The 108,883-nt window shown below is 44.9% G+C and overlaps 2 protein-coding genes and 1 pseudogene across 15 annotated transcripts; 1 reads left to right on the top strand and 2 right to left on the bottom strand.

The window, feature by feature from the left end:
- Positions 1-30,053: 30,053 nt before the first annotated feature.
- LOC142587998 (uncharacterized) lies at positions 30,054-35,775 on the bottom strand (annotated as a pseudogene).
- On the top strand, positions 35,604-95,135 carry LOC142587312 (uncharacterized). Of its 14 annotated transcripts, none has more exons than XR_012829458.1 (7): positions 35,604-35,903; positions 44,456-44,743; positions 47,009-47,093; positions 54,852-54,928; positions 57,175-57,299; positions 61,489-61,555; positions 64,230-64,461. XR_012829458.1 is itself a non-coding variant. In XM_075698208.1 (7 exons), exons 2-7 carry the CDS (start codon positions 44,714-44,716, stop codon positions 94,212-94,214), a joined length of 531 nt encoding a protein of 176 aa, XP_075554323.1. In that variant the 5' UTR covers positions 35,604-35,903; positions 44,456-44,713; the 3' UTR covers positions 94,215-95,128. The 14 variants fall into 14 exon arrangements, 6 of the variants coding, with proteins under 6 accessions (XP_075554323.1, XP_075554327.1, XP_075554322.1 ...); XM_075698208.1 differs by lacking the exons at positions 47,009-47,093; positions 54,852-54,928; positions 64,230-64,461 and adding exons at positions 56,193-56,244; positions 93,859-93,962; positions 94,062-95,128; XM_075698212.1 differs by lacking the exons at positions 35,604-35,903; positions 44,456-44,743; positions 54,852-54,928; positions 64,230-64,461 and adding exons at positions 56,193-56,244; positions 93,859-93,962; positions 94,062-95,132 and having other exon boundaries at positions 46,907-47,093.
- On the bottom strand, positions 68,200-85,968 carry LOC142587311 (uncharacterized). Its single transcript, XM_075698205.1, has 3 exons — positions 84,324-85,968; positions 71,620-71,802; positions 68,200-68,614 (listed from the first exon to the last, which is right to left on the bottom strand). Exons 1-3 carry the CDS (start codon positions 84,544-84,546, stop codon positions 68,358-68,360), a joined length of 663 nt encoding a protein of 220 aa, XP_075554320.1. The 5' UTR covers positions 84,547-85,968; the 3' UTR covers positions 68,200-68,357.
- Positions 95,136-108,883: the final 13,748 nt, after the last annotated feature.

Genomic DNA, 108,883 nt, shown 5'->3' with positions numbered 1-108,883 from the left:
CTAGGGACAACGTCGGTGTGCCCTTCCAAATATTCGACTAGGGCTTTTAGCTCCGGATCTCCTCGTTGCTGTTCGGCGAAGTTTTCCGCACTTATTATTCCAAGGAAGGCGTTGTCATCCTCGTCATCTTGCGGCGGTGGGTGAATGGGGGGCGCGTGATAGGCAATCGGCATCTGAGTGTTTTTGTCCGGACTTGTATGTTACAGTGATGTATTCTTGCAGTCTGAGGCTCCACCCCCCGCAGGGGCGTCTGGGTAAGCAGGCGTTTAGTGTGTTGCGACACCACGTACCCGAGCACACGAGGATTGGACCCTCCCGCGTGTAGCCGTGCGTGGCTTAGCCGTGTCCGGGGAAAAGGGGATCCTGGGGGTTGAGCCAATGCCGGGTGTTTGGATCTTTACGGCCCCCCGGCGGCGGCAACACACCTCTTTGGCCTCGGCTTCACGTAGACGGCACCCCCGGACTGACCCACCCGGGGGAAATCGGTAGTTGCCTTTTCGTGTCTCTCTCTCCCTCCAAGCTTCGTCTTTCTCTGACTTTTCATCATTCCTGTCTTCTCTTAGCTTCCGCTTACTTCCAATTTTTCCAGGCAGCAAGGGTTAACCTTGTGTGAATAGCCTACCTAGGTCATTTCATATTCGGTTATAGTAATTACGTACAGCTGGCGTTTGCAGGACTTGTTTTTACAGTTCTTGTAGCGTCCCCTTGTAGGGCTCCACGGTGGGTGGCTGGCGTTATTGCCGAAAACTACACACTCCTCTATGGATAATTCCTTCCCTCAACTGCCTGATCGCCCTCAGAAAAGAGGGCGCACCGATGAAGTTTTTCAGCATTTTGGCCGGCAACAAGAATTCTTCGCGCGTTTCCATGTCATTCATTGTGCAAAACCGGATAAACCAGTAAGAACAATCTCACCCTTCCTTGTTTCCAAGTCATTGACTGAAGTCCCAGGTTATAAGGCGTCGAGGATGGCAAGCGGTGATCTCCTCTTGGAGCTCCGCGATAAGAAACAATATGAGAAATTGCCAAAACTAGTGTCATTTGGGGAAACCCAAATAATTATACCCCGCACCGCACGATGGACACAAGCCGGGGTGTTGTCTCCGACGATGACTTGCTCGAGCTCACTGAGGCTGAACTCTTGGAGGGCTTCAGTGACCAGAATGTTATCAATGTTAAAAGAATTAAGATGAGGCGAGATGGTAAAGAGATCAAGACGAAACACCTGATACTTTTGGTTCTAGTGTCCTCCCCGAGTCCATCGAGGCCGGTTATATCAAACTTCGTGTTAGGCCATACGTGCCCAATCCTCTTAGATGCTTTAAGTGCCAAAGGTTCGGCCACAGTTCACAGAACTGTCGAGGCCGGCTGACATGTGCCAAGTGCAGTGACAAAGAACATTCCTCCGAAACATGCCAGAACACTCCACATTGTGTCAACTGTGATGGCGAGCATGCCGCATACTCGCGGTCCTGCCCGTCATGGAAAAGAGAAAATGAGATTGTCACAATCAAAGTAAAAGAAAACATATCATTCAAAGAGGCACGCAGGCGGGTTGCATACCTTCCTAAGGCCAGCTTTGCCGAAGTGACGCGTCAGGGGGCTGCGCCATAATGGCCTCCGGCGGCTGTCCGACCCACAAGCCGTGAGTCGGCAGTTACGCCATCTGCCCCCGCGGCTGTTGCAGCTAGCGCTGCTCCGTCAACCCAGCAGACGGGGCCACCGTATCCGAAGGTGGGCGCAGCTCAGGCTGCCCCAACCTCCCCGGCCCCTTCCAGCGCTGGCAACAGCCGGCGCAGCCAAATGCCTCAGGGAGCTCCATCGACCTCCTGGCTGGTGGGCGCAGGGGTCTTGCCCTCCAAGGCAAGACCCTCGCTGGTAAATTCTCGCTCGCAAGAGCACGTGTCCGGCGCCTCACAAGAGGCAATGGACACTACACCTGTCCTCAAGGCGCACCAAACGCCTAAGGAGGGGCGAGGCTCCCTCGAACGCTCCAGAAAGGGCAGAACCCCCGTTACAGGGCCTCGAAAGAGCTTTGTAACCTAAGGCATCACCTCCGTTTCCTTACACACAGCACTTATTTACTTCCAATATGGCTACACAAATAATTCAATGGAATGTCAGAGGTCTTCTTAGGAACCTTGGTGACGTACAAGAGCTTATCCAAAAACAGAATCCAAAAGTGCTGTTTCTACAGGAAACACACTTAAAACCACAACACACAAACTTTCTTCGACAGTATGTTACTATTTGCAAAGATCGCGATGATGCTGTCGCATCATCGGGTGGTGTTGCAATTGTAATTCAAAAAAGCATAGCCTGTCAACGTTTACAGCTACGAACTGCTCTTGAGGCAGTGGCGGTTCGAGTTATTCTGCTAAACAAACTTATCACTATTTCTTCACTTTATATACCCCCACATTATAAACTAAGCAAACATGAATTTCAGTCCTTTATAGATGAATTGCCAGAACCCTATGTTATTCTTGGCGATTTCAATGCACATAACTTCCTGTGGGGCGACCCTCGTACAGATGCGCGAGGACGTCTTGTCGAACAGTTCCTTTTTTCTTCTGGTGCATGTCTGTTGAATAAGAAGGAACACACATATTACTCTCTTGGAAACAGAACCTATTCCTCCATAGATCTTAGCATAGTCTGCCCGTCTGTACTGCCTGAACTTGAATGGGAAGTTACCGACAACCCTTACGGCAGCGATCACTTCCCTATACTGCTAAGATCGCCTAAAGAAAACGAATATCCACCACACGCTCCTAGGTGGAAGACTGAGACAGCTGATTGGGAGAAATTTCGATCTCTTATAGTATCTCATGGGTTGACGTGTCTTCGTTAGGAATTGATGCTGCAGTCGAGTTGTTTACAGCCTTCCTAATAGATGTCGCATCTAAATGCATATCAGAAGTAAATGGCTTGGCGTCCAAACGGCGTGTCCCGTGGTGGAACGACGAATGTAGGATCGCTCGAAAGAATCAGAACAAAGCGTGGGGGTTGCTACGCGCCTCTCCCACTGCGGAGAATCTTATCAATTTTAAAAAAGCAAAATCCCAAGGCAGGCGAACCCGCCGACAGGCCAGAAGAGAGAGTTGGCAGAACTTTTTATGAGGTATCAACTCGTATACAGATGAGGCCACAGTCTGGAACAGGGTTAATAGAATAAGAGGGCGGCAAACATATTCACTTCCTTTGGTAAACACAGAAGGCGATACCCTGCAAGCTCAGGCAGACTCACTTGGGGAGCACTTTGAGCGCGTGTCGAGCTCAATCAACTATTCCGAATCCTTTTTAAACTGAAAGAAATAGAAGAACGTAAGCCAATCTTGCGAAAATCCAGACAGAATGCACCGTATAACCAGCCTTTCAGTATTGCCGAGTTGAGAGCTGCATTGAACACATGCAAAAGCACTGCACCGGGACCTGACCGAGTCATGTATGACATGATCAGAAACTTACATACTGAAACAACTTACACTTCTCACACTTTTCAACACTATTTGGGCTGCGGGATACCTCCCATCCACATGGAAAGAAGCGATCGTGGTCCCTGTTCTTAAGCATGGTAAAGACCCTTCCTTGGCGGCAAGTTACCGCCCCATAGCCCTCACAAGTTGCCTTGTGAGGTAAGGTATTTGAAAAAATGATTAATCGGCGACTCATTCATTTCCTTGAACAGGACAAAATGCTTGATCCCTATCAGTGTGGTTACAGAGAGGGGCGCTCCACAACTGATCATCTTGTACGTATTGAAGGAAACATTCGTGATGCATTTATACACAAACAGTTTTTCCTATCGATATTCCTCGATATGGAGAAGGCATATGACACGGCATGGCGTTACGGGATCTTGCGAGACCTGTCGGAAATTGGCATCCGTGGGAATATGCTGAACACAATTGGAAGCTATTTGTCAAATCGTACCTTCCGAGTAAAAGTCGGTAATGCACTGTCACGTCCTTTTACGCAGGAAACTGGTGTACCCCAGGGAGGCGTGCTCAGCTGCACTCTCTTTATCGTTAAGAGTAACACGCTACGTGCTTCACTCCCACCGGCCATTTTTTATTCCCTATACGTAGACGATATACAAATAGGCTTCAAATACTGCAACCACGCAGTATGTGAGAGACAGGTGCAGCAGGGCTTGAACAAGGTTTCTAAGTGGGCAGACGAAAACGGATTTAAAGTGAACCCCAACAAAAGTTCTTGTGTGCTTTTCACAAGAGAGGGCTCATTGCAGAACCCAGTATCGAAATGTATGGTCAGCGAATTCATGTGAACAAAGAACACAAGTTCTTAGGCATCATACTTGATTCTAAACTAACTTTTATTGCACGCATAAAGTACCTCAAGGTCCAATGCTTAAAAACAACGAACTTACTTAAAGTGTTATCCCACACAACATGGGGCAGCGACAGGAAATGTTTAATGAATCTTTACAAGAGCCTCATTCGATCACGGTTGGACTACGGTGCCGTGATCTACCATTCTGCAGCCCCGAGCGCGCTAAAGATGCTAGATCCGATCCACCATCTAGGAATCCGACTGGCCACTGGAGCTTTCAGAACAAGTCCCATAGAAAGTTTATATGCAGAATCAAATGAGTGGTCACTTCATCTGCAGAGAACATACATCAGCCAAACATATTTTCCGAAAGTCCACTGTAATCCTCAACAACCGTGTTTTAATACCATTAAAGATATGACATATGCTACACTCTTTCATAATCGTCCCTCCGTAAGACAGCCTTTCTCGCTGCGTGTGAGGGAGCTTAGTGATCAAATGCATGTCCCACTCCTCGAGCTCCGCCTAATGCATCCAGCCAAGCTGCTACCTCCTTGGGAGTGGCAGCTCATACAATGCGATATATCTTTTGTGCAAGTCACAAAGCATGCTCCAGATATCGAAATCCAAATGCATTTCCGGGAACTCCAGTACAAGTATGCCTGCACCGAGTTCTACACAGACGCATCGAAATCGCGCGAGGGGGTGTCCTATGCAGCCGTCGGTCCATCCTTCTCGGAATCCGATGTACTGCATCCGGAAACTAGTATCTTTACGGCTGAGGCCTACGCACTATTGTCGGCTGTGAAGCATATCAGGAAATCAAAACTCCAGAAATCAGTTATATATACGGACTCCCTTAGTGTTGTGAAGGCCTTGATGTCATTCTGCAACCACAAAAATCCGGTAATTAATGAACTCTATTCCATTCTGTGTAAAGCGTATATAGGAAACCTGCATGTCATTATATGCTGGATGCCAGGTCATAGGGGCATCGAAGGCAATGCTCTGGCGGACCAGATGGCCACGTCAGTTACATCGCATTCTGTTAATCCCACCGCCGCAGTCCCTGTCACAGATCTGAAGCCCTTCTTACGGAGGAAACTGCGGAACCACTGGCAACGCCTAGGGGACGCGGAAACAAATAATAAGCTTCACGTGATAAAGCCACAGTTAGGATTCTGGTCTTCCATAACAAAATCACGCCGGACAGATATCCTATTCTGTCGTCTAAGAATAGGACACACATTTGGCACACATAACTTTTTACTCACCGGAAATGAGCCTCCAACATGTGGTAGATGCGGGGAGAGGCTGACCGTCCTCCACGTCCTTCTGGAGTGTCGGAAAGCCGAATCTGAAAGAAAGAAACATTTTCCCTTAGCATACCGGCAGCACATCCCCCTTCATTCAGTAATGTTACTCGGCCCAGAACCGCTGTTTGACACCAACGCACTCCAGGGCTTCCTGAAAGATATTGTATTACATGTTATTAGCCCCACACACTCGTAGCGTCTCCTCTCTTTAGAGGATACCGCTGTGATAGCTGTTTCATATAGCATGAGCCTCTAGGCCCTTGTGTTTCGAGGGCCCCGGCAAGGCAGTGGTGCTCCAGATAATTTCACCATCTAATATATTTTCTGTATTGCATCATTCTTTCACGATGGATTTTATTGCACATAGAACACGTCATTTGTCATTGACATAATCTTATTACAGATAGATTTTACGCACTATAGAGCGACTATTTTTAAGGCCCCTATACAGCCCCTTTACATTAACCCCATAGAACTCATAACTACATTGCGAACTTATCACCACTGCCTTGGCGCTCTTTGGCCACACTTGGCCCTTGCGCCAATAAACACTACATATCATCATCATGAGGCTCCACCGTGCCAGCCGTCCTGAAGGGTCCTTTAAGTTAGCTAGCCAACACAATGCGTGATGGTCGCTGACCACTTTGAATGGCCTGCCATATAGGTAAGGGCGAAATTTCGCTGCAGCCCAAACGATGGCGAAGCATTCCATTTCGGTTTTAGAATAATTGCCTTCCGCTTTTGACAACGAACGGCTAGCGTAATACAATACAATAGGCAATACAATACAATAGGCAGCGAGGCACTGGAAGTCGTAAGGGAATACATCTACTTAGGGCAGGTAGTGACGGCGGATCCGGATCATGAGACGGAAATAATCAGAAGAATAAGAATGGGCTGGAGTGCGTTTTGCAGGCATTCCCAAATCATGAACAGCAGGTTGCTGTTATCCCTGAAGAGAAAAGTATATAATAGCTGTGTCTTACCAGTACTCACCTACGGGGCAGAAACCTGGAGGCTTACGAAAAGGGTTCTACTCAAATTGAGGACGACACAACGAGCTATGGAAAGAAGAATGATAGGTGTAACGTTAAGGGATAAGAAAAGAGCAGATTGGGTGAGGCAACAAACGCGAGTTATGACATCTTAGTTGAAATCAAGAAAAAGAAATGGGCATGGGCAGGACATATAATGAGGAGGAAAGATAACCGATGGTCATTAAGGGTTACGGACTGGATCCCAAGGGAAGGAAAGCGTAGCAGGGGGCGGCAGAAAGTTAGGTGGGCGGATGAGATTAAGAAGTTTGCAGGGACGGCATGGCCACAATTAGTACATGACCGGGGTTGTTGGAGAAGTATGGGAGAGGCCTTTGCCCTGCAGTGGGCGTAACCAGGCTGATGATGATGATGATGATGGCTAGCGTAAGCTATCACGTGTTCATGTCCATCTTATCTCTGGACTAGGACAGCACCGAGGCCTAGGCCACTGGCGTCAGTGTGGATTTCGGTATTGGCGTGCTCGTCGAAGTGCGCAAGTACTGGTGGCGACTGCATGCGTCGTTTGAGTTCTTGAAATGTGTCAGCCTGCGGCGTTTCCCACTTGAACTCAACGTCACATTTAGTTAGCTGTGTCAGCGGCTCAGCGATGCATGAAAAGTCCTTGACAAATCGCCTGTAGTACGCACACGTGCCAAGAAATCTATGCACTGCTTTCTTGTCGATGTGCTGCGGGAACTTTGCGATGGAAGCTGTCTTTGCAGGTCGGGGCGGAATCCAGACTTGCTGATGACGTGGCCTAGGAACAGAAGCTCATCGTAAGCGAAGTGGCCCTTTTCTGGCTTCAGAGTGAGCCCTGACGACATGATAGCCTCTAGTACTGTTGCAAGCCGCCTAAGGTTATCGTCAAAATTTCGGGCATAGACGACAACGTCGTCCAAGTATACGAGACAGGTCTGCCACTTCAATCCTGCTAAAACCGTGTCCATCACGTGCTGGAACGTTGCAGGCACCGAGCACAGTCCAAATGGCATGACCTTGAACTCGTAGAGGCGGTTTTGGGTGATGAAGGCAGTCTTTTCGCGATCTCATTCGTCGACTTCTATTTGCCAAAAGCCAGACTTGAGGTCCATCGACGAGAAGTATTTAGCGTTGCAGAGCCGTTCCAATGCGTCGTCTATTTGTGGGAGGGGGTATACGTCCTTCTTCGTGATCTTGTTCAGACGACGATAATCGACGCAGAAACGTAGGGTTCCGTCCTTTTTCTTCACCAAGACTACAGGAGATGCCCACGGGCTTTTTGACGGCTGGATGATGTCGCGCAGCATTTCGTCGACTTGGTGCCTTATAGCCTCACGTTCTCGCATAGAAACTCGATAAGGGCTCTGGCGGAGTGGTCGAGCACACTCTTCGGTTATTATGCGATGCTTTGCGACTGGTGTTTGTCGAATTCTTGATGACGTCGAAACGCACTCTTTGTATCGTCGAAGTAAACTTTCTGAGTTGTTGCTTAATCATGGGGAGACTTGGATTTATGTCGACGTCTGGTTCGGAAACTACGGTCGGGGGGTAGATGCGGCAGAATCCGAGAGGAACGCATTGCTGGTTTTCAGAATTTCCTCAATGTATGCGATCGTCGTGCCCTTTTTGATGTGCCTCAATACCTGGCTGAAGTTTGTCAGCAACACTTTTCTGTTTCCTCCGTGCAGTCGAGCGGTTCCTCTTGTGACGCAAATTTCGCGATCGAGCAGTATACGTTGGTTGCCTTCTATGACGCCTTCTACGTCAGCAGGTGTTTCGGTGCCGACCGAAATAACAGTGCTGGAGCGAGGCGGGATGCTCACTTGATCTTCGAGCACACTCAAGGCGTGGTGACTACGAGGGCTCCCCGGTGGTATCGCTTTATCTTCCGGCAGCGTTATTGACTTCGACTTCAGGTCGATGATTGCGCCGTGTTGGTTCAGGAAGTCCATTCGGAGAATGTCTCGTGAACACTGTTGGAGGATAACGAAGGTGGCAGGGTAAGTCCGGTCATGAATGGTTATTCTTGCCATGCAGATTCCAGTCGGCGTGAAGAGGTGTCCTCCAGCGTTCCGAATTTGAGGGCCTTCCCATACGGTCTTAACTTTCTTCAATTGGGCGGCGATGTGTCCACTCATTACGGAGTAATCAGGCCCTGTGTCCACTAAGGCGGTAACTGTGTGGCTGTCGAGAAGCACACCGAGGTCGGTGGTTCATTGTCTGGCATTGTAGTTAGGACTTGGCGTTGGATCACGGCTGCATCGTGTTGAACTGAAGTTGGAACGTCGCGTCGTCAAGTCGTCTTTCGTCGGTGTAGTCTTAGCTTCCTGACTTCGTCGGGACAGCAGCGTGTCGTTATTATGTCGTCGAGATGGTCTCTTCGTCGTCTTCATCGGCAGCGGAGAATCTTCGTCAGTTCGACGAACAGCAACCACACCTCCATCGGTTGCTGCTTTTAGTTTTGCGGATATGGGCTCGCAGAGCGGCCCCGTGCTGGGCCAGTGTATGGACGATGCTGCGGTGACAGGTAGCGGCCTGGTGACGGCAACCGGGACGGCCGTCGAGGGCTTGACTGAGTAGCGACGAGGTACTCACCGATGTCACGAGGGTGTTCACCTTCCCGAGGGCCCGGTGCGTTGACGGCGAACCTTCGCAATCCCAGTTCGTGGTTTTGGCATCGGCAGTACACATGGCCGACTTTCCCGCAGTGGTAGCAGAGCGGGCAGTGGTCAGGAGCGCGCCAAACGTCTGTCTTCCTCGGGTCGACAGGTGGGCGTGCTGGCGGCGGCGGTGGTCTACGGAATTGCGGCGTTACAGGGCCCTGGCGCGGTCGTGGAGGGGGACGGCGGGCGACGGCGGCGTAGGTCATCGTTTCTGGCTGGGGCTGCGATGATTGTGCTTGTACCTCGGGAACTCCGAGCGATCGCTGGACTTTTTCTTTGACAATTTCGGCGATTGAGGCCACTTGAGGTTGCGATGAAGGGAATATTCTTTGAATCTCCTCTCGTACGACTGCCCGGATGGTCTCGCACAGGTCATCGGTGGCCATTGATTGAAATGCGGCGTAGCTCGTTGGCTTGGTACGTCGGTCGAATTGCCGGTTCCGCAATTCCAGTGTCTTCTCGATGCTCGTCACCTCATGAAGAAACTCGTCGATGGTCTTCGGTGGGCTTCTTACCATTCCGGCAAAAAGTTCCTCCTTTACACCACGCATCAGTAGGCATACTTTATTCTCCTCGGACACTTCCGGGTCGGCGTGGCGGAACAGACGGCTCATTTCCTCAGTGAAGATCGCAATCGTCTCATTCGGCAGCTGCGCTCTGGTCTCTATAGAGCTTGAGCTAGCTCTTTTCGCATGACGCTTGTAAATGTTTGCAGGAAGCCGCCTCGGAACAGGTCCCACGTCGTCAAGGTGGCTTCTCGATTCTCGAATCACGTCCTGGCGGCATCCTACAATGCGAAATAGACATGTCGTAGCATGTCGTCGCTTGCCCAGCTGTTAAACATAGCGACCCTCTCATACGTTTCCAGCCAGCTTTCCGGGTCCTCAAATGTGGAACCTCGGAATGTCGGTGGTTCCCTGGGCTGGGGGGGGGGCTGCAGCACGATGGGGGACGCTGGGGCTGCCATTGGGGTTGCTGTGGCCACAATCTTCTTGGTCTCCTCAGGTAGAAATCCGTGCTCCGGGGGCAGCTGTTGAAGACGGCGGCCTGCTCGATGGTCCGGGACTACGTTGGTGTTCGCTTAGCGGTCCGGGCTTGGATCACGGCTTGTCGGGGGCGTCCGGTACATGAACAAAAAGCACCTCCACCAGATGTCACGTGGTGGTGACGTTGAAGAACACAGTAGCAAGAAAGACAAAACTAACTTTTTATTGGGCGAACCTGTGCCCACAAAAGAGGCTACAGTTATAGCACAACGATAGCGGCGAACACGGTTGGCGATCGTCGAAAATCTGATCAGCGGGTCAAGCACGTCGGCTTTTATACAGCAGTCGTCGAATGTTCCAGACTAATCGTTGGGACCCGCGTGCCTTCCACAAAGTTCTACGCCATTCGCGTCAGGCGATGAAAACAGATAACATAAGGTTCGGCGACAACAGACAGCGGATAGAAGCATCGATACCTTTCTAGAAACTTCGGATACGTGCAGGCGCGTCCCGTGCTGTACGGTAACATTTGTTAGGCTGCGAAACGTGGTCGCCCGATAAAGATAAGTACACGTGTCAATATTGTCCATCATTCGTTCAAACGTAGCAGGCGCGTTGCATAGGCCAAATGGCATCACATTAAATTCGTATAAACCATCTGGCATAATGAATGCAGATTTAGTGATCAAGTGCTGAAATCGGGACCTGCCAGTCGCCCGAGCGTAAATCCAACGAAGAGAACAATTTAGCGCCTTGCAAGCTGTCCAGAGCGTCGTCAATGCGTAGTAGAGCTTATACGTCTTTGCGCATTATCTTATTAAGACGGCGATAATCGACTCAGAACCGAATGGAACCATCTTTTTTTGTGACAAGAACCACCGGTGATGCCCATAGGCTATTGAAAGGTCGAATGACGCCGCGCTGAAGCATGTCATCCACGTGCTCACTAATCACCTGACGCTTCTTGGCGGATACGCGGTACGGGCCAACGTTACTAGACTAGCTAGTATAGTAACGTTGGTACGGGCGCTGCCGCAATGGCGCATTGGAGCCAGTGTCAATGTGGTGGCTGACGGTTGACGAGCGACTCAGAGTAGGCTGAGCGACATCAAAAGAAGAGCGGAACTAGGCAAGCAGGTGAAGAAGCTGGGAGCGCTGCTCGGAAGTAAGGTCATCGGCAATGAAAGGTGTGAATAAGTCAGGTGATGGCGGAGCAGAAGTGGAAAGTGCACAGAAGTCAGTGAGCTCTGCATACGAAGCATCCGGCACGTTGGTTATAAACATGTCATCAAGAGGCTGAACATAGCCATGTGTTTCGCTGCAAAGAGCCATCAGGGCTGTAGGAAGCGGATTGCAGACAACGATGGCGCTGAAACCGGCTGAAATGTCTAGCGCGGCGTAAGGGAGGGGAATATTTTTGCAGGTCATGAAGAGTTCTGAAGGAGTGAAGAGGACAGCGCCTTCAGAGACAGCGCCACAGAAGACGGGAACAACGGCAGACAAGTATGGCGGTATGGCGATGTCTTCTCGAAGAACTAGCTTAGTGGGAAGAGAAGTGGCGCCGACGAGGGGCATGTCACACGGAGACGATAATTCGACTTCAGCATGTGCAAAATTGATGGTGGCGTTATTTCGCGAAAGAAAGTCCCACCCGAGTATCACGTTGTGAGAACAGGACTGCAGAACCACAAGCTCCACAACATAGAGAACGCCCTGAATAACAACTCTGGCTGTGCATGCTGCTGAAGGCTGAATTGGCTGGGCGCTTGCTGTGCGAAGAGAAAACCCAGAAAGTGGCGTCGTAACTTATTGTAAAGCGCGAGAGAGGCGTTCGTTTAGGACAGATACGGCTCCTCCAGTATCAATTAGCGCAACGGTAGGGATGCCGTCAACAGTAAGGTCGACAACGTTCGTAGGCGACAATGGAGGACTTGTACAGATCGATGGCGACGCAGTTCTTGCCTCCTGAACTGTGGCTCTTAGTTTTCCTCTTGCGTTGGTGAAGGGCGCCGACGCATGGGGGACAACGAGTGGCGACGCGGGGAAGGTGAACGTGTAAGGACCGGGCGCTCGGCTGGTGGCCTGTTCGACTGCCGGCTAAAATAAGTGTCGTGGAAAGGCTGCACGTTGGCGTAGGGAGGCGACTGCACAAACTCAACAGAGTGCAGCATGCGGCGGCGGCAGAGTCGTGCAACATGGCCGGGAATACCACAGACAAAACATATGGGCCTGTTGTCTTGCGTGCGCCAAGGATTAGTCAAGGCAGGAGCAGGTCGATGAACGGGACTATGAACGGGTGGTAGCGGCCGAGGATGTAGCACAACGAGTGGTTGACGAGGGGGCTGCGTGGCGACGGATGCGTCAGTGGCGCGGCGGCAGGGTTCTGCTGATGCTGCATTGGTAGAGCCTCAGCAACTTGTTCTTCAATAACCCGCCGGAGCCTAGGACCGAGCTGTGTAGGAGGCTGTTGCGGCAGCGGCTGCTGTTGGGGTAGCTCAGCGAAGGGTAGCAGAGAAAGCTGACTTGCAACTTCCTCCCGCATGGAAGCTTGGATTTGTGTGAGCAAAAGGGAGCGATCAGAGAAGGCTGTCATGGAAGAGAGGGCCTCGTCAGCCGCTGAGGGGCGCCTGGTAAATTCGCGCTGCCTCCTCAACTCGTCGTAGCTTTGGCACAAGTTTATGAGCTTTGCTACGGTGCGCGGGCTCTTGGCGATCAACATTTGGAAAATGTCATCGGCGATGCCCTTCAACATGTGCTTCAATTTGTCATTTTTGGGCATAGAAGCATCCACACGTTTGCATAGGTCAAGAACCTCTTCGATATAACAGGTGAATGTTTTACCTGGTTGTTGCGCTCGCTCTCATAACAGCTGCTCGGTGCGCAACTTTCGGACGGCAGTGCGACCAAAAACTGCAGCGAAACTGGTCTTGAACGCGGACCAGGACTGAAAGTCGGCTTCGTGACTTTTAAACCACAGGTGAGCTACTCCCGCAAGGTAGAATATGACGGCATTTAACTCGGCGGTATGATCCCATCGATTGTGCAAGCTCACCCGTTCGTACGTAGCCAACCAATGATTGACGTCCTGTTCATCCGCACCGCTGAAAACCACTGGATGGCGTTGTGGGACAGCGTGAGAGCAGGCAACGGGGGATGTCGGCGGCGATGTCGGCTGGGGAGAGTCGGGCATGACGGGAGGCAGAGTCCGAGACCGGAGTTCCAGGGTGTAGATGTTCTTGAATACACCCCGCACCTTCCACCAATTGTAATGGGTGCACTGAACAGTTCCGAGGGGAACGTCTCTTCGTAACCAAGGAGGCAGGTGACGCAGAGCAGGAACAGCTGGTTGCCCGAATGGCTCACCCTCGTGCTAAGCACTGGCGATCCGGCTGGTCCACTGGTTGCACAGCAGGCCTTGTTCTTGTGCTCTTCTTCATTACAGATATATTTCCCATTTACTGGCCACTTCATCCTGCGGCAACTGCGCCTTCCTTGCTTGCATGTGCTCTCGAGATGCTTTCTGTTGTTCGGCGGTCGCTTCTCGTATTTCCCTGTTCCACCAACTTTTTGGTTTCCTTTTTTCCTTTCCAACGAACATGTTGTTTCTCTTTCTGTATTTCTGTCGTTATTACACTTAGAAGCTCACTATATTCCCACTCTTTCCTTGGCCATTTGCCAAGTTCTTCCTCAACTCTAGTGACTATATTTGTTATTTGTTCAGCATTAAAATTTGAACTGGCCATTTTGCACTCCTTGCTCTCTCCCCCCAACTACATATCCCATCTTCAAAAATGATGCATTCATGGTCACTCCCTATGCTGCTATACCCTTCATCATCAATGACCATTTCTCTCAACTTATGAATTCCTTCTGTCATCAGACGGTAATCGATGGTTGATTGCCAGTTTCCCACTTTCCACGTAATCTGCCCTTCACACTTAGGCCTTGTATTCACAATAATGAGGTTGTGTTGCTCGCAAAGGTCTAGCATTGACTTCCCGTTGTCGGTATTGGCGGCGAGGAGTTACGGAGTCGCCATCTATCGGAAGCGCCTCGCTGGTGTAGTATGAGGAATCACGCGGCGCGCTCCTCATAGGTCAGCGCTTACAGAAAACACCACGCGCGAGCTCTCCCGGACGTTTCTTTAAGTACTTTCGAAACGATCGAGAGAAGTTTTTTACTGTCTAAATAATAATCCTTGGGCAAACTGAAACCACAGAATCGTTTACAGACGATATCTCTTTACCCAATACGTACAGTGAACGCCACTGTGCGCGGTCGCCGCGATCGAGTCTCCCGGACCGGCTTCTTGCGTGAAAGGTAGGTAAATGCTGAGAGCAAACTGTGTTAAATATGTCCTTATAGTGTTTTTATAACTAAATGGAGCGTAATAGAATGAAGCCTCAATGCAGCGATCGCAGATTCGCAGCAACCGTCTGCGCGTCTGCATGCTTGTCCCCGCACTGTTTTGCTTCCGCCGCATGCCCGTTTTCGCCCCGTGCCATGAGCTTTAGGCCGCAGAATATGAGCATTTGACAGTATACAAGCAACCATTGTTGCGTGGGCGCTTTCAGACCTGCACAACAGTAATTTCATTGTAGAGACTTGGACGCCTACAGGGATGTGCCGTCGCCACGATTCAATCTTTTTTCTTCTTCTAAATTCTTGGACATTTCAATATTATTTCTCGAGTTGCGTCACACTGTGTTTACCGGTGCTCTCAGCGTGCGATTTCCTGCTGCTTCTTTTTTGTAATCCAGTGCATTACTTCATGACACAAACATCACCTTATGTCATACTTTTTTATAATGTGCTTCTTACACTCCCTTTCCACTCCAGTGAACTTGCCAGCATCTATAGCATCGACAAGTTCATCGACCAAACCGTCATGACATTAATCGGGCAGCAGCCTCGGGCGAGCGTCCCAGTGCCCGTTTTCCGAAGATCGCAGACCCAGCGCCGTAGCAGAAATCTTCCTCGCGTCTGCGCTTGCTGCATACCCGAGTTGTAGCCGATGACTGTTTGCCGGTTTTATGTTTCGCGAGCCAAGCTTCACGCAGCTTGTCCTGCGGCTACGTGTGAATAAGGCTCACACAGGGCTCCGTTGCGTACGTCCGGCATTGCGGCACCGAGCAGCCTACCATGTTGCGCGCCTTCAAAGGCAGCCACTACCTATTTTAGTGCTTTCAAGCGTTGTAAAGGAGACACTCGAAGCGGGAAAATCTCGCCACTAAATGAGGACCGCAGCGTACGAGGGAATTTAAACTCTCGTTTTCAGCTCGCTTCGGCGCTCCCGAAGCAGCCGACGCGGCTACTATGTCCACGTGATCCCTAATAGCACGTCACGCCAACGGTGGTGCCAGCTTTTCCAGTGGTGGAGCTCGAGGCCAATAGCCATCTAAATCCTATATGTGGGCATTCATGTGACCTAATAGGATAATTTCAGCCTCATTCCCGAAACCCTTAATATCAGCACTTATGCATTCGACTAACTCTTTATTCTTCTCTGTGCAATTATTTCCAGTCCACAAATACGTAATGCCGAGCCAAGTTTTTTTCCCATGCACTCATTGTACCTGATAACCAAAGATGCTCTTGACATTTTGAATTTACTCTTTTCCATTTGGCGACCTGATGGATGAGCATTCTGACTCCCCCAATCTTTCTTTCCAACTTAGTTCCCTTGCACCCGTTAAGTCCTAAGAGCGCTGTCTGCACACTCGTGCAATTTCTTGAAACCATATTGGCTTCCCCGGTGGGTTTCACAGCAGCGCTCGTGTACTGCTGTGAAGCTCGACTACGCAGCTATTAGCTGAAGATGGATTTTATTGAACTAAAGAAACAGCTAGAAAAAATACATGGAATAGGAGGATTACAGACAAATCGTCTAGAAACAGACATTTATTATGAGAAAATGCAAATATGTGTGCACCGCACGATGCCAAAAACAAAAAGGTCAGAAAATGTGTTAGGTATATGAACAGTCCACTTCTGCACACCACCTGATTTTAACAGGGTGCACTTAGGCTTGTCAGCTTTATGTTGCAATGAGAAAGGTAGTCAATAGTTGGCTGAGAAGCAAATGATTGCGCATTGTACTTTGCAGTGAAATATATACTCAAACAAATAGAAAATTATATTTACAGTAGGCTTCACTGAACTTGAAAGCCCATATTATTTGTCAGTTGTGTGGGTTCCCTTTGATAGAGAACTGTAAAGTAGGATTATGCAATAGAATGTATGACATACATAGATGAAGACACTGAACGAAATTTCACTGTTGTACTTTCACGAAACTGTTGCTTTGAATCATGATCTGAAATTATTTACAGCTTCACTGTTTAACATGTCAATGTTTGCTTGAGTTAAGTTTATAAACTCAAGCCACTGACTCGCTTGTTAACCAATTCATAGTAAGGATGACAATGAGCAAATTAAGATTGTGAAGACCCATTAAGTATAAGAGCATAATGGCACATTGGGGTAAGTGTTAATATGCAACATGCTTTTTGTTTTTTACCATGTGGCAGATGAGGGTATGTCTTGAATCTGTGCATGAACTGATGGCAAAAAAATTGACAGGTATATGTCTACTTCTGCAAGGAAGTAAAATAGGTCTGAACAGGGATATGAACCAGGATGCCGCAGTATGCTAGTGCTACCAGCTATAGACAGTTTTATCGGCGAGGAGGAACGTAGCCTCAAACTAACGCGCCGCACTCCTCCTCGTACTGGTATATGCGGATCACCATTTCTTCCATTGGGAGACTGGAACAGTAGCGAATTATTGCGATTTTAAAGTGTTCTGCCTGTGCTTGCTGTGTTGTTAGATGACTCAACGAATTTGAGCGGGCTACCATGGCACTGTATTCAGCTGCAAAAATAACTTTTGGAAGCGAATGTGAAGTGCTTCTCAGTTGCAGCAACTATATATAGACTCTGCCGGTGCAGTTGCAGACAAGCGTCCCCTTTGGATTGCCAGCATAAGCAGAAAGGCCTTGACTCCATCAGCTTTGTAACATGTATATTTAAAAGACGTTTCCAGTCAGCATATGGCAACGAACTCGGTGCCCATGATCAAACTGGGAAATGAACGAAAGGTGTGCAGTCGAGTTAGCCAACTATTGCGAATGGCCGAAGTCAACTATTTCTTTGTGCATGCACATTAAATTTATTCTGTTTGCCATTAGTATTCTGTTTGAGCCACACTTACCACTGTTGTTACAGGCAGTGGTTACCCTGGCAATGTGCTATCCCAGGCAGCACACAAAGTCTTGAAAACGTCGTTTTAAGGGATTCAACGTCTGAAACGGATTTTTGACCAAAATCGACGCATCAAAGACGTTCCAAACAAGATAGCTTAAAAACGAGGGGTGAATACGTTTTGATAACGTTGGAAGCCAGGCAGCTTAAAAACGAGGGGTGAATACGTTTTGAAAACGACTCAAGGCACCACCGCCACGCCACGGCGCGTCAGCCTCTTTAGCGGCTTCTACAATATTCAACAACCCATCAACGCGATCCAACTTTGCGCAAGGTGGCGATACCGTCTTCAAATCATGTGACCAAGGTGGCCACGTGATTCGTGATGCCGGGCAGCCGGGCGAGCCGAGCATAGTCGCGTCGTCATGGCGTCGTCGCTTCACCGCACTCGCACCGCGCTGTGGTGTGTTTGCGGCTGTTCTTAATGTGCTGCCGCTGCCCTTTGCTATGTAAGTGTTGCAGTGTTTTGCTGTCAATAAAACGATATTCTGGGATCAGTTTGCGTTGTGCGATATGTTTGTGTGGTTTTAATTTGGAAATCAGTAGTGTTTTCAATTGTTATGTGACCAAGGCGGCCACGTTATTCGTGAAGCCGGGCATAGTTGCGTTATCGCACTCGCATGGCACTATAGTCTGTTTGCGACTGTTCTGAATGTGCTGCCGCTGCCCTTTGTCATGTAAGTGTTGCAGTGCTCTGCTGTCAAGAAAACGACATTCTGTGATTAGTTTGGGTTGTGCGACCTGTTTGAGCCGGGCATAATAGCGTTATCGCACTTGCATTGAGCTGCGTGGTATCATAGCGGCTGTTCTGAATGTGTTGCCGCTGCTCTTTGTCATGTAAGTGTTGCAGAGTTTTGCCGTCAAGAAAACGACGTTCTGTGATTAGTTTGGGTTGTTCGATCTGTTTGTGTAGTTTAATTTGGAAATCAGTAGTGTTTTCAATTAGGGCGTGGAGTGGAGGGCACTAATCAGCTCTTCAAGTTCATTGTCATGTTATGTGAGGCGCCTTTTCACTGACGCTGTAATTAAGGCGTTAAGGGCAGTATAAGGACGAAAGTTAGAGGGACGAAATCGTGCCTGTGTGTCCCGAGCGTCGGGATCGGCCGCTATGCGTGATCCTGACAAGAAAGCATTTTGCAGAATGCGAAGAAAGGCGGCAAAATTTCTGTCTGTGCGCACCTTGCCGATCTCCGCAATAGAGCCGTCATCGTGGTATTTTAGTCTCCCGTTTAGCAAGAGTGTTGCAGACAAGGGAACTGGTTCAAACAGGCTTTTTTTAATGATTCAGTACTAGTGCGGTATCCCAAAAGGTGAGGTCAAGTGCTCGCCCTATTTTCTTCCCTCGCGCTACAGCGCACTGACAGAATTTTGCGTGCACCATACCGTGCTTTTATCGTTTGCGCTTCAGCTTCTCGATTGTGTTTTCGCCCCCTTTACCCACGTGATGGGTATTTCATGGTCTTACCGGGTACCACATGGGTTCATATATTGTGTCCAATATATGAAACGGCCAAATTTGATTTTATTTGACGCCCCAAATGGTAGTAATGTATTGAGTCCCTTGTAGCTTTGTGCTTGTTATCAATTTTACTATTTGGCGAATGGATACAGCATGTACGCTGCATAACTCGCTTGTGGATACTGCATACGTGAGTCGAGTATGCCCTTGGTATAAAATAACTTGTATGCTTTAGGTAGTACGATTGTTTGCAGTTTGGGACATGTGTCGGAATGTAGGCTGTGCGCCCTTCGCGCTTTACGGCGGCCTGCCGAGTTCGTGCCGCGGGTGCCATGTGTGCGCATGGAGGTGGCGAAGCGCTCTGGCAGTTCTTTCATATATATATATATATATATATATATATATATATATATATATATATATATATATATATATATATATATATATATATATATATATATATATATATATATATGTGTGTGTGTGTGTGTGTGTGTGTGTGTGTGTGTGTGTGTGTGTGTGTGTGTGTGTGTGTGTGTGTGTGTGTGTGTGGGTGTGTGGGTGTGTGTGTTCTGTTCACGCGCTTCACACAACAGGGAATGTCGCAGTTCTTTGTCCTTGTGCAACACATTTTCCTAGCGTACGTCTGTGCATAATTTGATACCGGTTTCACACGGGGCTCTTTTAGCCGCTATCCAGTCCGTTACAAATCGAATTTCTCGGTCGTGATTGGCTCCTCTGCGCAAGCTACGAGAGTGAGCCAGTCGCATCGATAATTTCGATCCGGATCGGGCTTGATCGCGATCGAGAGTGGTCGTGTGACACCGGTTTTACACATGGCTCCCACATAGGGAACACTTTAAGTTCAATGCTACTGAGTGAAGAGCAAGTGCATATATATGCCAGTGGTGGTATGTGGGTAAGTCTTTCTGGTGAAGCCAATACTTGTGCATTCAAAACATTTCAATTACCAGCGTAGTGCATCGATGTGTCTACTTCGACAAAATGGAGCACCAGTGCAGACATCTGAGCATACCTGTCCAGGGCAGCAAGTGTGTCTAGATTGAAACCACTACCAGCATGTGCGGCAGTTCTATTTCCAGCAGCGGGACTGCACAATAATCAGTAAGGTGCTCTCAAGCTGTTTATCTATGAAGCTCTGCCTGGACTGTGTGCCAGATATTTTTGGACGTGAAAGTGGGGGTGAATTGGTAAACATCAGTGGAACTGTGCCTGGACTTTGTGGCAAATGTTCTTGGATGTGAAAGTGTGAGTGAACTGGCAAACAATTTGCTCTGGGCTACATGTGTTGAACGTTTTTCTCATTCAGAGTGCTTTTTTTTACTTTAGGAGACTGGAGATGTGCGCAAAGTGTGACATGTCAATGTGCTAATTAAGGTATTTGCTGGTTTGCAAATTATTCGTTGCAGCTTTGTTTTTGTAAGAGAGGTACAACTTTGCCTCTTGTAAAGGGCTTTTTAGATAAAACACTTACTATTTATTACGACCATTGCTTCCTTTGTTACACAAATGCAGCTTCCAGTGCATTCCAGTTTATTTCCATGTTTATGTAAGTTTCTAATATGAGGCTTGCATATTCATTTCTCACGTTCTGGAGTGGCAAGATGCAGCATTACTGTCTCATCGTTCGCTGTACTACAGTAGTGTTCTCTTGTTACACTTGTTACACGTTTAAGTATTCTGCACTAATTTCACTTTATTGCTTTTTTGTTGTATGGTTATTTTTTCTCGCCGTTACCTTCTTTGATATATCCTAAAGGCAATATTTCCAATTTTGCATTCATTGTTCCCCATTTTTTTATTTCTGCCACAGGATTGTTTTATGATGGTATGCAGTGGTATTTCATTTTGTGTTCTTTTCAAGCTTCTAGCTGATTGGTAACATTCCTTGGAGGCAGTTACCATCCGATTCATACTCTTGCATTTTTCAGTCTACTTCTTCCATTCGCTCCGATGTCACTTCTGCATAACTCTAGTCCATCTAATAGCACGTGCTCTTTACTATGATAAATTAGACTCTTTAGTACACTCCAGGTTTTTCTGTTCATTTTTGTATGTTTACTTGGAATTTTGTTTATGTGCTAGTGAATGTTCACTTTCGAGTTCATTACGAATCCTTTCTGCGACTTTTGTCATTGTTGATGTACTTTTACTTCTATTTGCATTTCTCACACAGTTTGTTCGAACCTTTCATAAGCATTACATTTGAATAAAGAGTTTTTGCTTTGTCACAATGTTCTCATTTCATGCACTCTTGTCATGAAGGGCTTGGTCTGGCCACCTGCCAAGACGTGGCCATTTGTTCTTTGCAGGATGTCATTCCCATTGTGGTTGTAAGCATCGTAGCTTACTAAAGGCGGTATTAAGGATTCATTATTCCTAACAGGCTCATTTTCGTGCGACTTGGTAGAGGATGCGCCGGCCATGCGGGGAACAGTGCTTGGCACTGCGCCATGGCTCTTACACTCAACACCGACGCTTCTACTCATCTGGGGCGCGATTGGCGATCGTTGTTCGAAACGCCCGATCAGTTTCACCTCACGCGATTGGCCTAGGCCGTGCCAACGGCTTAGGCCAATGAGGTTTGTTTCGCGTGAGGCGAAACTAAACGCGTGTTTTGAACAACGATGTCTGATCGCGCCCGTCACCCGCGAAAATTAGCTTCAGATGATCGTAAACCTTTCAAGACCGCTTCTAGACCAGCTTTTTGATAACGTCCTAAAGACGTTTAGAAATTGGTTACGAATAGTTTTGGCAAAAGGATTACTTGTGTCTTTCCCAATCCTATTTCTAGACCAGCTTTTCGAATACGTCTTGCAGACCTGTTCTAGATCGTCTCAGGAAAGTAATTAAGCCGGACATTAGCCGAGATATACGACGTTTTCCCGCCGAAGTTCTCTCATTCGTGTCTTCTTTAACCCGTTTTTATCGTCTTGGATAAACGCTACGAAAACGTTACGTATCTCTTTTGTGCTACCTGGGATGGGTCGCTCAGTTCCAGCCAACTGTTTCCGGGTGACTCCTCACCAGAATGGCCTTCCTCAGTGCAGCCATTGACGTGCGGTTCCTCCCGGATCCACTCCTGCGGCAACTTTTCGTCTTCGCCTGGTCCACCTTATGCGGAGTCATTTCGCTCATGCTGGCAGTTTTCCAGCGCCACCTCTTGGGCTAAGTCAGCTACGGATTACCTGGAGCCATTTCTAGAAGAAACCGTCTTTTTGGGCTGGCAATTTGAGCGTAGCTTTGCCTCGCCTGTAACCGCCAGAGTAGTACAAAAGCGCCAGTCCACAACGATCCACTTGGGGCTCGACACTTCAGCAAGGATGCCACACTTACCACCATTGTTGCTACAGGTTAGTTACCTGGAAGCAGCACCTTGTATTAGGTCTAGTAATTACTGTTTTATTGCGGTGTCATGCCCACCACCATAATTTGATTTATTGAACTGATGTTTGTCTATTTTAAATCGCTTATGCTCTTTCTTGTCTAATCTGCTGCTTATGCTTTCTGGCAATGTGGAAAGTAATCCAGGTCTTATGAGCAAGGCAGAGGCAGATGCCTTTGCCTCAGCCATGGAAAAAATTTGTAAACTTGAGGAGGGACAGGCTAATTCACTTGCCGAATTGACACTAAGCAAGGAGAGAATTAAATTAAGCTCCTAAGCCTGAGAATTAAATTAAGCTCCTAAATGCCAAAATTGCAGCTTTGGAAACATGCAGCATATCCAAACAGGAAACATCCGATGCTGTCGCAACTACAACTAACTTGCGCAGTGTTACTGACCAGCTGTCTAACATTTCATCTAGGTGTGATAGCGCTGAAAATCGGATGCGACGCTCTAACTTTCTGTTTTTTGGAATTGATGACGCCCCTAACAAAGATTGGACTGCATCCGAACAAAAAATAATAAAATTCTGCTCAGAGAAGCTTCAAATTACTGTAACAAATAACCAATTTGAACGCGTTTATAGAATAGGCAGGCACAGCGACAATAAACGCAGGCCAATAATAGCAAAATTAACCTTTTTCAAGGACAAAGAAAATATTTTGATGTTAGCACGTAAACTCAAAGGATCGTCATTCGCTATCAGTGAAGACTTTTCCCCAGCTACACGGCAGGTGAGATGACAGCTTATTGCATTCACGAAGACACAGAAAAAACAATTCAAACTAACAGTTGACAGGCTGCGCATAGACAACAAGACATACATATTTGATATCACTACTAACTCTGTTATTCCTTCCACTAGATAGCTCAGGGGCAGCACCTTTCCAAAACACCATAATCAGTAACTCCTATCATGCCTTTCCTACGGTTACATTATCTTTCAATAACATTCCAAGCCTTTTGCGTAAACGCCACCAGCTTTGTTCCTTCCTTGAAGATAGCAAATCTGACATACTAGCATTAACTGAAACTTGGTTGTATCAGGATATATCTGATAAAGAAATATTTGAATGTGTTCACGACTACAACATTCACAGATATGACCAAAAAGATAAAAGAGGTGGCGGCGTCCTTCTAGGAATAAGAAAAACACTTCCATCTTATGTAATTAACTCATACTTTAACCTTTAAATTATTTGGGCTGCATGCATGTCCTTATCGTCGCTAGTACTTATAGGTGTGTGTTACCGATCTCCAAATTCTACTAATTCATTTATTAATGACTTGCGCAGCAACATAAAATCAGTGACGAAGCTTCACCCGTTTGATGCCAGCTATCTGATTGACTGGGTTAACTTATCTTCATCCTGTAATACTTCGACAGAATTCATCAATTTAACCTTAGATTTTAACCTGTTTCAGGTTACGCAGCCTACATGAGGTAATAATATCTTAGATTTAATCCTCACAACAGCACCTGAGACAGTTCATCACATTGTGTCGATAAATGGTTTTAGTGATCATTCCTTACTGCAAGTAACTCTAAACGTACCCTCATCTTTTACAGGTTTCGCTACTAAAAAAAATACGCAATTCTAACAAAGCCAATTACAATGTTATAAATTCGAAACTGGATATATTCTTTTCCTACACGCTCTTACCTTCACTTCACTGTCGATCGGTGGAGAAGAATTGGATACTTTTCAAGAATAAGGTTTGTGCCTTGGTTAACCAGTATGTCCCTTTCGTTAAGATAACCAATGATAAATCTAACCCATGGTTCACCAGATCCCTACGCTGACTGAGAAACAGCAAGAAGCGCCATTACGAAAGTGCAAAGCGCTTGCTCACACAAGCAGCTTGGGACACATACAAGGAAAGCTTGAAAATTTACTGTTCTGCCCTGTCTTCAGCTAAAGATAAATACTTCACTCATGACCTACCATCTCTTTTAAAATCTAATCCCAGAAAGTTCTGGCACATTATAAGCCCAGATCAGGGCCACACATTTCTTCACACACCAATAACACTCCCATTCCAGATAATCAGTGTGCCTCTACTTTAAATACTTGTTTTCCTTCTATATTCACCACAGAAGGCTGATCTGCCTGATGCATTGGAGCTGAAGTACCAATACATGTCACCAATAGAAATAACAATTGAAGGTGTCGCATGCCTGATAAATAACCCCAAGCTAACCACATCCTGTGGCATTGACGACATTAATTCTAAAATTCTGAAAAAACACCACTGTTATAGCATCTAGTAAAATTCTGTCTCATATCTTCAGGCAGACCGCACCGATAGAATAGGCGGCGGTGTTTTAATTGCTATTAACTCTAGTTTTGAATCATTCCTTTTGAATGTAACCACTAATTTGGAATTACTCTGGTGCTGCCTATCTATTAATTTCAAAAAAATAATCATAGGGGTGTGTTATCGTCCCCCTAATCCCGATAGTGCTTTTGCAGACAAAATTCATGACACCCTAAGCGAAATATCCGTTCGATTTCCTGGATCACCTATGTTTCTTTTAGGAGACTTTAATTTCCCCACTATCGACTGGTCGCGTTCCTGCCCCTTTTCTAATCCAACATCTGCAGAGGCTACAGGATTTCTTAACGTTTGTGCAGATTTTAACCTTGCACAGCTCGTTATCAAACCAACACGTGTCACATCTACTACAAGTTCGTTGCTCGACTTGATTCTGACCACTCATGCTGATAAGGTTTCACCAGTAACCCACGTGCCTGGCTTAAGCGACCATGACATCTTACACTTTAACATTTCCATCCCGTCTACAAAAGTAAAGAAACACACCAAGTATATTAGGGATTACAAAAAGGCTAACTTTAACGCTATAAACTCTGAGCTATCATCCTTTCTTGACTACTTCCTTCTAACACATGTAGACCTATCAGTTCAAGAAATGTGGTTGTCTTTTAAAACTACAGTAATGCATCTTATCTACAAATATATTCCACTTAGAATAATTCATCAATCTTCTAACGCCCCCTGGTACAATAACCATCTGAAAAGATTATCCAACAAAAAATCCAGACTTTTTCGTTCCGCCAAAAGGTCATTAAACGCTGATCGATGGCTAGCATATACATCCGCTGCGAAAACCTACACAAGCGCTTTAAAGATGTCCAAATTTAACTTCTTTAACTCAACCCTACCGTCTCTGTTAAAAACTAACCCAAAACGTTTTTGGAACGTTATGAAATGTACCAGAGATAGCGCTATAAGTCTCATAAACGATTCAGGCGATCAAGTTCCGAATCATCTTTGCGCTTCTGTACTAAACAACACGTTTGCCCAATCATTCTGCACAGAAAATTTAAGTAACTATCCCCCTTTTACATCCCCTAACTTTCCGGCGATGGATCCCATTATCCTGGACCCAGCAGGTATCCGAGCCAGAATTTTCACGATAAAGCGGTCATCATCATGTGGTATTGACGGTATTAATTCCAAGTTTCTCCAAAACACTGCAGAATACAGCTCCATCATACTTACCTTTATTTTTACTAGATCACTTAACGACAGTGCCCTACCCATTGATTGGAAAACCGGTAAGGTTACCCCACTTTTTAAATCGGGAAACCCACATCACCCTTTGAATTACAGACCCATCTCATTAACTTCGGTACCCTGCAAAATTTTTGAGCACATCATTTTCACTCACCTTGTAAACTTTCTTGAATCAAACAATTTTTTTAGCCCTTATCAGCACGGTTTCAGAAAATCTTTTTCTTGTGAAACACAACTAATAACATTCACTAAAGACTTGCATGCGTTCTTGGACTCAGGTTTTGCGACGGACTGTATTTTTTTAGACTTTTCTAAAGCCTTCGATAAAGTTAATCACGAATTACTTATCTATAAGCTAAGCCTTCTAAATATTGACCCTTTAATATTCAAATGGATTTGCAGCTTTCTTTCTAATCGTACCCAATATGTAACCATCAATGACAATGACTCACCAGAGGTGCCAGTAGAATCGGGTGTACCCCAAGGCTCTGTGTTGGCGCCTTTACTTTTCCTCATTTATATTAACGACCTGCCTAACCAAATCACTAGCTCTATTTGTTTGTTTGCCGACGATTGCGTAATTTACCGAAAAATAACTAATGATTCTGATATGGTTACATTACAATCAGACCTTGATAACGTTACAACCTGGTGCTCCCGCTGGCACATGAATCTTAACACTTCAAAATGCAAATTCATGAGAATCTCACGCAGCCAAGTATCTTTTTATAACTACCATCTTAACAACATCCCACTTGAATCAGTATCTTGTTATAAATATCTCGGAGTGCACATTACAAATAATCTCTCATGGAAACGACATATCGAACACATTACATCAAAAGCTAACCGCATGCTGGGCTATCTTAAACGAAATTTTTCACTCGCACCTTCTTCCCTGAAAAAACAGCTATATGTCACCCACATTCGGCCTAATCTAGAGTATGCATCCCCAATATGGGACCCTCATCAATTAACCTTAATTAACAGCTTAGAAGCTGTGCAGAATCGGTCCGTTCGTTTTATTCTCAACAATTACCAGCGCACAGCAAGCGTAACTAGCATCAGACTTGCCCTCAACATACCTCTCCTTTCCAAACGCAGAAAAATCGCTCGCCTTTGTCTGTTTCATAAAATATACCACTTCATTCCTACACTCAAATCACGCTTTATCGAACCAGCCCATTTTACTTCCGCACGCTTGGACCATCGTCATAAGGTGAACATCCCATTCCACAAAACGTCTACCTATGGTAATTCATTTCTTCCAAAATCATGCCAGGAATGGAATCACCTACCGGATCCACTAGTCTGTATAACTAACACAGATAACTTCCGTAAGGCACTTACTAATATTATCTAGTATGCCTTGATGTGAATGTATAAGGAAGCAATTCCGCTTTCTCCTGAATATTATTGTTGATAAGCTTTCTTTTTTATTATCTACCTAATCTGCAAACATTGTGTATTGTATTATGCTTTATTTTCTATCATTCTGTGCTTATTGTCTCACTCTAACCTGTCCTATATACCATGTATTTATATTTAATCTGTATTACTGAAGTTTTCCGTTTTTCTTTGTATAATTATATTTTTACCGCATTATGCTTTTTTGTTTTTTGTGTCGCTCTCGAGTTATTTTTACGTTGTACCATGCATTGTCATCTAATTAGTATTCGTGTTTCCTTTCTCCTTTCTTGCATGCTTATCTGTATTTATTAGCCCCTCCCCTCTATAATGCTTCATTGTAAGCCCTGAGGGTACTATAAATAAATAAATAAATAAAAATAAAACAATCTTTAGAGACTGGACTGCTGCCTTCAGATTGGAAGACAGCAAAGGTCACACCCATATTTAAGTGAGGCAGTGGTGGTCCAGCCATTTCAAGTTTTGGAGCAATTTTTGGAGCAGAAAAATGTCCATTCTGGAGCACTTTTGCATCAGAACAATAATTCTGGAGCAACCCCGGAGCAGCACGAACAGAATATCTGGAGTCACCCAGAAGCGGTTGTTATTAACGAGATAAGATTCAGCCATGTGTAACTAAGAAAAAACAAAGTTATTCACAAAAAAACAGTGACAAAAGCATTTTATTATTGCTGGCACTGTCTTGCAGGTGTGTTCAGTCAAGTGTACTCGAGTCCAAAGAATACGTTTACTATAATGACACGTGTACTTATCTTTATCGGGCGACCACGTTTCGCCGCTTAACAACTGTAATCGCAAAGCGAGGGACGCGCCTGCATGTATCCGACGTTTCTGGAAAGTTATCGATGCTTCTACCCGGCTGTCTGCTGTCGCCGAACCTTGTGTTATCTGATTTCATCGCGTAACGCGAATGGTGTAGAACTTTGTGGAAGGCACGCGGGTCCGAACGATTAGTCTGGAATATTCGACGACTGCTCTATAAAAGCCGACGCGCTTGACCCGCTGATCAGATTTACGACGATCGCCGACTGTGTTCGCCGCTTTCGTTGTGCTTTAAGTGTAGCCTGTTTTGTGGGCACAGGTTCGCCCAATAAAAGCTAGTTTTTGCCTTTCGCAGTATTGCTGCTGTGTTCTTTGACGTCACGACCACGTGACATCTGGTGGAGGTGCTTGTGCGTTCATGTACCGAACGCCCCCGCAAAGCCGCGATCCAAGCCCGAAGCCCGAGAACAAAACCAACGTCGTCCAAGACCAGCGTGCTAGCCGCCGACTGCAAGGACTGCCCCCAGAGCACGGACTTCTACCTGAGACGAGCAGGAAGATTGCCACCAAGTCCACCCCAATGGCAGCCCCAGCATCCCCCGTCGTGCTGCAGCAGCCCAGGGAGCCCCCCACGTTCCGCGGTTCAACATTCGAGGACCCGGAAACCTGGCTTGAGACGTACGAGAGAGTCGCTACCTTTAACAACTGGAACAGCGACGACAAACTGCGATATGTCTTCTTCGCTTTGGAAGACGCAGCCAGGACGTGGTTCGAGAACCGAGAAGCCACCTTAACGACCTGGGAACTTTTCGGAAGCGGCTTCCTGCAGACATTCGCAAGCGTCGTACGCCGAGAACGAGCCCAAGCGCTATTAGAAACCCGGGTGCAGCTACCTAATGAGACGACCGCGATCTACACGGAAGAAATGAGCCGTCTCTTCCGCCACGCCGACCCTGAAATGCCCGAGGAGAAGAAAGTCCGCCTGCTGATGCGTGGTGTGAAGGAAGAACTTTTTGCAGGAATGGTACGAAGACCACCGAAGACCGTCGACGAGTTTCTTCGCGAAGCCACCAGCATCGAGAAGACACTCGAGATGCGAAACCGGCAATTCGACCGCCGCACGAACTCGACAAACTACGCCGGAGTACAATCACTGGCCACCGACGACCTGCGCGAGACTATCCGAGCGGTCGTGCGGGAGGAGCTACAAAAGCTGTTCCCACCATCACAGCCTCAATTGGCTTCGATTGCCGACGCCGTGCGTGAGGAGCTCCAACAACAACTTGGAGTAGCCCCTGAATCGCCCCAGCCTGAGCCGCAAGCGATGACCTACGCCGCCGTCGCACGCCGTCAAGGTCCCCCTCCGCGACCGCGCCAGGGCCCTGTCACGCCGCAGTTCCGTCGTCCGCCGCCGCCACCGCCAGCACGACCACCCGTCGCCCAGCGCACCTACGCGAGGAAGACGGACATTTGGCGCGCTCCTGACCACCGCCCGCTCTGCTACCACTGCAGAGAAGCGGGTGACGTTTACCGACGATGTCCATACCGGGAGATGGGACTGCGAGGTTTCGCCGTGAACGCTCCGCGCCCGCAGCAAGGCGAACGCCCTCGCGATATCGCCGACTACCTCGCCGCTACTCCGCGGAGCTCTCGACGACCGTCGCGTTCGCCATCACCAGGCCGCTACCTGTCGCCGCAGCGCCGACCATACACTGACCCAGCCTGAGGCCGGTCAGCGAGCCCATATCCGGAAAACTAAAAGCAGCAACCGATGGAGGTGCGGTTGCTGTTCGTCAAACTGACGAAGATCCTCCGCCGCCGACGAAGACACCGAAGAAACTACCTCGACGACATAAATACACGTCGCCGTCCCGACGAAATCAGAAAGCCAAGACTGCACCGACGAAAGACGACTTGACGACGCGTCGTTCCAACTTCAGTTCAACACGACGCAGCCGTGATCCGAAGCCAAGACCTAACTCACGACCACGTGACAATAACCATTTTTTTATGTCGGCACTATCTTAACGCTTCTTGGATTTTTTACGAACTCATCAAGCTCGCGAAGTGAATCAGCAAGGCTGGAATTTCCTTGTTAGAACAAAGCTTGACCTCGTTGCACCTGCTCCAAGCTTTTGTTCTTCAAGCCAAAAGAAATAACTTCTTCGGCCCTCCTCAGGGTTAATCGACATGATGCAACCTTTTGTTCAAGTTGCTTCCGGGACCGTTTCACATCAGTCATCTCCGTTGTACGCTGAATTCTCAGGTGTCTTTCTTTTTAGGTCCACTGCTCGGCTCTGAATTCTTTCTGCGTACCTGGCTCGCGCTCTTTTTACGCTTTGAAGAAGCTGTGGTGACAAAGGCACCTTCGTGGCATCGCTGCCATATCTTCTTAAATATGTCTTCACATGTCGTAAGCTATTGATGCTCTCGATGGATAGTGAAGCTCGACTTTCAAGCATTCGTTTGTTTTGACTGAAGCCACACTCACAGTCAGCATTGCCGTGGGGTAGAGATAACAGCGCTTTTACAAGCTTTGAAAGAAATGGATACTTAATTTCACTAGCCGCACTCTTTTGTTGAAACAGCTTTGCCCACCGATCATCTATACGGCCTTCTGCAAGGTGAATGTTGTTAGCCAAGTCACATTTGAGCATATGCCACTCATCTACTAATCCAGACACTTGAGTACTTTGGATGACTTGCGGAAGTTCGCAGTCGAGCATTCGTAAAGAACGCACTTCGGCATCTACCCTGCCAAGCTCAAGTCCAAGAATACTTGCACTTTGAAGAACTTTGTTGTTCAGAGGCAATTTCTGCGTTAGGTCCTTCGAGCAAGCCATGTAGAATGCCCGTGCACCAAGCCGCAATCGCTTTCTTCGACTTGCGTCCTACACCACCATAGCTTGCTCGGTGTCCGCACCAACTTCGGGTTTCATTTTCCACAGCGCGGGGTCCTCCACATTGAGAGCCTTCAAGTCATCTGCACTTTTGTTGATGTAGGCTTCACTTCGCAAAACCGACTGAGGATTTGCTTCGACATCATCTCCAAGTGAAGCACATGCAGAAGTGGTTCTTCCCTTTGAAGTAACTTCTGGAAACCCGAGAAAAGGTCTGCACAGTTCTTTAAAAACAGCACCTTTGCATACAGGGTTTTGTCTGAAAATGCAAAAGAAAGCTTGTTGTGCAGGTTTTGAGCTTCCAAGCGCCGTCCAGGTATATCATCCTTGCGGAAGTATGTCTGGAGTGCTTGAAACTGCTCCTGTATGCGACAAAGAGAATCTTGAAGCGTCAACCAGCGATTTGAGACATGCCTAAGAAACACGAGAAGAAATTCCTAGCGCATCTTGGCATTCCTTAATGCCTTCGCTACGGACGGCGTTCTTAAAGTAATAGTAGATGCTTCGCACAAGCTCCTCAACGTCCGCACCAAATGCCTCTAGACCCTTTGAAAAGGCGTTATGCACTTTGTGCAAATTGCAGTGGCCAATATCCACCAGGCCTGACGTTGTGTACTTGTCAAGTTTGTTTCTGACGCTTTTCATGACATTAGGGCCGTCGCTAAAGAAGCAAATAAGCCCTTGCTTCGGAAGTTCTGTCAAAGCATCTTCAATGCATTCAGCAATTTTCTCTGCAGTTCCACGTCCAAGATGAAATGATTGTAGGTGGTCAACAACCACTTGTTGCTGCTTGTTAGAAAAGTACCTTACAAGTACATCCAGCTGCTGCACCCTTTGCTCGCGTTTCGGGGTTCATCAACCATTATTGAGAAGTAGACATTTGGGTGGCACAGTTCACTTATTACTTGAGATTTGAAGTAAGGACCAAGCCCATCAGAAACAATGCCGGACAACTTGGTCCTGCGACAGCTGAACCCCTTTGCAACCTGACTATCTGGAAACATGCACTGGTACATTTCTGTTGCTGTATCTACCCAGGAAAAAGGTACAGAGTTGCAGACGACGGACATAGCAAAAACGGCTTCTGCTTTCATAACTTGATCTTGGACAGATATGCCAGCTGTCCCGTGTGAAAAGTCCAACGTAGTTTGCACTAGCTTCAGTGGCTGCAGATTTCCATCCTTGTCCCTGTGCTTTGCAGCAAATTCAACATGTATTTTCATCGTTGCATGGCGTTTGATGGCCGCAATTCCATGCATAGCACATGAAATGACTGTTTTGAAGAGCACACAAAAGGCATCCGTTTCTTTAGTTCCCTTTTTGCACCACACATTATTGACATCATTGTTGGAGTCCACTTCATTGAGGATGGATTCATTAAATTTTGTGCTTCTTCGCCCTAGAAAGACAAAACATTAAACTTTGCGTTACAAACAACAGGATCACACGTTTCAATGAAGAAAATAAATAATTCCACATTGAGCATAGGTTCCCATCAAGAAACATTAGCCCGACATAAATCCCCTGAAAAAGAAAAAAAATCGGAGCATCTGCGTGGAGTCTTGCTAACGGACACATTAACGTTCCTCTTTCGATAGCCACGAATACGCAAGCGCATGTTAACGTGCAAACTTCGAAAACGCGAATGGTTAACTCCTGAGCGGCAAAAGCGCGCAAATGTGAACGTGCCCAATTTCGATACTGCTCTATAGACGATTCCCTTGGTCGTTAAACAATAATAATAATAATATTTGGGGTTTTACGTGCCAAAACCACTTTATGATTATGAGGCACGCCGTAGTGGAGGACTCCGGAAATTTTGACCACCTGGGGTTCTTTAACGTGCACCTAAATCTAAGCACACGGGTGTTTTCGCATTTCGCCCCCATCGAAATGCGGCCGCCGTGGCCGGGATTCGATCCCGCGACCTCGTGCTCAGCAGCCCAACACCATAGCCGGTCGTTAAACAAGGTTCCCACTATACTCGTCTGATTGTGCATGGAAAGACATTCGGTGGTGACAAAATGCGTATTCTGAAAGCTCAATATGTCCGCGTAAAACCTGTTTCACATGCAAGCGTTTGAGCAAACGAGAGAACGTGTAGCGCGAATCGCCGGAGAATTTCCGGCAGAGTTCTGACTGGTGTGGTTTAAACATGTTGCCAGCTTTGCGGGTCAATGTTGCCAGACTGCCTGCCAAATTTGACGGGAAAAAACACCGTCAAATGCAGCGATTGCAACGACGCCATTTTCGAAGCGCAAACAGTTGCCAGATCACACGCGCGCAGGCTCCCAGCTCCCGACAGTACCGGAAAGCCGCTGCATAACCCGCGCGCTTTCGCATCGCTTGCTTGTTGTGGACCCTGTTCTCCGACGGTACGAAGCGCTTTCTTTCCCTGCACACGCTGTGGCTGGTCGGCGCGGGACGAGGCTTTCGCCGGATCTGAAACTGAAACGCGGCGCATAACGATATATCGCTGCGCGCTCTCGCTACAACGTTAGAAAAGGGTTGGATCGCCTTGATTTGCAACAGACAGTCTCCTGACGATTACGCTGCTCGCAATAAAGACTTTTCTGAAACTGACACGCGTCGCATAACACTTGGGGCGCGATATATCGCTGCGCGCTCTCGCTACAACGTTAGAAAAGGGTTGGATCGCCTTGATTTGCATAGGCAGTGTGCTGACGATTACGCTGCTCGCAATAAAGACTTTTCTGAAACTGACACGCGTCGCATAACTCTTGGTGCACGATATATCGCTGCGCGCTCTCGCTACAACGTTAGAAAAGGGTTGGATCGCCTTGATTTGCATAGGCAGTGTCCTGACGATTACGCTGCTCGCAATAAAGACTTTTCTGAAACTGACACGCGTCGCATAACACTTGGGGCGCGATATATCGCTGCGCGCTCTCGCTACAACGTTAGAAAAGGGTTGGATCGCCTTGATTTGCATAGGCAGTGTCCTGACGATTACGCTGCTCGCAATAAAGACTTTTCTGAAACTGACACGCGTCGCATAAGACTTGGGGCGCGATATATCGCTGCGCGCTCTCGCTACAACGTTAGAAAAGGTTGGATCGCCTTGATTTGCATAGGCAGTGTCCTGACGATTACGCTGTTCACAATAAAGACTTTTCTGAAACTCGCACGTGTCGCATAACACTTGGGGCGCTTCAATTCGCTGCGCGCGATCGCTGCAACGGGGCAAATTCGCCGCGCGCGTAGCCAGAAAAAAAGCCCCGGGGCTTTTGCGTCGCGCTTCAGAAAAATTCTTTACGCAGATAAAGGCACAGCAAACACTTAATTTGCCCCGTTGCAGCGATCGCGCGCAGCGAATTGAAGCGCCCCAAGTGTTATGCGACGCGTGCGAGTTTCAGAAAAGTCTTTATTGCGAGCAGCGTAATCGTCAGGACACTGCCTATGCAAATCAAGGCGATCCAACCTCTGCCGCTGCAGTAGCGAGAGCGCGCAGCGATATATCGCGCCCCAAGTGTTATGCGACGCGTGTCAGTTTCAGAAAAGTCTTTATTGCGAGCAGCGTAATCGTCAGGACACTGCCTATGCAAATCAAGGCGATCCAACCTCTGCCGCTGCAGTAGCGAGAGCGCGCAGCGATATATCGCGCCCCAAGTGTTATGCGACGCGTGTCAGTTTCAGAAAAGTCTTTATTGCGAGCAGCGTAATCGTCAGGACACTGCCAATGCAAATCAAGGCGATCCAACCCTTTTCTAACGTTGTAGCGAGAGCGCGCAGCGATATATCGCGCCCCAAGTGTTATGCGAAGCGTGTCAGTTTCAGAAAAGTCTTTATTGCGAGCAGCGTAATCGTCAGGAGACTGTCTGTTGCAAATCAAGGCGATCCAACCCTTTGCTAACGTTGTAGCGAGAGCGCGCAGCGATATATCGTGCACCAAGAGTTATGCGACGCGTGTCAGTTTCAGAAAAGTCTTCATTGCGAGCAGCGTAATCGTCAGGACACTGCCTATGCAAACCAAGGCGATCTAACCCTTTTCTAACGTTGTAGCGAGAGCGCGCAGCGATATATCGCGCCCCAAGTGTTATGCGACGCGTGTCAGTTTCAGAAAAGTCTTTATTGCGAGCAGCGTAATCGTCAGGAGACTGTCTGTTGCAAATCAAGGCGATCCAACCCTTTTCTAACGTTGTAGCGAGAGCGCGCAGCGATATATCGTGCACCAAGAGTTATGCGACGCGTGTCAGTTTCAGAAAAGTCTTTATTGCGAGCAGCGTAATCGTCAGGACACTGTCTATGCAAACCAAGGCGATCCAACCCTTTTCTAACGTTGTAGCGAGAGCGCGCAGCGATATATCGTTATGCGCCGCGTTTCAGTTTCAGATCCAGCGAAAGCCTCGTCCGGCGCGGACCAGCCACAGCGTGTGCAGGGAAAGAAAGCGCTTCGTACCGTCGGAGAACAGGGTCCACAACAAGCTAGCGATTCGAAAGCGCGCGGCTTATGCAGCGGCTTTCCGGTACTGCCGGGAGCTGGGAGCCTGCGCGCGTGTGATCAGGCAACTCTGTGCGCTTCGAAAAGGGCGTCGTTGCATACGAGACGGTCATTAGAGGAAACGCCAGTTCACGGGATTGGCCAGTCGTTTCAGCGGGTGCGAGAGAGAAAATCTGGGGGCTTTCGCGCTTGAAATTTCTCCCTTTGCCTAGGTACCACGGAGGAGCAGTTTCTTTGGTCGTTCTGTCCCTAGGCGTGCCCTGGCGTGCCGGCATTTTGCGATGTGTCGGCTGGCGGTCTGAGCGTCGCGTACAAGTTTTCCTCGTGCGTCTCCTTGGGTGTTGCTGGCGCAGTGCACTGGCGCGAACGATTGTTGTCGTTTGGTCAGTGGTCTCCCGTGAAGGCGAGTATGATATGGCGTTGCCCTGTCACTACCAGTGTCACACGTATACTTCTCATCGCGATCGGCACCGATCCGGATCGAAATTCTCGACTGTTATTGGGTCTCTCGCTCATTTTGTCCAAAGAAGGCAATCACGACCGCGAAATTCGATCAGGATCGGGCGTGATCGCGATGAGCAGTGAGCCGGAACACAAGATACACACACAGCGCGCACTGTCAACAATTTCATTGCGAAAGCATTGCGACCTTTGAAGATTATAGCATGGCACTAGTCACTTGATAGATATAGCATATATTACATATATAGCAAAATATATAGCATCTTCACAGTTTGCCCTGTGTGTGCGTTTTCGTTCCTTGTTTGTGCCCCTGTCACACTGGTATCTTACCGTCCTCGCGAATTTTTCCATGCGTCGAACGCTTCGAGAGGGCTCAGTTGCGCGTTATTCAATTGCCATAATTTAAATATTAAAATACTACTAACTTGTAGCGTGGGGTCTCTTTTTCACGTTTCTGTGTCTTCGTCCGCTTCCGCTGCTGACGGCAAACTTCTGACTGCTGTTAATTGCAGAAGTCTTGGCGTCACAAGTTGGCGGCTGGACGTAATAATATTTATTTTAAGTCCAGCACGCTTAGGCCTCCGCCACTCCAATCCTACGGGCCATCCTGCTTCCAGCTTTGATCTCCCCACTACCCCTTGGGTGCCCTGGGGATCCTGCGCCGCCTGCTTTATTATAACCTCAGGTCCTCTCCTGAAGCCTCCGGTTGCATGTGCCCTCCTGGAGCAGTGCTTGTAAAAAATCCAATCTATCGTCGCGACTTAAAAAGCGATCCGCGACAACAGTCACAAAAAGCGACAACACCAGTCAGAACCTTGCCTGTCGAACCAAGTCATTCTCACCTAATTATTTAAATGATTAAGCGACTTCTGTAGGTGTCGGTCAATGTCATATTAAGCGACTGGCGAATTTGTTCCCTTTACTGGATGGATCCTGCATCTCGGCATGCATTTTGTAGCTGTGTATTCGTATAGATGTAGGAGCTTGGTGGGAGATCTATTAGTGCAGGCAGCATGCGCTAACACCATGTGGCAGATGCTGCTTGATGATTTATAGTATATCATACCCGCGCGCAGCTATCGTGTGCGCCACAGCCCTTATAAGTTATTTGGCTGAGCCATAAGTTCCAGCTTTGCTCCGACACCACGTGAGTGCTGGTTTCCCATGTCTGTCTGTCCACACAGTTCTTTAAGCTGACAATGACCGCTGTCATCATTGATTTTCATTTTTCGTTGCCAGGATCGTGATCCCCATCTTCACATTGCATTAGTACAAATAATAAGAAAACTTTGACCACTATTGTCACCACTTTGATTAAAGTTCAGGTCCCTGCAATAATGTGTATTTCACTCTATATATATCTATACATTTCTTTTCTTGGGAGTTCTTCGAAAGTATATTTTTTTCACTAGAAGGTTGGTAACAATGAGCACCTCACCGTCATGGGCTACCAGTTTGGTGCAATGTCCCACTCATTATAAAAATCTTATAGATGGATCGTCATTTGAAGAAAACCAATTCTTTAACAAATGGTCCATTCTGCATTATGGTTCTACCTACCTGTCTTCTACAAGCTATGCATTCACATATGAAAGAACGGTATATAATGATAGTGATGAAGCGGTGTATCTGAAATAACCTTTGACATCATCACAGGAACTTGGAAACAGGTACCACATAGTGATAACTCTGATAATTATTAATCATGTCTTATACATGGCTGGACATGTTTTCGTTCGCTTCTGGCCTTCCTTGGGTCACATGATATTTTCTGTACCTCACAATGAGACCTTAAAGCATAGGCATCTAAGGCTTTCACCTTAAAATGGAAAGACGCAAAATTGATTGCTTCAATGTTGCTTCCCATGAAAATGAACTACGTGTACTTTGTTTAATTTATTCACTTGAGAAATGCACATATAATACCATCCATGTTAACATAGCAGTATAGACGGTGACTATGTGGGGGCCTCCGGGGCCCGAGCCCCCTCCGGAGATTTTCAGGGGGGGGGGGGGCTGAGCCCCCCACCCTGAAAAAAAAATTGTAATCTTGGTCCCCCACTTGATTAATGGCTAGCGTCATTACTATTGTAGTGTTGATAGCTCAAATATGTTGAAATAATTTTTGCTCTTCAAAATGAGAAAACACATGACATTGCTGAACTGTGGCTGTTTGTCAACTCTTGATATTGTTACGTAGGAAGACACCAACGAAAAGCTATTTACAAGTATATTTACAAGGCAATACGCTTCGCTTGGCCAAGAGGCAACAGCCCGCGCTAGCTTCTAATCGTCGTCGTCGTCTTCACACTGCTCGCCTTTCGTGATCGCACATACTGTGCCGTAGCACTACCCCCGGCGGCAAAAGCGCCGTCCCGGAGCGACTAAAGATCGGACTCGGAAGCAGTGTAGTAGGCCTTGAGCCTACTGACGTGTACGACATCACTAGATGCCAGAGGAGAGGACGAGGTTGAACCCACAGGAGCAATTTCGTAAGTCACAGGCGTCACCTGGCGCAGCACGCGGTAGGGCCCTGTGTATCGCGAAAGGAGCTTCTCAGAAAGTCCGACGTGACGAGTGGGCGACCACAGGAGCACGAGCGCACCAGGCGAAAACTGTACGTCACGATGGCGGGCGTTGTACTGGCACTGCTGAGTGGTTTGTGAGGCCGTCAGTCGAGCACGGGCAAGCTGACGTGCATGGTCGGCGAGGGCGATGGCATCGCGCGCATACTCGCTTGTTGAGACCGCAGCAGGAGGAAGTGCCGTGTCTAAGGGCAAGGTAGGTTCGCGACCGTACAGTAGATAAAAGGGAGAAAATCCAGCGGTGTCGTGCCGGGAAGAATTGTACGCAAATGTTACGTAAGGAAGGGCAATGTCCCAGTCGTGGTGGTCCTTGGAAACGTACTTGGCCAGCATATCGGTAAGAGTACGGTTTAACCGCTCTGTCAGGCCATTGGTTTGAGGATGGTATGAGGTAGTCAGTTTGTGTTGAATGGAGCAGGAACGCACAATGTCAGCGATAACTTTCGAGAGAAAGTTTCGACCACGGTCAGTAAGGAGCTGTCGCGGGGCGCCATGAAGCAAGATAATGTCACGCAAGAGAAAGTCCGCGACGTCAGTGGCGCAACTGGTAGGGAGAGCCCGAGTGATAGCGTATCGGGTGGCGTAATCAGTCGCGACGGCTACCCATTTGTTCCCAGAGGATGACGTGGGAAAGGGACCGAGCAGGTCTAATCCAACACGAAAGAACGGTTCCACAGAGACGGTGATCGGCTGGAGATGACCGGCAGGTAGCACCTGAGGTGTTTTCCGACGCTGGCAGGGATCACATGCAGCAACGTAGCGTCGAACGGAGCGAGCGAGACCAGGCCAATAGAAGCGGCGGCGGACGCGGTCGTACGTGCGGGTTACCCCAAGATGTCCTGCAGTGGGTGCGTCATGCATCTCAAAGAGCACAGTCTGTCGTAGCTGTTTTGGCACGACAAGAAGAAGGTCAGAGCCGTCAGGGAGAAAGGTCCTTCGATACAGAATGCCGCCCTGGAGGACATATCGGCGAACGGATGCGTCGGTAGGTGTAGAGCGCAGACGCTCGATAAGTGCTCGCAGCGATAGGTCGCGGTACTGCTCATCGGCGATGTTAGCGAAGGCAGACAGAGAGAAAATGCCGTTGGCGCTACTACTGTCGGCGTCGTCAGGCTTGTCGACCGGGTAGCGAGACAGGCAGTCAGCGTCCTTGTGTAGTCGGCCAGATTTATAGGTGACAGTATACGAATATTCTTGGAGGCGTAAGGCCCAGCGACCAAGTCTTCCTGTAGAATCTTTCAGGGAGCATAACCAGCAAAGCGCGTGATGGTCTGTGACAACGGAAAAGGATCGGCCATATAAGTATGGGCGGAATTTCGCAACCGCCCAAACTAGGGCCAGACGCTCACGCTCAGTGATGGAATAGTTGCGCTCCGCGGGTGAGAGGAGCCTGCTGGCGTAAGCGATAACCCGGTCTTGGCCACGCTGGCGTTGTGCCAGGACCGCGCCTATACCGTGACCGCTGGCATCAGTACGGACTTCGGTAGGCGCAGAAGGATCGAAATTGGCCAGAACGGGAGGCGTTGTGAGAATGTCGATTAGACGTGAGAATGCAGAGGCCTCGTTATCGCCCCACTGGAAAGGTGCGTCTTTCTTCAAAAGCTCGGTTAGTGGTCGTGCTATGGCGGCGAAATTTCGCACGAAACGGCGGAAGTACGAACAAAGGCCGATGAAGCTGCGCACATCCTTGACACACTTCGGAACAGGGAAGTGCTCAACAGCATGGATCTTGCCTGGGTCCGGTTGCACTCCGTTCGCGTCAACGAGATGTCCAAGGCCGGTAATCTGGCGACGGCCGAATTGGCACTTGGATGCGTTGAGTTGCAGACCGGCTCGACGAAAAACGTCCAGGACAGCTGAAAGGCGCTCCAGGTGCGTAGCGAACGTTGGGGAGAATACGATAACGTCGTCCAGGTAGCACAGGCACGTGGACCATTTGAATCCGTGAAGAAGGGAGTCCATCATGCGTTCAAAAGTGGCAGGGGCGTTACATAGACCGAACGGCATCACTTTAAATTGATAAAGACCGTCGGGTGTGACAAAGGCAGTCTTCTCGCGGTCGAGATCGTCCACGGCAATCTGCCAGTAGCCGGAGCGAAGGTCAATAGAGGAGAAATAGCGAGCACCGTGGAGGCAGTCAAGGGCGTCATCAATCCGAGGTAGGGGATACACGTCCTTTTTGGTAACCCTATTAAGGTGCCGATAATCCACGCAAAAGCGCCATGAGCCATCCTTCTTTTTGACCAGTACGACAGGTGACGCCCATGGACTATATGATGGTTCAATAATGTTCTTGGCAAGCATTTTGCGAACTTCTGCGTGAATAACTTGACGCTCATCTGGTGACACTCGATACGGGCGGCGATGAATAGGAGGGGCATCGCCGGTATTAATGCGATGTTTGACAGCTGTAGTTTGGGCCAAAGGACGATCGTTAAAGTCAAAAATATCGTGGTAGGAAAACAGAACGCGGTAGAGTTCACGAGCGTTCTCGGACGGCAAGTCGGGGGCAATCATTTTCTGTAAGTCAGCGATGGTACAATTTGCCGACTGCGATGGTAGAGGAGTATCGGATGAAGTGTCGTCTACTGCAATGGATGCTACTGAGTGATCCTCGAATGAGCAAAGCTGGGCCAGAGACATCCCGCGTGGCAGCACTTGTGTCGTCAAGCCAAAGTTGACCACTGGCAGGCAGACGCAATTCGCCGTAATAGATAAAACTGTATGAGGTACTGTGAACCCGTGTGTAAGGAAGACGTCTTGCATAGGAGCCGCGATGTAGTGGCCGTCGGGGACTGGAGGGGATGACACGAGGTCAACGTAGGTCAGTGCCGAAGGTGGCAAGCGAACGAAGTCGGCGGAACTGAGGCGACTGGGGTGTGGTTCAGCAGGATCCAGAACAGGCAGGTCAAGGCGGAGAGTACTGGCGGAACAATCGATGAGAGCAGAATGTGCGGAGAGGAAGTCTAAGCCGAGGATGATGTCGTGGGGACAGTGGGCGATGACTGTGAATAGCACGATTGTTGAGCGATCGGCGAAGGAGACGCGGGCGGTACACATACCAATTACGGGGGCTGTTCCGCCATCGGCGACACGGACAACAGGCGTCGTGGCGGGCGTGATAATTTTCTTGAGCCGGTTACGAAGGTCAGCGCTCATCACGGACAAATGCGCCCCAGTGTCTATGAGTGCAGACACTGAAACACCGTCGACTTGCACATCAAGAAGGTTCAGATGAGTGGGCAACGTCAGTAGAGGATTTGGCGGCGTAGGGAGCAATGCAGCGTCACCTCGAGGCGCTGCATCGTCTAGTTTTCCGGCTGGGAGCGGCGTCCGAAGGGAGTTGGCGAATAGGAGCGACGGGGCTGGGGAGAGCGAGATTGTCGTCGTTGGGGGAAGGCGAACGAGAATAGGGGCGGTTCGTTGCAGGAGAATCAGTGGCGGCATTATCGGAGCGTGCGGCATAGGGACGAGAAGGGCCACCTGGGGAGCGAGAGTAGGCAGTATAAGTAGACCGGATCGGGGAACTCCAGCGACTGCGACAGTGCCGAGAAATGTGCCCGATTCGATGGCAGTAGAAACAAATGGGCTTGTCGTCAGCAGTGCGCCATTCAGAAGGGTTGCGGAAACGAGGTGGGTAAGAAGACGCGGGACGGGGCGGAATGGAAGAAGCCGGGCGGGTATCAGGGCGATGGGTCGAGCAGATGGTGTGAAGACCCATGTTTTCGAACTCCTGGCGGACAACTGCCTGGATGAGGGAGACTGTGACTGCAGATGTGTTGGTGGGACTGGAGTCGAAGGCAGCCGGATAGGCGGCCTCGATCTCACGCCGGACGATCCTGGTAACATCGGCAGTGTTGTTGGGACGAGGAGCGTCGGCACAGGAAGATGTCGCTGGGGTGTTGGGCAGACGGGCAAACTTCTGGTCAATACGTCGGCTTTTGGCGAGTTCCAGGCGGCGGCACTCTTTTATAACAGCATCCACCGTCGCTACGTTGTTGCAAACGAGCAAGTTGAAGGCGTCATCGGCAATGCCTTTCAGGATGTGGGAAACCTTGTCTGTCTCAGTCATGTGGGTGTCAACTTTGCGGCACAGAGCCAAGACGTCCTGAATGTACGTGACATAGGGCTCTGTGGACGTCTGCACACGGCCGGAAAGCGCCTTCTGCGCGGCAAGTTGGTGACCGTAGGGGTTGCCGAACAAGTCTCGAAGCTGTGTCTTAAGTGAATCCCAACTGGTGAGCTCATCTTCGTGCGTGCGATACCAAACTCTAGGTGTGCCACCGAGGTAAAAGACGACGTTGGCGAGCATAATAGTAGGGTCCCACCGGTTATTGCGGCTGACGTGTTCATACAGGCTGATCCAGTCATCGACGTCTTCCCCATCTTTGCCCGAGAATACGCCAGGATCACGGGGAGCGGGGAGAGTGATGTAGGTCGTCGAAGTGGCAGCAGGTGTCGGAGCCGGTGGAGTCGGGTTGTCATCGCCGGGAGCCATGAAGGAAGGCTCGACGTACCGTCCACTGCGAAGCTCCGTGACGAGGTACAGGGAACGTCCACCTCCACCAGATATGTTACGTAGGAAGACACCAACGAAAAGCTATTTACAAGTATATTTACAAGGCAATACGCTTCGCTTGGCCAAGAGGCAACAGCCCGCGCTAGCTTCTAATCGTCGTCGTCGTCTTCACACTGCTCGCCTTTCGTGATCGCACATACTGTGCCGTAGCAATATTAAACAATAGAGAATCTTCTTACCGCCCTCAAATAGTTTGTGCGTGGTTTACAAGCTGGAACATACATTCAACAAACTTTCTCCTCAAAACTTAATAACCGCTTCTCAGAATTACAATATTGAAAATTGTTCATGGCAGAACAGCCCTTTTTGCATCATTTTGTGGAGTCTTGATAATAGCAATCCCTTGCTATTGAAAGTTGTAACATTCTTTTGATTAACGTTGAAGTTCGAATGCTTTCAAGTCCTTTTAGATAAAAAAAATAGGAGGCTTGGGACATTGTGATATAGGGCCTGTCCAGACATTTTTAAACTGCTAGAATAAGAAGTTAACATTCACGAATGTTTGTACTGAGAAAAAGGTACCGAGTTCGATTTATCTAAGCAGTGGTTCATACGCACCTCTAACACCACCCCAGGAGGAGCCAGACACTGCCAAATTTTTTCCAATATACCCCCCCCCCCTCCTTACTTTCTCCCGCACGCAAGAGGTATTCGCCAAATGCCAGTTAGGTCGGAAGAGACAAAATAGAAAGGCGTCTTTTTGCGCCTCTTGTTCATCGAGCAATGTTTCAGAAAAAATGAGGACATACAAGGCACTGTTTCCAACTAAATCTTTTATCCAAGAAAACCAATATACAGTAAACTACCACTTGAACGTCACTTAAGCAAATTATTCAGCTGTACGAACTTTTTTTGTATCCCCCATCGAAACCCCATTCAACCCAATGCAAATGCCTTTCAGTTTAACAAAATTCAGTACAATGGCATTTCAGTTCTGTGATCATATTCTGCTACATCATCATCATGATGATTTTTATTTTTACCACTGGATACAAGGTGAAAAAGGGAGAGCCGGGAAAAAAGCCGAAATCTCTTCGGCTTGACAAGGTTCCAGTCTCCCAGACAGGCACGGAAGCGGCTGGTGTAGCAATACAATTACGCAGAAAGTGTGGATATAAGAGTTTTTTAAACACAAATACATATAGAAATTTTCATGTTATTACATGGAAACTAGTTGTAATACAGTTGTGTCAAATGACTCCCAGTATACAATTATAATCTGTTATCTTGCATATTATTATTTAACACAGACTCAGTTGCATATATCATAGTGGACTTGGAAGCACCGAACGAGTACGGATGCTGATCAAATTTTTTCTGATCGCACAGATGGCCGGACCGAGGACCGGATTCGTCCACGCAGGGTCTGAGCATGCACTGCATCAGGCCTATCTACTGCTACCTCCGGCTGTCTGCCCTGCTGGCTTCATCGGACAAAACAAGTCGCAGGAAGCTGTACCACGTGCACTGCACTGGGACCACCTGACCAGCACGGCAACGTCGACGGAGACATCGTGGCACCCGGATAAAAGCAGCAGCCTTTTCGACGTTCCCTTCAGTGGACTTGGAAGCACCTAATGAGCACGGATGCTGATCAAATTTTTTCTGATCGCACAGGTTAGTGACCAGCATTTAGTCTCTTCAGTTAGAGACAACGGCATAACATTAACGGTGCTCCCAAGTCCACAATGCTGTGTTGCTATTTTGCGGGGTTGTTTTAATGTTGTCTGCTTAATGTTACTAACATCCGGAGACGAACAAAATCCAGGCCCTTACTCTGATTCAGATAAATGTTCGCAGCAGGAACTAATGAAACACATTCTAAGAGAACAAAAGGAAACGAACAAAACACTGAAACAACTGTCTTCAAATATCAAGCATGTGGAGACAATAGTTGCAGATTTGCAAGAAATAATGACAGTTATTGAGAATGAAAGGGGATTATGGAAAGAATGCGAAGACAGGATAGTACACTGCGAGGAATCTTGTAAATCTACCATGATGCAAGTAGAATTTCTGGCATCGAAGGTCGATGATTTAGAAAATAGAAGTAGGCGGAATAACCTAGTAATTTATGGATTAAGAGAGAGCTCTGATGAAGATGTTAAAACACTTGAAGAAGAAGTGCACGGTATACTTAAGAAGACCCTAGGAATAGAAATTAACTCAATAGAACGAGTTCACAGAATTGGTACAAAGCAAAGCCAAAGGACACGCCCCGTTATTATCAGGCTATTCAACTTCGCTGAGAAAAACAAAATATTATCAAGCTGCTTCAAGGTGAAAAACACCCGGATTTCAATATCCGAGGATTTCTCAAAGAAAGTATGTGACACACGTGCTAAATTATGGTGTTCTGCAGTAAGTGACAAGGCGAAAGGGGCAAAGGTATCTCTGTCATTTGATAAACTAAAAATAAATGGCAACACCTTTATATGGAATGAGTGTGAGGTCAGAAGAATTGAACTATCTAAACCGAAAACTTCTGCACACGCTGGCCCAGCAGCTTGCGATGGCACGTGACAACAACGTACGAAATCTATCAGAGTGTTATCACTGAATGCGCGCAGCGTAGTCAATAAGTCAAGCCTACTTGAAAGCATAGTTGCAGCCCATCATGGTCATCATGGAAACCTGGCTTCAGGAAAGCGTCCAGGATTCCGAAGTGTTTCCACCTTCTTATCAGCTCATACGGAAAGACAGAGAGTCGCGGGGGGGGAGGTGTAGCTGTCGCAATTAAATCTAACATAAAATTCACAGTTTTAAACAGCATACCTGACCATGAAAGCGTATGGTGTAACCTTACATTTAATGGAAAAAGCATATTTCTGGGTGGCGTATACCAACCTCCGAATGCGCCCCCTGAATACCTAGACGTTATGCATGATTACATTGCACAACACACTTATTCACGTTTCAATATTATTATCACGGGTGATTTCAATTTACCAGGAATCAATTGGTCTAATCTTTCGCACAACAGCTCCGACGCAAAAGTGCTGAATCACTATTGTTCATGTCATTTACCTTCTCTCTAGACCAGCTAGTTTCCGAACCGACTAGAATAGCTGGTCCGTCATGTTCTGTGCTTGATCTGATGTTCGTAAGCAGTCCATTTCAAAATAACACATTAAATGTTGAAAATAGCATTTCGGACCATAAAACTATCGTATTCTCCTGTCCGATTTTAGGAAACTGTGAACGCGTTAAGCCATCGATTGCTGTTATCAGGGATTACTCAAGAGCGGATGACAATGCTATCTCAGAATATTTAAACGCCTGCTTTCTGCAGGTTTCATTACTTCATGACGTAAATGAATTATGGTTACGTTTTAAGCATATTGTACACTTTTGTGAAGAAAACTACATTCCCTCCAGAAAGAAAAGAGTGAACAGAGAACATCCTTGGGTATCGCGCGAAATAATACATTTAAAACGAAAAATTAAAAGGAAGCGCAGAAAGAAAACCACACGTGACCTTCAAGATCTTGTACGCTTATTACAATATAAGATAAACATATGGCCAAGGAGCGTTTTTTCACTGTTCCTCTGCCTTCTTACATGATGAATAAACCACAAAAATCCTGGTGCTACCCATCGAGGGAGTGGCACACCGTATCGCAGATTACTGTTTCAAACGAGACGTTTGTTCAGCCTGACGTCATAGCAAGCAAATCTAATGAATTTTTTCTATCTGTATTTAACAGAACTACATTATCATTTCAAGAATCCAATGCCTGAAATAGATATCGACCAACAAGGAATTCTTTGACTCTTACAAAAACTGGATGTAAAGAAACCCTGTGGCCTTGATCTTATATCAGATGCATTTTTGCAAAAACATGCAGTTTGGACGTCAAAATACTTATACGTAATTTACAGGCGATCTTTGGAAACTTCAGTGATACCTGACGACTGGCGAAGGGCCAAAGTAATACCTGTGCACAAATCTGGCTCTAAACTCGACGTAAGTAACTATAGATCTGTTTCATTAACATGTGCATCCAGTAAACATGTGCATCCAGTAACATGTGCGTCCAGTAACATGTGCATCCAGTTTTTTTTTTTTTGTTCGAACATATTATTTATAAGGCCATAATATTGCACTTAGAGAATAATAACCTACTATACAGCTGGCAACATGGATTCCGTTCAGGTCTAAGTACTATTACTCAGCTGAGTTAACCCATGATGTAGCTACCACAATAAATAACAGAAGCCAAATAGATGCCATTTTCTTAGATTTTTCAAAGGCCTTTGATGTTGTTCCTCATCCAGATCTTATTACTAAACTAATTGCCATTGGTGTACACGAGAAAACAGTATCATGGATCAAGAACTATCTCGAAAACAGAAAGCAATGCGTAGCTGTGAATGATATTACGTCTGATTACGTCAACGTTTTTTCTGGTGTTCCACAAGGCTCGGTTCTTGCGCCCCTCCTATTTCTGATCTACATCAATGATATTCGTTCATGCGTTCAGCCACCTATTCGTCGATGATTGCGTAGTGTACGCAACAGTGAATACCAGAGAGGATCAGGTAAAACTAGATGATTCGTTAGCTGCTCTACAAAATTGGTGCAACATTTGGGGGATGAAACTGAATGCATCAAAAACTACCAGTATCTCCTTCACTCACAAGAAAAATGTGCTTCAGTTTACATACACAATAAACAATATATCACTAAGAAAATACGAGGAGGTCACATATCTCGAGGTCACTCTTACAACGAAATTAAATTGGGAAACTCATATAAATAACATATATGACAAGGCCCTAGGTAAACTACATTTATTGAGAAGAAAACTTGGAAACACACCTCCTAGTGTTAAATTAAATGCATACATAACCCTCATTAGACCCTCTTTAGAGTATGCTGACATTATTTGGGCCCCGCACCAGAAGTATTTAACCGAGAAACTAGAACGCATACAGAACTTAGCATTGAGATTTATATATTCACAATATTCACGTCAAACGAGCATTACGAACCTGCGCGTCAAGGCTAACATTAAATCACTGGCTCAACATAGAATGATTTCCAGATTAAAATTTCTATACTTACTTTATCACGGCTCCTATCGAATACCACAAGCAACATACATTCAAGCCCCATTCAGACTTTCTGCCCGAACCAACCATAATAAATCAATACGACACCATCCCAGCCATAATAACACTCACAAGTACTCTTTATTCCCACACGCCATTTCCCATTGGAACATACTACCCTCTAGAGCCGTAAATTGCCCATCTGCCAACGCAATTATTGACAGTATTGAGAATCTGGAATTCGAATGGTGATATTACCTGTATTTCATATGCAGCCTCTGTAGATGCATTCTTATGGTAAACGCTGTTTCTCCTGCTTCCCGGACGGCTCATTTAAACAGTGTATATATTTATTGAGTGTGTTCTTTTTTGTGTGTGCTAATGCTCTTTGTTTTGGATACACTAGTTTCACTTTATTCTTTTTTTGTACTGTATTCCATGTTGTAACCACCCCTGCATGGGCCCGACGATGGCCTGCAGTATTGTAAAATAAATAAATAAATAAGAATGCAAAAGCAGTATATGTATACATATATATACATATACACACATACATATATAAATATAACAAATTTCACAGAAGTTTACAATAAACACAAGTTAAGTTACCATCAGGAAACATTCTTTTTTTCAGAAATTATTTTACATACTTGCAAATATATATGTGCATCTATGTTAAAAAACATAAAAAAAGAAAATCTGCATATAGGCTGCTGCTTTCGCGACAGACATCACGGCAACGTAGCCCAGGGCGTCATCACATCCTTGAATTTTAACAAACGCAAAGACGCCCTTTGCAGCATCCAGTTTACAACACGAAACCCTGCCACGTGGTTCGGGCATAATCATTGCAGCGGAAACCCGGATTCTAGGAATAGTAGTTACAAGTGTGAATGTATAAACAAAATGAGAATATATGATAAGTTCTGCGGAACTGTTGGAGCAGTTAACAATACACATCTATAAGAACAAATCCAATATTTTAGTTTTGTTTAGAGATAACACATCAACATGTTGTTGGTTAAAATAGTTGAGTAGGGACGGTAGTGTATGTTTAAGGCATTGGCAGCCATAATTAGTATGTGAGAAAGGGATCTGCCATGGTGCCTGGTGACGATATGAATATGCACTTCTATTTTGTTGTAGAGTTGCCGGGGCTAGGAATGAATCGAGTTTTCCCAGCATAGCATTTCTATAGCTTAGTAATGTTTTGAATTTATATATGTCACAGGCTCTGATTATTCTGTTTTGTTGGAAAAGCTCTTGCGTATGCTTGAAAAAAGAAACGTTCGCTATCGCCCGAATTGCTTTCTTTTGAAGTATTTCCAGCATTTGAATATTTTGCGCTGTAGTGTTACCCCATATAAGTGAACAGTAACTGAGGTGTGAATGGAGAAGAGCATGATAAATGAGACACTTAACTTGAAAATGTAATGCACTTCAATTGCAATTTAACACACCAACAACTTTTCGTACCTTTGAGCAAACATGACTAACTTGTTCATTCCAGGACATATGCTTAGCGAGTATTATGCCTAGGGTTTTTATGGATGACGTAAGGTTAATTTTATACAGACCCCACACAATATTATCTGGCAATGTAGTAGAACTTCCCAGAGCATGAAAAATAACGCACTTTGTTTTGGTTTCATTGAGGATGAGGCCGTTTGCCTTAGACCATGCTCGAAGTCCATAACAAACGGAGCTTGCTATAGGCGTTATTTCTTTTAAATCTTTACCTGTAAAGAAAACAGAGCAATCATCTGCATACGTGACAAATTTACACATATCGCTCACTTGTACAATATCATTAATGTAATACAGGAAAAGTATCGGGCCAAGAATGCTACCTTGGGGCACACTCGCTGTCAAAGATTTTATCTGCGATCTGTTCTCATTAATTTCAGCAAACTGATGTCGGCTTTCTAAATAAGATCAGATAAGTTCAAGTGTTATTCCTCGGAAGCCATATTTTTCCAGCTTTATCAGCAGCAATTTCTGGTTGACCCTATCAAAGGCTTTGCTGAAGTCTAAGTATAACCCTAAAGTCAGAAATTTTTTGTCAGTGTTCTCTAGAATAAGCTCCTTCTGTATACTTAAAGCAGTTTCCATAGACCGCTTTTTCTTATGTTGACAGTCGGTTAGCAGGCTATGTTTTTGCGAAAATTTATTAATACAAAAGTTAACAATTTTTTTGAGTCCCTTTGATAGCACAGGAAGTATAGATACTGGCCAATAATTGCCCATATTATTTTTGTCACCTCCTTTGTGAACTATTACTCTCGCTACCTGCATATTACGCGGGAAAACTCCGGTTGACAAGAAAATATAAAAAATGTGCATTACTGCAGGTGCAAGTAAGTCTATGACGTACTTAATTGGCCTAATTTCTAAATCATCTACGTCTCGACTATGGCTATTTTTCAAGGATGAAAATGTTGTAATCACCTCAGGGATGCTAGTAATCTTTAGGAATAAACATTCTCGTAATGAAGCGGCATGCATTGTATCTTGAATGTCGTGATCTATGCATCCTACTTTAACAAAAAAATTGTTAAAATGGTCTGCAAGTTCTGTACCACCTACAAAAGTGCAATCAATGTTCAACGTATCTGTTTGTGTATCGACTGACCGATTTAGTGCTTCGTTTATTTTTTTCCATACTTTGTCACTTCTGCTATTACCTCCATGGAGTTGTTAGTTGAGTTTTCTTCTCTATTAGTTGCAGGTGTGCCTAATACAGTGTTTTCACTTTAACCTCCTTATTTGCCTTTCTTCACTCTCATTTCCACTTGAGAATTTTGAACTTTGAGTGCCTATAACCTATATTAGGAAGTAGCCGCTAGCAACACTTGGGAAGCAGTGTTTTTTTATTTTAAGCATGAATGACATTGTCATTCACTGAATTTTGTGTGTAGTGCACAAAGCATCACATGGCAATAATTTCTTTGTTGCAAGAATTATAAAAGACACTGGTAAAAAATTACTGCATAATTCATTTGGGATAAGTAAGTTGAAAACCCTGTATTGTTTTTAGAATGCTTTTCTTCCCAATTGGATGTTTTACTGGAAAACATTTTGCAGCAGAAATTATGTTCCTGTGTCATCCTTCCAAAAGGCACAGTAAAACTTGTGAGCCCACTTAGTGTCTGCAAAACTGAATGAATTGGTTTTATGTGTAAGATTAAATTGCCCAAATTATACAGAATTTTTTAATGTTAATTATTAAGCTCAAGGATGTAATTAATGCTTTGAAACATTTGTTCTATGCTTCCATATATGTAAATGTAAGCTTTCACCCAGTGAACACACTAAATTAGAAATATGCCTGCTATCCATGCTCTTTGCGCGTTAAAGGAACTTGCATGCTTTTGCATGTTTAGGAAATTGCCTTTCATTCTGTTTATACAGCATAGTTTTCTCACCTATACTAGTAGCTACAGTGTACTGAGGTTGAGTGCCCAGGCAAGGAACCCGGAAATTTTACGGGAATAACTGCCCAAAATTACTGTGGATGGATCTGGCAGTGGGAGCGGTTCAGGAAGTGCACTGAAACTTCGAAATTAATGTTCAGTGTGACCTGCAGCATCCTGGAGTGAGGGTCTGCACTGGAAGGAAACTATGAAATATGTTAGCAACTAGTCAAACATTGTTTTAACCCCAATGAGTGCTTTTAATGGTGCACAATGGGAAAGGACAACCAGTGACATCGATGCGAGCCTTCAGACTCTAAAGTTTGCTCTATGCATTCCTCTGTGTCATTTCATCAATGGCAACAGAGCAGGCGCGTATGCAGTAACTTTTTTTGGGGAGGGGGGGGGGGGGGCAACCATAGGTCTCCTTCCTATGCAAATTAGGGGAAGGGTACCTTTATTATACAAATTTGAATAATGCCGACCATTCACCATAAAGACACATAAACCCGAAAAGAGAAATGAAATAAGGTGCATCTCACAGGTAGGCCTGTGAGATGCACCTCTCCTTTACATGGCAAACAAGGAACCCCATCAAATGGACTCACACTGGAAAGAACCGCAGGAAGAACACTGCCAAGAACAAGTAAACAAGTGAAAATGTAAATTAAAGATTTCTATAGTAGAATACATAGCAACCATGGCACATGAACCGCGCGGGGTTGTGTTACTTAGCCAGCCAATCACAAAAGCAAACAAAATCATCGTCATGTGGCCTTTTCAACAATGCGTCGTACTTGATAGATCCGGAGAGTCTGCTGTTCTTGAAGAGCCTTTTATCGGCAGAAGCAATGAGGTGTGCAACAGACATGGACAAAGTGTATGGAGTCTGAGCATTTCACTCTTCAAAAGTCTGCGGTACAGTTCATTTCACTGCTGAACCAGTTTTACTCATGAAACTTCACTGCCAACTGCACTGAAACTTGAAAACAAATAGTTGCAGCAAAGCAAGCATTTTATAATTTTCAGTTGAATAAAGAATTCGACTTTCGCCATTATTTTATTTATTTATTTTATTTACAATACTGCTACTCTCATTTGAGAGCGTGGCAGTTGGGCGATACAGTAGACATGTATATGAATACGCATTTAGGCAGAACAGTTAATTGAAAAAAGGAAGAAAAAAGAAAACAATTGCCCGAGGATGGTAATATAAGAAAGAAGCTGAGTTTAGAAACAAAAATGCAAGTTTTCACATGACAGTTAATTAACATAATTCTGGCAGTTAAGAACACGTAATTAACTAGTTTATACATAAAATAGGAGCGAACTGAAAGATAACACTTAACGCGTGAAGAAATTTTAAAGTTGTGTGAAAGGATACGCTTTAAAGCATAGACTTTGAGAGCGAGAAGACACGAATGGAAAAAGAAAGAACAATCTAGGCAAGCAATCAGCAGGAAATGGCAGTTATAACAATTATCTTAGCAGTAGTACAGTAATGAAAATTTATTTTGGGAACACAGTGTACCATATGTCCACATAACGACAATCAAACAAAAATGGAAAAAGAAAAGTGGGAAGTCGAAAGCAACACAATGCGAAATTTCTGACGGTGACACGTGCGATGATAAATTGTTTAATTTACGCACTGCAGCTTCCACTTGTGAAGTAAATTCGGACGATTCGATGGCGGTTATAGCAGGATCAAGTCAGTTCCATTCAGCAATTGTAAGGGGGAAGAATGAATACTTAAACGTGTCATTGTTGCATGTGTATTCTGTTAAAGTGTGCGCATGTTTGTTACGTGTTTTTCGAGCCTCAGAAAATGAAATGTACCTGGACACATCTATCTTATAGTTATTTTTTAGAAGCTGAAACAAGAACTTCAGGTGAGCGTGTTTTGCCCTGGTAGATAGCATTTGCAATCCAGACTGCATTAGAAGATTAGTCGGTGAGTCAGTGCGTATATATTTGTTGTGAATGAACCTTATAGCCTTTCTTTGTACTGCCTCTAATTTTGTTATGTTAGTTGTTGTATGAGGAAACCAGACTGTATTTGCATATTCGAGAGCCGGCCTAACGGACATTGTGTAGGCCAGTAGCTTCGTTGATGTTGTAGAGAGCTCAAGGCTTCTTTTGAGGAAGAATAGTTTGCGTAATGCTCCTGCCGTGATATTCGAAATGTGTATCCCACCTGAGGTCTGAGGTTAATGTAACTCCCAGGTATTTATGTTGTTCAACTTTAGTTAGTGGTATGCCGTTAATCTCACATGTAAAGTTAGATGGTCTTGTTTTCCTTGTTACGGTCATGACCACAGACTTTTTTACGTTAATTGACATCTGCCAATTAGAGCACCAAATAGCTAGAGTGTTGAGGGATGTATTAAGTGCGATGTTATCGTTATAATTAGTGATTTCACTATATATAACGCAGTCGTCAGCGAACAGTTTTATATTACAACCAATGTTAGCTGTGATTTCATTAATATAGATTATTAAGAAGAGTAAGGCCCAAGAACTGAGCCTTGGGGAACTTTGGAAGTAACGGTGACAGTGTTAGGTGGCATTTTTTCGTAGGTTACAAATTGTGAACGATTGGCTAGAAATTCTTATCCAGGCTGAAAGGAGCCCTTTCCCAACAACACTTTCAACTTTAGCGATTAATTTGTTATGGCATACACAATCAAATGCCTTAGATGGATCAAGTAAAATCATGTCAGTCTGGCCGCGGTGATTGATAGTATATGCAAGATCGTGGATTCGTTCTGTTAGTTGGGTTATTGTTGATAAACCACTGCGAAAACCATGTTGGTAGGGAGACAAGAAGCCAATGCTCTCTAGAAAAACCGTTATGTGCTTTAAGATTATGTGCTCTAGAAGCTTACAGGATGTACTAGTTAATGAAATGGGTCTAAAATTTGAAATTTCTGTTGTGTCGCCTGATTTATGGATAGGTATTATCTTTGCAATTTTCCAGTCGTTCGGTAGCTGTGAAGTCGTGAGTGATTTACGAAAAATTATGCCGAGGTATCTACTGCACCATTCCGCATACCTTTTCAGAAAGTCGTTAGGTATGTTGTCAGGACCGCTGCCTTTTTTAGGGTCAAGATTAAGCAGAAGATTAAGTATGCCAGCGTCCGTAATGTGTAATTCGCCAATGCTTACGCCCTGTCTCGTTAGAATGGGGGGAATAATGTTATTGTCTGTAGTAAATACTGATTGAAAAAAAATGTTATATGCGTTGGCTTTCGCAGTTTCTTCCTCTGGGCTTAAGTGGGACGCTTCTCCATCATTGGTGCGAAAGTGCCTCCAGAACCTTCCGGGATTATTAGTAAGAAAGCTCGGTAACTTTACATTAAAATAATATTTTTTTGCTAATTTGGCTGCAAGCTTGAATTCCGCGATGGCATTAGGAAGTTTCGTCACCCTGGATTCGTCTCCTCCTTTAATTTTTATTGTTCTACGCAGTCTTTTCAGACGGCGCTTTGCCTGAATTACTTCTTGGGTTATCCAGGGATTATTTTTTGGCGGCCGCTTGGTTTTAGTGGGCACGTAGTTTGTGATGCAGTAGAGGACGATAGATTTGTACTTATACTCGCCTATTATACTTTAATAGGCGAGGGAAAATGTATAAAATTATGCGCTAATAATATTATTTTTGTGGTTACCGCCTTATTTGCCTAACAGGAAAAGTTTGAAGTATGAATTATTTGCAGCCTCGCAGAGGAACAGTGGCTGGCGGTTATAAGGCCGTGGGCGGGGCTTCGCTGCATACTTAAGTTGCATCCGACTATAGTTTCGTTTTTTGAATTACCTCTAGAAGAATTAGAGAAATATACATTTGCGGAACAACCACATTTCTTTTGGATCCCTCGTTTACTGCTCTACCAAGTGCCAAAACTGACTCTTATTGTTATTTGGGAGGTTGTGTAACGATGCGTGGCCGCCAGTCCCGTGCAACCGCATAGAGCGCAGGACGCTGCGGCTCTAGACATGCTGCACCCACCGTGAAGGTTAGAAAAAAGCCCACATAAGCACAACAGAGAAGTGGCAACATTAGGCGGTTTGACTGATAACTGTACAAGCGTCATTCAAGACACACGGAATTGCTCCCCACTTCTGGCGGCGTTTACAGTAACGAACGGCACACGCGTTATCAGCATGATAGCATTGCCTGTTACTTTCCTGTCGGGAATGATAACGCGCATGCCGTTCGTTACTGGAAAGTACCGGGCTCGCCCCGTTAAAGAAAGGAAATGCGGACAAGCAGATGACGATTATCGTTGTGTGGCAAAAGGGTGTAATTATGCTTAAGAGTGTATGCTAGCCACCATACCCTTAGTATAAACATATCTTCTCTGTAAAAAAAAAAAAAAAAAGTTTAACACAGTGATTTTCGTCTGGCGACAAAAAAAAAAGTCGCTTCCAAAGATTGTGCGCATCTATAGCCAAGCCGATCCATGCCTAAAGCTTCCCAAAATGGCCGACTGCATCGTCGAAATCGTTAATACACTCTAATCGTTCACTTGATTTTTCGCTGCATTGGAAATGCAAGCGGTTAATTTCGCCGAATGAAATGTCTCGACGCTTTTCAGCAGCCGTCTCGTGCTTCTGAAAAGAGCTTGCGGTATTGGCGTGAACAGACAGGCAAGTGGACGTATTTATTCTACAGTTATTGAACAGTTACTTATCGATACATCTTGAAGTTAGCCTACAAGCTGTCGTTAAAGGTTCCGTCTTTCAGTAGACCTTGTGCAGCGTACTCTCAGCTCAATACGAAATTCTTGACTGCGTTCTCGAGTTTTGTTTAACGGTAATGAGAAGGAGTTCGATAATGCACAGAGGCAAGGTTTTGTCTGGTCTTGCAGGAGTCCCAGGTGCTTTTTCCGCCGCGTACACTGTCGCAATCGTTACACGTCTGAGGAACCAGACTGGCGGCGCATAGGTAAAGCCGGCTGCCAGTGCAAGCCGCAGTCCCCTACATTGTCGCTATAAAGAGGAAATTTGTACGTGTAATAAGTGTACGCAACGTTTCTTTGTTTAGTATAATTTGGCGGTGCCTCCAGCAGACAAAATGTGGATCCCATACTGCTCCGTCGGTTTGGGCTCGGCAATGCCTCCGCGTGGCGGGCGCGTTTAAGAGAAAGCTTTAGCTCGGGTGTTCCAATCTAAATACATGTAAACGCAGTATTCGTTTTTCTCGGCAACCACTGCACCAAATTTGACGAGGTTTGTTACATTTAAAACAAAAGCTTAGAATCCAGAATTTCTACTGGGTACACAAAAGATTTAAGCGAAACAACTGAAGCAAAGCGGGGCATGGTGCTTTCAGTGCCCAATTTTTTATAGAACATGTAGTTTTCAATTATAAAGGGGACTGTAATGCGATGTCTTTAAGTAGGGGGTTGTCTTATATTCAGAGTCTACTTATGTTTCAGTATGAACGGGAATGAAGTGTTACGCAATTCTATTAACGAAATTTACCTCTGCTGTTTAGTTTCCATATTGTGCGTAGAAGCAACAGTGCGTGCACTTTCAGCTGCTCAGTTTATCTTCAATGCTGCTCTCATTTTGTAGAGTTCATCACTTGTGCATGTGCAACACATTGGCGGAGGCAATACGAACTGCATTTCTCACTAGCTGGACAAGTCGGAATGGCAATGCACCTTGGAGAACAAGACTCGAATTGTGAAAGTCTGGTGGTAAGTCTGAATTAATATATTTTCATTTATATTTGGCGTTAACTTTCCAGTGCACTTTCTATCCTATTGAAGAAAAATTAGCCCCGTTTGGCCTGTTTTTTGAGGGCCTTACATCAGGCCCCCTAGCAAGTTTTAGTTTACACTGCAATTTAAAGCTTCTTGAGACCCAGATACAGCCATGGGACATAATTACTTTTCAAGCTGGTTATTATTGCCTCCAGGCATGTTACGAACATGAAAGATGTTTCTTTAATAACATAGTTTTAAGTAACTGGCATCTTCTTTAAATGTCACAGGCTAAGAGCTGCATCTCCAACAAGTGAACATCTCATGTTCGCTATGGTAAAAACTATTTCATTGCCTGAACACAGAGGTGAAGATGGAGTTATGTGTAGTAGACTGTTCCTTGGCTGCTGCATCCTGGATTTTTATGCATTAATGAGGAATTCAAAACAGGCTTCAAGGTTGCTTCCTGCTGTTTGTGACAATGCAGAGGTCTAGATCAATTCAGTGTGAAATTTCTTGAAAGTAGATGAGAAGAATATGAGTGAACCACTTTCGACAGTTCCACATGCATTGGACTTCATATCCATGATGAATGTTTGGAGTAATGACTTCAGACTTCTGGCATTGCTTTACCGAAATAATCTTTTAAACTGGTTTATTATTAGAGGAGACAGAAGAAATTGAATGCCCTCTTACCACACCACCATGAGGTGAGCGTGACTGCCAACAGAGACACACTCTCCCTTTGCCTTGAGTAGCATCCGCAAGCGACGTTCCTTCCTCGCCTTGTCACATACTTGAGCCGAAGAACCACATCGGGTTCACGTGACTAGCACCACCCGCTTTTTTTTTTTCTTCTTATCCATTTTTGTTGCGTGGCACATTTTCCACCGTGGCATTGTGCATTCTGAATTGGGCGATTTACCGAAGTAATGCGTCATGGCGAGCGACACGACCGTGTTTTGCGTCGCAGTGTTTGTTTGTGTTGCCTTGACTCTGGCTGGGTGTGGCGCTTTCTCGAGAGGGAGGAAAGTGGCGTTTCATTTGACATTTCAGCTGTCTGTATGACATGCACAGATTTGTCATGAATATCTGTGTCATGTGCTGTAAGGCTGTAAACTTAAGAACAGCATTAAATACATTCTCTTAGTGGTGAATGCAAGGCATATTTATCTTTTGCACACAAAGAAAATGTGAACAGTGTACAGTGCTCCCACTTCTGCGTCAGTCTGATAAAACGGCCAACAAAGAGTGATACTGCACTAAATCAAGTATCTTGAAATTTGGAGACATCCTAGGGATGCTTCTGCAGCAGACATGATTGACCAGAGAGGTTAACAATGTACAGCTGCTTGCAGTGACCAAATGCACAGCACCATCAGTTTTGTGCCATGCTATAATTCTATCAAAACCGCCTAAAATTCTTGCAGCTTTTTAAGAAAGGATTAGTGGCACATAACAGTGTGCCTTTTTTTTCCTGTTTTTTGAATGTATATTTTTCTCCCACATAGCTGATGTGACTCAAAGGTTTATAGTCCTGAAAGCTTGTTTGCTTTGTTATGAATGTTACCAAAAACTTACGTGTGCAAGCTTACCTCTGCCCACACTGAGTTCATTTAGTATGGAAAGCTAAAGCAATGTAGTGGCTGCACTATTGTTATGAATGTGTCGTAGTGATAGATGTTGCTGATTTTATGTAGTGCTTGTTTTCATCACTCAGGATATCACCCAAAATTCTAAGAGGCAAAAAAAAACTGTATATAATGTTCACAAGATATGGCTATGTGACGAGTAGAGACTGGGTGATGGCAGCCGATTGAGGGAACGAGCTCGCCTGCGGATCTTGCAACCACAAGAGGTTTAAGTAGATTTTATCGCATTAAAGTGTAACAAGTGACGAGAAAAAAAAAAAGCCTGGGCATGTCATCAAAAGATACCACTGGGAACAAAAGTCTATGGATCTACACGTACTGTGAAATACCCAATTTTTTTTTCTTACTTGCCATGTTGGCATACACTGGTCCACAGTAATGTTGCAGAATGGGGCAGGCCCTCCATTTCATTCCTGCTTGAAAAAGTTGAGATCTCTTAATTCCACTCTTTTTAACTCCCCAGAATGCCAAGAGTTGTACCATTCCTCCAACTTTAAATGAAATTCTTACTATACTGGCTCTTTCAGTATCTACCTATAGGTCACTATCTCTGCCGTGGTACTTGCCAACAAAATGGTATTCTACTTATTGTGAAATCCTGAAGTACTGGAGACTGTTCCAATGACGAGCTTTAATTGCACCTAAACACTAAGCTTTAGTTGCCAAGAATGATTCTATTTAGCAAGAGCATGCTTGGACTATGACACAAGGATGGAGGCCAAAAAGTTACTGCCCTTCCACTGCTGCGAAGTGGGGTGCAAGCGAAACTTGGGATCTGCGGCTCTTTGTAACGCCTCACGGCGAGGGCGGCACGTCAACGTCGACCCCTTTCTCAAGTTCCCGGTGGCATCAATCAAACACTGCCTGTTCTTTGGCCAAAGGCACAACACGTGGCCTGCTCCCACTGCCATTCCTTCTACACAGCCTGCTCTTCAGCAGAACAGACCAAACGCAGCCTCCCTATCTGACTGCTGGGCCTGAACTGGTGTGGGAAACTGCGGGTGTCAGGCGAGCGAACACACCCTTTCCCTCCTCTGGAGGAAGGGGACGCCCGTGATTGGCTCATGCCTTGCGCTGCTTCTACTTACCCACCTTAAAGGCAGCGTTTGATGAACTGACAGTGGCTGAATCGGTTAGCATGGTGATCTCGCAACCCAGAGGTCGGTGGTTCGAATCCGCAGCCTGATAAGCAATTTCTATTTTTGCGCAGCTTGGGTTTTTTCGCGCGGTAACACCGACACCAGTGAGGCAATACAAGCTTCTGTTAAAAAGGTCACAAATGGTTGCATCTTATGCCAGTTCCTGTTCATGTGGACATTCAGTGTTATTTTTCACTGTCAGAAGTATCCTTGAAGAAAAAAGGGGAGGGGGGCCAACGAAGTATCAACACTAAAGAAGCAAGGTCGACGTACATGGTAGTTGAAATAAATCGATGATTAAATGTTGATTATGCTGTCATGTACGACGCACAAATTGTGAGATGGATCTGGCGAGCTTCAAGCTCGCCTGTCAGCACTCTCATTGGCCTGTTGAGCATGTGTAGCGTTGGTAAGATTAGCATTTCCTCTCTTCAGCGTTGACTGCTGCATTGTGGCGTGGTGGAGCACTGCCATTACGAATCCCCTCACAAACTATGAGCTACCAAGCTGCACTAAGACCAGTGCACCAGTTTCACGTCTGTGCGCACTCAAGGATGACAGCACGCATTGCATGCGAACTCAGATGTGCATACATACAAATTCTTGATTACGTCTCTCATTGTACTGTTACACTAAGGTACGTTTTAATACTGCATAAAATTACTGCTTAATTTGCACATCACATAGCAATAATTATAAAAAATTCAGCATGTGCATATTATAGCCGGCTATAAAGAAAAAAAAGTTACAGAGCTCCTTCCAACATATCATGCTATGTTTCGCAAGCTGTTCCAACAACGAAATAGATGATTGCACAATGGTGGCCGCTTTTCATAAGTTAGCTTCACTGGAATACATCTGTGTTAGTGGCAAAGCATACGAATTTGGTTTCGTGTCTTGGTGAACTGTGCAAGCTATTTCCGGCCCAAATTTCTTTTTAAAGAGTTGCACGCATTCATCATCATCATAATCCTATTTTAAAGTTCAATGCAGAATGAAGGTGCCTCCCTGCAATCTCCAATTATCATTGTCTTGCACTAGCTGATGCGAACTTGTGCTTTCAAATTTCATCTCACCTAGTTTTCTGTCATCCTTGACAGAACTTCCCTTCCCTTGGCACCCATTCTGCAACTCTAATGGTCCACTGGTTATCTACCCTATGCATTACATGGCCTGCCCAGCTTCATTTTTTCCTCTTAATGTCTACTAGAATATTGACTATCCACACTGCTCTCTTCCTGTCTCATTGTCATTTATCATTGCATTGCTCTTTGTACGGCCCTTAACATGTTCTCGAGATTCTTCGTTAACCTCCAGGCTTATGTGCCATACTGCATGCTTAGAAGAACGTGCCTACCAAGTTGACATTTTCAAATTCCCTGATTTTTTCAGGTTTCACAGAACTTTGTTTTATGTCAAGATGGGCTGACACCATGTCACCTGATGCTGTCACTCTCTGGTAAGCATGTTAAAAAAATAAAAACAATCCAGTTTGAACAGTAAGGAGTAGTGTTTATTTTACTTAAAATAGAAAACTGAAAAGAGGGGTTTGTAAAATGCACAGCTACTAAAATATCTTCGAAAGAAACTCTGTGCCCTTTTACTCTGTGAAGGATGACCAGCAAAGCTGCGTACGTGGGCCCCTTAATGGTGAACTGCACCTCTACCGCGGGTCGGCCTGGTATTGCACTACCTATGGGATTGGCCCATGTGTGGGAGAGTGCTTAAAGCCTGCTTCATCTCCGCCGCAGGTTTGACTGGCATTTCACGACCTTCGGGATCAGCCCACATATGGGGAGTGCTTAATGCTTGCTTCACTTCTGCCTCGGGTTGGCCTGGTATTGCACTTTCTTCGGGATCGGCCCACCGTATGAAAAATTGTTGGTCTATGCGCAAATGCGATCTGCCAGATCCTCACCATAGACAGCTTCACTGTAAAAAAAAGTGGTCTAGCTCACGGCAAATAGAGTCAAACATTTTAAAATGCGAATAAAAAGAGATGCATACAAAAGCAAATAGCTATTTGTATCAACTGATAGCAAGCTCATTGGTATCATGCCCGAACTTTGTCACATACGAGATTCTCCAAGCAACTGGAAAGTCAACCTCAACTGTCTTGACATACTCTCAGCCTGCCCATAATGCCTCAGTGTTGCATTTCATTGCTTTAAGAGATTTATTTTGGTTTGGATGTGGGTAACCTGCATCTTAGCGTCAGCCAACACTTTGCTTTTTGAGCGCAAGCTCCTTCAAAGAGGCGGCGGCACAGTTCCTTTCCTGATCATTCCTCGATGCAATGGTCCTTCCTATTCTTGTCCTTGTTACGCTGCGTGTTCGCCCCATGGATGAAGCATCCTTTTGGTCAGTTGTACAGTCCGATTTTTCAGACTCCCTAAGGGCCGCTACAATGTCCGAAAAAAAAAAAATGAATGCGTGTCTTTTACTGCCCTTAAGGGCCCAAATCGCCACAGGCACGTCCGTAAAAGCTCTGAAGGTCTGCCAGTACACTTATTAGGCATATAGGTGCTTGCACTCTGACAGGAGACGGCAAGTGCACGTGAGTCTAACAATATATGTGCTGCGTCCCATACACTTCACCGCGTAGCATCACTGTGCTGAGGCAAAGCTGCCTTTCGAGGACTAGCAATATGCAACGCGCCGTGCTTTACGAGGATTGCAGAGGCAGAGTGGGTACCTTTGCTGACAGCGGTGAATTCTTTCAATGAAAAAGACAGCACCGAATGTCAAGAACCGTAATAGCATACCTAGGCCTAGCGTTCTCGCCATGGTGATTACAGTGGCCAGTGGATCTGCGTGTGAGTGTCAGTTCAAGGTGGTGAGATAACACGGCGGTGTTGGCTTTGATTAATGCCATATCAAATCTGCAGTTGCAGCACATTCGGAGTGCGGATCAATGGTGAATATCTCGGCAACAGTGGGGACAAATTACTAGTGATTGAGGACGTTAACCAAAAAAGTGTTAGAGTGGGTTTGAAGATTAATATGCAGAAGACAATGTTGAAGAATTCACATCGCCAGTCAGCCTCTAGAGTCTGTACAGGAGTAAGTCAGTTGCTCGTAAGGGACCCTGATCATGAAAAGGCAATTTACCTAAGAATAAAAATGGGGTGGAATGCATATGGCAGGCATTACCAAATCATGGCTGGGAGCTTACCACTGTCATTGAAAGAAAAAAATTAAATTATGGGGTTTTACTTGCCAAAACCACTTTCTGATTATGAGGCACGCCGTAGTGCAGGACTCTGGAAATTTCGACCACCTAGGGTTCTTTAACGAGCACCTAAATCTAAGTACACGGGTGTTTTCGCATTTCGCCCCCATCGAAATGCGGCCGCCGTGGCCGGGATTCGATCCCCATCCTCGTGCTCATCAGCCCAACACCATAGTCACTGAAAAGAAAAGTGTACAACTATTGCATTCTACTAGTGATAACTTATGAGGCACACATCAGAATCGGGTAAATACCGTAATTAAACTTTGTGATATATGGTTCTTGCTTCAAAAGTTTCCTATGGCAAGCATAAATTGGAGTTGTCGACACGCGATCACACGTGTTGAATGCATACATTGTTTCCTAAGCATCGTCGAGCTAGACGTGCTGCCACTAAAGGAGTCGCTATTGGGTTCACCATAGGGGTCAACAGCGAGTCACTGTTCCAAGTTCAAGTTATCCTGTGAAGGCCAATTTTACAATCAAAATAAGAGATTCGGGACTGTAGAAATGTATGACTGCCGGCCAAGACCTTTGGCCAGGATTGAATTACTCGGAGTCGAATTAACAGAAGTCGACTGTACCATATGGCAGTGGAGTTTGCAGCAAGAATGTATCTCCTACTACACATAGCAGTATATTGGCATGCTGCAGTGCTCAGTGGCTGCAGAACAGTAGACTCCTATAAATTTGATCCCGTCTGAAAGTCCCAGCCGACACACGTGCATTTCTATAGGTCCAAACTTCGGTTATTTTGATACTAAAATAGGCCTTCACCCAACAATTCCAACTTGAGCAGTCAGCATGCATGCTGACCCCTACAGTGAACCCAATAAGCGACCCCTTTGGTGACATACCTTAGAGGACAGTAGATGTGTGAAACAGACTTTATCTCCTGCAGGAAATGCCTATTTTCTGCCTGCCCAGGAGGAGCTCCAAGCAATAATCACAGATCAAAACGTCTGATTGTGGTATTCACCCATTTCTAACAAAACTTCCTTGGCGATTTTTGTATGCTTTACCGCATAACCGATGGGTATTGCGGCGAAGCTCACTTTTGAAAATTGGTTGCAATGTGCAACACATTGGACCCCTGTCCATTTCTTTTTTTAATAAAAATTGTGTGCGCATTTGATTTCTCTTTCATTTTAGGGGCTTTTGTCCTTTCTATGCTAGTTTACACTTCGGACACAGAGACAGCGGGCATATGTTTCACTCTGGGGCATGTTAGAATCTGTACGTAAACCATGGCAAATAAATCAGTCATGTGTGTTGGCATTTCTTCTGCATCTTCTTAAATTTGACCCACCAGATAATTCAATCTGTTTCGTCAGTCCCGTCAGAGTCGAATTAACGGAATGAAGTCAACTGCATTTTGCTTGCTGCTCAGAAGTATCAGCTTGAATAAATAACATAGCATTACAACACATAGGAGACAAATGAAGTGCTGCAACATGTGCCAACTTGCCTAAGTTAGCACTATATAAGCTTGAACCCAGATGTGCCAGCTACATTAAGGTTGTGACAAAATGTAAAATCGCATGTGTTGGAGACTCAGTAGGTTGGCTTTCCTTCTTGAAAAAGTGTTGCAGAGTGCCTGTTAAGGATTCACTGATTGATGCTGTCAAACTGTCAACAAGGCTGCCAAAAAATTATTCTCAATACAACCCTTTCATGGACACAACAAGGTAACAAATTGTTTTGTGTGTGAAGCATTAAGAGTATATTCGTGATCAAATATTGTTCTTAAAAAGTGACCTCAACGAGACTGCACAAGATCTAACTCACCGTGTGAGCCCGGACTCCCTCTCGGCAGGATGGGCAAGCGAGTGCGATCCCCTCGTCACAACGATCTCACCCAGCATTACAAGTTAGTCGAGAGAACCATGCCGCTACCGCACAAAGCACCCAATAAAGCACCAGAAGTCACGTACAGGTGGCTTCAGACAGGCACCTACGCATGCCCGGCCTTCCTGCACAAAATCTTTCCGGACGTGCACCCTCACAATGCGTGTCACTACTGTAAGGATATAGCTAGCCTTGATCACATGCTCTGGGCTTGCCCCCTGGTGCCAGGACCACCAAGGAAGAGTGGGACCGAGCTCCACACAGCTCGGACCTTGAAGCACAGCTCTGGGCTGTCCATCGGGCCCGCGACGCGGTGGAGGGGCATGGCCTCTCTGTCTCGACGTGGGAGTGGCCCACTGCGCGCTAATCGCACGTACCGACGGACGTCAAGAAATTTATTCATCCATCCATCATCAAAGCAGTTGTCAGAAAACATTCTGCAGGGAACAGCTAAAACACTATGCATTTCTCATTATAGTGATATTATGTGTGCGTGAGTTTAATAAATAGATAATTGCAGGTGTGTGTATGGCAAATTCAGATGCTAACTTCACCAAAGTCATAAAAGCACACAGCACTCTACTTAAAAGGAATCTGAGCATTTGGCCACTGTTGTGTCACTAATGTGCACTGTCGTAGCAGTCTTCATTACCAAGCAGAAATACACCCAAGAAACTATTTTTCGGACATGCATGAGAATTCGGGTATCCTTGCAACACTGCCACGTACCTCACAGAGGCAATTAATTATAAGCACACCTGAAATTTCGGATGCTGAAATGCTTTGCCTTCAAAGTGCGGAAGGCACAACCATTGTAGAAAGTGTTGTATAATGCCGGTTTTCAAGCGTCAACTTTGCTGCAATATAGCTTGCTACGGGAAGAGGCTTATGCAATGTATCGTGGTGGAGCATACCAGCAGTGAAAAGGGGCCATTGTAAGATGGCATGATTTACATTTTTTTATTTACACACATACATACTCTCTTCTGTTACAGCACAAGCGCCAAGAAGCCTGATAAGTGTTGTGGTTGGTCTACAAAATTAAGAAAAATTAAATTATGGGGTCTTACGTGCCAAAACCACTTTCTGATTATGAGGCATGCCGTAGTGTGAGACTCCGGAAATTTCTACCAACTGGGGTTTTTTAACGTGCACCTACAGTAAATTTAAGTGCACAGGTGTTTTCGCCTTTTGCCCCCATTGAAATGCGGCAGCTCTGGCAGAGATTCGATCCTGAGACCTCGTGCTTAGCAGCCCAACACCACAGCCACTAAGCAACTAGGGCGGGTACAAATTAAGTTCCTTGCCTACCCAAACAAAAATGTTTGCAACATGATGTGCGTGGTATACCGTCCTTGGGAAGGCAAGCTTAATTGGTTGCTGTTGGCTTTGTGTCTTGCTTCACTCTTGAGCAGCGCTTACTGACTGCACAGTAATAATAAGCTCCACCAAATGGCTAGATTACTTCTGTACTACTCCAAGTGTTCCAAGAAGACTTTTGGAACACGAAGTAGAAAAAAAATTTCTGCTCCTAAACTGCTCCAGAATGTCAACTTTGTGCTTGAAACCCTAAACTGTCTTGACCACCACTGAGGGGTTGATCTTGAACATCACTTATATACTTAAGATAAAATCTTGAGTAACACTTACTGGTTGTCTAAACATTTTGAAATGGTTTCACAGGTTCTAATTTAACACTTATATGCACTTTTTAAAACAACAGTGAATAACGATTTCGGTAACATATTTCAGTATTCTACAGTTGATTTGGAGGATTATGCGCCATCACTGGTCTGCAATTATGGAAGTTTAGAGATAAAAAAATGGGGCCAATAATGCCTACGTTTTACACATTGTCATTGTACAGAACACAACCTATGCAACTTGCTATAAAACTGATTTATATAGTATTTGAAATTACCATAAGAGTATGTAAACAGCTGGGGTTTCATAGTTCTAGGTTCTTGTTATGTTTTAAACTAGCACCTGCCTTTAAATGGCAGTAAAAGGCATGCATTAATTTTTTTTTTTTGGACTGCCTGATTTTCTAAATGTTTTGTTTTTGCAGTCCTCAGGGAACCACCCACCGCCACCAAGAAAAAGCACTTTTGACTGTAGCAGTAATCAGTGATTCGCCTAATTGGCAAACAGTTCAGGATGCCAAACAGCCTCGAGACAGCTGTACCTCTAACAGAAGGCACTAATACACAGTGCAATGCACTGTTTCTGCACTCTAGACTGTGGGATTCTCATCCCGTACCTTGGGTCAAAGGAACGACAATCACAAGGGCATTTATTGCACCTTTCATAGATCAATGCCTGCTAGCCGAGTTGCTATCCACAAAACATGCCGATGGGCGTGCGACAAATCGCGGAAGTCCGACTCACCGCGACCGGATAGCGAGCGAATATGTTCGCCCCTTGCTGGATCCCAATGCCTGGTCGTTCACGCGTACGGTCACGCGAACGGTGGCTCTTTCGCACAAGGCCTCACGAGACGATCTCGCAGAAGCATGGATCGGCGCACGGGCGGCACGTCCGTGCTGCTTGCCGTCCCGAACCAAAGAGGAAACATGTTCTCCCTTGCGCCCCCAAGTAACCCTGCCATGAGGCGGCGTTAGCAGCGCAACACTCGCGCCATCTCTCGCGTGGCCTGGGGCCCGCGGCGAAGCCGCAATGCAGGAGACGGAAGCTATGCGGGAAAAACAACATATCAGGGGACGTGTGACAGTCTCGCATCCCCACAAGACAAATGTGATAAGAGCTGTATTATGTGACCTATTATAACTCCGTGGTGACAATACAGACAGGATATGCAGGGCATATAGCGATGAGGACAGTAGCAATGGAATGATATCACTAGTGTACAGAGCGCTGAATTCATTCTTGCTCCGTTACTGATAATTGAGAACTCTATCAAATGAAAAATTAAGAGAAATATCATGTGTGAAGGAATACTACTCATCATATCTATTGCAATTATTCTTGGACAGCATTCCCTCTTTCTTGCTTTTATTAAGGCATTTATATAGTACTGCTCACCTGCTGTTCCATGTGTTCCATCGACACATATACGATCAGTTCCAAGCCTCTTGAAAAGCTCCTGTTGTGGTGTGGTCATGATGACTAGCATAAAATCTCTGTCATCCAAAAGGTCCTCATTTTTTTCTCTAAACAAATGTCACTTTTTGTCAGGTTGTCCTTGGTGTTTAAAGAAGAGCAATGGGTTTTCCTTTTCACTATGCATCCTCTCAACCCAGAGTTGCACGCTCACATAGTCATTATCGTGCAGCCGCTCGGTCTTCGAGACTCTGGCATCCCTCATTATTTTGCGGAGATCCTGCTTGCTTAACAGGTTAATGCGGTGGAATGTCTCATCCACGTTGGACCGCACATTATCCAGTACTGCATCCATGGACACGCCTTCTCGCAGCTTGTCTTGAGAGAGTAGAGAAAAAGTGTATATTAGTTGAAGCATAAGTAAAAATTACCGAGCACGCAAGGAAGTGAAATGGGCACTGATGAACATTTTTAATATCATTATTTAGAATTCCTTTAATTGAATAATGAGTTACATTGACTTACAACAACCTTTTGCAATGGTGTGTGTTAAATAGTTCAAGCTGTCGCAATTTTTGTTCTTTTTAGGTTAGGTTAGGTTAGGTGTTATGCAGCCTTCAGCTGCTGAAGAGGCAAGATTACATTTCTGAATTATACTACACGATTACATTACATTTGAAGAGGCAAGATTACATATTAAAGTGTTTAAATGTTTGGTGTCATTGATAAACCGTCATAGGGATTATCTGCACCAGTGTTATCAGGTACGTAAGTGAAGAAATTTATTGTGTGTACCAAGTTTACAGCTAGGCTGCCAATTTCATCCTTCACTGTTGGTAACCTTGTTCGCACAAAAGACATTACTGAACCATTGTAAAAGCATTGCACTGGACTGGACATGTGCAGATTGTGGTTCAGATCCTACCCAGGGCAAAAATGTCTTCCACTTTAGTTCCTTTACTAAATATTGCCATTGTTATCAATTTCTATCCTACAGTTAGAACTTAATTTTCCAATTACATTCCATAGCATAAGTTATTGCCACTTCCATAGTGGCATGCCACCATAGAAGGGCAAAACAGTCTGCAATCGAAAACATGTGCAGCATTTCCAGATTAACTTAAACATCACTGTTACTGACTGAATTGATGCACATAATTTGATTAATGTCAATATAAAAATTGTCAATTAAAGCTTTCAGCAATTATTTTTAATGGTTGATTTATCAGTCATTCATCCATATTTACAGAGCAGACACACCTGTGAACGTATGCTTTGAAGGCTATGCAGTCATGTGGGTTTTTGAGTTAAAGGTATTATTTCAGTCAAGTAGAGTACTGACTGGACACTTGAAGCTGTTTTACGAGTTCATGTCTAATACCCCTGTCACACGGCAAATCTAATGTCATTTACAACGAATGACATTCGCTGATAATGCCATTTCTTTGGTGTCACACGGTAAAACCTAAGGACATTTACAAACAAATCAGTTCGCCAAACTCATTCGCATTCGTTTGGAACTGAATGTGTATCCTCGACACCACGAGTTTACCAGTGTTTCGCAAACAGTATGTGCTTCTTTTTTTGTTTTAACAAAAAATCACTATTATTCTATCCATTTTATTACCTAATTATTGCTTTAACGACATTGAAGTCCATCACATAGGTAAATACAGAAAACTACTCTCATGCCAGTGACCAGACAGCCATCTTTAGCTTTCGCTGCAGCAGTCATGTTGGTTCTCACCGGAGCATCGGCCGCGGCCACTTCAATTGACTTGGCATAAAAGCGTGCGCGTTTTTTCCTGTGGCACGTGCCAAGAATGAGGATATTAGAAGCTCGCATGCACATCAGAAAGGCGATGACATGCAACTGCCCTTCTCGTACCTTTTTTAGCAGATGTAGCGGACGCGCCTATCGTTCTCTTCGCCCTGTTGCTTGCCTTAGCTCGACTCGACTTCGTTGGCAATGTCGACAAGTTAGTAATCGAACACTACGGTTTGAAAGCAGTGATCACATATTCTAGTGGAATTTAGCATACTGGAAAATAATTATTGGACAAAAGTGGGTTTGAGGCGTGTTTTTTTTTTTTTTTTTACTATCGTCATTGTCATCATTTTCAAATGACATTAGTTTTCGCCGTGTGACAGGGGTATAAGCCTAATTATCGTGATCGTTTCAATCATGTTTCATTCACATAGCTGATTCATGAGCATCCAAATATTAAGGCACCATATTTTCCAAACCATAGGTGCCACCATTTTCTTTTCATTTTCGTCCAAGCGTATTGTAGAACAGTGTAACTTATATATGCAAGACCAACATGAGACATTCTTTTTCTCCAGCAATGTACTTGCAGTTTACTTTGTCTGCGAGAATGTGCGGCTCAAAATTTTTTTTTTACTGAAGTTTAGTGCCCTGAAATGGGTAAGTACGACATTTTAGGATAAGTGTATAAACATGCACAATCGCATTTCACAATGCTGACCCAAGTTAAGATAGATGCATCTTATACAATGAGTTATATACACATATTTTTTCTTTGAAAGTTGTGAAAAGAGGGGGGCAAGGGGGTGATTTGTACAACAGTTCAAATTATAGTCCAGAAAATATGGCACATGGTTTGTGAGCCCTATATATAGTAGAGTAAAATACAACTTGAGCTGATGAAAGTTTCACATGGAAAGCACATCTGCTGTGGATGACCTACAGTAGTGGCGAGAGGTCGCAGTTTCATCGATGTCTGTAATACTTGCACTTCAGTTTAGGCAAAATGGCAGACATAATTATGTACAATGCACCTTAAGTAATCCCAAGTGGAAATTATTCCAGCTTACTGCTATTTTGAGACATTGAATGCCACTAGGATCATAAGTCATACCAATACAGTTAACTGAAAGCCTGAAAAATAAAACAGAAAAAGAAAAAGCCACAGTCTGCTACGTGGCCTACAGTGCACCAGGAGGCACTACACCTTCCTGCTTGGTACATGAAGTGATGCAAACAAGTATAAAATAACTAAAGTCGTTGCCTGCAATAAGAATAGCCATATAGGTCAAATATAGGCCACTGGCTGTGCCAAGGTAGTTGTTACCGCTGTGAAATTGGAGAACGGTCCCCTTTTTTCTCTCTCTCTCTGAACCCTTCAGGCATTGATACAATGTAGCAAAATGATAAACATGTTTATGATGTCATTAACTATAATGCCCTGCAGTCAGTAAAGGTGGCCTCGAATTATGTGGAAATTATGAATTATAAATGAATTTCATGTGCTCCAAGTTCATTGCATGGTCTGGCATGAGTATTGCCTTGTATTTGGGATGTTGAAAACTCAACAACCACTCTTTATGTATTATAAAGCAGAGCAAAAGCGGTTTCTTACCAGCAATAGCAGCTCTTTCCAACTTGGACAGAAAAACACGACCCAGTTCAAAGTCGTGGCCTCTGTGCTTGAATTGGAAAACCACATACACACCTGTGTTGTCTTGAGTCACAGCCATTGCCGCAAAACATCTTTTTCCACACTTGACACTTGAAGGCCGCTTCAGCTTTTGTTTACTTGTAGCTGTGGAAAAAGATAACCGGGTAGTTTATTCTAACTTAAGCACTGGACTTCCAACACATGCTTAGTGGTGGTTCTACTACACCATTTACACCATTTAGCTACAATTCAACTTGCCTGAAACCTGGCTACGCGAACTGTGCAAAGGTGTGGTATTTTCATGCTTTCAAGGCAACGCAGCGTTTTCAGCAGGGGTACGAGAAGACTTAAATATAAGAAACAAATAGTGAACGTGCAAGTAATTCAGTTTGAGATGGATCATCTACTAGACTTTTCAAATATTGAGTAATATTTGCAGTAATGCAATGGATTGCCCGAGGTCAAAGCATTGCATGCAGCATTTCAAAAACACTTGGTTTGTCTCGAAACAAGAACAAATAAAACAAATCTGGGTTTTTACATGCCAATACCACGATCTGATTATCAGGCATGCCTCTCTCAGTATAAGTTTCGTCCTGGCTGTCAACACCAATCGAAGCAATTACTATATGCAATGCTAACAGGGTACGGTGACAAAAGCAGCATTCATAGCAAGCACAATGGCATGCACTAAGACCCATTGACCACTGGAAGGCACACAGTTTGCTTTGCATACATGTGTTCTTGCACGTGGTTCAGAACTGTATGGCAATTTGTGATCTTTTAAGTACAGGAACTAACTTCTGTGCACACTTGGGATAGTTGCCGACTTGTGAAAAGAGGGGGAGGTTACTTGTGCCAGGTTCAAATTATTGTCCGGAAAATATTGTATATGGTTTGTGAGCCCTGCATATAGTAGAATAATATACAAGTTAAAGTGATGAAAGCTTCACATGGAAAGCAGATCTGCTGTGATCTTGTGGACTCGTACAGCAGTGCTTCATCAGTTATCAAAAACTCGTACTAATGATCTCGGAAACAATTGCCAATCGTACCAATATATTAACACCAAGCTTCCTGTAACTGCTTGCAGCCCATATCACAATCACCAAAAGCTAATTTCATGGCACACTACCCTGACCATTGGCCCTAATCAGCACTGCTTCATCAGGTCGGTTGGGTATCAGTAACTAGAGCTACAGTTAGCTGATGAATTGACTCATATCTATTTGCAGTTGAATCGACTCATATCTATTTGCAGAGACCAGCAAACCACCTTGTAACAAAATTGAGTGCATGGAATGGTAGCAATGTTGTTTGTGTCCACCACTGCCATCTTTGCATCCATTTGTGCTATGGCACCTCCTTCTGGACGCCGTTCATAGCCTCGCGGCAGTCTCTTGTCGAGCTTCTTGCATTGTTATCGGGTGTAATACACTTGTGCATGTGCCATAGTGCATATGAAAGCACGTGTCATTTGCAATGCACATAAGACATTCACCTTCACTTCTTTTGTTATGTGTGACAGAGCAAATTGTTCTAGTGCAGTTGTAATTTCTTGCCTCTCCGACGCCTAGGCACACAGCTGCTTTCATTAGCCCACAAAATTTTTATTTATTTACAAAGGCTTTCTACCTACTCAAATGAAAGTACTTGCAACATACTGGCATGGTAATAATTGGCTGGTTCTGGGTGTTAAAATTTTCTTAAATGTGTAAGCATTTCTATGCTTACCAAACGTCCATCACGCAAGAAAAATGTGGGCCGATCCCAGAGATAGTGCAATACTGGGCCGACCCACGGCGGAGGTGAACAGCCTTCAAGTACCCAACAAAGTGAAAAGTGCATACAATATAGATAGAGCATGGAGCAGTGAGTGGCTTTACCTTTGTTCTTCCTGTCGCTACCACGAGATCGAAGCAGCGCTCGCAAATCTCTCGGCACACACCGCACCCTGCACCTTTCGCAGATCGCTTTCAAGATATGGGCCCGCTCTTCAAGGCAAAGCGACGAGAACACGGAGTTCAAGATATGGTCCACGTGGCGCATAATGGTTTGACGTGGATGGATAAGGCACTAAAGAGCAGTATCAGCTTATAATGATCAGAACGTCATCAGCACACCTGGCGCCGCCGTCTGCAGCAGTCAGTGTTGCTGCGACGCTGCTGTTTATACCGGTCATATTAACTTCCATAACACTTTTTTGTTCAAGTACCCTAAAGAGCCCAGGAGGCATAGGGGTGGGGGATGTTACGATTGGCCAGCGGGGATAGTGACCTTCTGGCTTCACTGCAATGAATCGCTTCGTGAAGCCAACAACACGCCCCCTTCGAATAGCCCTTCGGAGCCAGTAAGGCTAGACACGTTTGGCGGACAGGATTGTTAGCTGGTTCGCTGTCACCTTCAGGGACCAATTGGAGCAAGAAAACTCCTGGAAATGTTTGTTCTATGGCATTCCCCCATGTACTCTAGTAATAGTCACGGTCATGACAGATTCAGCAGCAAACTGCAGAGTCAGCTCAGGAACAACATGCCAGCTTGAGTCAAGCGTGACAACACCTGTCTATGAGGCCTCACTGGTTTTGGTGTGTTCAGTAAAACAAAAGTGCAAGAGAGTGTGTGAACCTTCGCCCTCAAAGGCGGGTACTTCGACGACTTTGGACGCTTTGATTGGATGAAGGTTGGATGGCAGCTTTCCCTGGCCTAGGGATCTAGTAAGGACAGAGAGTGTTTAAGCAGACATTTTCGGCTGTTCAGTGTGCATTTCAGTCATGCTAGACTGATCAGATGTAATGTTCTCCACCCTTCATGTAGATATTGTAAATAAATCCCCTACTCCTCATTCCTCCCTTCAACAACATCCTTAGCATGAATGAGTCGGACGATGGTATGGGCCAGGTACCCTTTTCATGGCAGACACCATCTCTTACAGGGATTACAATGAAAGGAGCAAAACATACCAAAAGTACACAACTAAACAAGAAATATGAATTGGAACAACATGAATTAGTGAAAAAAAAACGACTTATTACAGGGTATATACAATGTGTGAAAAAACATAGTAATGACAAGGTTCAAGGTTCCTAAAATACTTGACTTATCACAATGAGCTGTTTTACATTACAAAACAATGGAAAAAAATTTAAGTATACATTACTAAACAGGAAAGCAAAATTGCATATTAAATAAGAACATCAAGAAATGCAACTGGAACGGGACAGCAAGGTAAGAGGTAGTTCAGATTTCTAGGAACAACTTTAAATTATGTACAAATGAGTCGTGACAAATAGCGAGGAGAAGAGGTGAGTGGAAAAACGGATTAGTGTGGGCGAAGATGGGTGCGATTTTAAGTTGGTGATCAAGCCGTCAAGACACATGTCACGAGCTAGTCTGATATTTAGAGTCACGTGGGACAACCGATTGGAGTAAAGTTTATGAAAGAAGGACAATAGTGTCGGAAGCCTGCGTATATTGAGAGGAGCTAAATTAATCTAATATTTGATTTCCGTATGCGAGTAGTTTCTTGTGATGAAGCGAGCAACATTATTTTGCAGAGACTCTAGTTTGTGTTCGAGGTAGGCCTCGTGTGGATTCCAAATTAAGAAGGCATATTCGATTTTAGAGCATACTAAGGTGGTGTAAGCCAGAAATTTGGTCTCGGAGTTAGCCGAGTGCAAATAGTGCCTTATGAAGCCAAGTGATCTGGTTGCTTTAGTAGAGTGTTCTAGTTTGCCGTTTTTACACTCGGCTAAGCAGCTGAGCGGAGCGAAAGCGTGAATGCGCATGCGCCCTCCACTTAGCTGCAAGCAGGCTGGTGGAGTCAGAAACACGGTCCGCTTACAAGCTGCCTGAGCAGAAGGTTGCTGCCATTTTTTTTCTAGCAAGGGTGGTCGATGCACACACCCACTCTGGCACGTGCATCGAGGCACCTTGCCTGCCTTGCTCTTTAAAAGACAGATTTGCAGAGACGAAGACTTATGTCTGCTAGAAGGTGCGCATGCTGACCCATTTGAAAACCTCGCAGCGCGGTAGTATGTGATGCATGCTGTGCAACATGTTGGCATCAGAAAGGATCAGATTGGATGCAAAATACAAGCTCGCTGGCTATCACGTGGCATTTCCCCAAGATGGGGCTTTATTTTCCACTGGATAAAATGGACCAGTAATGCATTACAAGTTCACGTTTAGATGCTTTATGGACAAATAAGCTATATGTATTCATTTTACTTATAAAAGCTTTACTTACAAGTTTTACTTATAGGTGCTTTTATTTTGTTTCATTACCCTGAATTCGGCCAGAAGGCACTGCAAATACGAAAGGAACATCAAGCGGAAAGCCAGAGAGGCCGAGATAATCTCGTGGCTGGCGGCAATGGAAAATAAACCTGCTATGAGTAACTACTGAAGAGGAAATAACAATATTGGGAAAGAAACAATCTATTATAACTCAAAGGGAAGCTTATTACTTTCTGAAATGAGCTCGGGATGCCTTAGAACACGCACTTATACAGCAAGATATAAGAAGGAAGAAGCATGTGCTTGCTGCGGTAAAGCTAGGGAAACAATAGAGCATGCTTTACTAGAATGTGAAATATCTCCCCAGCAGTAGATTTAGGCACCACTGGCCTATATACCATTAATAAAATATATCCAGAGAGGGAGATTAAGATGGACTGCAATGATTGTAATGGCATCATTGGAATCAGACATATGCTGGCGGGGTGTCCCGCGACTCTCCCCAAACTCGTTGAAGAATGGACACAGTGGGAGAAAAGGATTCAAAGCCCATTGTTTCAGGACCAACTAAGGGCAGTCCAGGGGGCCCATGATGTCGCTGAAAGGCTTGGCCTGACAGTGCCAACATGGGAGCGGCCCGCCTTGGCTTGAGAAGTCTAGCCTCCGGACATCATTACAATAAAAGTTTTCACACACATACACCACTGGCCTGCTTGAAGCCCTTGGGTTCAGCAAGAGCAGAGGGAAAGTAAAAATGTATGCAGTAAAGATTGGTAAGCAGCGAATGGAAGATTGGTGGACAAAAAGTAGGGAAACTTCAAACAACAGAGGCTTGCAAAGACAAAGTTCAGAAAGTTTGGTTATGGGAAGTCATCGTGGGTTTTTTTTTTCTTTGTTAACATAGGTAGAACATTAGGCAATACAAGAGCTTCATGGCGCAACCCACACATCTTTCCAAAGGGGACACTCGTAGCACCTATCCATCCGTCCCTCTGCTGCTCCGCTAGGCTAGACATACAACTAAAACATGCAATCACCCACCACTCCACCATGTGGCTTAGCGGGGCAACTTGGAGCGGGGTGGACCGTAATGACACTAAACTAAAACACTCTAGTGAAAATCACATCTACGCAAATGTTCCATGACAGATCGGATGACAAATGAACACCCAGATATTGCGAATACCGAGGCTACGGGCATGTTTTATAATTATGCAATTGCATAACACGGGTTTAGCTGTAGTCCCGAATCTGATAGCTTTTGTTATATTAATGTTGATTTCCGCTTGCTTACTGCCCCACTTACGGAGATTGTCTAAGTAAGATGGAAGGTAGCAGGTGTCCTCAGGGTTAGTAGATCACGCAATCATCAGCAAATAGTCTATGAAACGCCTACCATTACTAATATCGTTAATATAATCTAAAAACAAAATAGGCCTGAGCATGGAACCTTGCGGTACTCCAGATTTGACATGATTTAATGGAGACAAATGGTCATTGATGAAAACTGATTGCTACCGGTTAGTTAAAAAGATTGTAGTCCACCTAGTTATCCTCACATGTTAAGATCTGTCAGTTTATGAATAAGCCAGAATTGAGGAACCTTGTCAAAAGCCTTCGCAAAGTCTAGAGATATTACATCGATTCGATAAAAAGAATGAGTGGAGTTATGCAAGTCATTAATTCAAATCAATCGTGTAAAAGTCCATGCCGACTGATAAAGAAAAAGTTATGTTCTGTAAGAAACTTCATTAGAGCAGATGAAATTATGTGTTCGAGAAGTTTGCAGCACATGCTGGTTAAAGAAATTGGTCTGTAATTTGATGGGTTAGACGAATCACCATATTTAAATATGAGAATTATGCAAGCTGCCTTCCAAACATTTGGGACGCATCCCGTGTCAATACATTGCTGAAAAGGCTTGGCTAAAATGCGACATATTGCAGGTTTGGATATCTTAAGAAGTTTAAGGCAGATGCCATCACGGCCAGGAGCAGAGTTAGTTGGAAGACAATCGATACAGGACTGTACTACTTCAGAAGCGATATTAATGTTGTGCATGCTTGAATGCAAAATAGGGGCCTGAAAGCTACTAGGTACAGGAGTCTCGTCCGTGAAAACGGATGAAAAAAAACTTGTTGAATTCAATAGCAACACGTGCCAGAGAAAGAATGTTACCATCCTTAGATAACGGTACCGTCAAGTTCGATAATTTGGGTTTCCTAAATTTTTGTGTCATTGCTAAGCATGTCTGAAATGTCATGGTTGAAAAATTTATCTTTGGCTGTTGTTACGGTCCTGCATAAGTGTGCGTGCTCACGATAGGGCCTCCAATCTTCCACAGATGCTCATAGTTCAGCTCTGCAATATATAGGTTTCACATGCGCCGCAAACCAAGTGCTTTCTGTGCAGGCTGTTATTTTGAATTTTGGAATATGCTTTTCTTTTTAAGTGTGATCAGCCCATTATGAAGAAAAACCCAGTTTGTGTTTATGTTGCAATGAGGGAATGACTGCAAGAAGCCGACAGAAAAGGTGGAAAGGTCACTAACAAGCCCGCTGACATTCACGCGGGTGTAATCAAATATTAATTTCTTTCTATTTTCATGTTTCTTTAGGGCACCTATGAATTCACAATGCAAGATATTGTGGCCACTGATACCATCCAATACATTTTCCGTAACATTATTTGGTTCTGTGGCTAGTATGAGGTCAGAGTGAATCACCATGAGTGGGAACAGAAACAATTTGATGCAAATTGAAAGTTGAGAGCATGCCAGGAAAATATTGGCATTGACGTTTTTCTTGTGCCATACAGGGGTCGGCATCAATGCCATTCAATATTGGGATAGTCGAAATCGCCGACAAGAAATATTGGTGATGTCGGGTACTCGTTCTGGACAAAACTTAAAGACTTGTTTAGATGATCCGGAAAGTAGTGGGATGAATCAAGTGGACGATAGCAGACTCCAATGACAGAGGTAGAAGGTGTGGGCAGACAGAGAGCAACCCTTACAATTTTGAGGCAGGAATTAGTTTCAATAACACAAGCTTCCAAACTAGATTTTACTGCGATTAACACACCGCCACCTCTCGATTCAGTTTTATGTTTTCTAAATAATGAAAACTGACGAGACAAGGACGATCCAAAATGTCGAATGACAACCAGGTTTCGGTGCCTAGAACGTCTACTGAACAGGATTCAAGATAAGAACAGAGGTGATCTTGCTTACGAAATAAGCTGCGGAAGTTTGACAAAAGAATTGACACACATGCATCACAGCGTTCATTTTTTACATCACTGGGTTTTCACGAGGACGTGACGTTTCGGGAGGGCACTTACTTCATTAGTGGTATGGTCAAAGATAAATCGTGTTGTTTAGTAGAAGTTTGCCAAACAGAAGTTTGAACCTTTCAGCGGGCTTCTGTTTGGAACGTCCGAAATCTCGGAGTTTCTGGATTGCATCCTCATTGAAAAATCCTTATCAGTCCACATGAGACGATTCAAACCTTTTTTAGTTTAAATGCATTTTTCAGTATGTGTTTTCTTTTTTAAGTTTAGGAATTTCACAATTACCAGCCAAGTATAGCCTTGTCTTTTCTGTCCTATTCTATGGGCACGTTCAATTTCACCAGCTGCAATGCCTAAATATTTAGAAACTAACTCAATTACAAGCCCTTCCTTTTCCTGCCACGTCTCTGAGTCTTGCTCAATGACTGCTTTAAAGATAAGGTTGTTGTGACGCAATCTGTTACTGAGGTCGTCTACCACCAAACTTGTGTTGCAATTGTCCTGATTTTATGCTTTCCAGTTTGTCCTGGGTGTCAAGCATATGAATTACCTCGTGACGCCAGAGGTTCCTTCCATTTAGGAAAGAAGTTCAGTAACATTCGTTTGGACGTCTTTTACTTTCCCTAGGATGTCTTTCTGAAATTTTCCATTGCAGGCTGCCGTATCCTTGAAAATGAGTTGATAATGACATTGGGCTGCGTGGAGATGAGCAAGTGGTACAATGCTTAAGCGTACTTAAGTCCCAGAGGAGTTTCTGCATGAATTTTTCAATTGTTTATGAAGGTTTCTTACCTATTCAAAGAAAAGTGTTTGCAACATACTGACGTGGTACTAATTGGCTGCTGCTGGCTGTTGGCCTTGGTGTCTTCCTTTGCTGTTGAGCAGCATTTAGTGAGTGCACAGTAATAATGAGCTGCACCAAATGGCTACACATTACTGCTGTACTACTCGAACTATTCCAAAAGGGCGAATTTTTCTGCTCCAACATGCACCATGACTACTTATTTCCTAGCCCAAATCCTTAACTGGCTAGGCCACTGCTGCATGCTGACACACCACCCACTGTGGGTGTGGGCTGTATTAGCCAAGTCTCAGTAAGACAAAAATAACTGTGGCACTGTTCTTTTTGAGCTTTGTTATTTAATGAAAAGGCTTTGAATTCAGGCCACCAGTGCCACAATAAAGTATTCCTATTCCAGCCGCACTACTTGTTAGAGCTGCATGCCACCTGCACTACTAGCTGGGCCAGTCACTTGAAATCCGTGGACTATAAGGTTAGAGTAGAATCAAACAGAAGACATTTTTTTGATATGCTGGCTTTGGACGTCCCCAAATTTTTGGGATGGGCCTGCTATAAATTTTACGTATTCATAACATGGGAAGGTTATGACGACATGTAACCCAGGCAGGCAATGCTTTTGGAAACGAACTTTAAACTTTGCCACTCCGACAGTGGTGAATAGTGATCTGTTGTCATGTTGAGCAGTACTACTTGCATCTGACCGCTGGATGTATTGTGTCACTGTTCGTTATTTATTACATGTGCTTATAACATGTGCTCCAATAAGATGTTCCAATCATTGGTGCAATCTACTAATACCAGCTACTTTCGCAATGTCTCTGTAGGCATCTCTTTAATCCTTTTATGTCTAACACGATACACGAGGACTCCCCTGCAATCACTGACACAGAAATAGTACAGTGTAGTTCTAAAACAAATGTGCTTAACTCATATTGGTGACAACAAATAGTTTAACATTGGTGCTATCATAGGTCTGGTTTGCGATTACAGCCGATGTCTTGTGGTTGATTATAGGAGTTCTTTAACAGCAAGGTCCAGCATTACTAGAGCTTTGTTTAAAGGGCAGCCACTTGGACAGTGGTACGCTTGGACTCGGGTGTAAGTAGTTTAACATTGATGCATAGGCTTTGAGGTGACCAGGGTCAGGCTAGTGTATACAATTTTTATCCTGTTCTATTTTCTTTCGCATCACTCGCACTTCATTCAGTGTTACTGCGTACATGGTGCGTTGAATGATAGGAAGGAAATAGAATAATATGTATAATCTTGGCCAAGATGGCCTTGGAGTATGTTTAAGCCCAACTTTAGGCACACATGATTCCCAGCTTGGGTGAGCATACCGAGATAACTGTCCAGGTTGAGGTTCATTCCGATATGCTGTTAACGCTTCTTTGAGTAATCGTATAAACATGACTGAACAAAAATCTCTGTGGTTTTTAAAAACCCATCAAAGCCAGAGACTCAGACTGGTGGTCATGATACGGGCATTTCACGATACCTTGTGAAGCATAACTTCCAGACCAGTGACAAGACGAAGTAGAAATGCTTCTTTTTCAGGTGGCCGCAAGTCTCTGTACCTGTCCTTGCAATGAAGTGACTGCGTGTGTCTTTCTCCACCTTTTCCTTCAATGATTTGAAAGCTGATCAGGATAATAAAATAAAGCAAATGTTACATGTATGCAGTGTGTCAAGGGGAATCAGTTTATTGTAAGCCCACGTTGGCTGTGCAGAATATCTTATGGGGTAATTTAGAAGAAGAAAGAAGATTAAGTACCCTGGACACTTGTATGTTCAGTCTGCATTTCAGGGTGTGTAATGCACAGAACTAGCGTTACAAAGTTGAATCGTAGACATGTTGTGGAACTCAGTAGTTATGAAGAAGAGGTTCAGTGACATCTTTTCTCTTTTCCTGATGAGGATCAAGCATTTGTTTTTCTCAGGGCAAAATTTTAGAGCGAAGCATAATGGAATTGAAGAAAAAGAAGATATAAAAAAGTGACAAGAATGATGTTGCTTCTTGTACATTTTTAAACTATGCTTTGTTTGAGTACATTTTGCAGCTTTCATACAGAGATCAAACTCCTGCGAAGACAGTATGTATAGAAACTGTAAGCTAATTTGCTTTATTAATTTGAGGTTGACACTGTGACATGGCGTCTAATTATAGCAGCACAAAGTGACTGCCATCAAAATTTTTTTCGCGAGCAACGCCAAGAACTGCATGAAATGACAACTGAAAATGACAACTCTACATCTTACAAATTTCCATTCTGAACGAGAAAGAAAATACAGAGAATCGTACCTTATCTATAAGTTCAAGGCATTGCAACAAATAGGCATAAACATTTCAAAAGGAGCTTTATAATCTATCCGCTCTGCTAAATTTCAAGCTATAGGCAACAACACTTAGTTTGGTTTCTTGGCGTATCCTTCTTTTTTTCTTTCCTCTTCTTTTTCTCAGCCGGCGTGTCAGACGCCGTTGACATGCCGGCTAACACGCGTGAGTTGGCACGTGGTTGATACCATGTTTTCCCCGTGTTTTAACTGAACAATTAGTAGATTTAAATTTTTTGCACATTGGGAATTCAGGAAATATAAAACTTCGACAGGAGCTATCATTAGAACTAGTGTACAGTACTTCTAGCACTTCTTTAATCAAACAATGCAAAATTTGCGCTTTGGTTGACTTAGCATTTACTTATTGTGTTAAGATTGATATGAAGTGCTACTTTGTTTTTTCTGCTGTGTGTACATGTTTTTAGACGCAATCCTTTCCATTGTATGGAGTTCTCGCTCACACAAAGCCATGTACTCGATTGCAGATCGACCTTAGGCAGAAGTGCAATCTCATACCTGTGCACTTGCCTCTATTCATTAGTGTGCAATACCGCGCAAGCCTGTGCATAACTATACGACGACTGTAAAGCATATGAAAGCTCCAGCACCAGTTTAGGGCACAAGATTAGACCAGATTTCTTGAACAGAAAAGCTGATTTAACACATTATTAATGTACAAGGAGGCTTGTCCATGCTACCTAACCTGACAACTATTGCTTCTAGACCCTAAAGAATGCAGTAAAAAAAAAAAGTAGGTGCTTGCTGCAATGGGGAGAAACAAATTTTTCCTGTACCATACTATAGGTGCTTACCCATTTCCAAGTTTGCAAAGCGAGTGCTTTCCTGCATGGCATGGCCACCACTATGGCTAATATTCATGCTACCAAATCTGCATATATTGTATCGCATGGTTTACCTTACAGAAGTTGGGAACTAGAAGCAGGGTTCATACTTTGTATATTTGTTTTCTTTCTTTCATTACTTAAAGTAAAAATAGCAAATCAACTTCATTCATGCTCCTCCAGTCACTTTTCTTTTATAGAATGTATTCTAGGGTTTTATGCGCTAAAACCACGATTTGATTATGAGGCATGCCATAGTGGCGCAGTCCAGATTAATTTTGACCACGAGGGGATCTTTAAAGGGACACTAAAGCGAAACAATAAATCAGTTTAGATAATGAAGCATTGTTTGAGAACCCTGCAGGCAGTGATTTCAAAAAAATAGTTTGATTATTAGATGAGAAAATGAAGGTCGAAGTATCAGTATTTGAATTTCGCGCCAAAACCCCAGTGCCGGTACGTTAGCGTGACGTCAGGGATTCCAAAGAATGTTTTCGCATTTGGGCCGCGTTGGCTGAATAAAGGTTCCTGAAACTTGCCATGTTTAATATTTGGTTCCTTTAGAACTCAATATAGTCAATCTGTACCGCTATATATAATTAGTAGGCCCTAGAAGATGCCATCAAAATCCACGACGTCACAGCCCCCAGGTGCGGGAACTCAAGTAGGCGTCGCCACCCGTATTTCGTTCTTGCGCTTTTTCTGGCTTACCAAACGTCTTATCATTGTAACAGTGGTGTTTTTGGTGTTGTAGAATGGTAATTTACTGATGCAGAAGAAATAATTTTTCACTTTAATGTCCCTTTAACGTGCCACACAGGCGTTTCTTGCATTTCGCTCCCATCTAAATGCGGCCGCCGCGGCGGGCACATTTTTTTAAAACTTAAATATGCGATTCCTAAAAAAGATCCATCAGCAATGATTCTGCGTTGCTTCGATTCAAAACAGCAATGATAAGCATGCAATTTAATGTATGATAGTATAAGTTGCAGCTAGTGCATGGTGAGATAAAATGTTAAGCATGAAAGCACCATAAATGAGCACATTTCAAGCAATAAGTGAACAAGTGAATCGTTCACTCTGCAAGCCCGTAATGCAAAAATAGCAGGTGCAGCGGTAATCACGCGTTGCTTTGAGAGAATAAGCAAGTGTCTTACCTGGCATTGTCAGAAAGTGATACCTCTCATATTCTGGCTCGAAGAAATGCACGCTGATATGGCGGTACTCCAGTTCTTTCGAAGTCAGGGCTACTTCACACTCGTCGCAGTTGTACTTCGGGTGAGTGATTTTGTGCACAAGTTTTATGTGCCTCTGCAGACTGCGATTGTTCGCTAACCGCAGGTCGCAGTACTGACATTCAAAGGAAGCAACTTTCGCCATTGCGAGACCGCGAAGAGAAGCATGGGGTTTCCTAAAAACCGATTACGTAACTATGCTCAGTGCGTGCAAGCGGGCCTTCTATATCTGCGGGTGCTCTGACCATGGAGGAAAGAAAAAGCTGAGAGATGCTGACGTCACTCTTTGCGAAGCATGAGTGGCGTCGGAAGGCATGGCAGATATCCTCTCTTGTGCATATCTCTCTCCTCCGGCCCGCAACCACGCACGAACTGCGTGGGCTGCACGGGCGCGCCTGTAGCAATCCGAAAGCATCTACTATTCTGACAAAAGATGCAATCGCGATGTAACGTTGGCGAAGTCTGAGTATTCTGCCCTGGCATTGAAACAAGTTTAAAATAAACTCCTCACATTAGACCGTCATGTTGGACTCCGCAACTTTTGCGGGATTTTGTGAAAAGCAATATGGTTTATTGGTCCAGCCAACTGAAACTGTCCTGATGGCTTCTAGACCCACCATGTTGTATTAGTGGTTTTGGCGTTGCGCTGCGAAAGTGAGGTTGTGGGATCACATCTCGGTCGTGGAGGCCGCATTTCGACGGGGTTCGACGAAGTAAAAATGCAATGCCCGTGTACCGTACGTTAAACACATGTTAACGAATCCCGCGCGGTGAAAATTATTTCCGCAGTTCACCGCTACGGTGTGCCTCATTATCAGTTCTCGGCTTTGGCACGTGAAGTGTCAAAATTTGAATGTTTGATTAACCGCAGGTACGGTGGCTGCCTAGTTCCTGCGTCATTTTAGATTACCTTTATCGTTCATTTCTACCTTCGTTTCCTCTGTTTGGGCTCCCTGGGGCTAGACCATAGTGGTTATGGCTAGACGCGGCGATGAAAAAATCAGCGAGTCTAGAAGTTCAGGACAACATTCATTTGGGCTAGATGGTGCATACTTGATTTAGGAAGGAACAGCGCCAACGAAGACGTTCACAAGTGGGGAGAACGACACAGGACAAGCACCATGTTAAAATTGGCTCCAAGGCGCTGTCAATACAGGTTAAGAAAATGTTAGTAAGCACCGGGGCGACGCAGGATCCAATACAAATCCCTTGTCTTTGTCGATAAAACTTGTTCTCGAAAGAGATTAACGTCACATCAAGGTAAAATTCTAGCATTTTCATAAAATTATATATTGACACGCCAGAGGAGTTTTGGAACTCTACTGCACTGTTACTTCCTATAGCATCTCTGACAGAATGAAATAAGGCATCGTGGGGCACAGAGTAAAACAAGTCTTCAACATCTACTGAAAACACATAACCATTGGAAGTACATCCCTCAAGAAACCTAACAACATCTTTTGAACTCTTTGTGGCGTACGGATCTTGAACTTTAAGGGATGTAAGGTGCTTTTGAAGAAACTTGCTTAACACAATCAGCCAAGTTCCATTTTCGCTGACCACTGTTCTGAATGGCACAGACAGTTTGTGCGTTTTGGCCGTAAAGAACATGGAAAGGGCATTGCTTTTGCTGTTACCAATGTCATTGGCCAGCGTGCTCAGATCTAATTCTTTGCACATCGCAGCCGCCTTGCCTCTCACTCGCGTTGCACTAGCTTTCAGAGGGATGAAGTTCTTTGCAATTGCTTCGCCGGCTCTTTTTTGAAACTCTTCCTCGGTGAGCACCACAAACCCACCATCCTTGTCAGCTTGAAAAAGCCGGAGTCTATTCTTCCTGAAATACGACACGACTTTTCCCATAGAATCTTTGCTAGTCAACGTGTTAGTGCTGGTCGTAGATCTTATAAGCGTATTCACACCATCCAGAAGGCATCTTTCACGGTTTTCGTCCAACACCTTTCCTGCTGTGCGCCTATTAAGCGCCAGGAACTCATGTGCTTCTATCCGTGGCTCGTGGCTGAATTTCGGACCTTTGTTCAACACCTGCCTGACATCGTTGGGAAGATCAACGTCTCCGATGACCGTCACCAGCCTTTCCGGGGGCTTCTTGTCCTTCTTCAGAGAAGACGACCGTAAACACTGGTTCCGTGTCTGAGCCCATCAAAATATATATGTATATATATATATATATTATAGAGAGAGAGAGAGAAAGAACAGCGCATTAGTAACTCCCAGTTATGGATATCCATACATTTGTTCCCGTGAGCAGGCATCATGTAATGAATGATTGTAGACCAAAAAATATTTCGCGTTTCTTTCCGGATAAATACATGAACATTAATAATGCCTTGGTTTTCATACTTATTAAGAAGTAAAGGAACATTACAGGTTAGCGATTGCATTAGATAAATTGTTAGCCTTTTTGGCACGAACCATCTATCCTGGCTGTAGTCCCGACAGTGATTTTACATGTGAAGAGACTTTGTTAGAGGAAAAAAATATGAATAGAGTAAAGGAAAGCCATACAGATCTGGCAGTTTGAAATCGCATTAAATTTGGTGAAAAGTGGTGATGTTGTGTGGAGGTATGGAACGTTAACAATAATTCCGACGTGCACGTTTCTGAAGAAAAAGCTTGTGTTAGTGTTCACAGTGGTGCCCCACACATGCATGCAGTAGTTAATATGAGACGCAAATAGTGCCTGGTAAATTTGTAATTTCAACTGTTCTGGAAAGAAATGATATTTTTAAGGCCGTTGTGGCTGGACCATCCCAATGAAGTGGAAAGGAGCGCGTTCGCTTTAGGAATGACATCGCAAGCCTCCAGACCAGAGACAAACAGGCTGGTATGATCCACATATAGAATGGTTGTTGCCTCGCTTTCTGCAAGGGTTCATCGAGCAATAAGGTTCCCAAAGAGCTCCAGCTGCACGGGAAGGTGCGAGGTGAAATCCGGCAACACTCATGCAGGCGGCTGTTCCCCCACTCTCCATTCCCCCCAGCCGCACTTTGCTTCGCTGCACCGCTCATTTTTGGCTCAGCAGCCGTCCGATATGGAGGTTCCCATTGTTGATCGCGCCAAGTACGAGATTTGTTCCGCAATTCGCTTTTTGCACGCCAAGGGGACTCCCTCGTGGATATTCATCATCAGTTGACAGAGGTGTATGGCGACAAGTGCATGTCCGTTCAACACGTCCGAAAGTGGTTTAGGGAGTTTAGTGCCGGTTGAAAGAAAGTCCACGATGAAGAACGGAGTGGAAGACCGTCAGTTTCGAAGGTGGTTATCAAGATGGCCCAACGCAAAGTGCTTCGGAAGAGGAGGATCAACATCTGTGAACTTATTGCTCAGATTCCTGGAAGTTCTTACGATACAGTGGAAAGAGCTTTGACTAAAGTATTGGGGTATCAGAAGTGTTGTGCTCAATGGATACCGCGGCTATTGACATCAGACTACAAGGAGAAACGCCTTGACTGTGCTCGCCAGTTTCTTCAAAATTGTCAAGAAGATAAGGAAGGATTTTGGACTCCATTTTTATGGGAGACTAAAAGTGGGTGTTTCATTTCACTCCTGATATGAAATAAAAATCCCAAGAGTGGCGTCACCCAGAGTCACCAGTCGCAAAGAAGTTCAAACTCCTTCTGCTGGCAAAGTCATGGCCACTGTTTTTTGGGATCATAAGGGAGTACTGCTGATCGATTTAATGGAACGTGGGACAACAATCAACTCTGAGAATTATTGTGCAACACTATGAAAACTCAGGCAAGCTATTCAGAACTGCCGGCGAGGACAACTGGCAGCCAGTGTAACACTGCTTCACGACAACGCCCGACCTGACGTCTCCTGTCAAACCCAGGAACTTTTGACAAACTTTGGGTCGACTGTCATGCCCCACCCACCGTACAGTCCGGACCTTGCACCTAGTGATTATCACTTGTTCCCCAAGCTAAAAGAACATTTTAGTAGCCAACGCTTCCGGAGCGATGAAGTCGAAGAGGTGAAATGCTTCCTCAGTGGGTCGGCGGCAGACTTCTACGACACTGGGATACAGAAATTGGAGCACTGTATACAAAAATGCATAGAAAAAGATGGCGATTATGCAAGTTTCATCTTTCCAATAATGTAAATTTCTATGAGAATAAACAATGTTCTCTACTTCTAAAATTGATGGGAACCTTATTTCTGGATCAACCTTCGTATGTCTATCATGTCATTAACGTAAATGTCGAAGGGGACCTAAAATGCTGCCCTGTGGGACACCTAACAATATTACCGTCCAAGGAAATACTATTTCCAATGACAACGCATTGCTTGCAATCAAGCAGATACGAACACAACAAAATATGTCATTCCATGCACACCGTTTGCAGTCAACTCTGTTATTAGAATCTTGTGTTGCAGACTGTCAAAAGCCTTGCTGTAGTCAATAAATATCCAGACTACTAGGTTTCATTTGTCTAGCTTCTTGATTAACACCTGCTGAACAAGCAGTGCAGTTTCGGTAGAGCAGGTCATCAAAGCTGTTTCTCCATCGCCAGGGTTTGTGTCATGCTCTCCAACCATGATTCCTCGCTCCTTTGTGCCCTCCAGAGGGGCACGGTCATGGCCCCCCAAACAAGGGGCTTAAATCACCACAGCAATGAAATCGCAATTTTTCGCTTTTAATATGCTTCAGTGCAATACATTGCATAAGCTTCCCTGCTTAACTCAACTGTAATGCGGCAGAGGTGACTTTAGGAAGACCTTCTAGACATGCTTAACATTCCGACACGTCGGCATATGGATGGCCCTTGTGCAGTTTAAGAGCACGAATACGCATGCTGGTTGTGGCTTGACGAAATGTGATTTCTTAAACAAGTTTCAATGCCAATGCCCTAGACTAAGCTTCACCGCAATGCAGTTGTGTTATGCACTGGAGCTTCTGTAATGTATTGCGGTCCATCACTGCAGCAACGTCAGAACCAGCTTTGAATGGGTGTCATGCGAGTTATTAGATGTCTCGGTGCTCATACTGTGACAGATGACGGCACATGTGCGCATGTATAGTCGGGAACATGTGCAAGGCTGTGTTGCAGTCTCGTATATGGAGCTTGCAAGATGGGCGAAGCAAGGGCCCAAATCACCACAACCCTGCCGGAAATAGCTCTAAATCCCTGCCTGTACACTTCTTAAGGGTTTTGGTGCTTTTACCGTAATCGGAGATTGCACATATAATACTATATTTTCAAAACTGAGCTCATTGGAACATCTTCCTGTTCATGCTATGCACACAAAAATGAGGAATAAGGGAAAAATTATGCAGATCCCACACCCTGTGGGAATTGATGTAAGTGAAGCTTTCCATGCTGGATGCTCTGATTGACGATAATTAGCAGTGTTGATGGCTAAAGCTTAATTTCTTCGTTTAGGCTAACATGAGATTGGCGAATTGATGTTAAACGTTACCTTGTGGGCACCACTGCTGTTTGTCTGCGTAATAGGCAGAACACACAGGGAGAGGTGTTTGCATGAGGCATTGTTGTGGGCCATATCTTATAACCCGAGAGGGTTAAGTGTTGTCATTTCCTCATATGGCACATCGCGTTATGGCAGAAGTTTTAAACTTGAATTGGATTATGGGGCTGTACGTGCCAAAACGACACTCAGATTATGAAGCACGGCATAGTGGCAGACTCCAGATTAATTTTGACACCGTGATGTTCTTTAATGTGTCCTAAAATCTAAGTGCACATGGGTTTTCTATTTCGCCCCCGTCGAAATGTGGCTCCCGCGATTGGGATCAAATCCATGACCTCTCGCAATGCCATAGCAGCAGAGCTAATGCAGCGGGCACAGAAGTGTTGATTTGACGGTCAACCACTCCTGTAGTGTTTCCTGGACGCTGCAGTGTGCTTTAATTAATGCGGCTCTGCTTCTGCACGCCGTGTGAATTGCCCGCTTGACATATTTTCATTTTGTTTATTTTTTCAGAAATAGCAGCAACGTATTGTATTGTGCCTTGAACATAAGCACACCGCAACCGCTGTTGTATGTTAGTGGAGTTTCCTTGCCTTCTCATGTCACTTCCCCCATCTTATATGGGAACTGCCTCTTCTCCTCCCTCTTCTTCTCTCTACAGTTCTATCTGTGTCCCCTCTCGCCTCGCACATAAGCGCTGCAGTTTCTTCAGTGCTTCTGAGGGGAGTCACGGATAATTGCAGCTGTCAGGTGGCTAATGTGACAACGGCCAGGGAGATCCAGAGGACATTGTGCACATTCGATGCGGTGGGGTGAAAACAAGCTTCTCCTATCTCCTTTCCTCTCTTACTTGTGCCTGTCATGTATATACACACTCTGAACCCCCCCCCCCCCCCGATGTGGTGTGTGTGACATCAGCAGCAGTCCACAGCAGCAGCTGGAGTGGGAAAGTCAGAGGAAGAGACAAAGAAAGCTTCACTTTAAAACAAAATGCGTAAAGGATTCTATGCTTACCCAATGAGGAAACCCGTCCATCATGTAAGATGATTGCTTTCAAGATAAGGCCCGCATGAGCGAGCGAATTGTAAGATCGGGCCTGCGCAGCCGTGCCATAAGCAGCGGCCGCTGATGTACAGTTGATAATGGTTTGCATCGAGAGGAGGCAGCATCATTGACCACATCTACGTATGACGTCTACCTAATGTGACAGTTCAATTACGTCACGTAGAACAGCACGCATTGGCCAATGCTCATCTTCCATGAAGCAACAACATCATCCAAATGCACCATAATATAAAAGGAGTGAACAGTGCTACTACTGGCCTCTGCTTCATACTCATGCTGGTCTCAGTTTAACATTTTGGTGTTGCAAATGCGCTTCTCCATTTCATGATTTTTTTCGTGGCGTTTCTCGCAATTATATGAAACGCAGCAGCATATGACGACAAAACAGTAGGTGATCAGTCGCAAATGCTTATGCATCATTTAGATAACTCCCACAGGATACTCTGCATGTAATTTTATCTTTTTCCACTTTCAGTATGCTTCAGCGCTATGGTATGCTTGACCGCGTAACCTTGCTATGTCCAGTGTTTGTGACCCCTTCCCACTGTTGGTATACTTCATCACAATGCTAAGTGCATGGTTGAATGCATAACACCACTGTATTGGGATGAAGCTAACTTATGGGTCTGACATTACAGTTTTAATTTAGCGTACGCAACTATAGCGTATGCTATACGCTAAAGTATATATAGTGTATGCTAAGCAGCACACATTTCTTTAGGTTGAGTTGGCCTGTGAGATGTTCAGATCTTAAAGGCCATGTGCCGTCATTGCGGCTATCTCCCGACTGTAGCTATAGGTGGTGCTAACATGTCGGATGTTTCTTTCTTTAGGTTTCAACTCACTCGAAACGAGAAGCGATCTCGAAAACACCACAAGGTTATCCATAATACTCTGTCGTCGAAGCAGCCTGAGACTAAGCGAAAGCCATTTACACAGTCAGTTGCAAAGAACGAAGTCCATTTTACAAAAGCAACGCCAAATTCAATTCGAAGTTGGCAGCCGGGGCCGCCGCCATGTTTCACACAAATTCCGCAAACCACGCAAAGACACTAATGCTAAATCTGAGAAATAGTGCGCGTACGCTATACGCAATGGGTCGTTTAGCGTTCTGCGCATGCGCAGTGATGACCCACTATTTTATAGCGTACGCTAAACTAAAACTGTCTATTATGCAGCACATTTTAGATGCTTGCTGGTTTTAAAGTCCGAAAGCTGAGATACAACAGCATCGCACACTATCACGTGAGGAAAACGAACCGCTGCATGCAGCAAGTAGCATCAGCATAAGCACTAGATTACAGTTGAACAGCTCTACAATGAAGACCACAATTAATTTGCCTGTAAAACAAAGAAACTTATGCGTCCCTGGCGGCTGATTTACGTTTATAAAACGAATGCCGCACCAGTGCCGCCACTGCCCCGCGAAGATGTCACCAGGGTAAGCTGTGCGCTAGCGCTAACAGCAGTGTATTTGAAGAGCATGCTGATATTACTAGTTCTGTTGCCCTGCTCCAGGATTCACTCACCTCGTATGCTACTTGTTGTGACGGATCAACGGCTGACGAATGCATGGATAGGCCGCGAATGTCAACGAAGGCGACCAAAAATTTTGCAGCAAGGGAGGCTTAGAGGCACTAGACAATCGGGGGCTTTGCTTTGCATGGTTCCTGCATTTGGTTGGAGAGCAAGCTGGGAACCTCAATGGAGCATAGGGTGGCTACAGTAGAACGTGCTGTCAGGGATATTTTGCAGAGAAAAATTAGCGGTCTATTTCATTAAGTCTCTCTTGAATTCTTGTTAAACATTTTCTTTTGTTGAAAGTGCTTAGCTATTGTGAGCAGTGAGCTGCGCAACCTTTAAAACAAAGTGACCTGCATAGCAAAGGATTTTGAAGGTGCGAGCACTTTGTTAAAAAGGCGTTTGACTACATAGATACATTCAGAGCAGCGCTTTCTACCCTTTAGCCCATGCAGAATTTGTAGGTCCTATTTGCGCCACCAGGATCTGCCGATGTACTGCAGTGAAGCCTTTAATATGTGTCCCAATGTCCAATGCTACGGAGTTCAATATATCCATTTAATGTCTGAGCAAGTTTGATGTATGAAGTTTCATATACATGTAATTCTCTTGGTGATTCACCACCTGTTATTTAAGCAGTAATTCTATTTATAATTGTTTCATATAACAAGGTTTAATTGTAATGAATTATTGCTATACGACATTCTTTCCATTACTATAACTAATACTCTCAAGCTTGGAATCTCCCAGCTTCCTCATACAGTTGGCCAATGGGACAGTGCACCTGACACAACAAGCCATGTCGTACACTTACTCTGTGCATATTCACAGCCCATGCAAGCTTGTGCTGAAAGCTTGTTGCTGCTTGAAGAGGTAAACGTTTCACTTGACTGTTGTAATGATCTCGCTGACTATGTGATGGAATAAACAGTTACTCCACAATAAAACATAGTATGAGGCCATTTTGTAAACATGAGCTTGAAGTAAAACTGTGCCATGCATCGTCGAAAAAGGAAAACAACATTACAGGGATGAGGATACTTATCGTGGGCTTGTCTCTATAGCTTTTATGTCTTGCTTTGTCCACATTATGCTGCACAGTTTTAGTTGAAGCGGTTATTGGCTGGCAGACGTCTTCCCATCATGTTACTACGAGTTTTGATGAAAGCAGTCTTGGCCAGCCTCTCTACCCCTGGTTCTCTGGCTTAGGTACTGGTGCCTCCAGTAGTTCAGATTTGAATGGGTGCAAATTAATTTTCCCTCTCAGTGAAATCATACCAACTTTCCCAGATTACCGGGCTTCTACAATTCCTCCTAAGTTGAACTTGTTCAACAGCTTTACCGAGTACTTTAAGTAGGCAGTGTATTCTATGTCGTAGGGCAAACAGAAAATTAGCATAAGCACTCTTGCTTTCAGGCTGCCATAGACTTCGAGTTAAAAGTGCAGTCGAGATCAACATGTCCAACCTTGATCCCTCCAGCCAATGTGCCAGCCTTCCCTATGAGCCACTACTTGCGAAGGTGAACATACCTTCTTTGTTCCATGCAAAACATTTTGTTAACTGTTTCCAGGAAAAAGTAGTTCAAGCATAAATGGCCAACGCATGCTCTTCATACCAGGTTGCCATGGATAATGGAGACGATAGGAAAGTACAGGCCAGCGTCGCTGTCCCAGATCCATCCGGCAGCTTTTCTGTCACAGGTCCATGTGTCCTAACTGCTGGTCTTCAATGGGAGTTGACACTGTCTCCTTCTATAGGGGGCATTTTCTGACATGCTCTTCTGTGGGAGAATGCCCCATTCATAAAAAGAAACAACAAAGATTGGACACAAAATGGTGCAGCTCATTAAAAGAAAATTACTTGCTGGGTTCGCCACTGGGCCGTATGCGTCGGCGCTCGTGACTCGACAAAAAGCAGCCGCAGCGGCACGCGCAAGCTCAGGCTTCACATAGTTTCGCGCCCATCGCAAGAGGGGCACCTCACGGCTACATTCGGATATCGCCGGCGCACAAGGAGGAAGTGCAGAAACATGCACGCTTGCAGTCTCAGAGGGACGCGCATGCGTGCAAACTCGATACCATGGGTGCACAGCTAGAAGGGAAGAAGGGTCGTTTTGCCACACGCTTGCGCACCCTGTAACATTTTGTGGGCGAGTGTACATGCTAGACATGTCTGTAGTGCTTATTTTTGAAATGTGATCCTTTGGGATGTATAATACATATAATATGCATCTTAGCTTTGTTGTGCATTAAGAAGAATTTTTTTTACAAATACTATATAATTATCTGAAAAGATGAATGTTTCTTTAGATTTCACACATTTCTTTTGCTACATTGTAAATGTATATCCTAATAGATTAGTGTTTCGTATGTTATACGTTTGCCGATAGGACACTTACTGCTGCCATGCGAGGGCCTTCAGGCACATTAAAGCTGTATGTTGCAGCTTTTCGCCTGGAGGACACCCAACAAAGTTTGTTGGAAATAAAACCATTTCTGGTATGGTAAGTCGAAAATTCTATTTCAAGTCGCTGCCTCTAGACCCTTCGTGCCAACCGCCATTTTGGCAAGGCTGTGTGATGTCTGGGAATAAGGCTGCTTCGATGGATTTCAAGACCAGATAGCAGCCTTCCTTCACACACTCTGGCACCAAAAAGGGCAGCACAGGTGTCAGTGTTACTTGTGCTACAATTCCTTCACTTGTGCCATAAATAGCAGCAGCAAACTGCCAAGATGCAAAAGCAAAACAATGAATGAGGGCCATAACGTATTTCCCAGCTCCTGAAATCAGTTCCAGTTTTTCCAATAGACAAAAGCATGGCCTTCAAGATCAGCTTCGATTACCAGTGGGAACAGTTTCCGAGGGTGCCAATTCATTTCATCAAGACTCAGTGTTGCCACACTGCTTTTGATTGAAGTGTGAGAAAAAAATATTGAAGTGAACGTTTTCTAACACATTGAATGCAGTCAAATTTTCTTTCTGTTATGCTTTCCTTTTATTTCAAAGCAAAAAAAAAACCAAAAATCTAAGAAAGCAAGAAGCAAAACAGAAAGAAAAATATCTCAGTATAGGGCATCATTGCGCAGTGTTGTGAAACCAGATGTGCACGCCTGTGAGGGTGATGATTGGCCAAGTGTGTGCACTATACATTCAGTGATGCTACAGGCATGCACTCTGCTGTTTGCGTTTCATTTGACGCTGATAGTACATCCACACAATGTAGCCACAGGGACAAGTGAGCAGTCAAGTGAAGCTTTTTGAGATCATGTTTAGTTGGATCATGCAAATAAAATGCATTAATTAATCATATGCCATTAAAGATACAAGCACAAGTACACAAATTACTGTGCATGACAGGAGTGGCTGCGAAGATGTATAAGGCTCACACAAAGGCCGGACAGCAGACAAAGGACGATGATATTTAACTCATTTCGCCAGGAAAAATGACTTCGAAGTTTGTGCATTAAGTACGAAGAAAATCCGAGGATACCTAAGCACTTCTTATGAGTTGTGAATACTTTAATGTCCAACTGAACGCCACTGAGCAGTCCGAGTTATGAACTCCTCGCGGGCAAGCGGGCACGTTAAGACGCTTGGCACATATTGATTTAGCTTAGCCTCACCGAGGTGCAGTTAGAACACACACAAGAGCTTGAGTAGACAAGGAACAGGTGGTAACACAGGCTTGCGAGAGGGAAGGTGATGTTTTGTCGTAGCAATGCACTCTCCCCTCGCGAAGTAGCGCAGCAGCAGATGTTCCCCTTCACTCGCTTTCCTCTGCTGAGACACGAGCCAGCAAATGCAAGCTAGTGTCATGAGCGCGCCTCGTGTGCTCACATGGCGTCACAGTCAACGGGAAATTAGGCACCGTTTTGCTGCTACAGGTGCTGCCGGCTTTTTCAGTGAAGGAACCATTTAACATTCTTGCATTAAAAAAAAATCCTGTCACCGACCACATAATAAACAGCAATAAAGAAATTCCGTTAAAAGTATTGCATCAAACCAGCTCAGAGCACGAAAGATTGACCAAAGCTGTCAGGCTTGGCTGCTGAAAATTAATGTCTTGTAGCAAGGTTTAACGAGCGAAAATGATATGCAAGAATACTCAGAATGATGCGAATGCTCAGATGCTAAGCTCTGCTCTTGTGCAGGAGCTTGGCAATGCAGCTGGCATAAATGCCAGTCTTCTGACTACTACTCTGGTTTCATGAAAAGTAGGTTATTCTGGCAAGAGTATCACTGCAACATCACTGCAGTGCATTTTTACTTCACAGTGAGTAAGTACACTTTTACTTCACTGTGTCAGATAAACAAGTCGACAGACGTTTGAAGTGGTTCAACCACGATTCACAGCTGGAGAACAGGATAGCAACCATAGAATTTGGCGAGATGATTAGACAACAGGCAAAGGAGAGTGGACAAAAGTTCGAGGTGAAAGCTGTTCTGTTTGACTGTGGCGAGGTGTAATGGAGTCGTCAAGCAACAGGCAATGGCGATGGTGCTTCCTAGCGTGCTGATATTGTTCTGGCTGCAAGGCACATAATGGTGATTACTGCATTTTATAGTGTCCCATTTTTCTTTAGATGACAAAGTATTTAAATTTGTGTATTGGTTACATTTGCAGTGACATCCAAAATCCAGATTTGTACTGGGCAAAGACAATACTTAAAAATTAAGTTCAGTGGTTTTACATGCCAAAATCACTAAATGATGATGAGGGATGCAATAATGAGAAACTCTGGATTAATTCTGACTACCTGGGTTTAACATGCACCCAATGCAAGGCGCACAGCATTTTTTTGCATTTTGCCCCGATCGAAATGTGGCCGCAGGGGCTTGGATTTGATCGCACGGCCTTGGGCTTAGCAGCCAACACCAAAGCCACAGCACCAGTAACATTAAAACAAAGCAGTGATTTGATAAAGCGTGTAAGAGCACAACGGTTTTTAAGCATTGCTTCATGCTAAGGTCTAAGTTCGGTACTGTCAGACAACAACCACAATAATGAGATGAACAACGGGGGTAAAATGCTAAATTAAGCTGCAAAATTATGAAACAAAAGCCTTTGAAGCTGTGAAGTTCTTTAGGAACTTGCAAGGTGTGGACATTTGGACATGCAAAGGATGTAGCCTTTGGAAACAACTTGCCAAGTTAATTAGTTGTTTTTTACTAAAGCAATACTTCATCACAAAGCAAATAGCTATAATTTCAGTATGCTCCAAGACTGAATGCCCTATGACGAAAATTTCTATTGCATTTCTAGCAAGTTATATGGAGCAACCAAAGGTAAGAGACATTTGATGCTAGTGTTCAATAAATTTCAGTTATTAGACAGCACTCGTCCAGTGCCCTTCCGTGTGTCTTCCATTGCTTCCGCACTGATTAGTAAGTATGATGCTAGTGACTGCAATAGAATACGCGAAGGCCGAGAAAATAGCAATGGCAATGAAGAGCTATTGCTTGAACAAAAAAAAAAAAAAAAGCATAGGTGTAGTGCCAAAGCAGAAAGGAGAACATGAACGAAAAGTATGTGCAAAGTCATACATGACAAGAGAAAGCAGCAGGCAAGATGTGGTGAGCAGGGGGGTGGGGGGGAGTATTCTGTAAGAGCCCACCTAGTGGACTGTCCATTTCGGCCGCTACTGATTGGCTAGGGCTGCTCGTCTCCTCCTCTCACAGAGCTGAATCCAATCAGCAGTGGCCGAAATGGACAGCCCACTAGGTGTACTCTTACAGAATACACCCCCCCCCCCCCCCCCCAGGAGAAAATGATGAGATGGATTCTTGCCTTGTGAAGTGCAGCAACTGTTACTTTTTTTTTTTCTGTTCAGAGCGAACGTGAGTGAGACTGGAGATGTAATGGTGATATGAGGCTTTGATGTGGAGATAAGCTGTGGTCTGGGATGAAGGACAATTTTGGTTTCCAGCTGTGGATGAATTTCCAGGAGACCCTGCAGATAAAAGTTTTTTTAGCAATTAATAATTCACGTATCTGGCGAAGGAAATCATTACAGTGAACATGCGGCATAAGCAATAGACAGCCAGGCACATATAGCAAAAGACAGTGCCACTGTAGAGGAATGGAGACAGGGAAGAGCAACAAAAAGTGATCAAGCATGTGCAGGGAGAAGGGTGCAGAAAAACTACAAGGGATCACACAAAGGAGATCAGTTTGACAGTGACGACAAGAGCAGCACTTATGAGCACAAATTTCAGAAGAAAGTAGCAAATTAATTGGGTCATAAGTTGCCAAAGAGCAAGCACTTTCTGTCACGAATGCTACTGATGCCAAGCATCAGTCCTGGCGCTGTTAAGGAAGTGACGGCGCAGTTGTGGCAAGGGATAGCAGCAGGTGTCTCATAAAAATGGCAGTACCGGGCAGTACTGGGCTACAGTGAGCCAAGTGTACCAGCCTGTGCTTCTTGAAATCTGTCGCCTATGTCGAGTTGAAATGTACTGCTAAAGTGGGTGTACGTCGGAAAGACTTTCTCGCCCGTGCGGCGCTCGTGCCGAGTTGGTGATGGCGGATTATTGATTTAATGAGCCATCTTTCGTCTCATTAAAGATGTTTTGCGTCTCTTCCCGGGCGAGGAATAGGGGCCATAGTGTAGACCAGGCATGCTCTCCTGAAGCAGTACCTTCGCTCGTGCAACGCTTTTTGTACGCTGCTCTCTGACTTTTAAATGGAATATTTGAATGGTCCCCTTCGATATAAATAAAGGTTCTTCAGCAAAACCATATGCAATAAATCGGTAAGCGGGAGCCGCAGAGCTAGCGAAACGGAAGCAAAGCAGGCAAGTCGGACGTATGTACATTTAAATTAAATTATGGGGTTTTACGTGCCAAAACCACTTTCTGATTATGAGGCACGCCGTAGTGGAGGACTCCGGAAATTTCGACCACCTGGGGTTCTTTAACATGCACCTAAACCTAAGCACACGGGTGTTTTCGCATTTCGCTCCCATCGAAATGCGGCCGCCGTGGCCGGGATCGGATGTACATTTAGACAGAGCGTTATTATAAGCTCAGGTGCTCTCGTGAGGGCTCCGTTTGCCGGTGACGTATGCCGTCCTGTCGCAGTACTGATAAAAATCCATTATATCGTCGGGACGAAAAAAGCACCCCGCCACTTCTATAACACCAATCGGAACACTGCGGCCGCCATCACGTTTCAGAGTGGTCTACGGCCATAAATTGCATAACGACTTTCGCTTTTCCCAGCTACAGGGTGCTAAATGTGTTTCGACATGCAGACATGCATGTTCACGCGTATCTCTTGAAGGGTGCAGTATGCACCGATAACCAACACATCATGGACACGGCGTAATGCTTTGGCATTACGCCGTGGCATTAAGTTATCCGACTGGTCCTCGATATCACAGGTTCACTGATCCCGTCGCACGTTCCGTATGTTACCAAAAAGCGCAACAAACCTACCGGCAACATCCAAGGAGACGCAGGAGGAACACATGCACGACGCATGGCACGCACGGCTTCGTCAAGAAAGGAGACATTGATTTGAAGGATCGCCAGCCGACACACGGCAAAATGCGCGCCTAGGGACAAACGCATACGAAACAAGCAAATCGGCTTCTCCTCCGTAGTACCTAGGCAAAGGGAGAAATTTCAGGCGCAAACGCCCCCAGATTTTCTCTCTCGCACCCGCTGAAACGACTGGCCAATCCCGTGAACTGGCGTTTCCTCTAATGACCGTCTCGTGTCGTTGCATTCGCTACATTTGACGGTGTTTTTTCCCGTCAAATTTGGGAGGCAGTCTGGCAACATTGACCCGCAAAGGTGGCAACATGTTTAAACCACACCAGTCAGAACTCTGCCGAATTTCCGACCTGTTGAAACTACGCCGCTCTGCCAAAATTACAAGCCGATTCTCGCACTGCAATTTCTTACTCTATGATTACATAACTCTAACCTGAATAGCTTAAATGCTGTAAATGTATTTCACTTTAATGAAACTTTAAAGAGTACTAACGATAATGTAGCTTCACGTTAATGAAACTCCAAAGAGTGCTAACAAACTGCCCAAACAAAGAATGACAAGCCACGCCTGCGCACACACGCCACTTATATCCCACAAGCGCAGAAAATTACTTACGCTTGTTCATCATCAGTGATCCCACGAAGAGGTGATAAACGAACGGTGTCGCATAAACCACAGCCGCGCTCACAGTAGCACTAAGCGCGGAATTCCGATGCTGAAGGTCGCACTTGCAACGCTGCCTCGTTTCACGTGTTCGTTGCGTTAGAGTGGTTAGAGTGAACTCTAGTTGCGTGAATGAACAGGCAGTAGCTGCTAAATTCTACCACGGATGGATGGATGGGTGGATGGATGGATGGCGGCTATACCCTTTGTAACGGGCGGCGGCTGGCGCCACCTAGCCTTTTGCTGCCCTTCCTATTTTATTATTATTCTTCTTTTTCCCCTTTCTTTATATCCTCTTTTCCTTAACCTAGTTTTCACTCCCCTCCTCCCCCCAAAATAACTATCTAACACAGTAGAGGAAACATTATCTCCCCGATTTATAGTATTATCTATCCCTTGGCTTCCTCCACCAATCCTCTAGCCTCCCCTTCGTTACTGCCACTCTTTTCACGTCTATTTGCCCTCGTTCCCCGGGAAAACCTAATGCCCCTTCCATATCTGCCACTGTTCCCTCTGCCAGGGTTGCGCGAAGGTCTGTGCATCTCAGCACTATATGCTCAGTGGTCTCCATTTCGGTTCCTCATGCTGTGCACCGAAGGTCCACGTCTTCAAATTTAGCCCTGTATGTTTTCGTTCTCAAAACCCCTGTCCTAGCTTCGAATTATAGTGAGCTGCCCCGCGAGTTATCAAATAAGAGCTCTCTCTTAATCTCCTGTTTTTGTGACCTATACATTGATAGCGCTGGCTTTCCGAGCATTCTTTCTTCCCACATTTTTCTTTCCGCCTCCTTCACCTCCTTTCCCACACTAGAACCACGTTGGACCCCCTCCCTCGGCTGTAGGTATCTATTCCTCAGCTTCCTAGTTCTGAGTGTCCACTTTGTGTTCAAACTTTTCATGTACAGATATTTGTATACTTTTCCTGCCCACCTTTTTTCCTCCAGTGCTGGGAGTCTCTGTTCAAATTTTAGTTTACTTATTGCCTCTCTACCTTCGAATGACGTCCATCCCATGTCCCCCTGCACTCCCTCATTAAGGGTGTTCCCGTGTGCTCCTAAGGCCAACCTGCCTACACTTCTCTGTCTCGTTTCCATGCATGCCTGAACTTCCGATTTCATGCACAGTACTGAATTTCCGAATGTGAGGCCAGGTACCATAACCCCTTTCCATACGCCCCTAACCACCTCGTACCTATTATAGTTCCAAAGTGCCTTATGTTCCATTACAGCTGAGTTCCTTTTCGCTTTTTCAATCATAATTTTTTCCTGTTCTTCCAAGTACTTTTTGCCCTCGTTTAGCCATATGCCCAAATACTTGTATTTTTCAACATGATCAATCTTAGTGCTTTGTATTTCCAATGGTTCCCCCCTTTCTTCATTGTATACTATTATCCCAGACTTCTCTCTACTGAATTGCAGTCCCAATTTTTCTCCCTCCTCTCCACATGTGTTCATTAGTTCCTGTAGCTCTACTCGGGTGTCAGCAAGCAGTACAATATCATCTGCATACATCAGTCCGGCTAGTACTTGAGCTACCTTCTGCCCTTCCAGCATATAGCTTATGTCAGTTCCTATTGTGCTCTGTTCTAGTCTCTTTTCCATTTGGCTCATGTAAATCATAAAAAGCAGAGGCGACAATGGACAGCCCTGCCTGAGACCTCTTCTTATTTTAGCTGGCTTTGTAGTTTCCCCCTCCCATGTTATCTCTACCTCATTATCTGTATAAACTTGTTGTAGGAACTCAATGATCTTTCTATCTAGACCATATTCCCTCAACTGGCTCCATAACTTTTCTGGGTTTACATTATCATAGGCTCCTCTAGTGTCTAAAAAAGCTATCCATAGCGGTTTCTGCCTGGCTGTCGCTATCTCTATGCACTGTGTTATAACAAATAAATTATCATCTAGCCGTCTGTTCCTTCTAAATCCATTCTGCAGTTCTCCCAAGATCTCTTCACGTTCTGCCCATTCCTCCATTCTCTTTTTCACCATCTGCATTGCTACTCTGTATATGACTGATGTGATAGTTATTGGTCTGTAGGATTTAATGTTGTCCTTGCTTCCCTTACCTTTGTACACTAATATCATTCTGCTTGATTTCCAGTCCTGTGGAACATCTCCCCCTACTACTATTTGTTCAATAAGTTGTCGTAATATTAATTTACTTTTCTCGCCTAATATGCTTATCAATTTCATAGGTATGCCATCAGGTCCTGTCGCTGTTCCCACGGGGACCTTGTGTTCAATTCTGTCCCATTCCTTACTTGTCATCCTTCTGTACTCTTCCTCTAATTCTGTCCTGCTGTTGTCATTGTTCTCCATTTCGCTACCCACTGGCTCTGCAAATGTTGCCTCTATTGTTAACCTAGTATATTCCTGAGCTTCCTCTCCCTCTACCTTTGTTCCTTCTGGTGTGGTCAGTGAGTGCTGAACCACCTCTGTCTTCTTACTCTGTTGCCTTATGTGTTCCCAAAATTTCTTAGAGGCATTTCTGTCTTTTTTTCGTATCTCTAACATCCACTGTACCCCAACTTTTGCTATCTTGGCTTGAATTAATGCCAATGCTTCTCTTTTCATTGCAAGGTAATCCTCCCATTTTGTCTCCACCTCTTCTGGTGTGGCTCCCCTTTTCTTCGCTGCTCTGTGTTTTCTGCACGCTTCTTTGCGTTGCTCTATCGCCTCCTTAACTTCTCGGTCCCACCAGCTTTTCGGTTTGTATTTTCCCTGTTTACTTCCTAGTTTCCTAATCTGTCCCTTCTCTAGCTCTCGTTTAAAAATACCTATTAACTCGTCGTATGTCCATGCCCTTTGCGGTTGCTTGGATACCATGCTTTCAATGTTTTTCACCACTTCTTGTAGCTGCCTGTCATTCAATTTGCTCATACCTTTCCTTTCTTTAGTTTCTACCAGTGGTACTGTCCTTCCAAAACTGATTTTGATTCGTTTGTGATCACTCCCCAGGCTTTTTGTACCTTCCTCATCAATTTCCATCCATCCCATCCGTTCATACAGCTTGTGGGACATTAGGCAGTAGTCGATTGTCGAGTGGGTATTATTTCTTTCCCATGTTATTTTCCCGTCGCATTTAATTTCAGTATTAACTATCACCAAATCATGAGCCTCACAAAAATCTACTAACATCTGCCCAGTTGCATCTGTCGCCCCGTCAAAGTATTTCAAATGTGCATTCATGTCCCCTAGGATGATTATCTCCCGTTTCATAGCTAACTCCCTGATGTCCTTGGCCATACATTTGAAATGTTTTGCATTCTCCTCTTTCGACTCATTCCCCGTTTTTAGATACACAACTCCCAGGATTGTCTCAACATTCCCTACGGTGCCCTTGAGCCACATGTGCTCACTGCAGCTCTCCCTTACCCTTTCCCAGTCCTGTGCCTTCACCAGCGCCCCAAGGCCTCCTCCTCTGCGTTCTTTCCTTTTTCTATTGCACCCAACCCAGGTGTATCCCGCAACGAATGGTGGCTCTTCCTCATCTCTTAAATGGGTTTCGGCAGCTCCATATACCTGAAAGTTTTCCGTTTGTAACTGTTCTACTATTTCGTCCCACTTAATGCGATTTCTTCCCCCCTGCATGTTGATGAACCCCACATTTACTGCCTTCTTCTTCCTCTTCCTCCTCCGTGCTCCTGTCCTGCCCCCCCTCCCCTGTCCTTCGTCTTTTACGTTTTGGCTTGCAGGGTCGCCCTGCGTGCCTGCAAAAAAGCCTGAGCCCTACGACCCACCCTCGTTCCTACCTGCCATCCCGCTGGTGTAGTGTAGTGAATGCCATCCGGGCCAAAAGGGGGGAAGTTTTTCCCCCCAATCATTCTGTTCACCTCCACCACATCACACCTGAGGGCTCGCCCCAACTCCCTAATCACTACATTTGCCGCCACTACCTGTTCTTCAATGAAAGGGCCCTGTCCCCTGACCTCCGGGACCGTACACAGGGCAATGTGCACCGCCTCAGAGGTCGCCCTTAATTTCGCCACTCCCTCTTGAATCTGCCTGCCCAGCATTCGCCCCCTATTCTGCAGGACGTCATTCACCCCGGCGTGCAAAATTACCAGGTTTCTTCCCTCTCTGTTTTCACTCAGTTTGCTATTGGCTCTCTCCGCCACAGCTTCGAATCGAGCCCCCGGCATGCATTCGACCTTCCCTCGTCTGTCATACTGCACTGTTCTGAGGAGTGCTGTTTGCATTCGCGATACGTTGGAGCTTCCAACGACCCAGACCTTTCTGTCGTCAAGCAAATCTTGTCTCCCTCCTGTCTCTGTCGGCTGGGTCTTCCCTGCCTCCTCGCCTTTTCTGCCTCCTGTCGTCTCATCCCTCTGTACCTGTGTCTCCCGCGGTCCCCACGTTAACGTGTCCGCCCCCAATTCCGCTCCACTGGGTGATCCTCCTGCTTCCTTTTCCTTCAGTTCCTGCTGTGCTTCCCTCTCAGCTTCTCTCTCTCTCATCTCTTTCAATTGTTTTTCCAATTGCTGCCTTTTCTCTCGCTCCTCACTCCATTTCCGTTCTACAGCCTCCATTTTTGAGGCCCACTCCCTCTCGACGCTTTCCTCAAACTCTGCGCGTTTCGTTTTTTCTTTCTCAAGTTCCTCCTTTGTCCTCGCCATTTCACTCTTTAGCTGCTTCTCCAAATTCTCAATCACCTTACACAGCCTGCACACGAAGCCGTTCCCTTCCGCCTCCGCCACGGTTTTGAATGTCGTTTCATCCAAATAACACCATCGTTCACACCTCTCACACTGGACGAGGTCCCCACCTTCCTCCTTGGCTTTTCTAGCCGGTCGTCCCATGAATTCTCTTGTCCTACTGTTATTTGACAGTCTAAAAGCGAGGAAAAAAATTAACTATAGTAAAGACCACTGGGAATCTCTAGAAGAATAAAGAGAGCTAGTAAAATAACCAAACCAATAACCAGGGCAAAAAAGAAAAAAAAAGGAAAGAAAAAAAAAGGACAAAAAAACACTTTTAGCCCTAACTATTAAACCTTTAGTCCTAACTGTTATGTGTTGGCCACGACCTACTTTATCGCCCTACTTTGGCTAAGTGTTCTCCTGGCTTCGCAGCGCTCCAATTCTCTGCAACCTACGTTTCTACGCTGGCTCTATCTCCATTCAGATTTCCCGCCGCTGCAATTAGAAATAAAAATAGAAATAGAACTTAGCTGTCGGCATCCGTCCGTCTCGGCTTCTGTCGTCCGTCTCCACGGGCCACGTCGACCACGGGCCACCAGTGCACTGGGTTGCCAACTGCGGAAACGTTTTAGTAGGTTGCCAACTGAAAGCTTGAAAGGTTCCAAAAATAGCTGTTTTCCCGCGACCGTGTCGTCTTTTTGACGCAGTTAGGGTGCAATATTGATCAATTTGCCGCTTTTGGAGCAGAATGGCGCAGGAGAATGTAAATGTATCAGAATGGTGCTATTGGCGCAGCTGGAGCCCCCCCCCCCACCACTGGTCACGTAATAAACACGCACCGGAAAACTACCATCCAATATCAGTAACATCTATATGCTGTAAAATGCTAGAATATGTAATTGCATCAAATGTCTACAGTCACCTGGAAGCCTTCAAATTTTTCTTTTCTAACCAACACGGATTTCTAAGGAACTTCTCTCGTGAAAAGCCATTACTAGAATTAGCAATTGATTTGCATGCTAACATTGAAGAGGATCTACAAACTGATTGTGCTTTTCTAGACTTCTCATAAGCGTTTGATCTCGTAGCACACTGCCATTTGATTTTGAAATTATCTGCTCTTGAATTAGATTCTCTTACATTAACATGCATTCTCAATTTCCTTTCTAATCGTCAGCAATTCACAGCAGTGAATCATTTTTCCTCTCCTGTCTCGCACGTTACATCAGGTGTACCACAAGGCAGCGTTCTTGGGCCACTTCTAGTTGCCCCAGTAGTAGTGCCGCTGCTTCTAAATATTATGTAACCACACATTGTAGGCTACAAGGACATTCTTGCAGTGCATCTTATCTCCATGTGTGTTACTGTTTGCATACATGTCCTTGTTCGATAAGTGCTGTGAACTTTTTTTGATACTGCAATGTCTTGACTGCACTGTTGCAGTGTTCTACATACTATCGATTAATCTCCATATACACAAGTGCTTTGATCATCAATCTTCAAAAATGCAACCTTCATGGTGCTCCTTCCTTCACAAGCTTGCATATAAAATATTATTCTGGCCCCAACTAGAATTTGTGGCTTCAATTTGGTCACTTCACCAGGCATATTTAATCCGCATTCTTGAGTCTAGCCAAAATTGTGCTGCACATTTAATTGTCAGAGATCACAACCAATATTTGAGCGTATCTAACCTTTAGTTTTCATTGTCATACCATCCTTCGAATTGCGGTGGAATGTAGCGTCGCTTTCTCCGCTATATTAAATAATTCATAGTGAGCATTTGTTCACTTTGTCTCTTGCTTGCCCATCCCACACATCTAGGCGCTTGCACAATCGCCTCAGCATCCAGCACATTTATGGTCACACTAATGCCTTTAACTTTTCTTTGCCATGTGCCATTACACATTGGAATGGTCTTCCCGATAACAGTGCTGACATTAACGATCCTGTAACCTTCAGACAAAAAATCTATATAATCTTTGGAAAGTGTTCGTGTTTTTATTTCTGGTGTATGCAACTCGTTCTTTTACGAAATTATATAACCATCCTATTTCCTGTATAACCTAGCTCATAATGGTGGAATCCTACTTTTCGATATTATTTCTGTTCTTTTGAAAATATTGTATTGATCTTGCATCGCTGTTTATATTTATAACATTGTATAACTTATTTGCTCCTTCTTTGTTATTGTGTGATGTCCTCCCCCCTCCACGCAGTACTCCTTCTGGCGCCTGTGAGGTAGATGAATGCATAAACCAGATGGCACTACTGTTTATTGTGAAATCAAAATTGTGTATATTGTGGTTTTACCAATAAAAGGTCCAAGTTGTAAATTCTTCTCCTGCAATGCCGCCAATGTACACATAACAAACCAGTTGTGTATGCTGCCTAGAATTGGCATGCTTAGAATATTCCACAACTTTCAGGGTCTATTTTTCTGCCTCTCTGTCTGGGTTTTTATCCATCTTTCCGTAAACCTGGGTCACTGGGTAATCCATGTATAATGGGTAGAGCATTGGGCTGCTGTGCTAAGAGAACCCAGTTTGCCACTACTGAACAGAAGTTACAAAGAAAAGGGCTGCACAGAAAAATTTACTTTATTTCCCATTAATTGTACATGATGGTGGGAGTCCGCAGTCAAGCATGCCACATACTAAGCACGTGAGGCAAAAAACACAGCTCATAAAAAATTAAGCCCTCAAACACACAATATACATCCATCACCTGTGCATCATCAGTCAGATTACAAATTTCCTATTACTGAGCAAATATAGCTGTAGCCTTATTGCGTTTGTTCACTTTAACTTCTTTCAGTGATTTATGCCTTCAACTGATTAGATATCTTTAGCTGCACTTTTTTTTATAAGCTCAGTCACCACATACCTGTGATGCTTTGTTCCCCAAGCAACAACTAGTGCCAGCAACCTCATCATGGCAATCTCTTAAAAGTTGTCACAATCTGATTCCATCGTTTTGGAAAGGTTGTTAAGCTGATTAAACATGAATTTACTGAATCCTCCTCTATAATCTCAAGTCTTGATAAGCATCAGCTTATAACTTCAAGCATCACTTAATATTCTTTAGAACAAGTATGTTTGCTTGGATTATTACAAGTTTTGATGGCATGCACCACAAACACTCAGATTTTGCGAGAACATTCCTTTTTCAACTTTTCAAATCAGTGACTCCACCACACTTACAGATGTGATGAACTTCTTTCATACACATAGTATGTTATGCTTTCACAAGCATCAGTTCACATTCAAGGCAGTCAACAGCCATGATAAAATATTTTTGGCAGCAAATAGAGCAATGCAACAATCGGAAAAGCAGCCAACCTGCAATTGTACAGCAAAATCCCATTTTTTTTTTGCAGCTGCTCGGATGCCACTGCTGTAATATATCTAGAAAACAGACAGCTAATGATCAAGGAACCGCCCAGTGACAACACAAATTCTGTCATGACCAAACCGCTCAGTGATTCACAGATTCAGATATGACCACACTGCAGCAACTGTGAAAATTCTTTCATGCGTTTTCACACTACACCCATGTGCGCAAGTAATCTAACGCTATAGAACATACCATTCGGGTAACTGCTTTGGTACTGCTGCCACTGCCAAAGTCCTCCTGCA

This window comes from Dermacentor variabilis, chromosome 7 (genome assembly GCF_050947875.1).
Source record: "Dermacentor variabilis isolate Ectoservices chromosome 7, ASM5094787v1, whole genome shotgun sequence".
Classification (NCBI taxonomy): domain Eukaryota; kingdom Metazoa; phylum Arthropoda; class Arachnida; order Ixodida; family Ixodidae; genus Dermacentor; species Dermacentor variabilis.
The sequence above is the reverse complement of the archived record's forward strand: the minus strand, read 5'-3'. Positions and strand labels throughout refer to the sequence as shown.

What these genes read in the sequence shown, in the direction of transcription:
- LOC142587312 (XM_075698207.1), top strand. Translation starts at nt 54,827, where the DNA reads ATGTTATATGCGTTGGCTTTCGCAGTTTCTTCCTCTGGGCTTAAGTGG. An exon ending in AGAACCTTCCGGGATTATTA is followed by an intron (nt 54,929 to 56,192) that starts GTAAGAAAGCTC and finishes GACGCTTTTCAG; the next exon opens with CAGCCGTCTCGTGCTTCTGA. An exon ending in GTATTGGCGTGAACAGACAG is followed by an intron (nt 56,245 to 57,174) that starts GCAAGTGGACGT and finishes CTCATTTTGTAG; the next exon opens with AGTTCATCACTTGTGCATGT.
- LOC142587311 (XM_075698205.1), bottom strand. Translation starts at nt 84,546, where the DNA reads ATGGCGAAAGTTGCTTCCTTTGAATGTCAGTACTGCGACCTGCGGTTA. An exon ending in TCACTTTCTGACAATGCCAG is followed by an intron (nt 71,803 to 84,323) that starts GTAAGACACTTG and finishes CTTTTTCCACAG; the next exon opens with CTACAAGTAAACAAAAGCTG. An exon ending in GGAAAGAGCTGCTATTGCTG is followed by an intron (nt 68,615 to 71,619) that starts GTAAGAAACCGC and finishes TACTCTCTCAAG; the next exon opens with ACAAGCTGCGAGAAGGCGTG.